This window comes from Copadichromis virginalis, linkage group LG2, assembly GCF_057382275.1.
Source record: "Copadichromis virginalis isolate Kocher_CV1m ecotype Utaka linkage group LG2, C_Virginalis_male_GT1.1, whole genome shotgun sequence".
NCBI classification, from domain to species: domain Eukaryota; kingdom Metazoa; phylum Chordata; class Actinopteri; order Cichliformes; family Cichlidae; genus Copadichromis; species Copadichromis virginalis.
In genome coordinates, this window is record NC_140619.1 from 38974765 (window position 1) to 39116132 (window position 141368).

The 141368-nt window shown below is 40.7% G+C and overlaps 9 protein-coding genes and 1 non-coding gene across 18 annotated transcripts; 2 read left to right on the top strand and 8 right to left on the bottom strand.

Annotated features, from left to right (window-relative positions):
- Positions 1 to 4266: 4266 nt before the first annotated feature.
- On the bottom strand, positions 4267 to 20864 carry bod1l1 (biorientation of chromosomes in cell division 1-like 1). 2 transcript variants are annotated; one of them, XM_085434126.1, is made up of 30 exons: positions 20613 to 20864; positions 19890 to 20014; positions 19623 to 19813; positions 19016 to 19510; positions 18026 to 18175; positions 17747 to 17913; positions 17485 to 17581; positions 16033 to 16159; positions 15876 to 15936; positions 13501 to 15781; positions 13356 to 13426; positions 13130 to 13235; positions 12015 to 12125; positions 11892 to 11935; positions 11726 to 11777; positions 11569 to 11633; positions 11413 to 11482; positions 11167 to 11225; positions 10995 to 11070; positions 10722 to 10753; positions 10450 to 10600; positions 9733 to 9821; positions 9454 to 9565; positions 9074 to 9114; positions 8892 to 8970; positions 8698 to 8777; positions 8475 to 8571; positions 8148 to 8295; positions 7766 to 7837; positions 4267 to 6092 (listed from the first exon to the last, which is right to left on the bottom strand). In XM_085434126.1, exons 1-30 carry the CDS (start codon positions 20727 to 20729, stop codon positions 5963 to 5965), a joined length of 5496 nt encoding a protein of 1831 aa, XP_085290252.1. In that variant the 5' UTR covers positions 20730 to 20864; the 3' UTR covers positions 4267 to 5962. The 2 variants fall into 2 exon arrangements, with proteins under 2 accessions (XP_085290252.1, XP_085290243.1); XM_085434117.1 differs by having other exon boundaries at positions 9056 to 9114.
- Positions 20865 to 21456: 592 nt separating this feature from the next.
- On the bottom strand, positions 21457 to 21538 carry trnal-aag (transfer RNA leucine (anticodon AAG)). Its single transcript has one exon. It is a non-coding gene; the product is annotated as a tRNA-Leu (tRNA).
- Positions 21539 to 23719: 2181 nt separating this feature from the next.
- On the bottom strand, positions 23720 to 29010 carry aurkb (aurora kinase B). Its single transcript, XM_085434150.1, has 9 exons — positions 28878 to 29010; positions 27426 to 27464; positions 27093 to 27171; positions 26680 to 26725; positions 26403 to 26591; positions 25689 to 25827; positions 25441 to 25589; positions 25182 to 25356; positions 23720 to 24443 (listed from the first exon to the last, which is right to left on the bottom strand). The coding sequence occupies exons 1-9, from the start codon at positions 28881 to 28883 to the stop codon at positions 24270 to 24272; spliced, it is 996 nt and encodes a 331-aa protein (XP_085290276.1). The 5' UTR covers positions 28884 to 29010; the 3' UTR covers positions 23720 to 24269.
- A 2482-nt stretch (positions 29011 to 31492) lies between these two features.
- LOC146718008 (uncharacterized) lies at positions 31493 to 35002 on the bottom strand. The gene is made up of 3 exons (XM_085434137.1): positions 34608 to 35002; positions 34397 to 34472; positions 31493 to 33040 (listed from the first exon to the last, which is right to left on the bottom strand). Exons 1-3 carry the CDS (start codon positions 34706 to 34708, stop codon positions 31997 to 31999), a joined length of 1221 nt encoding a protein of 406 aa, XP_085290263.1. The 5' UTR covers positions 34709 to 35002; the 3' UTR covers positions 31493 to 31996.
- Positions 35003 to 36419: 1417 nt separating this feature from the next.
- cops6 (COP9 signalosome subunit 6) lies at positions 36420 to 41179 on the top strand. The gene is made up of 9 exons (XM_085434162.1): positions 36420 to 36564; positions 36672 to 36803; positions 37759 to 37847; positions 38104 to 38166; positions 38254 to 38301; positions 38408 to 38522; positions 39303 to 39395; positions 39612 to 39712; positions 40696 to 41179. Exons 1-9 carry the CDS (start codon positions 36453 to 36455, stop codon positions 40834 to 40836), a joined length of 894 nt encoding a protein of 297 aa, XP_085290288.1. The 5' UTR covers positions 36420 to 36452; the 3' UTR covers positions 40837 to 41179.
- Positions 41180 to 41685: 506 nt separating this feature from the next.
- and4 (actinodin4) lies at positions 41686 to 44027 on the bottom strand. The gene is made up of 4 exons (XM_085467338.1): positions 43945 to 44027; positions 43422 to 43561; positions 43165 to 43325; positions 41686 to 42596 (listed from the first exon to the last, which is right to left on the bottom strand). The coding sequence occupies exons 1-4, from the start codon at positions 44025 to 44027 to the stop codon at positions 41814 to 41816; spliced, it is 1167 nt and encodes a 388-aa protein (XP_085323464.1). The 3' UTR covers positions 41686 to 41813.
- Positions 44028 to 45058: 1031 nt separating this feature from the next.
- On the bottom strand, positions 45059 to 53284 carry mcm7 (minichromosome maintenance complex component 7). 3 transcript variants are annotated; one of them, XM_085434184.1, is made up of 15 exons: positions 53065 to 53284; positions 50901 to 50980; positions 50257 to 50421; positions 50029 to 50153; positions 49762 to 49942; positions 49277 to 49414; positions 49044 to 49193; positions 48837 to 48951; positions 48618 to 48749; positions 48298 to 48381; positions 47825 to 48036; positions 47444 to 47709; positions 47156 to 47324; positions 45984 to 46093; positions 45059 to 45657 (listed from the first exon to the last, which is right to left on the bottom strand). In XM_085434184.1, the coding sequence occupies exons 1-15, from the start codon at positions 53093 to 53095 to the stop codon at positions 45444 to 45446; spliced, it is 2172 nt and encodes a 723-aa protein (XP_085290310.1). In that variant the 5' UTR covers positions 53096 to 53284; the 3' UTR covers positions 45059 to 45443. The 3 variants fall into 3 exon arrangements, with proteins under 3 accessions (XP_085290310.1, XP_085290319.1, XP_085290301.1); XM_085434193.1 differs by lacking the exon at positions 53065 to 53284 and adding an exon at positions 52397 to 52623; XM_085434175.1 differs by lacking the exon at positions 53065 to 53284 and adding an exon at positions 51646 to 51780.
- A 4581-nt stretch (positions 53285 to 57865) lies between these two features.
- Positions 57866 to 79638, bottom strand: stag3 (STAG3 cohesin complex component). Of its 6 annotated transcripts, XM_085434240.1 has the most exons (33): positions 79211 to 79422; positions 78972 to 79046; positions 78603 to 78696; positions 77031 to 77249; positions 76214 to 76310; positions 75836 to 75912; positions 75372 to 75435; positions 75231 to 75272; positions 74735 to 74886; positions 73920 to 74117; positions 73297 to 73395; positions 72694 to 72773; positions 72082 to 72189; positions 71704 to 71800; positions 70974 to 71076; positions 70717 to 70820; positions 70472 to 70564; positions 70296 to 70388; positions 69595 to 69807; positions 68733 to 68800; positions 68555 to 68642; positions 67804 to 67884; positions 65747 to 65839; positions 64307 to 64499; positions 63794 to 63927; positions 63229 to 63330; positions 62247 to 62380; positions 61822 to 61944; positions 61316 to 61491; positions 59063 to 59255; positions 58672 to 58773; positions 58465 to 58552; positions 57866 to 58125 (listed from the first exon to the last, which is right to left on the bottom strand). In XM_085434240.1, the coding sequence occupies exons 2-33, from the start codon at positions 78998 to 79000 to the stop codon at positions 58075 to 58077; spliced, it is 3588 nt and encodes a 1195-aa protein (XP_085290366.1). In that variant the 5' UTR covers positions 79001 to 79046; positions 79211 to 79422; the 3' UTR covers positions 57866 to 58074. The 6 variants fall into 6 exon arrangements, with proteins under 6 accessions (XP_085290366.1, XP_085290348.1, XP_085290330.1 ...); XM_085434222.1 differs by lacking the exon at positions 79211 to 79422 and adding an exon at positions 79582 to 79638 and having other exon boundaries at positions 75231 to 75435; XM_085434204.1 differs by having other exon boundaries at positions 75231 to 75435.
- A 1662-nt stretch (positions 79639 to 81300) lies between these two features.
- On the top strand, positions 81301 to 98164 carry gpc2 (glypican 2). Its single transcript, XM_085434261.1, has 11 exons — positions 81301 to 81836; positions 83629 to 83787; positions 84834 to 84968; positions 89045 to 89220; positions 89321 to 89401; positions 90192 to 90357; positions 91059 to 91189; positions 91916 to 92062; positions 92874 to 93010; positions 93832 to 94004; positions 94085 to 98164. The coding sequence occupies exons 1-11, from the start codon at positions 81659 to 81661 to the stop codon at positions 94360 to 94362; spliced, it is 1761 nt and encodes a 586-aa protein (XP_085290387.1). The 5' UTR covers positions 81301 to 81658; the 3' UTR covers positions 94363 to 98164.
- An 862-nt stretch (positions 98165 to 99026) lies between these two features.
- On the bottom strand, positions 99027 to 114591 carry LOC146718014 (integrin alpha-6-like). The gene is made up of 25 exons (XM_085434272.1): positions 114367 to 114591; positions 114170 to 114291; positions 109837 to 109916; positions 109487 to 109757; positions 109258 to 109377; positions 108905 to 109118; positions 107820 to 108016; positions 107036 to 107124; positions 106801 to 106928; positions 106277 to 106366; positions 106126 to 106190; positions 105430 to 105569; positions 105054 to 105197; positions 104023 to 104144; positions 103752 to 103902; positions 103399 to 103476; positions 103244 to 103323; positions 103052 to 103126; positions 102827 to 102929; positions 102559 to 102735; positions 102374 to 102475; positions 102119 to 102229; positions 100294 to 100398; positions 99882 to 100007; positions 99027 to 99488 (listed from the first exon to the last, which is right to left on the bottom strand). Exons 1-25 carry the CDS (start codon positions 114540 to 114542, stop codon positions 99402 to 99404), a joined length of 3153 nt encoding a protein of 1050 aa, XP_085290398.1. The 5' UTR covers positions 114543 to 114591; the 3' UTR covers positions 99027 to 99401.
- Positions 114592 to 141368: the final 26777 nt, after the last annotated feature.

A 141368-nucleotide genomic window follows, 5' to 3' on the forward strand; every position in this document is an offset into this window, starting at 1 on the left:
CTATGACTCTTGTATGAAACACTTCTGACATTAAACACCTGTTAACTTTTATGTCTTGTGAGAGGAGTGGCTGAATGGGAGAGCATTATATTCAGTGCCAGTCGGCCTGGCCTAATCCCCAGTAGAGGAAAGACCACTCCCAGTGCGGAGAGGCAGCAGTGGGAGTGAGTGAGCCCCCTTACCTCTGCCACAGCCTGAGAGGATCCCCTCTGCTCAAACCCAGTAGTTACTTCTATTCCATTTGACAGCTGTGTGAAACCGCCATCTTTCCACAGCTCTCTGCTCCACAAACTGAACAGCTACCCACCAGCAGGCACGCGTAGGGGGGAACGAAGGGAGACGTGAGGCAGTTTACGTTGTTGTTGTTGTCCTGGATCGAGTTTTCTGTTCTACCTGTCAGATTCAGATGCCAGCGCTGAGGTCAAGGTGGTGCAGCGTGTCCTGCCAGAGCCCAGAGGTCCTGTACCACCCAGTGTGAAAAATCCCAAACTGCTTTAAAGAAAGTCAAAAACACATTGTGCAACCTTTTTCCAGCACACCGAGCTTCATTCACAAAACCAGAAAACTGTTTTGGCTTTTTAACCTTTTGCAGGGTCAGTCTTCTCTGTGCATTACTAAAGTAGGTAAATCCCTTTTTGTTGTACTTCCTCATGCTTTACTCTACATTTTGGAGTAAATCTACACCTTACTCCTCCACCTTTATCCACAGCTTTGGACGCCTCATATACGATTAATATTGGAAACAATAATTGTGTCCACTGCTAATTTTACACACCGTCTCTCATAATTTTTAAATTAAGTTTTAATGCAAGATTTACTACTTGGGATTTCTGCTTTGTTTTTACTGTTATAGTAAAAGATGAGTACAGATCAGCACCAGTTCTAACATCACCCTTTTCAAAAACTATACAGTCATGGCCACTTTATTGGGTACATGTGTTAAGCTTTTTATTGCTGCAAATATCTCATTAGCCAATCATGTGGCAGCGACTCAGTGCATTTAGCCAGGTAGACATGGTCAAGATGACCTGGTGAAGTTAAATGAGAAAGAAAGGTATTTTTTTCCATCACAACCATCTTTAGGGTTTTTAGAGAATGGTCCAAAAAAGAGAATCTGGTGAGCAGCAGTTCTCTGGCTGAAAAAGTCTCACTGATGGCAGAGGTCAGAGGTGAATGGCTAGGCTGTTTTGAGCTGATAGGAAAACAATACTGACTCAAATAACCACTCTTTACAGCCAAGGTGCAGAAGAGCATGAATGCACAGCATGTCAAACCTTAAAGCAGATGGGCTACAGCAGCAGGAAACCACACCAGGTGCTGTCAGCTAAGAACAGGAAACCGAGGCTACAGTTCACACGGGCTCACCAAAATTGGACAACAGTAATTGGAAAAATGTTGATTTTTTTTTTTTTTTTGTTCAATTTCTGATGGGACATTCAGGTGGTAGAGTCAGAGTTTTCCATGGATCCATCCTGTCCTGTTCAGGCTGCCAGTGTAATGCTGTGGAAGATATTTTATAGTCAGAGTTTTAGAATAGAATAGAATAGAATAGAATAGAATAGCCTTTATTGTCATTGTACAGAGTACAACGAAATTGGAGTGCCACTCCCTTGGTGCAAGTTTCAATAATAAATATAAATGTAAAATATAAAAAGTACAAAAAAAACAATCGTAAGTACTCAAACAATAGTATGTACAATATATACAGGATAGCAGCATTAATATGATGACAGTATGAATAGCAGCATAATATAATGACAGTATGAATAGCAGCATAATATAATGACAGTATGAATAGCAGCATTAATATAATGACAGTATGAATAGCAGCATAATATAATGACAGTGACGGTATGGAATAGGTTCAGTTGTTTTTGTGCTTATTTACTACGGTGATAGCTCTGGGAAAGAAGCTATCCCTGAATCTGTTTGTCCTGGTTTTATGTGACCTGTACCGTCGGCCTGACGGTAATAGTTCAAACAGTTGGTTGCTGGGGTGAGAGTGGTCCTTGATGATATTGCCAGCTCTGCTGAGGTACCGAGAGTTTGCAGTGACCTCCAGGCTGGGCAGAGAGCAGCCAGTGATCTTCTGGGCTGTGTTGATGACCCTCTGCAGTACTTTCCTGTCTGCAGCTGAGCACCCTGCATACCATGTTGTTATGCCGTACGTTAGGATGCTCTCTATGGTGGCTCTGTAAAATGTCACCAGCAGCCTCTCCTCCAGGTTGTTCCTCCTGAGCACTCTCAGAAAGTGGAGACGCTGCTGGGCCTTTTTAACCACCGCTGTAGTATTTGCAGTCCAGGAGAGGTCATCAGATATCTGCACGCCCAGAAACCTCATGGAGTGTACCCTCTCCACACAGCTCCCGTGAATGTAAAGTGGGGCCGGGTCTGCTCTGCCCTTCCTGAAGTCCAAGATAAGTTCTTTAGTTTTCGTGGTGTTCAGTTGGAGGTTGTTAACTGAACACCACTCAGTCAGTCTGTTGACCTCATCTCTGTAGTCCGACTCCTCCCCCCTTGAGATGAGTCCAACCACTGTGGTGTCATCCGCGAACTTTATGATGGTGTTTGAGAGATGGGTAGGGGAGCAGTTGGATGTGTAGAGCGTAAACAGGAGGGGACTCAAAACACATCCTTGTGGAGACCCGGTGCTGAGTGTGATGGTGCTGGACCGGTGGGGGCCGAGTCTGACAGACTGTGGTCTATTTGTCAGGAAGTCCTTGATCCAGAGGCAGATGGGGGTGGAGAGTCCCAGGTGAGACAGTTTCTGGACCAGGATCTCCGGGATGATATGATTGAATGCTGAGCTGAAGTCCAGGAAGAGCATTCTCACATAGCTTCCTCGGTGCTCCAGGTGACTCAGCGCAGTGTGGAGCGCTATGGTGATAGCGTCCTCGGTGGAACGATTTGTCCTGTAGGCAAATTGGTGGGGGTCCAGAGTGGGAGGCAGACCGGCCCTGATGTGCTGACAGACCAGTCTCTCAAAGCACTTCATCACTACAGGCGTAAGTGCAACAGGCCTGTAGTCATTTGGGCTGACCACAGCTGTCTTCTTGGCGATGGGGATGATGGTGGAGGTTTTGAGGCAGGGCGGGACGGTGTTTGATGACAAGGAAAGGTTGAAGATTTTAGTGAAGACTCCGGTCAGTTCGTCAGCACATGCTCTGAGAACCTTTCCATGTATTCCATCAGGACCTGCCGCCTTCCTGGGATTCACTGACCTTAGAACACAGTTTTAGTACCCAGTGGGCATTGTTTAAAGCCCAAAGACTACCTGAGCATTGTTGCTGACCGTGTCCACATGGTCTGATGTCTGCTTCCAGCAGGACAATGAGTCATGTCACAAAGCTCAAACTAGTTTCTTCACTGGACTTAGTTGGCCTCCCAAGTAACCAGATCTCAATCAAACGGAGCACCTTTGGGATGTGGTGGAACGAGAGAGTCACATCACGGATGTGCAGCCGACAAATCTGCACAAACTGTGTGATGCTATCAAGTCAGCATGGATCAAAATCTGAGGAATGGCCAGTGAGTGTATATAGTAGAAATAAAATGGAGATTCACGTTAAATCTTAATTAATACAATACTTTGTTTTTTAACCCTCTGTTATAACTAATTAATATAATTAATTTCTGTTTTTTTAACAGCTGGATGTTAAAAACTGGTTTGTGTGCGTTTGTCTTTTTTATCCAGTGATAAATTTAAGATAAAAAAAAAAAACTTTTTAAAATAAATTCATTTAACTACCCTCTATAGTAAAGAAAAAAAGAGAACAAATATACATTATTGAACTATTTGTTTTCAGGTTCATTTTTATTTTATGGTTTGTTTAATATTGTGTGTACCTGTCCCAACTAAGTCGCTTAATCTGGTACATATAAAGGGGAGCTTTTCTTCTATGTGATCAATATTTTGTGCATGGTCCTGGACAATAAATAATGAAACTAAAACTGACTAATTATACAATCTTTTGCAAAAGCGACTATTAGAAAAATGGGAATATCCGTTCTTACTTTTGATGTACGGTAACACATCATGTCAGTGGATTGCATATAAGAAAAGTGGAAACATGTCACACTTTCCTGATGACAGCAACATCTTAAATGTTTAATTATTTCAGATATCACACTGGCTGCCACCTCACAGTGGACCCGTAACAGGCGCCAACCATCTGCTGCAGTTATGGATTCATTTTGGAAAACATTACTTGCGATTATGAACTGAGAGCCCTGTTCACCCAGGATGTGGAAAAGTACTGCAGGTACAGCACACTGAAAACATCTAAAAGCAGGTCAACATCGGCTCAGATTTATGCAGCAGGAGCTCAGTGAGTAGATCTAGACGATTATTTTCTATAAAAAAAATAAAATCGAGGTCAGCTGAAAGTATTCCTCCCCTCTCATCCATAAAACCTGATGCTAATAAATCTGCCTCAAATATTTAGCTGATAGTCAGCAACTGCAAAGCAAATGCAAAAATTAGCTTTGGACTACAATGCAAACGACTATAATAAAATGACATCTCAAGTTGCTCCAGCGGCATCGGAAAGTGAAAGGAGCGCTGTTTGTCTGCCAGACCTGGTGGCTAAATGAAAGCTGATCCAAACCTTTAAAGCAGAGTCGTTGGGCTAATATGTTAATGCTTGGATTGCAGCACCAGGAAATACCTGAGAGAGGTACACCTTTGGCCATCCACAGGAATGGGTGGAAAACTTCAACCTGAGAGCTCCGACTTTCTGTAACCTTCTTCTTCTCTGTGTCTGTGCTTTGTGGATCACAAAGGTTCAGGTGCGGCGAATAGAGCCCCCTAACATGTTAATGATGGTGGAATATTTCACTCCGAGTTTGTCAGTTTTATCCCCCATTAGCAGGCAGGAATGTCCTCTCCTCTTCTCCGCTCTGAGGCGATTGGTTCTCGTCTTCGGCTATTTACACATCACAGACAGCACATCTATTTAGGAAACAGCAGAGATAACGTCCGAGACATAATATGGGTGAATCAATAAAAATCTGTATATTCTGCCGTGTGTAATCTTTTCATAAACACAGACTGCAGCGGCGTGGTTGAGTTTCCTTTTGCGGATATTTCTTCACTAAGCTTCAGTGAAACAATCAGGTGAGCATTTTTGGTTTTAATCAGCTCCGGTGTGGATCAGTTGCAAGCTTGAGAAGAAAAAGATTAGATCATATAACATTGATTTGTGGTGCTTTTAATGTAGCAAGGGAACAACAAATATGTTATTTGTGGGTTTTTTAATATATATTTAAAAAAGAAACTTGTTGAAATTCCGGCTTTACATTAATACATACTGATGGCTAACTGTGTAACAATAAAAATAACTAGATGGTCTTCATTTAGTGAGTAAAAACCAGGAGTAAACTATGTAATGAAAGACTCTTCAAGTTTTGCCCCGTCTTTGAGGTCTTAAATCAATTTAAAATGTGGAATAAAAAAACAAAAAAAACCAAACCAAAATCCTTTCTTTAACTTCTGACTATTACATAAAAAAAAAAAAACTAGGAGTAAAACATCTTGTTTCATTCACAGAATGAAAATGCACTTATAAAATTCACAAATTGCTGATTTCTACGTACAAGTGTGTATATGAGACACAATCTGCAGACTTCACCCTCTTTATCACAAAGCACAACTTGGCTGCACATTAGGCTTCTGATTGGGCTGAAATACTCACTGGGCATTACTGAATAAATGGTGAAATATGAAGTCTGATCCAAACCATATGTGTGCAGAGCTGCAGAAGGTATTCTGGGGGATTCTTACACAGATCCTCAGGTTTACACTCAACCATCAGAGGAGAGTGTATAATACTATCCAGAGCTCTTCGATATCTGCAGCCAGCGAAGCAGAAACAGCTTTACGTGCCTGACTGCAGAGGCTCTTCAAATATGGAGTGTAAAAACAACACCGCTGGGGCAAACCGTTGTGCCGCTGTCAGGCATCCTAGCGTTTGGCTCTTTTGGAAGGGGGCTCCTCTGATTTCTGTCCTCCCCGCGTTCGCACAGCAGGAGGGCTGGTCTCCCGCTTACGGCCCCCTTTCGCTGCAGCTGCTGCCGCCTGGCCCCTCGTCCCGCTGCGGGAGGGAAACAAGGAGCAAGTGTCAATCCATTTGTTCAAGAGTCGTGTTCATGTTAAATATACGGTTATTTGGGGAAAGTAATGCAATAACTAATACGTGTAGAAACAGTGGAGCTTGTTCACATAATCTCTGGATTTGAAAAACGGTGCTGGAGACAGAGTTGAAAATAGAAGGGGAAAAAAAAGCCAGCTAGAATTTAACAAAGAGGAAAGTATTGTTTCCTTAAAAAAAATAAGTATGGAGAATAAGTAGAGAGAGAGAGGGGGGTCTTCGTTCTGTATCCATAAACTCTAGAGTCTAGAAGTTTAAAATAGAAACAAGACTTGAAGTCCTTATTTTGGGGCCTACTAGATTAATTTTATTTTGAAGGAATCAAAAAAGTGTACAAGCTAAAGTTAAACGCAGGCTGGTTTAGACACCATAGATGCGGAGAAACAGTTTTTAAATTATTGTCTTAAAACTAAATTTTGATAAAGTATTAAATGTACTACTTTGTAATAAAGAAAAATAAAAAATATATATTCAACTGTTTTTTTCCACCAATGAGCGATTTTAGTTGTACAAAGTTTAAGTTTTATTTTAAATTCATAATCTAGAGATAAAATAATTAGCTGATCTAAAAATTTAGTGATTAAAAAAAAATTTAAATAATTTTCTTTTTCCACCAAAAACCCACATTTCTTACTCCTAATGTAGCTAATTTAGTTAAATGATTATTTGACCTTCTTCTTGTTTGTTTATGTTAGTGGTATTGGGACACCTTTGAATTATAAATTAAAAAATAAATAAATAGAAATCACACAAGGTGAAGCACTGCAAGCAAAAATGTGTTTTTCTTTGAATCTCTGGTCAGTTTTTGATATTTTTCGCTATGTTGTTTCCTTGGAAGTTAACGGTCAAAATACAGATTCTGTTGTGTCTGTTTGCCATTTCTACAAATCTAAGCATATGTCATTAAAAATGAGTCATACTTATAATTTGGTGACTATTTTTAACTAGTTGCCAAAATATCTAACGCTTTCAAGTAAATACTACTTTCCATTAAATAAGCGACGACTACGATACAAACATTTACCGAATTTTCCAATTTATAATCTGGATTTTTATTTATTTATTTATTTTTTACACAAAGGTCATCTTGGAACATTTTATTCCGCAAAACAAGAAAAAATAAAAATAAATCAGACTTTTTGTGGCTGCTGATCCTACGTTTAGATTAAGAAGAGATTCAAAATCCCTGCCTTAAAAACCATCAACGACAATTTACAAAAAAAAAAAAAAAAAAAAAAAAAAAAAGAAGAAGAATTTGCATCTGGTTTTATGCAGTTTCAGATTTCTATTCTGGAAAAGCACACGTTTACATAAATAATGGCTCATTTGCAAATTTAAACAAAAGATTTCAGCGCAACCGTTACACTATTTACATGAAGAGGCCAAATGACCCAAATTAGTATCATCATCATCATCATATTAATCAATTACATACTGAAGTCCTATTGCCGCTGTTTGATTTACCTTTCTTAAACACAGCTCAGGTTCTACAGAAGACTTATTTTTATTTTAGGAGCTAATAAGTGAAAAACATCTTGAAATTCCAGGAAATCTTTTGGCAAAATGTTTTCTTTCACAGAGCAGCGACTGAGCTCGCTCGTGCTGCTGAAGCTCACCGTGTGCCAGCTGCGGTCTCCTCTTTACCGTTCTGTCTGCTTGCCCGGGTGGATGGTTTACTTGGCTTGTTTCTGGGGAACAGTAAAAAGAAAAATACAAAACAACAGTTGTTGCTTTAGTACTAAATCGCCCTTGATTTTATTTAATATGATTTGACAGCGACGATGCCTTCGAGGTGCAAATATTCAGCTCCAAAACAATCAAACACTCATTCGTTAACACTGGAGAAACTTTGCAGTTTCACAGTTCAGGTGAATTTTATTGCTCAGCATTCAATAAAAAAATATGTTGTTTTAACCCATCTGCAGGTTTTTGGCAATTTCTCTGTTTTGGTGTTACTGGAAATCTGAAATTTGAACCATCAGATAACGTTTAAATTACCTTTCAGCTTCCCGGCGAGAAGCCAACCGTGTTGTGGCTCTAGTTGCAGTTTCTTTTTCTTCCTCTCCTTCTTTCTCACCTTCATCTTCCTCCTCTTCCTCCTCATTCTGCTCACTGTCCTTCTCCTCTGCTTTTTTGACCTTTTTATCTGAGGGAAAGATGACAAAGTGTTGCAGGAGTTATTGGTTAAATATATAAAAGGTCTGTCAGATGGAGCTATAGAATCACTGAAGCACTCATCCACAGCAAATAATCTTATATCCTACCATCGTGTTAGCTTCACATTGACTGCTACAGCCTGTTGACTCCATTTTAATCACATTTTACCTGAGTCCTCTGTAGCTGCTGCCTTTGATGGCCGTCCCCTCCGACCAGTCCGCTTTGGAGTCGTCTCTTGGTCCTCTTGCTGTTGCTCTTCCCCGCCCTTGGAAGAGTTTAAAAAGGTCAGTGAACATACACTGGGAACTGTGACTGAGGTAAAAAGTCCTTACACAAACATCAGCCTCATTATAAAAAGTAAAGTATGCAGATACATCATTTTTAAACATACGTCTTGTGTCTTCTTCTCGCTGCAGCTCTGCTCTTTTACATCCTCGTGAGCCTCTGACTGACTCGCAGAAGGGGAACAGCCTGAAAAAAATAAATAAACCTGAGATACAAAGACTGCAAACTCACAACTGAAGATGTTTTTAAAACACATGAACCACTGTGGTAATTACACAGCTAGCCTGAGTGCTGTCTCACCACTGTCTTTATCAGGCTGTCGCTCATTTTGTTCCTGTCCACTGTTGTCCTGCACCACCTCCTCCGGAGCTCGAGCTTCCTGCAGGACAAAACAAGAAGAAATTCAGATGGAGGGTGCTGAATGCGTACTGGAAGGAGAGCAGTTACAGATAAAGAAATCTCACCTCCACACATTCACACACCTCCATTTCCTCCGATTCTTTGGTCTCCACTGTTTGTTCACCTGCAATGATGATTAATCAAAACATTTAATTTTTTTTAAGTATCTTAAAGCTCACTTATTTCCAGACTTTCTTTAAGCCGCTAGTTTTCAAACCTTTCCTTCATGGCCCAATTCAGAAACCAGATAAGTTCACACCAAACATTTACTATCAATCATTCACAGTACAAAGTCAAGTTACATTTAAATTACTTAAAGTTCCTGTTTGTTTTTCCCTTGTCAAAAAAACCAAACAAGCTCATATTCATCGACACACTTGCATAATTTGAAAATTCTTAATATGAGAAGCTGTTGAGGTTTGGCCCACTTGTTATCGATATAACATTTAAAAACCAGACTCACTGGTGTCAGCAGGATCGCTGCATTTGGCACTTGCTGCTCCTTCGCCGTCCTCTGGAACAGACGGCAGCAGACTGACCTCACTTTTGATTGGTTCATTTTTCTCTTCAGTTCTCTAAGAATAGGAAAAAACAACAACAAAAGAAACACTTAATGTACTCACTCTTACAAGGATAAAACATCAAAGTAAACCAACAATGTCACATGAGAAACAAAGGCAAAGAAGCTGTAACGACACGTGTTATTAAATATTACGGACATGCTGAGATTTTCTTAACACACCTCTTCCACTGCTTCCGTCTCTGCAACTTTCTCCGATGAGGTTTGTTCGGGACTTTCAACAACTTTATTTTCGTCTTCTTTCTGCTTATCTGAGGTTCAAAAAAAAGATGTATTTTATAAAAAAAAAAAAAGAGCAAAACTCAAAGAAAAAAAAATAACTAACAGCTTGTGTTGTACATTATTTTATACTCAGCAACCACTTTATAGTGCAAAAAACTACAATCTAGAGAAAAAACAAATCTTATACTTATTCAACATGTTGTTAAAGGGAACCTACTACGCTCATTTCCTATTAGGCTGCACATTTTTTAATCACTGAACTCTTCTAAGTTAGATTGGCACAAATCACAGTACTGAATAAACATTATTTCTCTTATACTAGGAGCAGGCGCTCGGTTCATTTGCCTGAATCAAGTCATTTCACTTCTCCTGCCGCTCGCTTTTAAGCCTGTTTTCTTCTTCTCAGCAGGAAAAAGAATAACAGATCCCAGTACCCAAGAAGCTAAAGAAGCATTAATTATCTAATAACACAAATAATATATTCATTTAAAGAAGCAGATATAGCCCTCCATAAAGTGCATCAGCTTTTTCGCCTGTGTTCAGTTTGTGTGTCCAAAGCCAAATCCATTTCTACATAATACAACTGTTCTTCTTATTTTCAGGTCATTTCCTTTTCGCACATTAACAGTGAACACTAATTTAAAGTGAGCAGCTTACCAGCTGCGGCTTCTTTGGGTGCTGATCGTCTCCGCCTGCGGCTCGGAGTCTCCTCCAACTTCTCCACTTGTGTTGGTTCGTCTTTCGTCTCCTCCTCTGTGGGTTTGGACGATCGTCCCCTGCGAGGGGTTTTTACCTCCACTGGCTTGTCCTGCTCAGCGTCCCGGAGATAAAAATAACAGCAAACGTGTATTTTTAAACACAAGCAGAGATTGTTTTTGTATTCTTAACAGTATTTGTGATAAAGGTGAAGTGAATGAAGCGTTATTTACCTCAGCAGGCAGCTGCTCATTCGCCTCCTCACCTGATGTGTTAAAGAAACAGAGTCAATGCATTAGTTAACTAGACTCTACCTGGTGAAGGACACTTTTCAGTGGTCATAACTGGTTAACATGTTGTTTACTGACTTTATTGGAAGGGTTGTGATGAAGCCATTGTCTTCAGCTAACCAATTAATAAAAATCATTTTTTACCAATCACCCTTTTGTCTTTTAATTTCTTTGTATTTTGAAATTAGGTGAAGAAATAAATCTCAGCTGCCATACCAGACTCTTTCTCTGCTGCAGCTTTCTGATTGGACAGCTTTCGTTTCCGCCTTCCTCTTCCCTCCGTTTTCTCCTCCTACAGAACAGAAAAGTGTTTGCATGCAGACTATTGTTCTATATTTCTGCACATCCATTTGAATGAATTTAAAAAAAAAAAACTTCTGAGAGTTACCTTTTCTGAGAGATCTGAGCCTTTCTCATCATCTTGGCTATCTGCGCTGGAGACATTACCTGGAAATTTCAAACAAGCAGGACCAGCTGAGACTAACTGTAAAAGGACCAGCTGACAAGTACCGAGCATGTAGAAACAAAATGTAATCCTCTTAAAAGCATTACTCTGGCAACATGTTTCAAACCAGATACAGCAGTGTAAACTCAACAAGTGTGAGTAATTTTCCAAAGGAGCCACTTGACTCACTGATTTGTTTGACTAGCTTAGACTCAGATTCTCTGGCCTCCTCAGTCTTGTCTGGGACACTGGTTTCCATCTAAACCAAACAGGAGAAACTGATCAGATTAAACAGTTAAGGATGAGTAACATGTAAGTGAGCAGGGGTAAAAGCTAAACACTTACAGTCTGTGGATCGCTTTTCTCTGCTGAGACATTTCCTTCCTCCACTGACTTACTCTCAGCTTCACCTAGTGGTGAAAACAAGGAGGTTAAAACGGCAGCCTTTGAAAGTGTTTTTATGAATTTATCTGAAATATTCACCATCTGCAGACAAACTTACTGTTAATTATGTCCGTCTTGGTCCCATCCTCGTCACCTGCCGCCTCCTCTGCCTGTTGTTGAAATAAGATGACTGAGTTTGAGTTGTAAAAAACATACAAATACAAACAAATGTATGAAAATAAACAGTTCTAATTTGTTTCAGGGTATTGTGGATCACTACTCACCTCGAGGTTTTCCTTTGTGACGACATCATCTGGCTCTGGTTGTTCTTTATGATGAGATGTAGTTATTTGTCAGTCAAACACACCATTGTATTTTTCTCTGCAGTAACTTATTTCAGCGCTCACCTTGTTCACCAGGAGTTTCAGTAAATTCTTCAGTGGTGTTGGGAACACCAGCCACCGTGTTTTCCTCTGTGCTTCCTGTGGGCTGTTCGGTTTCACACACAGCAACAGCAGCTGGAAAATGTATTATGTTAATATAAAGCTATGACACTGATGTAAAAGGAAATAAGTTACCGCTGTATTATCACGAGAAAAGAAAAAGATGTGAGGTCTGTGTTCAAACTGTTCACTCTCTCTCCCACTGAGACAGTGGGTATTTGCAAAATAATGGACTCAGTAGCTACTGAGGTATTTTGCACAACGTTTGGATGTAATGTTACTAATTTTACATGAACAAATAACAGAACCCTGGCCAGTGCATTTGGATAAACACATATGCAAACACGTGCAATTGCAAATACTTCAGCTGAACTCTATCCACCTACACGAGGATGAATGGGACTGTCACTACTAGTACCAACAGCAGTAACCATTACATTTGAACCCAAACATGATCTTTTTCTAACCATAGCCATATGATTTTTAAAGCCTTAACTTAAACAACTAATGTATTTACAATGAATAACTCCTTTAAAAATAAAATATTAAAAACAAATGATGTGGAAAAATCTGTAACATGTGTCACTGGAACTTTTTTGAATTTTTTTTCCAAACCACCAACTCCTCTAACTCCCAAAATGCAGATTTCGTGGAAAATATTGATTTTGTGTATATGAATGCCAATCAATACACATGAGAAAAGAAATGTGAAAAATCATGTTCGGGGACACTATTGATGCTATTCGGAAATCATCAAACAGTCTCTGACCTGCTGAGCTGCCAGGAGACTAATCACTAATCTTTCAAGTCATTCAAAACCATTAAAACTTAATGAATTGCTAAACAAGCAGCTAAATTATTAAATATGCTTCTGGTTTGGATTTCGGGGAGACATCTATACATTAAGTCTATCTCTAACGGATTTATTTTCTGACCATACACATACATCACCTCTGACGTACTCAGTGCACTACAAATGGCTCCCCGCTACACTGTGCACTACAGAGTGAGCGATTCAACAGCTGGAACTCAGCTATGCAGATCTGGATTTAATGAACATGACAGATCAGAAAGTATACCCTCTTCAGGTGGTACTGCTGGTTTCTCATCCGACTGCATTTCAGGAAATATTTCAGTATTTTCAGCTTCTTTTGAAGGAATTTCATCTGCAGTAGCTTCATCCTCCTATGATAGAGAAAACATCAGACAATAGAAACTCAGAAAATACCACTGACAAAATATTCAGATTAAGTATAAGTATAGTTAAACTACATATTTTTGATTTGTTGGAGCTGTGACATTTACCTTTAGAGCCAAAGTCTTAGAGGTTTCAACATCTGAAATGACCATGTTTACCTCTGTGCTTTCTGACTCATCTGTAAAGAGACACATGTTTAGCTCTGGTTTATTCTTACTTGTTTTACAGCCAATAATACACAATGGCACAAACCTGCAATGTCTGATTTTACATCAGCAAGCTCATCGGGTTCTTGAGATGCAACTGGTGATGGCTCAGCAGCCGGGGACTCAGTTTCAGCAGCCGGGGACTCAGTTTCAGCAGCCGGGGACTCAGTTTCAGCAGCCGGGGACTCAGTTTCAGCAGCCGGGGACTCAGTTTCAGCAGCCGGGGACTCAGTTTCAGCAGCCGGGGACTCAGTTTCAGCAGCCGGGGACTCAGTTTCAGCAGCCGGGGACTCAGTTTCAGCAGCCGGGGACTCAGTTTCAGCAGCCGGGGACTCAGTTTCAGCAGCCGGGGACTCAGTTTCAGCAGCCGGGGACTCAGTTTCAGCAGCCGGGGACTCAGTTTCAGCAGCCGGGGACTCAGTTTCAGCAGCCGGGGACTCAGTTTCAGCAGCCGGGGACTCAGTTTCAGCAGCCGGGGACTCAGTTTCAGCAGCCGGGGACTCAGTTTCAGCAGCCGGGGACTCAGTTTCAGCAGCCGGGGACTCAGTTTCAGCAGCCGGGGACTCAGTTTCAGCAGCCGGGGACTCAGTTTCAGCAGCCGTGTGCACTTCCATAGGAGGAAGCTGCTCCTCTTCAGCTGTAGTTGTCTCCATTGGTTGTGGGGCGGGCGGATTGACCGCCGACTCTTCTCTTGCTTCTTGGCACAGTAAGCTGGTCGACACTGTGCTGTCGGGATCCATGGAGAGCAGAGTCAGAGCTGCCTCTTTCATCTTCATATCAGCATCCTGAAGCTCCATCTCGGATGTCACATCCTCTCGGGTGTTCTCAGGTGGAAGTCTCGCCTCTGCTGACGTGCAGACGTCCATAAGAGTCAGCAGGGCGTCGGCCTCTGCAGGCACAGCTGGCATCTCGCACAGGCGTGACTCCGTCTCTCCCTCGGGCGGCTCGGGGGTGATGTCGCTCAAGGCGTCACAGGTATCGTCTGAGAACAACGTGGTGACGGTGGTGGTGACGGGATCGGAGTCTGTGCTTGTGTCTTGGAGAAGAGGTCGTTTCTTTGGCAGATCATCCGTCTCAAGACTCAGAGAGGAAACCGAAGGGGATTTATCCAACTTTTCCAGTTTCTCCTCTCTTGGTGCTTTCTCTTCTTGACTCTCATCTTTCTTTTCTGAAACTTTATCCTTCTTCTCCAGCTTTTTCTTTGCACTTTTACTGTCAGATCTCTCCTGTGAAGATTCTTCAGAGACTTTGCTCTGGTCTTTTGCATTTCCCTCTTTCTTCTTCTCTTTTGTTGCTTCAGGTTTGCTGACGCATGAAATCCCTGCACTTTTGACATCCGGACTGTGAACTCTCTTCTCCGTCTTTGGCAGCACTGGAGTCTTCGCCTCCTCTTTGGATTTTGATTTTGATTTTTCTAAAATTCTTCCTTTTTCCGATGATTTGACCCTTTTTGGATCTTTGTCACTTTCCGAGCTTGACCTGTGTAATTTCTGTCCATCTTGATCTGCTTTTGTTTTTTCCTTCTCGCTGTCTTTACTGTCAGTTTTAGATTTGAGTTTATCTCCAGGCCTGTCCTCACTGTGGCTCTTTGGCTTTTTCATGACGTCCTTGGAGTGTTTATCTTTCTTCTTGCTGCTGTTTGACTCAGGCTCCATGTCGGATCGATCCTCAGAGGAACCTGCAGAATCAGGGCGAAGCAGCTGCTTGAAATCACTTTTAATTGAGGTTCTCTCCCCTTTGGCCTTTTCCTTTTCTTTGATCTTATCTTTGTCCTTATTCTTGTCCTTCTCCGTTTTGATAGCCTCCACAGATGAAGTCTTCACCTTCTTTGGATCTTTAGAACCTCCGTCTTCAGAAACATTTTCAGACACCTTGCCTTCTTTTGTACTTCCTGTGATCTTCTTCTCACTTTTGATCTTGGGCTTCTTCTCAGCTTTCTCTTCAGAGGATACTTTAACAGCACTGCCTTCCTTCTGCTGAGATTCATCCGCCTGATGTTCAGATTTTTTCTCCTGCTTCTGTTTGAGCTTGGCACGTTCATCGGACAAGCTGCGTTCTTTCTCTTTGCGTTCTTTGGAGTGAAGCTCTTTGTGAGACAGACGGTCAAATTTTCCAACCGATCGTTGTCTGAGAGCCTCTTGGGAGCCTAGCTCCAGCTCCAAGATGAAGGAGTGTGTCCTTCCTTTGTCAGCTATCTTCTTTGCATCGCTGGAATCTTCTGAGATGCTGCCGCTTGTCCCTCTGTATCGCTCATCAGAATATGAAGGTTCGGACAGATTTTTCATCAGCTTATGTTGTGGTGTCTTTGAGGTGGTAGATTTCACTTCCTATTTTCAAAAATAAATGAAAAACACAGAGTTACAACTCATGATGAAAACCTGATGCCTGAAATCTGTTTCATCAACGTTAGCTTTTACATACCGTTTTCTTTACAGCGTCTCTCGTGTCTCCTTTCTTTTTGCCTGAAACATCTCCCTCTTTCCTTAAAAAGTAAAATTAATATGTTCATTTTTACGGTGTATATTAAGAAAAAAAAAAAAGCATCTACTGTACAAATTGTGTCCAAGCCTTTACACACCTTGAGTCTAGTTTTCTCTTCCTGTTGAGAGCCATTTTTTTCTCCAGAACTTTCCTCTCTTTGCGGGCTTCTTTGGCTCCGGGGCCTTCGAGGGCAGCGGAGTCGCTGCTCTTTTGTTTTTTGTTATCTGTGGAAGACATTGAGCCTTTTACGTCATGCAGATGTTACAAGTACACAAAGTTATTTCCAGGAGAAAATAAAGGACAAATATGCAACCTGGCCAAGGGAATACAATTTACGGAGTTTGTGATGTGAAGTTTGAACTAAATATGAGTATAAATTTTCTATTTTTGGACAACATCCAGACAACTCGACTGAAAGAAAAAAAAAAAACGAAAAAAAACGAAAAAAAAAAAAACATGTGATCATCCCAAATAGATCAAAGGAAAACACAAAATTTGTAGGCACAAACAACTCTTTATTAAACTAATCTTTTAGGGGGGGGGTTGTGCTGTAAAAATGTAGCACATCCCAAGTGTTATGTACACACAAAATGGTTTTCTCAGGACTCCATGCTGTCCTATAAATAGTTAAGTAGACCCTGTCATTCAGTAGCTTGTAGAACCACCTTTAGCAGCAATAAGTTGATATTCTAATTTTTGGAAGACTTTATCAGTCTCACATTTATCAATTTTATTTATATAGCACTTTATACTGTACGGTAGAAACCCTACTGTATTATTCTAGAGGAATGCTGTCTCACTGTTCTCTGCAGCATTGCTTCAGTTCATTGCGGTTTGCAGGCATTCATTCAGATCCCGCCACAGTCTTCCAGTGAGGCTCAAGTTTGCACTTTGACATTGCAACCTTGATTCTTTTCCAGTCATTCTTTTTTAGATTTGCTGCGGTGATTAGGATCATTGTCCTGTTGCATGAAATAGTGTCAGCTAAGTTTCAGCTGTCGGACAGATGGCCTAACATTTTAAATCTTGAACACTTTGGTATACAGAGGAGTTCATGCTGAACTCAATGACTGCAAGGCAGCCCAAATCGTCACCTCTCCATCGCCTTGTTTGACAGCTAATATGATGCATTTAGTTTTTGCAGGAATGGCACAATGCATTAGGGCTGAACACCTCCACCTCAGTCTTGTGGTTTAGGGGCAAGAGGCTTTCTCTTGAAAACCGTTCCTCCACAAGAGCCAAACTTGTGCAGCCTTTTTCTAAATGCACTGTCATTAATTTTAATGTTTAACATGCTAATTGAGGCCCGAAGAGTCTAGTTTTTGCATTTCCTCTGAACTTTGACCGCAGGGTGAAATTCTGGCACTGGCATTGAATCCTCCAGGCCAGCAATTTGGTAAGTCCTCTGCTATTTTATATGTGGGTGGACTCTTTGCAGTCCCGTGAAAGCATGGGGCAGGGAGTATATAACTAAACTAAAACAGTAGAATACACAAGATGAGGAAAATGAAGAAACACTGAAGGCCACAAGTGTGTATGACATAAAAACCTTGCTCTTCAGCCTGTGCTGCTTTCTGTTTGCGCTTCTCTTCCATTCGCTCTCTGTTCTGTTGTCTCTTGAGCAGCCGTTCTTCTTTGTCCTTCGCCTGGAAGGACCCCAGTTTGTTAAATAAATGTACTTAAAAGACAGCAGATGACACCATAAGACATAATGTGTTCAGTCTATAACCGTCCATTGATCTAAGCTTTTCATTTAACTAGAAAAAGTTTTAAATCTCTGCACGTAACATGTTAACATTTAAATAGCTCACCGCAGAACGACGGCGTTCCTCCACAGTGATCTCATCATCTGAGTCGCTATAGTAACGGGAGTAGAGGAAGGGCTTGTGAACATAGGCCTTGCGGCGAGGTTTACGCTCTTTGTCTTCATCTCCTGTGTCTCCAGTGCTGTGTTTTTTTTCTTCCCTCTCACCTTCATCTGGGAGAAAAAGAAGCAAGTACATACAGAAAAAATATTTTAAAATATTTTCAAAGTGCTCCAACTAATGGTGATGTTATTCAAAAATAGAAAGCCTGCTGCCGGCAGAGACCATCAGGTGGAAGCTCGCCCTCTTCAGAAGAATCAGACAGCTGCTGCTCATCTTCACTTTCCCCCTCGAATGAGGACAGGTCGCTGGTGTGGACAGAGCTCACTGTGATGTCACTCAGGCCTTCCAGGTCAGAGTCCTCCAAAGAATACTCTGCAGGAAAAAGGTACTTAGAGATTTTAAACTTCTTTTAAGTGTAAGTGTAAGATAAGATAAGGTAACGAAGTGAAAACCTGAATATCTTTTAAATTCTTCACTTGTCCAAATAAGCACAGAATCATGGCATCATCACATTTTTGTTGTGTAAAGTAAATTTGCATTAAAGCCATGTCCACCATAAGAAAATGCATATAAATCCCTTCCCTGTGACAAATGTACAAAGTAATGTGAAGTAGGGAATGTAAATGCTGTATAGACAATCATACAATACAATAATTATGGTCTTAAAACTGTTTATTAATACTCACAACTGTATATCTATAATCTGCTATAGATTTTCATATTTATAACCATACATATAACCTGTTCATAGCTTGTACATTCACTTCAGTTATAGCCTGTACATACTTATAGTCCTCTGTCAGTGCGCCCCAGGGTGGCTGTGGCTACAATGTAGCTGCCATCACCAATGTGTGAATGTATGGGTGGATGACTGGATGTGTAAAGCGCTTTGGGGTCCTTAGGGACTAGTAAAAGCGCTATACAAATACAGGCCATTTACCATTTATAGTTATAGTATATTCATAACACATCATATTATTGCTAAAGCACTTTCTGGATGGATGCAAACTGCATTTTGTTGCCTTGTACTTGTGACGTGTGCAATGACAATAAAGTTGAATTCTATTCTGTTCTATTCAATTCTATTCTATTCTAATGCTAAATAAATATAAACGTGACACGTTGTGTGTTGTACTAGTTATAACTACATGTGACAAATAAATAAAGAATTGAATTGAAATATAAAAACAAACAAAGGATGCTGCAGCTCACCTTCTTTTATCCTCTCTCTGGCCTTCTGTTTAGCCTTGCTTGTAGATTTCAATAGATCATCATCCTGTTTTTCTTCTGAGGGTTTTCCACTGACTTTGCTTGCTGTTTTATCCTTCTCATCCTCTGTCTGCTCCTGAGCCACAGACTCCTCATCTTCCATTTTCACATCCTCCTTTAACGGCTCTTTTCCCAGTTCCACCTCTTCCTGTGTTTCCTCTGTCTTTACCTCTAATGCCTGAACCTCAGCTGACAGTTTTGCTTCCTCTTCTTCTTCCAGTGGCTTTACCACTTGGTGACTGTCACCTTCCTCAACAATACTCATGTCCTGCTCGCTATCCTCCACCATCACCTGCATGAAGTCATCTGCCGATTGACTTTTACGTGCTTTTTCGGGTGCCGAGCTGGCTCTGACGCTAGCTTCTTGGTTTAGAGAAGTTATAGTGTCCAGGATGGACATGGCGTCGCTGGCAGTGGTAGTTGGAGTCGATGTTGAGGCTGTAAACATGAAATGACACTTGTTCAAATATTAAAATATTTGAGAGTAATCAAAGATATAAATCCACACGTGACATTTGCAAGCTGATAAAAATCATAAAATGTTGTGTACCCTGCTCAGGAATGCTGCTGTCTGGTTTGACCTCTGTTGAAAGCAGAGGGGCTGGTGGCTCCTCAGAGCAGCTGCCAGGGGACAGAAATTCACGGACAACCCTCTCCACCTGCGGCCTAAAGATATGGTTGATTTTAGGATCCACCACCTGGGCCACAATCCTGTCCACTCCCTGCTCCAGCATCCCAGATCTAAGAGACACAGATTGCGGTAAGTTTAGTTAATGTCGACAAGCCAGAACGAGAAGGAATACTATGTCTCACTTACTGCAGGACAAGCTGTCTGATGTTGTTTCTCAGTTGGTTTTTGTTCAAATGAGGGCTCCATGTGTGATTGGAGAGGTGATTGGAGACAAAGTTGTCCACTCGTTGTTTCAGATTCAAGTAGGCTGGCTGTAAAAGATTTGAATGTTTCCATTACAAATATCACTCCCAGGCACACAAAGGAGAACATCACTGCAAATGGACATTACATGCTGAAATGAGACTTCAGACCTGACTAAAAACAGTTGAAATTGATAGGTTTTTAGGAATGGCTTGGAGATGAACAAAAAAAGCAGGAGTCCTGAGCTGGAGGTGGCAGAACCGTAGATGGGAGTGACAAGGACGGACAAGCAGAAATGAGTATATTAGAGAGATATTTCAGGTTGAGTGTATTGGAGAGAAAGTTACAGAGATGGTTTGGACATGCACAGAGGGATAGTGGATACACTGGACAAAGGATGTTGAATTTTTAACTGCCAGGCAGGGGGGGAAAGGAGAAACCACAGAGAAGTTTAATGGATGTAGCGAAAGTGGACATACAGTAGTACACACATTTAGTAGCCTCAATTAAAAGGTAGCTTCTGTAGCCAAGCTGAGACCCCAGTGTCAAAACAGCTTCAACAAAAATACAGATAACGCACAACAGATAGTCCCCTAAACTGAATTTTACACTCATTAAGTAAAACACCGTCAAATAATGTGTTATGAGCATGCTTTTAGTGCTTACCTTTGTGTCAACGTCTGCCAAACAGTCCCTCCGGAACTGGTCAAAGAGTCCCTGGGTTTTTAAATGATTTACGATCATTGAGACCAGCTGCGGATCTCCCGGTGGTAAACCAGCCATGTCTCAATTTAGTTGGCTTAGAATTTGGTGACTAAAAGCGATAAGGCTGTCAATACATCAGGTAAATTCCGATCACAGAGCACCAGCCTTCTGTTTATGGTTTGTGAAGTTCGAAGCAAGGGTGACCCGGAAACACCGCCTGTCCTGTCAAAAGAAAACCTTAGCCGCTTCAGTTGAACCGGAAGAGTTATGAAAGCATTCTTCTATATCAAAATAAAAGCGCCACGGTTAAAAAAAATAGACATTAGGCGAATTAGTTATTATTTTAGCCAGGTTTAAAATCTCGAGTTCTCAGTTTTTCATGAACCTTGTAATATTTAGCGGGGCATACAGCTACTGAAATGTATTGAGCTAACTCTTGGTTATCTGACATGTTTTGTGCATCTCTGCCGATATAACTAGGCACTGAACACTTTGTGTGGCACTGTCTAGCGGTTTGAAACTGCAAGGTGTATTCAAACCCAGACGTTTTGCAGGTTATATGTGTAATTTGTGATTCCGAGTGACAAATATAGCAACGAAACTGATGGTTTCCAAACATAATAATTTCCGCGGTAACGGTTAACTATCAGTGAGATTATTTTGTGTTACTTTTAATTAACATTTGCAGTTTAAGTTAGAGCGCTCATTTTACAAAATTTGACACACGAGAGAAAAAAAATTAAAGTCCAGCTGTTATTGCGGACTGTTCTTTCGAAGTGAGAGAATTGTGTGAGAGCAAAAGTAATGGCAGCGGTGGGATTCGAACCCACGCCCCCGAAGAGACTGGAGCCTTAATCCAGCGCCTTAGACCGCTCGGCCACGCTACCGTGTGAATTTAGGTTTTGAAATTAGCATATACCTATGATAATACTACTGAAATTAACTATTTTTTAACCATTTTTTCTTCTGCCGTTTCATTCTTCTTAGGACAGGCTAGAATACTCCTTTTAGGATTTTAACCATTTTTGTATATTATATTGGTACTGATAGCTACCTCATTTTCTGCAATTTGGTAATGCACTTGAACATTTTACAGGGAAAAGGACAAATCAGATATGTTAAGTGTTTTCTCCAACTCATTTCATTTTTTAAACATAAGTTGATGCCTGCAAAACATTCAAAAGGAGCTGGAGCAGAGGCAAAATAACCCTTTAAACCAGGGGTCCCCAATACCAGTCCATGAGGTCCGGTGTCCCTGCTGGTTTTAGATCTCACCCTGGGTCAACACACCTGAATCACATAATTAGTTTATTACCAGGCCTCTGGAGAACTTCAAGAGATGTTAAGGTAATTTATCCATTTAAATCAGCTGTGATGGATCAAGGACACATTTAAAACCTGCAGGGACATCGGCCCTCGTGGACTTGGATTGGGGACCCCTGCTTTAAATGTAGTAACAAGTAACAATCTGTAACATTCTCAATTAGCAAGTTAATCTAGAACAGGTGTGGGTATCAAGATTGGGTATTAAATGGGTATGCACCAGAAGTTCAGCCTTTATAAGAAAAGATGGGTTGTGTTTCACCACTGTGATATTGTGAGAAAATAAATCAATCTTTCACCATAAAAACAATGTTTCTTAGTGCAAGGTAACATTGTGTGGGAGACCTGAGAAATCATTGGGCGTAAAGGCCAAGGGAAGAAACTCCTGCTGAATGTGTGTGATTTTCAAAAGGTTTGAAGGTATTGCATTCAAAATCATCATGCTACTCTGACTGACATAGCCAAGTGGGCTCAGAAGTACTTCAGAAAATCAGTGTCACTGAACACAATCTGCTGCTATATCAAGCTCATCTGAGATGGAACGAGTGACAATAGAAATGTGTTTTGTGGTCAAATAACTCCACGCTGGGGAGAGGATTAGCGTCGAATTCTACATTCCAAAGATGAAAAAGAAAGGTTGGATGGTATGGTTTGTGCAACACTGCCCATGGCATGGGGGGGGGGGGTGAAGGCGTAATTGATGCAGACTTCATAGGACTTCTAGAGGGACATATGCTTCCATTAAGACAATCTCTTCCCAGGAACTCCATGCGTATTCCAGGAGAATATCAGTCTGACTTCATAAACAGTCTGTGTGCTTGACTGGCCGGTCTGCAGTCCAGAGCCGTCTCCCACTGAAATTGTCTGGTGCATCATTAAAGAAAATCAGATAGCCGACCACAGGCTGTTACTTACTTACAGCAGGAATTGCAAAGATTCTGTGTGTAAAATTGCAACAATTTCTTCAGTTCCAGAAGATTGGTGTGTAATTAAAAGAAAATGTGATGCGACCCAGTGGTAAAGTTCCCCCTGTCCCAACATTTTCGGAGTGTGTTGCATCAAGGATCAGCTACCCTGCCATGAACTGTAAACTTTCCAGTGAAGCTGAATCTTGGACACGATTAAGTGTTCCAACAGAACAGTGAACCCAAACACATATCAAAGCTGGTTTTGAACATATAAAACAAGTCAACTTGAAGCTCCTGGAATAGCCTTCCCCACCTCAACCCTGTTGAAAATTTGTGGATTACGCTTTTTAAAAAAAAAAAAAAACACAACCCACACAGGTCTGTACCAGGACACCAACACATTTAACCCTGGAGAACCCATGGGGTCGGCTCTGACCCCATGGGTTCTCCAGGGTTAAATGAACTCTACTCATAATCCTGCCAAGACTGTTCAAATATCCAGCCAGAATTATGCCAGAAGCTTGATGATAACTACCAATAGCCCCTTTCAGGGTGCACCTTCAACCAAATATTAGAGGGTGTATATATACACACTTTTGCTCTTGCGGTTTACACAAAAAAAAAAAAAAAAAAACAACAAAAAAACCCAAATTACTTACCCTTACTTGATAGAAGTCTGTGACTACAAATCAATATATATATATTTTTTAAATGTTGTATAAGCAACTTAATATAACCCTTAGCAAAGGTAGGACTTATAGTTGCATTACACTAACCAGGTTTGCCAAGCAGCTAGATATAAACTCTGTGATCAATTACTCATTTGATGCAAACAAATCCTTTTACAATATTTATTAGAAAGTTAAAGTACATCTTGAAGGAAATTAAAACATGCTTTCCTGCACAAGCCCCAAACCCCTCGGCACAAACTATTCAAGAATATAAATGAGGCAGTCTAACAGTAGTATTTTGATGTCAACACCATCTGAGGCAGCAATCCAAAACAAAGCTGTGTCAATTTTGAAAAGTAAAGAAATCACAATTACCAAAAACAAAACACACTTCTAGAGAAGGCACTATACATAGATAAGGACATACATAAGGACTGTACATTTGGGGGGAAAAAAAAAAGGGTATGCGAGAATAGACAAACAGCAAAAACTGATTAACCGAAGTCATTTTAAAGCAAAAGAAGTGAAAGATTTTCTGCATTTGCAGGTTCTCAGAATTTGTTGTTCATCTTTGTCATGCATGACATAATACTCTGAACCCTTTTCATGTATAAAGTTGCCAGTATAATGGCAGTTTGAAGCCCATGGCAGTGAAACCAAAAAAATATTGGGCCACAGTCTCTTGCGGAAGGAAAAAGACCCATCATAGGGCAGGCTCAGGATTTCTTGACAGGGCAGGTTGGAGGCAAGAGCCTGTGAGAGTTGGCACGCACCCACTGGTGGTCGATGACACTCTGTAGTGGGAGGCGATCGATGGGGTTGTGGCGAAGCAGCTTGGAGATCAAGTCTCGGGCACCATCAGAGACAACTTTAGGGAACTTCAAGTCCACCTGCAAATGGAAGATTTGATTCATGCATTTATCAGCAAAGGGGAATGCTGGGATTCTTAAAGTCTTAGCCAACTCACAAACTGCCAGGTACAGTCGAGTTTGATAATCATTTCCTGATACATGAGATGTAATGTCAAGTTTGAAAAAACGATGCAAGATGTGTCATTTTAAGAATTTATAACCAGAAAATTAAACATATAGATAAAAGTATTTTTATGCATTTTCTAAAACTTGTGAAAGGAATAAGCAGTCAAATGTTGTGCCCTTCAGAGTCATCCACATCTGCCAGTCAGCTACTGTTCTTATGCACATTTCAGAAAATGCATAAGTTCAAAACAAGCGGAGCTTAAATTAAACCTTTGCTTGTGACTTATTTTGTTCATAATAATTGTTAAGATCTGGGAACATTTGAGTGTCAAGAAAGTCCGCTCAGCGTAACACTTTAATCGGAGCTAAAACTCAAAATGTGTGTACTAAATCTGGTAAGCATAATGCTACAGAAGGTAAATTATCTTGTGTACTACATTACATTCCCAGAAGAAATAATGAAAAACCTACAAGAATTTTCCTTTTTTAGTATAAAGTAAGAGCTAAAGGGAAACAAGTGCTCGACTAGAGTGATACCTAAATGGCTTCTCTCACTACAGTAAAATCAGCTTCTTCTCTATGACTGAAACTTGTAACTTAATCATGAGATTTGACTGACTAAGTGCATTACACATGCAGATAAACACCAACCTTCATAATCCTTTTGTACGTTTCTGAGTGGCTTGCTGTTTCAAACGGTGGGTTGCCAACTAAACACTCGTAGCAGAGGACGCCAATGCACCACAAGTCCACCTTCTCACTATGGGTGTGTCCCTCAATCATCTCAGGAGGAAGGTAGTCCAGTGTCCCGCACATTGTGCGACGTCTGAGAAGGTTTAAAAAAAGGTGAGCAGGGCAGGGTGAACAGGCATCGTAAAGAAAGCGAAGTAGTGACAGTGTGGTTCCTCACCTTAGAGAAGGTGCATGGACTGACCAACCAAAATCAGCAATTTTCAGCTCTCCACGATAACCGAGAAGAAGATTCTCAGGCTTGATGTCACGATGAATTACTTTCTTCTCATGGCAATACATTAGTGCATCAGATATCTCCTCCATGTACTAGAATTTTAAAGAGGTTGGCATTAGGTTATAACTTCACTATTTTTGCAGTTCAGAGTAAAGAATTTTTTGTCACTACAATTCTGGTTGAGTTCTTACCGTGGCAGTACGCCGATCATCAAATCTGCCACATCTCTGAAGCTCTTTGTACATTTCACCACGTGGGGCGTACTCAAGCACTAAAAACACCCTCTTACGGTCATGGAAGTAATTGTAGAAGCGCAGGATGTTTGGATGCCTGAGGAAATGAAGCAGAAGAGATTTAAATCAGCATGCTAAATGCACCAAATATAAGCAGCCATTATATAGTATGCATTTATACAATATCAGCCTAATCTATAAGAGACAAATAAACCACTGAGAACACACCATTTCTTTGTATATCTTGTCCCCAGAGGCATTATACATGTAAATTATTGGTTAACAGACATTAACTACATTTCTCAGTGTATAGCAATGGCACAGTTAAAGATTTTTTTTTAAATTACCCAAATTATTGAAATGTTTAGATATAGAAGTACACAGCTCTCAGCATTGTTCGACCATTTGAATGTCCCTGCAGGAGACAGTGGAGGGTAGCACATAGCCTGCCAAACGTGTGTGAATTATAGGACGGTTGTTATAATCGCCCTAAAACGGGACAGTCCTACAAAAGGTTATTTTGTACATTTCAATGAATGTATCACCACACTTATTATTTGAACACATATTGTGTAACAAATTAAACTTGTGTTTGTAAACTCAGTGTGCCTAAGATGACAAAAGGGAGTAGAGCCAAAAAAAAAACAAAAAACAAAGAAGCAGGATACTAACTTGAGATGGGCCTGAATCTCAATCTCTCTCCTGAGTTGATGCTCCACACCTTCTTTCTCCATCTGAGACTTGAACAACACCTTCAGTGCCACAATTGCTTGGAGTTTCTTCACTCTCGCAAGATAGACATTTCCAAATTTTCCCTTTCCAAGTGGCCGACCAATGTCAAAGTCATCAATGGAAATTTTCCTGAAATAAAAACAAAAAGTTATTTTAAATATTCAGGACAAAGACAACATATCAGGAATATAGAACTAGCCTTAGGTAGTACACTTACTTTGAAGCTGAGCTGGAGGACGAGCCAATGCATTCTCTCGCAGGACCTAAAAATAACACCACAATTAAAACTTAGCAATTAAAAATTTCCTGAGGGGTCTCAATCAGTTATCATAGGTTTGTGTTTTGCGATTAGTTTTTAAATTTCATTTTTACTTTGTTTCAAATTCAATTTCAGTCAGTTTCCAGAGTGGATATGAACACTTCAGTTTACCTTTTAATTTTCTGTCTTTTAATTTTAATTTAGTTATGTTTTAGTTTTTTCTCTAAATGTAGTTTTCCAGGTATATGGATTTTTTTAAACTTTAGTTTTCATTTCTATTTTAATCAGTTTCCCCCCCAATATCCAGTTTTAGTTTAGTTAACTACAATAACCTTGGTCTTATCAGCATCTGCACAGAAGGAAAGACTTACCTGTGACAGTATTTTTCATTGTGTCTGCTCGTTGCTTCACCACAACTCGCTGAGGGCCTGACAGGTTCGGTGTGGCAAACTGACATCAAGAGCAAACACAAAAACACAGCTATAAGTGATTTATTCATTGCACTATGGCTAAATCACTCATTTATTAATATTACAACTACTACTACAAAATTTTACCTACATATATTCTTTGATTTGCTCAAAGTGACTTTCGGTATTTTAATAACACCTCAGTCCAAGCTGAATCAGATGTGCTTGCTAGATTTAAGCACAGTTAACAGTAATGGGCCAAGCAACATAATCTTTTACAATTTCCATACTTACTGGTCTTTGAAGACCTCTGGGCTCGTAATTTTCCTTATTCTGTAAAGAAATAAATACAACTCACTAAAACAGTACATTTGAGCTATTTTGTGCCCCCCTTGCTTTTAGCTTTATACTTATTTTAGACAACCAACAAAGGGAAGCAAGCAAGAGATTAAGGCACACTTTGTAACTCATAACCTAGGATGTTGTGTCAAGGCTCAGTGCTTTCCCTGTTTATCATTAATGGTGACTTTAACCAAGCGTTTGGAATTAACTCAATGTCTGAATAGATTACTTATAAAATATGGTCTGAAGTTCATCCAAGTCACAATTACATTCTGATTTCAATCATTAAGCACAACCAGATGTTCTTTTCATTTCTTAGCGTGCACACACACACACTGAGCTGTAGTGAATTTATGTAAATTGTAGAAACTTTCCTCATGTATAACTTATGATGCATGCACAATGACAAACATGAATGGTGGAGTATTTCTCCTTACCAAACTGTTTCAGTTCATCAGTATTTCTTGGAGATCTTTATTTAACAGCTCTCTTCACTTAATGCAACAGCATCTAAACTAGGTTCAGGTCGCCAATAATCTTTCTAGAGGCAAAACAGAATTTGTATGCTTTTACTTACTGGAAGGGCCACCTCTACAATCACTGTCACTTCCTGTTTTACGCCAAAATAGCACAGGGTGTAACACGTTCCTAAAGTTGGAGAGCCACCCTCCACTTCAAGTTAATACTTAGTGTGTAAAATAAAGTAATATAATGGAGAGCACACACGGCTATTACTGCGACCTAACCGATGGTTAGATTATTTCTAGATTCCATCCCCTCTCGTTTTTTTTAAATTGTGCACACATCTAAAGCGTTTTCTAGTGCCAGAGACAGTAATATATTTGATTTCAGCTGGTTTTCATTATCATATACAAAACCGAGAAGGAAACACTGTCTGTGGGTGGCTGAATTACCCACCACAACTCTTTACCCGGTTTGAGAGGTAAAGACGCCTTGTTTTATCATGACTTGATCGCCACACTGACCTTAGATATGCTGGTTCAATGCTTTATATAGTGTTCATAAATTACACTTACTGGATTGAAGATCAACGAGTTAAACATTTAAATTAATCGTTAAACAAAGAAAAAGGTTTACCGGGCCTCTGTCATTTAAAGTCAGCGTTCAAACAATTGCAGTACAAGTCACTGTACTGATCACCTTTAAGGAAAACATTAACTTAACTCGAAGTAGAAAACACTGCCTCGTTCATAGAATATACTACCTGTGATCTTTTTACCTCGAGTTAACGTTACACGTTAGTCTGCTGAGCTAGCTTGCAAACACAAGGTTAGCTAAATTAAGCTAAAATTTACGTCTACGTAAACATTATATACGGAGTTTAAATTGTTATCAACTGTTACTCGGTAACGCTTGGACATAAATGTATAAATATCGAATTACCTGCATCGTAGTGAAGGAAAAACAGTATTAAATTTACAGCGTGAAAACCTCAATCTTGTAACCCAGAACTTCCTCGGCCGCCAGCGTTTTCAAAAAGCTAATCTTCACGAACGTGATTGGTGAGCTTCGCACACTTAGAGAACAGTCATTGGATAAAAGCGCTGCAAGGGGCAGCGTGTCATTGGTGAGCGGTGGATGTGGTCCCGCCCACATGCTGTACATTATTTTAAAAAAGCAGGAGTAACGTCCACGGTATGTGATGTATGTAGGCTGTATACAGCATTTATATCCTTTGTCTGCGTCCATAAAGGCCTAATTTTTCATTGGCTAAAATCTACAAAATTCAAGCACGTGACAGAAAACCAACAGTACCTGATACACCTGGTACGGTTTGAATGTATTTTACTTCATTTCTATGTTATGCTACTTTCAAATCTTACTTCACAAATGCAAATATTTTACTTTATACGTCATTTACTTTATACTTATTATTTCATACTGAAGATTTAATGCCTTCACGGTATGGTTCTAGTCTATATTGGCCCAAAAATTCCCTCATAAATAACTCCATACATTTTAACCATTTTTTAAACCACTGATCTAATTATTATTATTATTAACCTTTATTTTACCAGGAAAAGTCCCATTGAGATTAAAAACCTCTTTTTCAAGGGAGTCCTGGCCAAGAGGCGACAACATGTTAAAATTACAAAGTTACATACATGTTATAAGTAACAATTACATTTTAAAAAAACATTTTTCTCTGGCTCTCTCAATTAAAATGTATGCGGTAAATAGCCTACCTGACAATAATAATAAATGGTTGATTAGTCCTTAATAAAGAGTATGGGAAGTGTATTTTCAAATTTACAACATTTATTTTGCAGAAAATCATCATACAGTAACACAACAGCCATAAAAGCTATTTTGATTTAGCTATACTTATTAATTTACTGAAAGTGAAAATGGCAAGAAATTTCAGTTGTTTAATAGTGTCCTCACTGCTATTGCAGACAATCCCTCATAACTATTATATATAATTAGCAACATTACTTCAACATTAATCGACACTTGGAGCACATAAAAAGCTAATTGCAAATAGTTTGTGCATTCAGGGCAGTGGTAGGAAACTTTGTATGTAGGACTTGAATGTTTTTCCCACTCACCTGTTCTGAAATGGGTAAAACAGGTGCACCATATATGATCACATCTATGCTGTTTTACTAACAGTACATGTTTAGTTTCAAGAGTCTCTAAAACCAATGTCTTCCTTGATTTGACCTATTGACCTATGGTGGATCTAAAATGTATCCAAATAGCTGCGGCTCAAATTTGACCAGTAAGAGCCGTAATGTACAAAAATTCATAGCACCCTTACAAGAGTATAACATTTTTAACCATTTTAATCTATGTGTATATTGGGTCACTTTCAATGTGAAATGTTCACACTGGACAAATTTGAACTCAACGGTATGTAGGTGTTAAATTCTTTGTTGTGTAGAATATAAAAAATTAAAACAATTTCCAGCTGCAAAATATACTGCATATCATATATAAATTCATGAATCCAAACTTTTAATCCCATAATTACTTTTAATTAAGATGCTTTTAATTTTGATTATACGGTTTGTGTACCATTAAGCTACTTGTGTAGGATTAATACTTACTCATTTAAATTCTTGTCTTTCCACTTTTCAAAAACCGTTACTGGCCACTCCAACACTCAAAACAAGAGAAATGACCCGTGACAATTTTCTGAAGCTGACAAGAAATCACCTATGTAAAAGAAGATAAAATGTAGTATTTGACCTTGAAAAATGATACATGCAGTTTCATGACAAACTGATCAGTCATCTTTAAAGGTGCAGTCGACATACCGTATTTGTATTCAAGCACAAATTCTGGGTTTACTTCATCAAAATAGCTTTATTCAGAACAATTTGTTCTTCACAAGATGAACCTTCATTGAATGGTTGCTTTAAATGCAACACACTTCGGTAGGATGACACAAATCTTCCATGTTTTTTCCTAAAACTGAGACAATATACACACATTCAGGATAAGCGGTTGCTTTTTGTTCTCAGTTTCTACAAAACACATATGCAACACCCAACAATATCCTGTGCATCACCCAACCAAACAGAGTAAAATATATGTTTTCTGACAGTATACGCTGTTGATAAGTGGTAAAGAACAGGAAACAGGTGGATCATGACTTATTTGTCTTTGTAGCTTACACCTGCTTATCTGTTTACAGTCCAACAGCAACTGTTCTGCATTTTATTTCATACCGTTAGAGTTTCTAAGCACTAAAAAGGAGAGACTTCCCACTGACTTACCTCAAAGAAACTGAGTATTGTAGGAGATCATGACATATCCCTTAAGACAATATAATTTGTGTCTTTGACGACAGATGTTTTTTCTTAACTTTCATAATGTAGTAACCTCAGCTTATGAGGCAACCTTGCAAACTGACGAGAAAGATGTTTTTCATGATGTTTGCATCAATGTGATGAAGTAATCTGATTTGTCAACGACAGACAATTCAGTTTGGAAGTTTTATGCAACTGTTACCAATCAGATTTTTCAGAAAACACCATATCACAATATATCTCTTACTTCTAAGTCAGCTTTAATCAAGACAAGTAACATTTTGAACATAATACTGTAAAAAGCTAAATAAAGGGCCAAAACATTTATTGTTGTTCTTGCACTGCTGAAAACTGCAATCCTCCTCTAAAGCACTCAAAGGTAATTCTGTCGAGGAAGTCATTTATTTTTATACATACTATTTTTTTTTTTATTTAATCGCTCAATAAACCCTTAATACATTTGAATACATTACTGTGTACAGCTATTCAGTTTTTGTTATTTCATTCTAAAAGCCTAAAAATACTATAAACATGGATCATTGTGAGCAGACTTTTAAAATTATTTATTTATTTATTTATGGACTTATTGTGGCATTGTCAGAAAAAGTTGACAGAGCATTCTGAATCGGGTTCTACTTATATCAACATGATCTAAAAGCCTATGTAACAGTTTTTTGTTGTTATTGTTTTATTTATTTATTTTTAATCCCATGTGGGTTGCTTGTATATAGCAGCATATAGCTTCATTCAATCTTCATTATTCTGAACAGAGCAGTTGGTAAGCACCAGTGTGCAGGATGGCAGCAGGACAGCCAGTGTGCGACGCAGACCTGGAATAGGATCATTCATATCTGCCATCTTGTTCTCGTCGCTGCTGCTATCTGCACCTGCAGCTTCTTCTCTGTCCTGCTCTTCTTCCTCACCGCCCTCCCCCTCTTCTGCTGGTGGATTCTGACGAGGCTGGAACCTGACGTCCACAAATTCCAGCTGGCGAAGTCCACGGAGCATCCTGCAGCTCCGGGCTATCTGCAGCTCGCTGAGTGTGCAGTCCCACAGGCGCAGACGTTTCAGGTCTTTCAAGCGGCTGGCGCAGAGCAAACCTGGACCCACCTCTTTTCCACCAAGACTTAGCTCCTCCAGCCCAAGCCAGCCAGCCCCCAAGCCAAGGGAGGCCATATGTAACTGGTAGCCCTGCCGCCCTGTAATGCCTATTTCCAGAAACTTGAGCCTGGAAAGCCCTTCTACACCACAGACACCATCTTTGGCAGCACAGCTTCTAAGCCCATTAGCTGTTACACGAAAGGTGTCACGTAGCTCTAGATGACAGAGCCTCTCCCATGATGTCAGACCCTGCAGGTGCTGGTCTGTAAAAGAGGGCACATTGTTAAGGACTAACCTCTCAATACCAATCCCTGAAGGAGAGCCAGCCCCTTTTCCTTTCTGGTTCCTTCCTTTCAGTTGAGCACCAACACTGGATGTGGGTTCTGCTCTTTCTTGGGGACTAGCTGATGGCAGGGTCTGATTGAAGAAGCCACGAGGCAGCTCACAACCCCGCAGCTCCAGCACCTGCAAAGATGGAGGTAGGATCTGGCAACTGGGCAGGCTTCTCAGGTCTGCATGCAGAAGATAGAGCTTACTCAGTCGAGGGCATTTTGTGGACAAAGCTTTAAGCCAAGACTCAGAGAGAAAGGTTCCGCCACGTGCGGACAGCAGCAAACCACGCAAGCGAAGGCACCTTAGTCCGCAACCCAGGTACTGACGCAGCAGGACCCAAAGGATGCGGGATGTCACCTAACACACAGTGGACAGTCCATGAATATGTGTGTGTTGAGAGAGAGAAACAATAACAGTCAATAACTGCACAAACACACAACCCATGTGTTATTAAATGATGCTCATTGTTTATTTTTAGAGCATATTTTACACACAAAAGCATTTCAAAATGCTTTACAAGGGGCTTTAAAAAGCAATACACAATTTTATTCACTATCAAAGAAACTAAAATACACATACAATAGAAAAACACATACCAGCCAAGAGAAAATATTAGTGGATGGCTGTTAAGAATGACTAGTAACAGCTCAGAAACTGCCAATAGATGGCCTAAGACTCAAATCAGCAACTAGGTTGTTGAAACAAAGATATGTCAAAACTGGCTTTGGGATGGATAAACCAGGCTAAGCTCCAGGAATGGCTTTCCCAAAGCTCCAACGTCAATTGTACTGAAAACTTGTAGACTATGTTTAAAAGCTGGCTCCATGTGGAAACCAACCAATTTAACTAAACTCAACCAATTCTGCAAAGAAGAGTGGTTAAATACCCAGCTACTGTTGCACCAAAAGCTTGTTGATGGCTACCGAAAGTGTTTAACTGAAGTGCAACCAATATTTATATTAACCAAATATTAGTTGGGGTTGTATGTGTGGATTTGATTCAAACTTGTGCATCTACTTTTTCCTCTTTAAAGCCATTAAAGCTGTGTTCTGTACTATTCTATTCCACCCTGGACAAAGAACAGTTCAAAGAAATTATGAAAAGCCCCAAATTCCTATGTAAAGAGCTTAGAAAGAAAAATGGCTGGACTTCTTTAAGTTTCTTCAAGACATTTCACCTCTCACCCCAGAAGCTTCTTCAGTTCTAAGACCAAATGGTGGAAAGCCCCAGGTATTTCAGCTCTAGTGGGAGTTGTCCCTTAAGAGGGTCGTTTGGTCTTAGAACTGAGAGGTGAAATGTCTTCAAGAAACTTAAAGCAGTCCAGTCGTTTTTCTTTCCAAGCGCCTTGGATTACCATGACCTGGATGACTGAGAACCTACACAGACCCAAATTCCTGTGGCATTCATGCCCATGATGCATCTATAAATATCTCAGGACAACTGTATAAGTGGGCCCGTTTTGAGACAGGAAAATCACGGTGTTGTATTTTTATTTGATGATACAGTTAAAACCAGTGCTTTAATGTGAGAGGATAAATTAAAACATGAGTCAACAGCTCCCAGTCGTTCATCTTTATCAAAAAAAAAAAGTTATCGCTATGGGTTTGTTTCTATTATTATCCCCAAGTAACAGACTAGATTACTAAAATGCCTGGCCTGCATTAACAGAAGAAACGAAAAATGATGAAGCCACACTGGCAACAGCATCCTTACCCCTTTCCATGAAGTCAGGTCGACATTTCTCCACAGTCTTTGGTCTTTAACAAGGCGTTTCCACCTCTTACATACCCTAAAACCACAATTTAAAATATATAAACATATGCACAAATCACATAACAAAAGACAAAACAAACGAAAACCTGAGTTTTGTTTTAAACGACGATTAACTAGTAAATCATTGAGAGCAAAGTTGAAATCCCCTTACCTCCCGGCTTTGACGACCTCTCGTACGTTCAGGTAGGACAACACATCGATTAAAATGTTTTCGGGAAAGTAGTCCAGATTGCAGCCCCTAAATTCTTCCATTTTGTAAACAAAACTCTCAAACCTCACACACGGAATGGTACATGAACGCACACGGGTTGCGCCCGAATCAGCAATCCCCCGGAAACACCGGTCCACTGACTGTGTGACCGAGCGGCCGCTGGGCAGTTAAATCAAATCAGCGGCTTTAAGCTCAACACAACGTTCCCCGACCCAAAGAGCCTATGTTTCTATAAACTCCCATCAGGTTTATGACCGTGAATATGCGGCATGGTTTGTTTTAAAAAAGAGCCCCGCGAAGAGCCACTTAACGTCCTTTGCATCAACAGTCCACTGCGCCTGCGCGGATTACCGGACAAGATGGCGACCAGCAATGGTGGAGGAATGGAAGTGGATGGGGCAGGCGAGTATTTATCCCTCATCTCATCGTTTCTGTCCACACCAACCAAAACCTGCGCGCAGGTTGCCGTATATGTTGTTTTGTGTGTTATAAGTGAGCGGAAGTGGCGACTCCGTGGTGTTAAAGGGTCGTAAGGAGCTTGCTCGCTGACATAGCAGGTTAACGTACTCAGCTCTGTGAAGCTGTCAGTACATTCATCACTGTGTGGATATTTCAGGCAGTTCCCTCTGCTTTGCCACAGGAGTTTGCATCAGAAATTTGAAGTAAAAGCTAACATCATGTGCAGTTGATTAAAATGCTGTGGCAGTGCTGCAACACCAAACACGTCAACATTAGCTATACATGAGAGAAACCGACATGCAGGCCTATATCTGTGTGAATAGTTACATATACATTAAAATGACTGTATGTAGCGAGCATAGGGCGACCGCTCAGAGTCGCGTTTTATTAACTTTATAAACTGTCATTGGGCACCTCGCTGACTCATCTACCTGCCCAGGTGTCCTGTTGGGAAACTGTGGAACTCGTTTTATGATTGTATATGCTATTTAACCTTTTAGGAACGATCCTGAGAATGATCGTTTGTGCCAAACTAAACAGATGATTAATGCCAAAAGGATATATCCAGTCACTTATTTTGAATGGAAAGAAAACTGTGTACTGTTGCTTGGCTCTGGAGCTCAGTGATTATTGTCATCAGCTACAATCCGAGTGTAAATAATCTCTCTTATTATTTTGTCTGTTATGCATTGGTCAAACGTTATTGATTGTTTTGGGTCCATACTGATTTACCGCTATTGATGTGTCTCTGCTTATTTTCTTGTGTTCCACATATACATGCAGTTTGATTAGACGTATACCGAAACAGGGCTGATCCATTGTTGATTAACTTTCCAGTTAATCTGATTGGACCATATTAATCACTTTTGGTTCATCACTGTTGCTTTTTTCCTAATTTTCCAGTAATTATTTGGATTTGAAGAAGTATTTCCGTTTGTACCTGGGTCACTGTTGCCCTTTTGCACAACTATCTCAGATTTGCCTAAAAAGGCTATGGTCCACAGATTGGATACATATATATTGGTTGCTGTGAATTTGTAGCTTCATATATCAAACATTTTTCAAGATGTATTCTTTTCAAAAATGGTCCATCGACACATTTTCATTGATATCATACGAAGGTAAAATTTTAAAGTTTGTGACGATAAAATTCTGTGATGGTTGATTTGAGATGGAAACTCTTTGTCTGGCTTTCCGGTAATTGTTTGAATTTGACAAAGTGCTTCCAGTTAACAAGTTTTTTGACTTTTTTATATATTGTCATTGACATACTGTTAATCCCAATCATGTTTGTGTCTTTGTGTGATTGTAGCCAGCCCCAGTGTTATGGCCTCAGGGGTCACTGGGAGTGTTTCTGTGGCCTTACACCCTCTGGTTATCCTAAACATATCCGATCACTGGATACGCATCCGCTCGCAGGAGGGCCGACCGATGCAGGGTATGTGTGAAAAAACAACACATTATCCTATCACATATATATTGGGCTTATGGAATAAAAGTCTAAGTTAAAGATAAACATATGCTGTTGTGTTTGTCTCTGCTCAGTGATAGGAGCTCTGATTGGGAAACAGGAGGGTCGAAACATCGAGGTGATGAACTCCTTTGAGCTGCTGTCTCACACCATAGACGACAAAGTGCACATTGACAAGGAGTACTACTACACCAAGGAGGAACAGTGTAAGCTTTGTTCAAGTGTTAAGGACAATAATGCACATATTTGTGTGTGCATCTTCTTTGATGACTCAGTTGTTCGGTAGCTGGAGTTGTGCTAAAATTAGTAACACTGGCGTAATCATCATTCAGGAAAATCAGTTCACACGTCAGTTTGTCGTGATTTGTTTTTCTAGACTTAGACTCTAGTTTTGTCCTTGCCTCCTTTATTAAATTGAGACATTTTCTATCTGTGTTCTGACCTTCCCACACGAAGAACAATAAACAGTACAACAATTGATAAGTCTTGAACGCCAGAATGGGACTCTGTAGTTTTGGAGTTTCAGTTCCCAAAGAGTACAGATACATTGTTAATATGTTTGGATGTGCAAGGAGTAAAACACGTGAAGGGAGATTCCTGACACTTGACCAAAAGATGGCAGCATTGGATCCAGTTGTTGAGCCATAAGTAAATGATTTACACACAAGTCTTTTGGTCAAAATGACATAAAAACTACCAAAACTCTCGATCTCTGCCTCTTGCTTTGGATTTTGTAATTTTTTTTTTCAAGTCAGTTCCTGTTAATTTCCAGAAAATCAGAACAGTGATTATAACAAAAACACAACTCTTTATGAAGGCAGTTGACTCACAGTCGTGGAGACATCCCGAGCCTCTGTAAGCATTTGCAACAAAGCCTCATCAAGCAGGGTTTTTTTTTAATTTGTATTTTTTAACACATTTTATTAAAATGACAAAGACTTAAACCTGTAGTTTGTTTCGTAAGTTCACTATATTGTTTAGTTAACTGCTGTAACCTTGAAAAAAGCGGAGCATGAGAAAAAAAAAATCTCTTCAGTTTTCATGTCACTGTGAGAGAGTTCGTTGATGACTATGTTCTCCAAGCCCCTCTCAGATATTTATTTATCAGTAAGTCAAGTCATCAGATCATTTTGTTTTTACATTTGTCCTCTGGTCTCTCAGTCAAACAGGTCTTCAAAGACATGGAGTTTCTGGGCTGGTACACCACAGGTGGTCCTCCAGACCAGTCAGATATCCACATTCACAAGCAGGTAGGCAGACACTGAAGCCCACTGACAGGTGGCAGGATGTCGATGTTTTGACACGTGTACTGTGACCATGAATGTTTCAGAAGCAAAATGTATCACTTTTAAGCTTTTAAATATCTTAAAACCCCATACACACCTGCTCCACTTGTGTTGTACGTTAACACATGCCTTTATACTGCTATAGAGTCTACACACAAGTACATGATGCTGGATATTTCAGATCGTTTGCTTTTACCCTCATTTCTCTACTTCCTGGCAGGTGTGCGAGATCATTGAGAGCCCTCTTTTCCTGAAGCTTAACCCAATGACCAAACACACGGACGTGAGTTCATTTGCATTGTTTCAGCAACGATGTCACTGGTACAAACACAAACGCCTCTGCTCTAAACAGTGTTCTTTTGTCCCACAGCTTCCTGTTAGCGTTTATGAATCTGTCATTGACATCATCAGTGGCGAGGTATAGTTTACTTCCACTTTTATCTAGTGCACGTCTAATCTTGATTGCCACAGATGCTTCAGTTTCATCTGATATGTATTGTTTTTGTTTGTTTGTTTGTTTTCAGGCCACCATGTTATTTGCTGAGCTGACGTACACTCTGGCCACAGAGGAAGCGGAGAGAATTGGCGTTGACCACGTAGCTCGTATGACGGCCACCGGCACTGGAGAAAACTCAACAGGCAAGACAAGCTGTTGCCTCAAGAATTACTTGTACATGTTCTACTAGCTACACACTGATCATAGTCATGAATTGTTGCCAATTAAGCATTCTTTATTTAACAATAAGCCACAAAAGGTGGTCAATCAGAGCTTTTCTCCAGCTTCAAATCCAAAGGAAATGGCTTTTGTAGCTTTGTTGAGTTTCTAGGCTTAGAAACGGTTAGAGGCGCTGTTGTCAAAGATTAAAGGCAGACTTGACTACTTTTTATGAAAATGTGTTTCCTTTAAAAAATGCAATATACAAATGATTTGTGATACGAGGTATGACTAAAAAAAATACAACAACAGCAAAAACACCTTCTACAATTTCAGTTTGGCCGTTCTCTAGTTTTGTCTTTCTGCACTCATGCCTCTGTGATGCATACTAGAGCTTCTCAAGTGTTAAAGTCATGTTAGGAAGGGGGCAAAGTCAAAAAAGAGGTGAACCTAGGCCATGGGCTGCCACATGCATGGTGGCAGGATCCACGGATTAGATGCTTTCAGCTGAATTTTCTCCCTCAGGGTTTTACAGTAGCTCTCCAAACTTTCTGCCTCACACTGGGGGGAAATTTTTACATTGTACAACCATGTAAACCCAGAAATAAATGATTTAAATGAGGTGTAACAAGCTGTCAGTTAGGGCATGGTGTCACATGGTGTCTCCTCCATCAGTCAGCTGTCCTGTGACCTGCGTCTTATTGGTCACCATCAAAATGAATCGGGGTTTAACTGTGTTGTTTGGTGTCTTTCTTCTGTGTTAGTTGCTGAACACCTTATAGCCCAGCACAGTGCGATAAAGATGCTCCACAGCCGAGTGAAGATCATTCTAGAGTACGTCAAAGCCGTGGAAGCAGGTGAGAGGATGAGGGGGTCGTTTAATGACTGAGTGAGAGCGAAGAATGTGAAAATAAATCTGAAAAGCAGATGTTTTTAAATGAGATGTTTCCTCTCCTTCATTTTTTTTTAAAGGAGGCCCCTCAAACATGCCCCTCTGTAATTACAAGCTTCTGTTTGACAGTTTCTTGACAAACTCAACATTTTCCAGCGTGCTGTTTATTTGTTTCTCACAGGCGAGGTGCCATTTAATCATGAGATCCTTCGAGAAGCAAACGCCCTGTGCCACAGACTGCCAGTCCTCAGCACCATAAAATTCAAAACTGACTTCTATGATGTAAGTAATCTTTGTTGCTCCTTCACACACACACAGATGGACCAAGGCAGGTCAAAATCCCGGGAAAAATGAGAAAAGGAATAATCTAACTTGCCTCTCTTTGGTAACAGTTTTTAAATATAGCTAATATTTAGCAGCACTGTAACAGTTAACAGGCAGGGAAACACGCGATTCAGGGATCAGTGTATTCAAATGTGATGTGTTTACATGTAATTATAAAGATGGAACTACAGTGTTTCAGTGGACAGTTTAGAGCCAAATAAATTTTCGTTGCGTATCGAGACACATAAAATGCTCAAAGTACTTTTCAAGCATTTGCTGTAGTTGGTAAAGATGTAAAGACAAATGCGTCAGTTTATAAACTGACCCCATTGCTGCACCGGCCACATAAAGCATGTGGATCATTTTTGATGAGATAGAAAATAAATGAAAAGCAGCTCCTAAATCGTGCAACTGTATTGCAAAAAGTCACCAATCTTCAGTTTGATAAGTTCTATGCAAGACGCGTGAAGTCATTTTAGGTATTTTTCCATTGTTTTTTTTTAATAATCTGCCAGTGTACAAGAAATTAACGGAGCAGTGGGATGTATTTTTCAGCTGGTGATTATTTAGTCACTTTTACACAGTGTACTCCACTCTCTATTTGTTTACTTTTACCCACATTACATAAATCTTTCCCAGTGTTCCCAAGTACTGGGTCCAAAAACAGAAGACAAACACAATCCTAAAATCAAAGCTCACATCTCATTTTATCAAAGTGTAGCTGCACCCTTTTTGCTGCACGTTTTGCTGTCATCGACATCGAATACTACAATAATAAAATGAAAGCAGCAATAAAAGATGGTCAGTTAGATAAGATAAGAAGTCTGAGTCACAAGGAAAAATAAATTTATGATTAAATATCTCTTGTTGTGATGATGTTACTGTTCATTGTGCTGTAAAAGTGAGAACTCCCTGACGCCGTTCTTCTGTTTACCCTGCAGCAATGTAATGACGTCGGCCTCATGGCCTACTTAGGCACTATCACCAAGACTTGCAACAGTATGAATCAGTTCATCAACAAGTTCAACGTCCTGTACGACAGACAGGGCATCGGCCGGAGGATGAGAGGACTCTTCTTTTGAGCAAAGCAGAGAATCAAAACGAGCACCGCAGTTTATTATTCTCTGTTCTGTCTTTTTCTTTTCTTTGTTTTTTTTTTTTGTCTGTTTCTACTTTGATTAGCTAAAAAGCAGTTCTTAAACCAACCGTAGCTTTTCAGAGCAGTTAAAAAATTCCAACCACAAGTGTATCTAAAAGCACCGATCATTAAAAGCTATGTACAAAGTCACTCATCTGTTTGGTGGGTCTGCACAGCAATGAGTCCACTGTACATGAACGTTCTGTTATTTTACCCAGTTTGTTTTACTGTTTCATGTTCCTGTATGTAATAAATGATCTGCTGATTTTTCGTTTTTTTCCCCATGAGACTTTGAATCTTCTGTCAACGAAGCACATTAAAAAAAGTCAGAGCTGCACTTTTAAATGAGCACATGAAAGTCTGCTACGTGGAGCTCGCCTAGCTGGAGGTTTATTGGCAGTAGCAGCACGTTTGCAGATCACCCACTGAAGTTGTGTTCCTGCTGTTTGATTGCCCTTATAGGTTTTGGACAGAGAGGCAGGAAAAAGACTGCAGGGTGACTTATTGCTCCAGAGTGTATGGAAAATAACAGGAGTCAGCATTTATTTGGCTATTAAATGTACAGCAGAACAGACATAATGGCCTCCCAGCATGCATGCTGGTACTTCACAAGTGATTTTTACCTGCCATGTGGCGATGGGTGGAGCAAAGCTTTCCCTTTGAGGCTACTTTGCACCTTTCAAAAAGGATATTCCAACTCAAAATGCTACTCGCTGGTGAAAAACTGATTTGTTACAATTTATTCTTGTCAAAAAGAAAATTGGTTTTTCACATACTGGCAGTTACACATTGAGTCATCGATGTAATTACACTGCATCTAAAAATGCGCTAAGACATTGGTTTTATTGACATTACATATAAAAGATGTGAAAGTGTGCAACTTGGATGTTTTCATAGTCTGTTTTGCTCCCTCTGGATGTTTTACTGGCTCTCCTCTGCAGGCTCATCAGCAGCATCAGCAGGCCGTGGGTACTGGAAGCGGGCTGGATCGTACAGATCATCCCTGGGGTTGTAGGGTAGAGGGTGCTGGTAGTAGTAAGGGTGAGGGTAGTAGGTTACTTTCTTAATGGGTGCAGGAGGTGCTGGCTCCTCCACATGTTCCTCCTCTTCTTCCTCCTCGACCGGAGGGGGTGGCGGGACCACAACCTTTCCTTTGATGGGCCTGGGTGGGTTGTCAATCAGGCAGTCGGGATCCCAGTAGGGGTCACAATCGTACTCCATGCCCTTAAAGGTGCGGATGTGAGCTGGGGGAGACTTCTTGACAAAGACTGGGGGAGGTGGAGGTGGGCCAGATTTCTTAGGAGGAGGTGGTTGAGGCACTGCCACGGGAGCTGGTGCAACCTTCTGGGGAGTGCAGTGGGGGTGGTACCGAGGGTCACAGAGCACAGGTACTGCACCTGTGGGCATGTAGACAATGTGAGGCTTGCAGAGGGGGTCCTTTTGGTTACACAGGTAGAGCACATCGGCCTGTGAAATGGCTGGAGCAATAGGAAGAGCAGGAGGCTCTGTGGGTCTTGGGACCCCTTTCATTGGCGGTGGAGGAGGAGGAGGAGCAACAACTTTGCACTTCTTGTCTGTGGCTGGGTCACACATGATCATAGGCACTCCCAGTTTGCTCTGGAAATAGGAAGCATCAGGGCCGTAGGTGTGCTCCAGGTACCTCATCTGCTGGTAGAGCATTCGCAGCTTGTCGATCTCATAGAGCTGAGAGGCGGAAAAAGAGTAAAGGAAAGACAAACTCAGGTTTATTTATGTAGCATCAAACTGCAAAAAAAAAAAAAAAGCTGCCACAAGTAGATTTATAATCTTCAGTTGGTTAAGAAAGAAACCCTGAGACACATTTAAAATCTGAAATCGTTCATGATTATATGTGTTTTTAAATTAAAAAGCTCAGTTGTAATCGCACTTCTCGACTAAGCCGAGAGGTGATGTGTTTTGAATCCCAAAATCCCGACCCTCTGAGATCAAAATGAAAAATCTTTTTTCTTCCTGCTTTTTTTTAAACTATGAAGGTTTAGATTTAAAATCTTCCACATCCAGATACAACATGTTGGTGCTGATTTTAAACAACCAGAACCTGGACTGAATTCAAAATTTAACATCCTTATTAGCTAAAATCTTACATTTGCTGGTCTGCAAAGGTGACTTGTCACAGTTTTCTGTTACTACAAAGAATGTTTAAAATAAAGAACACCTACAGTGACACATTCTGAGGTGCTTATATAGACGGTGAATATTTGGGCTACCCCAGGAAGCCCAAAGTGTTTCTTACCCCCTCAGTGTGTCCGATGCTGCTGTAGTATTTGTAGTAAGCCTGGAAGTCTGGGTTTCCTCTGTACCACCGAGGGTCCGCATTACGCTTTGGTCTGGAGTGAGTCAGAAAATCATTTGCTTTCTCTGCATCAATGCTAACATCGCCTACAGGGACCATCTCTGTAAAAAGAGGAGATGAAGCTGAGTCTTTCAAAAACAGTTGGAAAAACAGCACCGCTGCATAAAGCCTCAGAAAATTGTTCTTTTTTAACTTACGTTCCTGCTTTATGACATTCAACAAAGATTTGGCCTCCAGCAGGCCTGAAAGAGGATGAAAAATAATTTGTGGATGTTGATTTTGATTGTTTTTGAGAGGTGAACCTGTGACATTGTGAAGTAAAAGAAGCAGAGCAGACCTGGGAGAAACACAAGACAGAAGAGTGCCCCCACCAAGCACGATGAAGAAATCATCTTGAACCTCTGTGATCATGAAGAAAAGGAAATGATCATTTTGAGGAAAACTGTTAGTTCGTACAAAATAACTCTGAATCAATTACATTTCACATCTACACATTTAACAAAGGTATGTGTCTAATACCAAAATTCAATTGTAAGACATAAAAATATGTCTTCAGGTAAAACTGTTCTGCAATCTGATGCTCTAAATGCAAAGATTAATATAGACTGTAGAATATAAATGTGGCTTGCAATTAATAACTTTATTAATTCAAATTATATTTTTGCTTCTTATTGCACGACCCAAGATTGTAAAGAAAACACATCTGCCCGTTTTACTCACCTGACTCGGGAGGCAGTCTTCACTGGTCTGAACAAGGCTGAGTGGGTTAAATACACATCTCTGCGTCGGTTACCCTGTAACATTATCTTCTATCCAATCGGACTCTACCGACTTTGAGACCGAAATCTTGTCTCCACCTTCCTTTTAATACACTTTAATGTGGGACCTTTGGCGCCAATTAAGAACAGAAAGCCTCAGGACCTTTGCAGCAAAGCCATAAAACAAAACAGACTTCAAATGGAAACTCCCCATTAAGTGTGGAAGTGAAGCATCACCTGCTGGGGCAACTGCAACCGTAGTGAAAATGCTGCCTACTAACACAATATCCATGCCAGAAAAGCTTACAAAAAACATAGATGACAACCCATGTTGCCTTAAACATACATTCATAATGAGACTTCACAGATTTCTGAAACACCACCGGTTTCTAAAGGTTATTTTTACACAGTGAACACCTGCTTTTTGAACACAGGACAGCTATCTACAGAAAAAGCCGCCTTTGTCTCGGCATGTTCAATACTCAGACTGCATTCTTACTGAAGGCCGTCATACTAAACATACATGCAATAACACACACTGGTCAGTTTAATGTTATTCTCCCACATTCCCCAATCATAACGATGTCAAATGTGATAAATAGATTGTGAATAATGTCCATGATGAAAATATAATTTCCAAGTTTACATTGTTTTAGCTTCTTGCTGTATTAGATGCAATTATTTAGATACATGTCATCAGTAGACCAAAACATTTAGGTGACACATGATTACTAGTTACTCTACCGAGACAGTGCATACAATGTGTTAGTGGGTTACAGGATCATTCATCATACAGCTGGAAGCTTGCGGTTTTGAAAGCTAGATTTGGCAGCATTAAACATTTGTTGCCTTTTCTGAATATCCAAGCCTTTTGAAATCTTTGGTTCAGTGACTCACAAACCCAAAGTCGTGCGGGTTTTGTCTTTCAACATGAAAATTGTGACTTGCAGACCTGTATGTTTTGTGGGCAGGCGTTACTCAAAGGATTAGCGAGGCGTCCCCACTGTGAAACCAGGTGTTCATACACATTTCTTCATCCCACATTATGTGCACAGAAGACTCGGCACCAGGCAGAGTATTGAACCATCATTTTATTTTAACTCTCACAATACAAGGCTCAATATAAATTTGTCTGATTTGCATCATCAAGTATAAAATGTACAGAAATGCTCAATGTTAAACGGATGCTTGCAGCCAAACCACAGGAAATACTTCACAATACTAACTTCTGACGTACATATTTACAAGCAAGGTACTGTTAACAGGATTCTTCGGGAGTTCTGGGTTTCCATTAGCTGGAATTCTCGCAATAAGAGTCATATTTAAAAAGAATCTTCCATCTGCTGGACTTACAAAATGCTTAACCTCATTACAAGTCTGTAGAAAACCCACAACAAAGAGTCCCCCACCCTCCCTCAGGTGACTGAAACAAAATGTGCATGAAGGCGTGTCCCGGGTTGTTCAGACGAAAGTGATGCGCGTGCGGGCCTGGTTGACCTGCCACACGTTCAGCTCTTCGTACTCCTCCAAGGCCTCCTGGAACTGGGCGGGCGTGAAGCCACGAGAGACGCAACGTTGCTCTGCTTCAGCCATGCGAACCAACCCACCGGCTCCACGGCCCTCTGCGGCGAGCTCGCGCACCAGAGAGAAGATGACGTCGGCCGGTCGCTGCGTCCTGCAGATGAGAAAGCAGATATTAAAAAAAAAAAGTTAACTTTAAAGCCTCAAGGAATTTTGAATAAACCTACTCAGAAATGGCACAAAGTAAGGCATGTAAACATACTACATGTACACGTACGAATGCACAAACTACATTTCCTGCTCGTTTTGAACATGCTGTCGTGTGAACAGAGCTCCATAAAAATCAAGCAAGTTTTACGGCTTCCTTCAGGACATGCAAGAAACTCATAAAACAGCTCTGAATCAGATGACATCCAGTCATGTTAGTCTGAGCTCACTGAAAGCCATATTTAAAAAACAGGCCTGGTTTTTAGCTCTAACCTTGTGGTGCTGGATTTGTCAGCCTGTAATGAATCCTTGGACATCTCCATCAGCCTCATGGCCTCGTTTACATCTTCCTTCTCTACGGTGTCCATCATGCGAAGCCGAGCCTGAAGTAGGGAGTTAAAGGTGAAGATAATGCTAAGACTGTAGTTTGAGTGAATGCACGAATAAGAGTTAAAAATAATCCTACAATATCCATCTCAACTTAGGCTGCGCTGTGCCGGCACTGTCAGACCGAGACAAGTGCAATGCCCTCTGGGATGCCCGGCAATTGCCCAAGTCTCCGCCTCTCAACACCAGCTAGTCTCTCTATAGCATGAAATCAAAACAGCACACAAAAGATCCCATCTGAATACTGTTATGATCAATTTGGGATTTTTGTAGAATACACTGATGACAGTCCTGGCCATGGTCAGTTTTGCATGGGTTTGCACAGCTGGTCCTTATGCACACAGGCTGACTGCCCACCCTGCAAAGCTGGCCAGGATCAGCAAAGACATTAAAGCAGCTCCCTCGTGGTCATGAAGAGGAAAATACCAAATGAGTCATCTGAAAACACACAAATAAGCTGATGTGCAGCTGTGGCACCAATACTGCTTGTGGCTGTGTTTTGCCCCCTTGTGGACATCTGTGTGCAGCATATTGCCTACCTGTTAACCTGAAGTGCTGGTTTTGCAGTAGGTGGATGACTGCTACCTGCACAAACAGCACTTTTGACAACCAGAGGCAGAGATGATACAAGACAGACTTAATTCAAGCTTTTTTAATAATATTCATGTTGTGAGTGGGTGTAGCGTTTTTGCTACTGGGACTGGTTTTGGCAGTCAGAGATTTTTGTCCAGCGTGGGAAAGAAGTGCTCACAATGCAGTAGGCCAGATTATCATCACTACCTGCACTGTAAGCACTTTATCCCACACTGGACGATCGATCAAGACAATTTAATTCCATTAAAAGCTCCACAAAAGTTGTGCAACCGAACCCCATACGACACTTGTCTGCAAATGTAAGTTCCACTGAAGTTTGATGAAAAACAATTGTAACCCTGTTTCACTTCTTAAAACAAATGTCTGACAAAATTATAACCCTCCTGCAGGAGTTCAATCAGTGAGATTGGCCTCTAAATGTTTCCAGCCACCCACTACTACTCAAGTGGATGTGGAATTCTTACCAGTGCAGTGGAGAGGCGCAGGATGGAGAGGAGCGTACGAGCAGAGGTGAAGGTGGTGTCTTTGCTGACCCGAGCCTCTTTTCTCATTTCCACGTAAGCAGCAGTGATGTAATCGGCCAGTGACTCGGGCACCACAGGCTGCCGCTTCTTGCACAGAGATATATAACGCCTGATGGAAATTACATTTGTCATTAGTTAATATTGCCTATTACGCAGACCTATTTGAAGTAAATTCTGAGCTACAACAATAACCTTCATGTGTTCATTTTTAAACATGCAAATTCTCACCTCATCAGTTTCATGTCAATAGGGGTGAAGTGTGAGGGCGGTTGGCGGGAGTGCTGGTGCACGTAGGTGATGTGCTGGGCCAGACGCAGGTCAGCATCAGCATCTGGTTTGTCCTGGATGAGCCACAGCAAGTCGAAACGGGAGAGCAGAGCAGCTGGCAGCTGAATGTTCTGCTCGATGCTCTTCCGGGGATTGTAGCGGCCATAGGCGGGGTTAGCTGCTGCTAGAATAGAGCAACGGGCGTTGAGGGAGGTCATGATGCCAGCCTGGAAGGGAGATTAAATCAACTTGAGTGTGGATGTTAAACAGGCATTGAATGTTTCCAGATACTTCCCCTAATACTCTTCCCCCCCCCCGAGTACTGGCAGTAATTAAGGATACCTTAGCAATGGAGATGGTCTGTTGTTCCATGACTTCATGGATGGCGGTTCGATCTGCATCCGCCATCTTATCAAACTCATCAATGCAGCAGATGCCCAGGTCAGCCAGAACTAAGGCTCCTCCTTCTAGAGTCATCTCACCGGTTAGGGGGTCACGCATCACTGCCGCAGTCAGACCGACCCCAGATGAACCACGACCTGTTGTGTACTGGCCTGAACAGCAGACAGGGAACAAGAAAAAGCTACAATTAGCTGTTGATCAAATGGTTAATACTTCAAGCTTCACTCAGAATAAAACTTCCAATTATATGACAGGCTGTTGGCATTCAAAACTTTGCATTAAAACAAAAAGCGAGTGCTCTAATCAAACTATCCCACCAGAAGTTAAGCCGTCACAGTGTAGGACCTAATGGAAAGTAAACGCCATACTAGATAAAGCATTAAACCAGATAGGGGACAACAAACAGGACTCACTTCGAGGAGCCAGACGATCAATGTAGGACAGCAGCTGGGACTTGGCGACTCCTGGATCTCCCATCAGGCAGATATTAATGTTGCCTTGAGGAAGAAGAGACAACGGAGTAAGAGCACTGCAGTGATTACAACATTTAATGAGGAAAAACAACTTCAAAGAAATGTACCTATGGAATAAAAAAGTTTGGTCTTGTGCCAGCGTGATAAAGGAGCATAAATTATATTAAAATTATACATTCAAATTAGTATTAGAAAGCTATGTTACAATATGATGAAACAGAAGAAAAGGATTCTGCCGTTATAATCTTGTTTGTCCTCACCTCTGATTTTCATGCCTTTGGGAGCCTGTTCCACTCCTCCAACCAGCAACAGCAGCAAAGCCTTCTTCACATCTTCGTGTCCATAGATCTCTGGCGCTATGGAGCCAGCTAGCTTCTCATAAAATCCTTCATCTATAAAGAAAAAAAATTCACCTCAGACACTAAAGACCAAGGTCTCAGTTTATGTGTTCCTATTGTAGTGATGTCCAACAAACAGACCTGTGATGCTTCGCAACTCCTCATCGGTCAGCTCCTCGTTACCTAGTTCATCATCCTCAGTCTTGTTCATGAGTGTAATGCTGTGACACTCCAGATAGGTTTCTGACAGGAGACCCTGAAAAGAGCAAAACCACAATACATTTCAGTTTCTTTCTGGAGATGAGATTATTGCAGTAGCCCATGTGTACTTTGACAAGCAGATTATACCTGAACAGCCTGACTGAAGCCTGTGCGCAGCAGAGGGAGGAAGATTCCTGTGATGGCTACGTGGTCTCCTGGCTGGGCAAGACGTGTGTTTTCGCCACGCACGTACACCGTCATGCTCCTTGGGATGTTTCCAACAGGTACTTGGTCACTCTGTGTAATACCAGACAAAACTTGTGAGCTAATGTTAACCAAAACAACTGAATACAAACATAACAAGTTTGGGAGTTTCTTACGTGTTCCTGAATACGCAGTTCCTGGAACTTGATGAATTTGGAGCCTCTCGTCTGCAAATACAGTCGCCCTCCAGATTTGTTGGTGACACACTCTTGGCTGGGACACATAACAAGCGGCATGAAGGAAGGAGACTGGATCTGAAGGAAAACGAGAGGATACGATGAAAAACTTTGTTCCTGTGAAAGCATATAGATGTATAGATCAGGGGTGTCAAACTCAAACACACAGTGGGCCAAAATTCAAAACTGGAACCAAGTCGCAGGCTAACGTTAATATTTATTGAAATATATTTATTCCTCCAGATATAAGAATGAATCTTTTCTTATGGACTCAAACACGTTTTGCTGAAAAACTGAATATGGAACAAGCAAAGCTTAATACTAAACAATATATATATTAGCTGTATAATACCAGTAGGCCAGCTCTAATAGTAATTTGGTATGGACTCGACACCTATGGTATAGATGATTAAAAACCGTCTTACTGGTTGGTAGGTCTCAGCGCCACACTGGTCACATGTGTATGTAGCCACGGCCATCATCGGTTTGACCTCAGTCGCTCGAGTCACAATACCCCGAACTGCAACCAGGTGACCGATGCTGTCGGCTCGAATATCACGCACCACTTTGGGTTTAGAGGTGCTTGGAGCTTTAAAGTAAAGCTCGCTGTGGGAAGAAGTTCACAGTTGTATAATCAAAGGACAAATAAAGACATGCAGTAAAAGCTCAGCTCTGAATCCGATTCAACTTACAATCTCCTCATGAGTTCAGGCGGGTATTGATTACGAGGGTCTCTTGTATCTGCAGGGTCACGACCCCTTTGTTCCATCATCAGCCTGTGCTCAATGTACACATCCAGAGAATCTTTGGCAATAATCTATGTATTTAAAAAAAAATAAAATAAAAAATAGACGCATTAATCCTGGGCAAAAATCACAATAGCAATTCATTTTTGGCCCTTCTTAAACTGATCAACATACATCTCTTTCCTTGTACTCTGGCAGCAGCTCGTGGACAGCATCAGCAAACAGCGCTGTGTAACGTTTAGCATTCTCACAGATGCTCTCGACCAGCTCGGGGTCTTCTTCAGCCACATCATCCAGATCCACAAAAAGAGCCACCCGCTCCCTGTGGGCCAGCGCCACCTGCAATTAATTAGATGATCACCCAACAATTACACAACCATCTTTGCAGCTACTACTAACGCCAAACACACCTTCATCTACATTTAGAAGCAAAAAGGGAATTATGCATTTCGTAAATAGGTAAGAGCCTTTTTCCATCTTTCACATGGAAGCTTGATTAAGAGCCATTTAGTTTTGCTTTCACTTTTACATTTTAATGCAATCCACCCAAAACTATTCTACTTATAACAAAAATAACTAGTTCAAATAAACATTTACATTTATGATTTTGTCAAATCATAAATGTCTGCTTGTAAAGACAACAAATGGTGTCAAAGAACAGTGTAGCTAAAATGTTTTATTCACTGACCAGTGAAGCATCAGCGCTCATTAGCACACCAGATTTGTACTTTTTCTTTTAAGTGCAATAATATCAAAAATCTGCAATGAACCAACTCTGAAAACTAAATCTATACTCATTATTTCTGTAGTATACTCACAAGTTGGGCTCCATACTTGAACAGCTTCTTCCCGTTGTCATCCTCTGTGTAAAATTCCTGCAGGAACCTTTTGCATTTTTCTGCAAAACAACCAAAAAATACCTTCAGTACAATTTAACAGGAGGGAGACGAGAAAACAAACAAAAAAACCCAGACAGGCCACATGCAGCAAACACTAGGTGGAGATTGATTGTTAGCCCCACACACACACACACACACACACACACACACACACACACACACACACACACACACACACACACACACACACACAAAGAAAAGGCTGTTTACTTTAGTTCCCTTTAAACAATAAATCTTATTTCTGAGCTTAAAATCTGTTTAAATTGTTGATTAACACCACCGGCAATGGGCCTACACACTGTGAGCTAATTTGTTGTCCTGCGACGACCCCCTTTGTTGAGTAACATGGCATCCTGTAATCTCGATGAGTCACTACTGCCTTACAGTAAAGCACAAACTGCCACTGATGTGTTACATGATGCCAACTCCGCTCTGACGTTTCCACATAATAGTTTTAGAGCGAAATAACTGGCGACACGCAGCAGATAGCTTCTGGGCAATAATGTAAATACAACAACAGGCGCGCTCAGTTCAGGGTCCATTTTTTTTTTTTTGAAAATATCCCCCCACTTCTCGAAAGAGCCACAACTGTTAACAATATTTAATTCAGCGCTTCGAGAAACGAAACTACTCTTGGCCGTGATAAATAAAATACTCCACTTACTTTGACGCGGTAGCAGCAAATCCGCACCTCTGCTTTTTTTATTTCTCTCTTCGAGGATGTTATTGTAAACAAAGCAGCACATGGCTTTTTGTGCCCAGTCACTCGCGGTATCCCTCCGCCATCCCTCCGCTCTTAAAAACAGTCCCGGCTGTTGTTTTCAAACCACAGCCAGCCATCTTCTAATGTTAGCCTAGGGTTAGCCGGGGTGTACTGAACACAAGGCGCAGGCAGCCCCATCACTGCGAGCTTATTGCTCTTAATCTCTTGGCGGTGGAAGTAGCTTTCTTAATGCTATCGATGGTTCATGCACCACAAACTTCAGCCTTTAAGCGGTCGGTTAGATTCACGAATGATGACTCGGGTGTTTGTGAAGTTTATTCGGACCTTTAGAGTGCCTCAAGCACCGCTGCAAATTTAAACTTACCGTAACGTAACGTTGATGGTGTTGTTATAATGGTCGATTTTTAGTAAAACCCTGCCCTTTTAGATGTTTGTGTAACAGAAATAAAGTTTGTTTACCCAAAGTAAACAATCATTTAGAGTCTTCTTACGTTTTTAGAAATATATATACATAGTGACCCTCAGCGTAAACGTGCTAACCACAGAACAGCACGTTAACAGGTTAACTGACAGCAGCTAGCTCGCGGTTACTAATTAACCCGATTTGAAGACGTTTAAACACCTCAACTAAACTCTAAATGTGGACATTATAAAATTCAGTTATTAAAAAGCGAAGTAGGGGTTAACTTACTGCCATTGTGTACCATTAAATGTTAAGGTTGCGCTCGCGTTTGATATGAACTTAGCTAGCATTTGAGTGGCCTTTATAAAGTTATCTGAAACGATGATCAACTTTTCAGCCTAGTGCTTTATCTTTGACTTTAAATGTTACACATTAAAAATGAAAAACTTCGCGACATTAATGATTATCTTTAGTCGAACAGCTCGTGTAACTGTTGAGACATGTGCTTGCTGCTGCACAGTGGCGCCTGCTCCTTTGTTTAAGGATCCATCCGGGTCACCGTGGAGCCAACAGCCTCTGTCGGTCGCGCGCGCGCGCGCACGCACACACACACAGTACCGAAGTCGTTATCAAGAGGATAGCTAATGTTCACACAAGTTTGTGCAACTTATTCTTAACACTGCTCCCGTGTGTCGCGCGTTTCTTGACACCATGTGCAAGCACTCATTTATTTTCTATCATTGTTTTCTTTCAAGTTGAGTTAGTAATGAAACGAAGCGGTAATGTTGCGCTTTCGCACATGAAATCAAATTTTATATTATATCCAACTTCATAGCCAGTACACCCCGTGATATACGTTCACCAAGGTTTCGTGTGGGATTTTAGAAGTCATTTGGTAAAAAGTTGACTAAAACGGCCAACCTGTTGCTGCCATGACGTTAAAGATGAAACATTACCTTTCTCTGCTTCGTAATCCTTGCGAGCCATGATTGCAGGTATTGCGCTTCAGTTAAGATAACTTACTTCCAAAAACGCGAGGGGAGAAACGCAATTTATCTCAAAGCTCGGTCTTTTTAAAAAAAAAAAATTTCACTAACACCGGACACTTATTCACTAGCAGCCAGCGCTTCTCCCCTATCTCTGTACAAGAAGTGGCGCGAGTCTGACGTCTCCCTCAGCCAATAGAGTCGCTTCTTTCGGCGGGGAGAGGCGGGATTCGGTGGTGGCGCGAAAACTGCGGGCAGTCTGGTGTCACCTGACTGTGCGAACTTCCGCCCCGTTTGTCAGGAATGGCGCGAAATGCGATGATTGGATTCATGCGCAACCCAGTGTCAACAGGGTGAGCGTGGAACGAATGAACCCAACATAATGTCATGATTTACAGCTGTATTTTACGGAAGCGTAGAGCTGCCACCCAGGCAAAAGAAAAATACAAGTGTATCACGTTATAACGTGAAAGGTTTATTGTTCTAACAAGATACTTTTCCTGTTTGTACAATATACTTTTCACGTTTGAACAACATAATATCACGTTATTACAATATACATAATCATCACGTTCGTACAATATAATATTTATATTGTACGAACGTGATAATTGATTCCTTCCTTATATGAATGGTCATTCTTTTTTGTTTGTTTGTTCTAGTGACAGATTATTTGTGTTTGTTTTTAGCAAATACATCTGCAGTGTTTGAATTGTACACCAAAAGCTACTGGCAGTTCAGTTCAAAACTTAATAGGAACATTTTTTCATACAGCCTTATCATCTCATCTAATCGACTGCGAGAAAGGAAAAAAACATATTTATCAACGTGTCAGAGCACTCCTTACATTGTGGTACATCTTATCTCCTATTATATTGTACGAACATAATCATCACGTTCGTACAATATAATATTTATATTGTACGAACGTGATAATTATGTATATTGTAATAACGTGATATTATGTTGTTCAAACGTGAAAAGTATATTGTACAAACAGGAAAAGTATCTTGTTAGAACAATAAACCTTTCACGTTATAACGTGATACACTTGTATTTTTCTTTTGCCTGGGTGGCAGCTCTACGCTTCAGTAGTATTTCCCCATTTTATAACATACATGTTATATAGCAAATGTTTTTCTGACATTTTCTCACATATGGAAATATAATGAAAATGTCGCACATTTTAATTGTCATTAGGTTGTATGGAAGCTTGTTTGTGGCTTAAAAGTGCCTGTCATAGCCAAGTCAACATTTTGATGAGTCTTAAAACTTTGACTTATTGAGCAGCTCAACTTTAAGTTACTTACAACTAGGAATAAATTTTGAGACGCCTAATAATCACCCCCCCTCCCAATTAATTTTCTGTATACAGTGCTGAATCACAACAGTAGTTATATAAATTAGCCATTTATCACAACAGTTGAGGGTGAGGGGAGGAAGACAGACAAGTACTTTAAAGCCATTTCAGAGAAAGTCAAAATTTCTAGATAAATAACCTCAAGTTTTGATTAATTAAATAGAGAAAACCTAAAGCTGATTCTTAAGGTTTTTGATCACTGTAAAATACCACCGTATATCTTCAATCAATCAATCAATCTTTATTTATAAAGCACTTTTCATACAGAAAAAATGTAGCACAAAGTGCTTTACATAGTTAAAAGCAGCCCACCCCACCCTCCAACTCACTCCCCACACTCTCAATACACATATATCCCCCCACCCCCACCCCCACCCACACACACATACACACACGCGCACACTTAAAGAGTAAAAATTGGGCTGGGCTCGCATGAGCCAAGTGAGGAAACATTATAACAGAGAGCCGTCTGCACCGGGAGCCGGTCACAGACCGCAGCCTCTGGGCTGGGCACACAGCAGGAGGGAAGCCAAGGAGCCCCCCAACCAGGCTGAGAGGACCCCAGAGACCCAGCAGCCACGGTCAATAACAGCCCCGGTGCAGAGAGCGCCCTCCGAGGAAACACTGGAGATATGACGCAATACGATATATACAGGGTAAAATGATAAAATAAATAAGAACAGGATACAATATAAATATAAATATAAATAGAGTAAGAAGATTAAAAAATGAATAAGAATAAAATCAAAAAATATTAGGTAAATCCTAAATTAATAATAGAATAACAGGATAGAATAAATAAGCATAAAAAAATAAATAAACGCTAAGTAAAAGCTAAATTAAAAAGGTGGGTCTTGAGCCTGTTCTTAAAAACATGTACGTTCTCTGCGGCCCTGAGCTCCTCCGGCAGGCTGTTCCACAGACGAGGACCATACCACTGAAACGCTGCCTCTCCGTGAGTATGTGTCCTGACTTTAGGGACAATCAAAAGGCCAGTACCAGAGGACCTCAGGGTCCGCGAGGGTTCGTATGGTAAAAGCAGATCTGAGAGATAAGAAGGCCCAAGACCATTAAGACATTTAAAAACCAATAAAAGAACTTTAAAATCGATCCTGAAACACACGGGGAGCCAGTGCAGCGATTCTAAAACCGGTGTAATGTGGGCCCGCCCTCTGGTCTTCGTCAGCACACGAGCTGCCGAGTTTTGCAAGAGTTGTAAAGTTGAAATATTCTTCTTAGGAAGACCAGAGAGCAGGGCAGTAATCAATGCGACTGGTAATAAAAGCATGCATCAGCATCTCCGTGTTGGCCCGAGAGAGAATAGGGCGACTCTGGCTATATTTTTTAGATGATAAAATCCAATTTTGGTTACATGTTTAACATGTGGGATAAAACCAAGCTCAGAGTCAAAAATAACACCCAGGTTTTTCACTTGTAGCAAAGGACATAGTGAAAATGCCTCTAATTTAGACAAGAGTTTCTCTCTCTGAGCCTCAGGACCGACAATTAAAACTTCAGTTTTGTCCTGGTTAAGCTGTAAAAAGTTTTCTGCCATCCAAGATCTTATATCCAAGATACAGTTAAAAAGGGCATCCATTGGTCTGGTGTCATCAGGAGACACGGAGATGTACAGCTGCGTGTCATCAGCGTAACTGTGGACGTTCACTCCATGCCTCCTGATGACACCGCCGAGAGGCAACATATACAAATTAAAAAGTACAGGGCCTAGAACCGACCCTTGAGGCACACCACATGTCATTTTATGGATCTTAGAGGAGCATGTATCCATACTCACCATAAAAGTTCTGTCAGAGAGATAGGAAGTGAACCAGTTGTGTACAGCACCAGAGAGGCCCACCATGTGTTTTAGTCTGTTTAAAAGAATAGCGTGGTCTACTGTATCAAAGGCTGCGCTTAGATCCAGTAGCACCAGGACTGAGAGCTTTTGGGCGTCCCAGTTACATCTAAGATCATTTAAAACCTTTAGGAGAGCCGTCTCTGTGCTGTGGTTCACCCTAAATCCAGACTGGAATATCTCCAGGATCTGTCTATCATTGAGAAAATCAGTAATCTGAGTAAAAACAAGTTTTTCTAAGACTTTACTTAAAAATGGTGAGTTGGATACAGGTCTGTAGTTATTAAAATCATTACAATCCAAATTGCTCTTCTTCAGAAGGGGCCTCACCACCGCCGTTTTAAAGGCAGCAGGGAAGACACCCAACTGAAGAGAGCAATTCATCATGTATAAAAGCTCAGCCTCAAAAAATCCATAAAGTGTTTTAAAGAGTGAAGAAGGAATTGGATCTAAAAGACATGTGGTGGGTCTCACTGTGGAGAAAACCTTCTGAAAGTTCTCAGCATTAACCAGGACAAAGCTGTCCAGTGTCTCCTCAGGTACAATCGAGCCCTCAGATGTGTTTACAATCATATCGCGATTAGATAAAATATCAGATCTGATGGCGCTGATCTTTCCCCTGAAGTGGTCTGCAAACTGCTCACAGAGCGAGTCTGTGGGGGTTCTTTTGGAGCTTTTAAAATCAGGGTTAAATAAATGATCTATGGTGGAAAAGAGGACCTTGGGATTATTTTTGTTAATACTGATTATTTTGGCAAAGTATGAATTTCTTGACTTCCTTAATGTATTATTGTACATTTTAAGTTGCTCGGAAAATATTTGATGGTTGATATTATTTTTATTTTTCCTCCATCTCCTTTCTGCTGCCCTGCAATTTCTTTTGAGTTTTTTGACTTCTTCGTTTCTCCAGGGTGATGCATGTTTTACGTTAATCTTTTTGGTGGTGAGTGGAGCAACGGAGTCAAGGCTTTTCTTCAGTTTGCTGTTAAAATAACTAAAAATCAAATCGCAGGATGCAGGTAAAATCACAGGGGCGCATTTGACTAAAACCTTGGTAAAATTTGCAGCCACTTCAGAGGTTAGATAGCGCCTCCTCACAGTTCGCACTGAGGTCTTCCGCTGAATAAAATCTTGACTCCTTCCACTTGTTTTTCTAAGCTCCTTCTGCTTCATGGTGTAATTCACTACAAAGCAATATGTGTTACTTTGTGCATGTTGTTACTTTTATTAATCTTTTACAAAGGATACCCTCGGAATTCATTTTGATCTTGTTTATTAGTGATTTTTTTGACCTAGAAATAAAGTAAACAAATCACACATTACAAACAGGAATAACTAGTAGTGCTTCAGTGTATCTAAATAACATTTTGAGTTTGTTCATTTTTAAAACAATACATTGTAATGCCTTACTTTTAGTATTGCTTTGTAAAATCAGGCATCTTTAATATACATTAAGGTGTTCAACAAAAAACAAAAACAAACTGTGATGTCAACAGTGAAGGCTATTTTGAAAAATGTGAAACTCGTAAGAGCTGATGAAAGACAGAGGAACCAAGTCCAACTTTAGTGAAACATTTATTCTGAACATCGTTATTTTCAAAACATTCCTATTAATACATCAGAACAGCTTCTAATTCCAGACTTCCCAATCAACAACAAAATTAAGAGACAAAAACAGGTCTGACAGGTGAACAGAAGAACAGATGACTTAATATTCATCACACTGAAACTGTAGAAGTCCTGAACAGATGATCCCCCGCTAACCTCAGTCAAAGAGCTCGTCAAGGACACTCAGTGAGGTGTGACGTGTGGAAGGCTGCAAGCAAACAAGTTTTAGTTTTCAAGGTATGTTGTACTTGATTTAGATTTATGTAACATATTTGTATTCAAAGGGTATAAATATAGCACTAGGAGCAAAGTTCAAAACATCACACATGTGCTTCTTTTCCTCATCATAAATAGCTTTGTACATATTTTTTTCTCTGCACAGATCCTACAACTGTGGTCACTGAAGGACCAAAATGAATTTGTGGTGACATGTATATGTTCCTTTTAAAGAATTAATTCATTTGTACCTTAACAGGTGCTGTTAAAACAGATTGCACAGTCATGAGAGAAAGTAAATATGATGTATTTGGGTTTTTTTTGTTCTTACCAGTGTGTATCCAGTGTCAGAGTCACTGTGATAATCTTCAATCTCGTCCTCATCTCTTTCTGAGATGTCATCTTCAATCAGGGAAAGCCTGCGAAGCACACACACAGATCCATTCTGTGATTATTTCTGGTTGAAAATAGCTTTTGTAAAATGGAACATATTCACAATTTAATAGTAAGTATTAAACAGTCTAAAAATCAGTCTTACAAGTTGAGGTGGGAGTTCAGGTCTTGCTGCCTTGGAGAGGGGGTGTTCTTGCTGGAGGAAGCCAGCCGTCTTTTATTGAGTTTCACTTTTCGCATTTGTAACCTGGAGAGCAGCAGAAGACAATTTTCCAACTTCACTGTCTACCTGCTGTATTCTGTGTCTATGATTATGCCTTAATACACAGGGGAAATTAAATTTGTTTCATCATAAGCAAAACTCTGCAGGAGCTTTAATCTTCCTTCTTTTGCTGATTGCCCTTTTGACCAGTAACACAGCACACAGAAAAGAAAGGTACTGACATGAAATCATCTGACCCATGGCAGTAATTTACAAATGCTCGAATCAGAGGCAGCAGATACTGCAGACATGCTGATCATAAAATTTTACTTACCCTGGGGAGAACTCATCCTCTGACTCCGGCTCAGTTAAGGTGCTGCTGATATCCGACTCCACGGGTCTTGGTTTCCTGGATGCAATCCGCTTGGCGGGTTGCTTCTGGACAGTGGAGGTGAGGGCTGGGGTGTGCAGGCTGCTCTGGATGCTGCTGTTGTCCAACCAGGAGCCTCTGGTGGTGGACGCTGAACCTGCAGGAGAGACAAGTCACCACACAAAGATGATGACGCTTTAATTGACAAGGTAAAGTAGCAAATTTGCTTCCTGCAGAATTCAGCAGATTCCCAAACACACATGTACATGTGAAGTAAAAATACCAAAGAATAAATGTTTTTAAGGCTTTCGAAATGTGAAGAATGCTATTAATTTTACATCACTGTATTTTGAACAACTATGACAGTTTTGCACTGTTTCTCTTAATGGTACCGAGTCATTACAGCAATTCCTGGACTCAAATTCAGATCAACTCCATAAGTTACCACCCAACCCAAACCAACAACAGAAAGAAAATAATGGACACATGGATCATGTGCTAAAAAGAAAAAGAATAATATTCTTGTTATTATAACTGATTACGATAAACGATTTCACAATTTGGGTTGAAATAACTGCTTTGTCCTGACATTTGGGTCACTCCTCCTCTGAATGGCCCCAAATATTAATCAATCCATTTTCTTCCACATATCCAGTTACATGGGGCGAACTAGATAGCTGTCCACTAGGGGTGGGTTTTTATAATCGATTTATCGATTAAAATCGATTCTGGCTTGGATAATGTAAAATCGATTCATTAAAATTCTGAATCGATTTTTTGATATAAATTTATTTTGCCCGAAATGCCAGAATCTCTGGTGACATCTCACAAAATTTCAACAACAGCTAAGACAGTAAATGAGAGCAGGAACACGGATTCTGCACAAAGCCTTAAACACACAGCGCAACCCGCGGATCAGAATCAGTGAGATGTCGCCTTTCTCACAGTCGGGGCTGAAAGCCGACAGCTCGCTGATTCTGATGTTTCGGCGCTTTGTGTTCACGCCCTTTTTGCGCTGATTCTAAAGCTGTTAGTTTGATCTCTCTCCAAACAATATTGACCGAACCAGCAGCAAAAGAAGATCCAAACTACGCTTCACATAAACATCGTCATGAATTCACTCTGACTTTTACTGTTTTGCTTCGACCACGATGCACAGCTCTCTCTCTCTCTTCAAGAACAGTTTCCCGTCTAAAAATCTGTTTTCTGCATTATTCGCTTGCTTGTTACGCACAAGTCTACCGTTGTTTACAGCGCTGTCGGCCGATGTTTTTTTTTTTTTCGTTTTATATACTTCCGAAAAGAAAACCTAATTTCTGCCGTTCAATACTGAACAAATTTAAACTTTTTTAAATTATGCAAAATGCAAAACGCTCAGCTGTGTCTCTAATAAAACCGCTGTAACTTCAGAGGTAATGTTCATGTGTTGATTAATGGTTTTCTTTCGTTTTTGATGTACTGCAGAATATTTTTATAAAATCCAGGCCAGGAAAATCTCCTTCATGTTTTTCTGTGTTTTATCCTCAGCTACTTTGACACAAAGACATCTGCTGTGACGCTCACACCTTTGATAAAGTCTTGCATGTGTCAGCTTCCTTTTTATTGATACAAAAATATGTAAATGTACTGATCTGAATTATAATATTTCTGACTGTCAAAATTTCCCAGATTCAAATCAAATTGAATCGAATCGTGGATCGAATCGATTCGGGACCTTGTGAATCGGAATTGAATTGATTCTAGAAATCAGTGACGATACCCAGCCCTACTGTCCACCCTGGACAGCTAGCTAGTTCATCTCAGGGCTGCCCCAGAGAGACAAACAGAGGGCATGGGGACAACATGCAAACTCCACACAGAAAGGTGGATTCAAACCTTCTTGCTGCAAGGTGGTAGTGCAAACCAGTGCACCAGTGTCATTTTTTTCCATCAATTTGTACATAGCCTCATTGGCAAATAGTAGCTAATACTGAAAATAACAATGAGACACTTCTTAGGATTAAAGAGCACTTCGTTGGCATATATCATGTCCAACAATCATATACCTCTCCTCATCCTCGCCCTCTGACCATAAGACAGGGGTAAGACTGAATTTTCCATTAAATTAAGTTAAATTAAATTGACTTCCCACTTCTAAGCATTTTTTAAAAAATTAATTATCTCTGCTATGACGTAGAGTATATCCATGCAGAGTGTTTGGTGTAGCATGTGCATCACCCTGAGCTGTGGTCCTCCTGCGTTTCACTACAGGCATGTCATGAGAAGGGACTTCGTCATCTCCCTCCTGTTCAGTGGCTTTAGAGGTGGCGCGAGCTTCCAAAGAACGCTGATACAGTTTGACTGGCGGCCAGGAGAGGGCAGCGCTGGGACATGCCGATTTCAGAAACTCAGCTCTGGGAGGAGATGACAGAGAATCAGGATGGGACAAAGACTGAGGAAACCTTTGTTTGCATTTCATTTTCAGTTTCACTGGAATTGAGCAAATAATTGTGAATCTAAGTTAAATGAATAATATGATCAACGCAACGAATATGTAACAAGAATGAAGACACTGTTTTATTTTGTTTTACCTGTAATATAATAATTCATGTGGATTCATGACATCACAAGTATTCTCTCTCAAACTGTTGCTAAGTGAGATTTTTTTTCCTACATATGTATAACATACAGAAATACATGTGCAGTGTTACGAGTGAGCGTGTCTGTGTGTTTTTGCTTCTCACAGCTGGGCGCGGTCCGGCTGCAGTAACTTAAAACTGAACTCGCTGAGGATCTCCAAGAAGGCCACATTTGGATTTGGCTCCTCTCCCTCCTGTGGGTCCCGAAATGCGAAACGTATGCCGTCCCTGATAAAAAAGAAAGACAACACAAACAATCTCTTGACATAAGGAGAAACACAAAATGAACAACCACAGTGTGAAGAATACTGTAATTTCTCTTTACAGTCCTCAAATCTGATGATTTCTTACTAGCTCTGAGTTAATTATTACGGATGATTTCTGCCATAAAGTAGCGTTTTTCTATGTGAAACTGTAGCTGCTTCTAAAAATGCTACCATAGAAGTAACAGAAAAATAAATAAATAGGTAAACTAGGTCATGGTAAGGTTGGCCTGTGTGCATTTGTCAAGAGAAACGTGTGTTACTGACATGTGCAGGGCCACCAGTGGTTTGCGGACACGATGACGATCAATGCCAAAGCTCATGGCAAGCCTCTTGGCCAAGTCTCTAATCTCAGTGAGATCCTGCCTGCTGTGGTGCTCCGTGAGCATCTCTGAAAACAGCTGAGCACACACAGACATGTTGCATAAAAGGCACGATATATATCTGGATATGCACAAACAAATATTCTGTGTTGGTTAGTTAAGGCTGCAAACTTTTAAGTAATTCAAGTACTGGTTGTAATTATAGAAGAGAACTCCCACATAACCCACGAAAATGAAGAACATGTGTTTTAATTTCAAATTAAGAGACAGTAAATATGTGCAGCTGGTTATTTAAATTGGAAAAACAACTCAGAATGTACTTCAGCTAACACACAAAGTTTATTGTGTATGTGACACTCGTCCTTGCATACAAAAAGGTCACTGATATGGAGCCCTGTATACTTTAGGTAGGTGTTTTATAAAAAAAACAACAAAAAAAAATTTTTAATGTGAAAACTGAGGGAAAATCCTCATCAGACTACTGTAATGTGCTTAAGTAACAAATGAAATGATAAACAGTAATACAAACTGTGGGAATTTTTAACCATTAAAACCATTAGGTGATATCTGTTCCTGTCAGCAGTGTACCCACGAATATACAAAACCAGTTAACTGGCTATTTTTATAGTGAAGAAAACTAACTCTGTTATGCTTCGATTGGATAAGTCACAGCAAATCTTAAATATTGTTTGATTTATGACTCCCAAGTTTAAGAGTTTGAAAGCATCTCCCTATCACGTACCTACCGCTGACTGAAACACTAATAACTGTGTTGTTTTTAGAAGACCAGCATGCACTTTTCATCTCACCTCTCTCCTTCTGTGCCCCCGCTGTGAGCCTCCTACACTGTGCCAGGGAGGCGCACTGCACAGTTTGATAACCTCTACACTAAATACAAAAGATTACAGTGACATGCAAGTGCACACCTGCTGCAGACTCAGACAGACAGTCTTGGCGCTCTGCACGGGGTTGATGAGCTTGCTCTTGCTCAGAGTCTCTTTGATGATGTCACCAAAGTCCTTAAAGTACTAGCGGAAAAACAAACAAACAAACCAAAAACCAGAAAAACATCAAATCTATTTAATTAACAGCTCTGATAAATGTCTGAAAAAAATTAATCGGACCCACTCTGTTCTAGTCACCTGTGCCTCTTTTAGCAACCGTACTCTCTGACTCATTCCCAGCACCTCGGTGGTTCTAAAACAGATTTTCTCACCCTCCTCCACGCTCTTACACATCCTCTCCATTATTACTTTTTTTATGAATCTGCTTCCCGTCTTTCTATCCCAATTAATTCCCCCAAAGAATGTCGGTCCAACGACTGATCTCCAACTAGATTACTAAAGTCACGACTTAACCTTTTAACACATTTTGCCTACATTCACGCAGAACTGTGATACAGAAACAGTAAGAATTGTAATATGTGTAAATATAATGTGTTTGTGGTCATATGTGATAGGCTGGGCTGATAAAACCCAACAATCCCTCCACCTTGTTGTAGTGCTTGAAGACATCTGTGGCAGCAGTTAGGTCCAGCACCCCGTAGATGACCAGCTTACAGTAGCCAGCAAGTTGGTTGCGCTTCTTCTGAAGAAGACGTATCTTCATCTCCTCCTCATCCTCAGCTAAAGAGGAGAGCCAGGTTGGCAGAAATGAGGAGTTAACAGTTCAGAAATGCAGAGATAGAGGGAAAGCATGCTGTGGGGTCTATAAGAGCATGAATGAAAGGGATATTTGGCAGAACATTATAAAATATGGAACAGAAAGTGGATACAGAAGAAGACTTAAAACAAGACATCAAAAACTGTACCCACAGGCAGTGATACAACTAAGCAGTTTCCAAAATATGGTGCAAGCTAATAAAAACTACATCCCTTTCATTATTCAGTTCATTCTGACATCTGCTAACAGTGCTGTCGCTTTGTCAACACTGGCTGACAAAGCGACAAATTGCTTCTGGAAAGTATCACAGTTCATGCAAACATTTATTGAGAGTAGGCGTACATTTTTCAGTTGGTGTCAAGATGCCATGGAGCTCGACGTCTTCGGTGTCAGTGAAGATGTAGTCCAGAAGGAAAGCGGCCAACTCAGACCGCAGAGAATCAGATGGCAGGTGGGCCAGTGCCTGGAGGGCAGGCTTGGAGCGGACTGAACCCACACTGTACAGCAACAGCAAGTCACATAACAGCTCAAATGCCTGTAAGGACAGAATTTATGTTATCCAAATATCAAGACCCAGCTCTATATGACTCCGAAATTAAACTGATGAGTAACTATTTAGTTTGTAAAGAAAATTATAGACTATAAATCTGATTATGCTTGTTTATATGATGACAACAAAAAGAATAACATGATAAATTAACATATATATCTGTGTTTTAATACAAAAACGTAACAAAAATGTGCCAAGCACGACTAATTTTGTAAATGGTGAGCCAAACTAGAGTCAAAAGGTGGCACTTTTGGGTGGCACTCTTGTTCCTTAGTCTCATCAACCGTCACAGATCGTCTCTGGTTTGAAAACATCAAAGGCATCATCACAGGACTTTACTAGCCTGAGTGTGATGCAATGGTGGCTGCATCCATCATTACACACAGCCCCAACATGTTTGAGTAAAACTTATTTAGTGTGTTTTGTACTCTTCACTAAAGTTTGATTGTTTTTAAAAGCCCAAATTTATTATACATCACAGTCTAACTGGTCTAAGGTTTTTGTTTTTGTTTTTAAATATAAGACACCATTGCAATCATCTGCTAAAATGAGGTTTAAGTAAATAAATGAATTTTATCAGCTCATGGGTTTTGAAAAAAAATCACTGCAAACAAAGCCTCACAAATCTTTTTAATCCTTTCACCTCCATACCACCAGGGCAGGTGTTTTTCCTGACAATTTCACACAGGCCAATATATTGTGCATCACTGTATACCGTGTTCTCCATGGTTTGTTTACAGACACTGGACATCTCACTGAGACTTTGGTATAAGTAGGGTGGTGTAAATATTCAAAGATTAAAATCAATTACAATGATTAAGGAACCACAATAATCAAGATAAAAAAATTACCGTCCATCTCTTTGGAAACAGTTTGGCTTCAAGGAGTCCAGCAGCAGCAGCAAACGAAAAGGTTTAATAGCACTCACGATCGTACTGTTTTGAAGAATTGTAATCTGAGTAATTACCAAAAAATTATTGTGATTTTTTGCCATAACTGATCAGTCGCAGTAATTTTCAAACACTTTCATTTCAAGTTATGTTTTGTCATGTCCCACAGGGTGATCTAGGTCTGTTGTTTTGGACCGATATCCTAAGATGGACTTTTGTCTCAGATAGCCAAGTGTAAAGTTGCCTTTAGTTAAAAAATGATATGGCTTCACTAGTACTTCACATATGGGATTGGTGCGCACTGTAAAAAGAAGAAGAAGAAAGACAAAAAAGAGCTCTTACTTGATCTCTGATATCTATCTGATTCAAAGACAAACAATCCTGACAGACTCTGCAGAACGACCGCACCTCCTTCTTCAGGCGCTTCAGTTCTGCCTGGAGTGAGAGAGGCACACAATAACAGAGGAAGACAGATTAAATATTTTCTTATCTTCTTACTAAAGCGTGTGTGTGTGTGTGTATGTTGGCAGGGTTGGGGCAGTTAGTTTTCTAACCTAGAAATTCAGCTCCTTCTACACACCAACAACAGAAATCCTAATTAAACCACTTCAAGTGATAAGATTATTTTGGCTGCTCCCTTATTCACACAGCGTTGCCACAGCAGGTAGCTCGGGTAGCCCCTTTCTGCTATAGCTCACAAGTAGAGCTGGGCGATATGAGATTTTTTCATATCACGATATGTTTTTTTCATTTCAGGCGATAACGATATCTATCACGATATAAGCCAAATAACTATATTTGTAAGATTTAAATGTGCCATTGCTCACAAGTAAAATGTGAAATAATCAGCAGCTTGTTTTTATTTAAATATTTATTTCCCATAATAAGTTCAACAGGGCAGATGTACTTAAGGAACATGAGACTTTTTCAGATAAATAAAGGCAAATATTGCAAACTACACAAAAGGCAGCCGCTAAAGCGTTTAAGTTTCAAAATAGAACAAACGAAACAGACTAAATTGTCAATTCCACTTAGAAACAAAATATTAATTCTAAAAATAAATCTTAGTTTGTTTTACAGAAGAACAGACAAAACTGACTAACTTTTGTCAATATCAAAGAAACTGAGAACTAAAAGGAAATTCTCGATCTCTCCTTGTTGTATAGCTGAGCTTTTTAAACAGTTTTAACAGTTACTTTAGTCTGACAAAAGCCGAATGACGAATCAGCGCTTCCAGTCAGAGACTGAGGCTACGTCCACACGTACACGGGTATTTTTGAAAACGGAGATTTTCCGTTTTCGTTTTAAAAAAATAATCCCGTCCACACATAAAGGCAGAAATGAAGGAAAACCACCTGTTAGAAGTAGCATCTGTACATTTTGAATTGTTGGTGACACAATCTTCAAGATACATCTTCAGAGTTTTAAAGGTAGAATCTGACGCTCCCAGTCTCCTGTCTTTGTTAACTATGTCAAAGCAGTCTGTGACACACACACACACACACACACACACACACACACACACACACACACAAATCCCCGTTTATCTTTATCTAGGCCTTGTTACAGCCCCTCAGTTGAAGAAAGTGTGTACAATAATGTACACACTTTCTTCTTTCTTCTTCTCAGTTAATCAACAAGCCATTTCATCTCCTCTCCCGTTATGATCCTTTTGGCTGAACTCATTATTTGAAACTTTGTTTAGAATGAGCATCCACCACTGTAACAGTAATAATGTGATACCAATGGGAAAACACAATTTAAGTGCACACAGGAAGAGAAAAAGCTGTGCGAGTCATCAATCAAAACATGAACAGACAAGGAATGAAAATGACTGATCAAGAGGAATGGATCTGGATGTGTTCTCTCTGGAACAGTGTTGAGAAAAACACACAAATGGCTGCATGAGTAATAATGACATGCTCAGTGTGTGTAAAAAATGAGTGAGAGAAAAACAGCAGAAAAAGTGAAAACGAGCTCAGAAAGACAGAATAGAAACTAAAGAGAAGCAAGAATGAGACAGGAAACACGTGAAGACAATCAATAAGAAAAAGTGTGAAGCGGTGGGAAATAAATATCCGAGTGTCGCTGTGGGCTCAGATGCACTCTAACAGACTGTTGCGTTAATTGCCTGCTGTCTGCGCAGCTGGTGAATTGTTCGACAACACAGACAAGAAAAGCTTAACAATCACACAAGAAGGCCACCAGCACGGTCGCCTAGGGCTGCCTGTGATGTGATAGCCATTATGAAAGTATTAATCATGCAGCTTAGCTTATTTCATGCAGGTAGACTGACACTACCGGGACCCATAACCGAAAGTTTATCTGAGAATAAAGATTCAGATCATTTGAAACCTTGTTGGAGGACAAACAGCGGTTTTATAACATGAGACCAGCACCTCAGTTGGCTTGGAGTTCACCACATTCACTTTGGCCCACATCAGGTGAAAAGCTACACACTTCATAGCTGGCACCATCAGCTGAAATGACACAAAAGAGAGTTAAAATTGACCTTCAATTAGAATAAAATGTTTTCCTTAAACTACTCCTGTACAAAAACCTAAAAACATGACATGAGAATTAAGGGATCACATTTTTAGCCTTGCAATTCATATGACATTCATGTTTTGTTAACTAGAAATTCATTACATTCCCCATTTTACTTATTCCATCCATCCATCCATTCGCTTCCGCTTATCCTTTTCAGGGTCGCGGGGGGCGCTGGAGCCTATCCCAGCTGTCATAGGGCGAGAGGCAGGGTACACCCTGGACAGGTCGCCAGTCTGTCGCAGGGCCAACACACAGGGACAGACAACCATTCGCACTCTCATTCACTCACACATTCACACCTAGTGGCAATTTGGATTATCCAATTAACCTATCCCCACAAGCTGCATGTCTTTGGACGGTGGGAGGAAGCCGGAGTACCCGGAGAGAACTCACGCAAACACGGGGAGAACATGCAAACTCCACACAGAAAGACCCCGGCCTGATGGTGGAATTGAACTCAGGACCTTCTTGCTGTGAGGCAACAGTGCTAACCACTGTGCCACCGTGCTGCCCATTTTACTTATTATTTTCATAAAATGGCACTGCAATAGTCATGACATTCACAATCCTCCCCCTCAAATATGAAACATTGGCAGAAACCTCCTTATCAAGCTCTCTGGATTCCATCCGGCTCTTCAGCAGCTCAAGACAGGAATCAAACAGCTTCCAGGCAGTCGGGTCCTTAGCACTGGAGATAATGCACACACACGCAATACAGTTGCATACTTCTGTGTAAGAATTATTTAATACTATTGTCGCATGCATTATAACAGCATACCTGCTAAGGGCAGCAATCCTTTTTAAGGCAGTGGCTCCACTGTATGTGTCATCATCATCTGCAATACCCTAGGTCACAAACACAAAATGATACAGATAATAGTTCCACATCGATATTATTTCAGTTTTTGTTTCCAGTTTTCATCATACATTATTAGTATCTCAGTAAAACTAAATAAAACTCATGCAATACTACACCAATCCAACAAAAAAAACCCAAACTAAATTCTTGTAAAGTTTCTGATCTATTTTCTTTCATAAATACAACTGATATTAAACATGTTTCATATGAGTCATACTGACATAATTCCTCTAAAACAGCACAGCTTTCAGACTGCTTTAAATGCCACCCCCCACCCGCATGCTTTGCAAGCCTTCTGTTTACAAAGGGCAGCCAATCATAACAAAGCCAGCTTAAAGGGAAGAGAGACAAATTAGCTATATTGGCTTGACAGAGGATGAACTGAGGGGCAGCAACGAGGCCCAATACAACCTTTTAATTAAGATTATTTTACAGTGAATCAAGCAAAGCTACTCTAGTCCAAGACATGAAAATATGGACATAAAATAAGCATAGTACATCCCCTTTCTTGAGGAATCTGTCCTTGTAAGATAATACATACTTACATACATTATTATATGTATTTTCTGTATGTATGTCTTATATACATAACTAAATTTGTATTTATTTAGCACCTTTCAAAACCAGGATAACAAAGTGTTTCACAACAAAAAAAACCCAAAACAGAGGATTAAAAACAAGAAAACATAATGTATTACATTTCAACAAAACTTGCATTTAAGTATACAGTATGCACATGCACAATATAAAATGTATCTGCTGGTATGCAAGCATCACTGACACACTGTCCAACCTGGAGCAGGTCATTTACGTAGGTGCTGAAACATTCGGTAAGGACATCAAACAGCTGGCTGAATGCCATTTGTGCGCGGGAGGAGAAGGTGTAGCAGTCGGAGCTGAGAGCGCTGACCAGGTGGGCGCAAGCCTCCAGTACGGCGACCTCTGTGTGCTTCTCCACAATGCCACATACCTGGGACAGCAGCAGGTCCAAATGCTGAACAGAAGAAGTAGAATATGAATGTAACGCTTAGGATAGTAATTATTTAAAGGTAAATCGCTTGCCCTCCCACTCAAAGACACTGAACTGAACCACTGGTTCAGCATCTGGCTGAGGAAATCTCTAACTGCAGGCAAGCTTAAAACTCACAGCTGGCATGACCTGAAAGTCAGCCACTGTTTAACTGTGGACCTGACAGGCTTCAGTTCATTTTCCTCTAATATTGGAATATTATATTTGCATTAATATTAAGATGCTAAATCATAAAATAATAGCTCCAAAATAAAAGAAATAAAATTGTCTTTGAGCATTGGTAGCCTCTTTTTCTCTTTAAGCCATTAAGCTTAATTATTACCATATAATTCACATTGAGCGTGAACTAACTTGGATACTGAATAAGAGAAAAAAAATATAGAAGCACAAATACTTTCTAAATATATTTCATTACATATTGACGACAATAAACACATTTCTGGTCCTCCTACCTTTTCCAGCCACTGAGCACTGCTGTACATCTCCAGGTCAAAGTACAGGGGAGCTTTGAGGAGCAGTTTCACGTTCTTTGCATCCGCTGAGTACTGCAGGTCAGTATAAACATAAACTCTTCTTTTAAAATTTAAAGCAACAATAAAAAAAGCTGAATATTTGTATTTAAATGAACCTTGGCAAGCAGCTGTGGCAGTAAAGGGATGAAGTGTGTTGTGATGCGTCTCTTGTCTTGTTCCTGGATTTTCTTATCCTTCATACTGAGGTTCTAATCCCACATGACCATTCAGCAATCAATCACAGGCAAGTTTAGTGGAGAAAATGTGCAAAATGTGTCATAAAATATTTCATTTACAGCCTCCACTGTTCCATCAAACACAAGCCACACAGCATTATTCTTGCATTTGAATGTGTCACCACCTTTTTGCCCTGAGTTCTCCCAACAGGTGGGGTTGCCTGTGCTGCCTGTCTGATCGCACACATCATCAGCTCTATGAGCACACCCTCCTCCTCATACATCAGTTCTGACAACACAAAAACAGACAGTTGAAGAAACAGAGTAGCAACAAAAAGGAGCAGCTAACACTAACTTGCCATTTTTATTGGTGCTGGGGAAAAATGGCTACGTGCTTAGGCTCATACTCTTGTCATGTTTACAGTTTTATCTTGTTCCTCACCATCATCTTGTAGCAGGAAAGTGGTCATTGTCTCCCAGTCTCTCAGCTCAGATCCTGCCACATGCCAAAGGCTGTCCACCAGATATGCCCCATGCTCATGGAACTGTTAGGAGAATGGATTTTTTAGCATGTGTCTCCACATCAAAGGAGCCAAGTGAGGTGGTCTGGATATCTGATAAGGATGCCTCCTGGGTGCCAATTTGGCAAAGGTGTTTTTGACATTATACTGGGAGGAAGCCCCATACAAGACCCAGGGCAAGCTGGAGCAATTACATCTCTTGGCTGTCTCAGTGCCTCAGTGTCACCCCAGAGGAGCTGGAGGAGGTGGCTGTGGACAGCAAGCTCTGGGCGTCTCCCCGAGACTGCTGCCCCCAGACTAGCAGCAGAATATGGTTGGATTAATTTTTTCATAAGAAAATTTTACAGTGTGTTAATAAGTATTATATAGTCTCTATATTTGAAATTAAGTCAGAGTTAAAGCATGTCCTCCTGCGTCTGCGCTGGTCAAGACTAGTTTCCCTGATGTTACACAGATGTTTAGGGTCACCATTTGTCAATCTATGATGAACTCTTGCCAGAAAGCTGATGCGTTCACAGAAAGGTTAACAGGTTTGACCAACTTGAGTAACATCTTCTTGGCTCCGCTCTGCATTTTTGTACTTTCATATCGCCTTAAATTCCAAACAGAGGAGAATGAAAGAGAGGGGGCATAGAGAGAAAGAAATACTACCTCACTCTGGATGAACAAGGAGATGAGGATTTGAAAAAAGGCTGCATTGTTGGCTTTGTCATTCTCCTGGCTGTGACTGGTAATCACACTTTTCAGCCTAACATAAACACATAAAATAAAAAACAAGAACATTTTACATAATATTAACTAAAAATACAAAAATTCAAAAAAATAAAATACAAAAAAATAGAAAAAAAAAATTCTATACAAACTACATGTTTGCATAGAATTTCCACTTTATTTTTGAGGGTCAGTAATGAATTAGTAAATCCAACAAAAATTAGAACATTTTTGTAAAAGAAATATGCAATAAATAAATAAACAGCAACATTTACACTTCTGTAACCACTTCTGCGACCAAGTGTGGTTAAAGCGTACTTGCTGTATAGGAAGCCACCAGCTGCAGATGCCAGACCTCGGTGTGAAGCGTAAACCAGTGGATAAATGTGGCCACACTCCTCTTCGTCCAGTCCTTCATCTGTTCTCCTGCAAGTACACACATAAAAATGTACTGATCAACTGAGGTACATACACTAGATAAAGAAGATGACAAACATTTCAAAAACCAGCAGTTTCAGTTCATTTTTGTTCATCTTTTTGATTTCCCCTAAAAACATCTAATTTCACTGCAGTCAGAGGTGTGAGATGTTGGCAAGCATTAGATCACGACTGATGCTATGAATCATCAGCAATCATGACCAAGCAGAGTGCAGGAGTTATGTGGAACCATCACATATGTTGGTTGAGTAAGCATCTTTATATTTAAAATAAGAAACTGGGTGTTAAAGTTTCTTATTCTGACTTCTAAACGAATGCTAAATGTGTGAAAACAAGACTGAATCACAGAATTGGATATGACTTTTCTGTGATGCAACTCAAAAGTATACACTTCCGGCATTAAAATGTGCTATATTTGGTATACTTTGAGCTCCAACTTTTCCTCAGATAATGAGAACAAAGCATGGGGACGAGAGAGAAAAAGCCCTTTACTGTTGGATCAGCAGCAGCAGATTGACCACTTCCACTGCCACGTCTGGGTCCTTGTCCATCACCATGCTGAGAATTCTCTCCTAAACACACACAGACATTTAGATATGCAGTGGCACATAAACAGAATACTGTTCAATCATGCCAACAGACATTCAGTAGCTATGCATAATGCACCCACATCAACAGACATACATTCACACACACGAGCCCCATCATTAGGCACTAAGCCATGGCATAAATACCATTTATCTGCTGCAGCACATGTGGCTTAGGAGGGTTTTTATATGTTTGAAAAGAGCTTATTAACCATCAGTAATTGGCAGCAATTAATGCACCCAGACATATGCCCAGACAAAGGATAAAACCATAACAACAAACAGGAATGGTGGAAAAAAAAACCTCAAAAGGGAAGAAAATACAGGGAGGAGGCACAAAATACTGGGAGGGAAGACATAGGCAGACAACAAAATAGAAACAATAGAAAAAGCTGAAACAATAGATTAAAAGCAGATGCTGAGACAGGCAGACAGTCAAGAGGGAGAAAGAAAAGAGGGAGACAAGAAGAATTAAATGGGCCGAGTCCAATCCAGAGGGATGCCTCACTTTAAATCTGCTGGTGAAAAGCTCCAGGCGCCCAATGAATTCCTTCTCCTGGTACAGACCCTGCAGGGCACGCACACACTGCAGACGCACCGGACTTTGCTGAGGGCGAGGAAAAAACAGAGTATGGTAACACTCTTTCTATAACCTGAATACAGACTTGTGCTCAAGCCTGTACATAGTGGAATTTCTCTTTGTGAAAATGTGAGTCTTCCTTTGTCTGTACATATTCTGCCATAGTGTCGTCTGTAGGAAGTCTACAAGAGCATGAATACCAAAATTGAAGGTTCTCATTGAGGGAAAAAGGAATTTCACATAAAATTACTTCCATCTCTACTGTTGGTTGCACTCAGTGACAAATGATGCTGTTTAATGTGAATAAAGGGATGACATTACAGGAAGTTGTCAGGGTTTTTAATATTCCACCCTTCACCAGAGAAAAAAAACAATCTACTTTTTAGGCGGAAATTAAGCTTAAAATACATATTTGTTTATAGAATGGTCAAAAAGGACAAGACAACACCGAGACTTTGCTATAACTATTTGCAGACAAACAGTGCTTACATGCAGTCACCCTTCCAAAAGTCAGTGGACATACACTTTTTGTCCTCTCTATGTGTGTGTACCTTGTCATGCATGGTCCATCCCAGATATTTAAGACATCCGTCATTAAGGAAGTCCTCAGGGTCCATTTTCAACCAAAGGCCCAACTCTTCAATACACACTCCCCGGATCTCAGGCAATTGGTCCCGATAACGATGCACAAACACACCACGGAAAGTGGCATTCATCATGGAGGACAGCTCCTCTCTGTTTTCTCGCAACTACAACACACAAATATCAAATAGAGCCACTCAGACACACACATACTGTACAGAAAGACTAAATAAATGAGTCCACCAGGACTCCAACACTGTCGGTATATTGATCTGCTGTGGTAACCATCTTTTGCTGAAGTGGGCAGAATAAATAGCAACGACCATTCCTTATAGAACAAAAGGTGATAACTCTGATGATTATCAGATTAACATAGGCACAAAAAACTGTATAAATGCTACTTTACATATTTTACTATTCCTCACAGAGCGTGCACTTCCTGTTGTCCCTGTACTTGCACAACTCAAAAATTAACATGAGCAAAATAGGAAACGTCAGCAAGCACTTAAATCAGATAAGCAGAAGAGAATGGATATTTTGTTAGTAAAATACAAACTATTTCAAACATGACAGCCATTAAACAACCTGGGCAACAAGAGAAGAAAATGTTGGTGTAGTGATGCCAATAATTTTAATTATGTTAAGGGATATTTGCAAAAAATGTTCTTCAATTACTTTTTTCCTAAAGCAGATGTCACAGCTTTAATGTTGTGACCTATGTGTTAACGAAAAAGTGGCTGTGTCTCTAAACTTTTGTTTTTCTTTGTGTGTCTACATGTGTCACCTCTTTAACGGTGGCCTGCAGTTCCTCCAGTCTGTCAGAGGCTCTGTCGTGCGCCCTCTTGCTGTTTTCCGTGTTGTATTGCTGCTGGGTGGTCTGCAGCTGAACAGAAACTACTACAGCTACTTCCACCAACCCCGTCATCAACTTTATGGCTAGCAGAGGAAAACATGGAGATAGAAAAGTCTATAAAGTACTCTCAAACAACATATTATTGCAGAAGGTGTATGTACTTTTTATTGACAAGTACAAAAGCGCAAGTATATTCTTACCAAAAATCAAACCTGCCCAGACTAACCTAATTTTTGATATGCTGCTAAGCTTTATTTGACCTATTATTAATAAAACCTATTAATTAACACACTGCATTAGCAGATTAAAGGCACTCTATGTATCAAGTACAAAAGTAAATTGCACTGAACTACCTTAATCAAAAACTATGCTGTTATAAGTGTTTGTATGCCTTTCTTTTTTTATACACATGAATCAGATCGCTCACCAAGCAGGGTACTGGTGTGTCTGAAGGCTCGGACCTGGGAGTCTGAGAGGCCGGTGAGTAGAGCCAGCAGGGAAGGGAAGAGGTATTCATCATAAACAAGGCTATTCCGACAGGAGCGCACAAGAACCCTAGCAAACTCACACAGGCCTGCTTTGAAACGCTTCAGCTGGGGCCCTGGAGTGCACAGAGGGTAGTTCACTGAATCCTGGAAGAAAAGGGGGGGAAGCAGAGAGACAAAGAGCTTTAAGCTTCCTATTCTATGCTTCATGTAGTTATCTGAAGCACAAACTTCTGGTTTGTTCCGCTAATGACAATTACATCAGTGGAAAACCAAAGTGATTAACTCATTAATGTGTCCATTTATCAGCATTAAATTTTAATGAGAGTTTTCCATCATGCTGTGCTCCAACCTTCAGATCACAATCTCTTGAGACATGAAGGCTATTAAAGTTTCTGAACTAATTCCAGAAGGATGATTTGTAGGCAGAAGACAGACAAAGACTACAAACTACATTCAAACTTTCATTCCTGTAGGAACAAGCTTTATATTTTAAATACATTTTAACCAAACTACAGCTGAACTGCTTTCTTCCCCTTTCCCTCACCTCATTGAACTCTTTGGTTAGGGTGCTGATGATCTCAGCATTTTGCATGCTGTCAAACATCTTTCTGGTAACAACACCTGGACATGAAAAAAGTTAAAGGATAAAGAAACGTTCCAGATTTGGAAATTAAGTAACCCCCCCTCAGATGAACCTAATATTACAATAATTAGAATACTTCACCTAGTAATAATTTCATCTACACGATTTCCTCTCATTTTCATTCCACTCTTGCAAAATATCAGTTTTCTCGTCTCAACATTGCATCATTGGGTTACTAGCAGAAACGCTATTGATGACTGAGTCAAAATTTCAATCTCTAAAACTTTCACCCCCACCCCCTCTACTACCCATCTTCTGGCCTGTCTTTTAACCTCTGACCTTTGCATCCGCAGGACTGAACAATGAAGTTGATGAGCACCAGCAGTCCCGCCTCTTGGCTCCGCTTATAGCTGTCCAGCCACTCGTCTACCACCGTCTTAAGATTGACAGGGAGAAAGCAGCCAGTGAAAATGCTTCATTCAGATCAAAGAGCAGATACACACATTAAGAATATATCAGTCAAACAACATTACTGATTTCAGCTTAAAAACTGGCTTTTTATATGCTCTGCACTATAAGGCGGGAGCTTTTTATTTCCTGGTTAAATCTAAATTGCAGTATGGCAGACACCCATTCACAGAAGCCATTCTCTTGATACTGGAAGTGTAACCTATTGTAAAGCAGTCAACTTTAGCTGAGAACTGTGAAACCTTTTCAGAAGAGATTTCTTTAACTTCCATTTGCCAGAATTTCTGAATGTGCATAATGAGCCTCCCCCCAGAGTCCCCGTCTGCATTGTCTTGCAGTTCTACACTGTAGTGACAGACAATTTATTACTGTATTTCTTTTGTTATGCTGCCTTTCTTTTGTAGTCTTTACCCAAAAGCAGCTATAGCAAGAACAATACTTGGGATAGACAAGTGCTGTCAATCATTGACTACATGGTCCAGTGAGAACACCCGTCTCTCTTAATGTATCAGAGTCACTTGTGTAGGATCACATCAGTCAGCCACTGACAGCACATGATAACCCCTCATTGTCAGCTTCTTTCTCTTATAATTACACATGCTTCATTCAGTACCCCCTCCCTTCATGTGTTTATCTCTAAGCTACCTTCCCCCTTCCTTCCACACTCCTCTGCTTGGGGTTTGCTCACCACCATGGCACTCTTTCCAGAGCAGACAGCATCATAGATATCCTTTGCGCTGATAATCTGGCTCTCCTCGTTCATGCTCCTAACAGATCTAGCAGAGAGCTGCATGGATGTCCCCTGGGAGACGGATTGTGGGGAAGGACCTGGAGGGGTGGGAACTGAGCTGCCACTGGGGCTGGACATCCCCTTCAGTGCAGCATTATGCCTGGTTCTCTTGGGTGGCTTGAGATGAAAGAGATTTATTTAAGGATTTAGAATGCATTTTGCTTGTGATCTGAACAAGCAACATGCCAAAATAAAGTATATTAGACATCTATTATAGTGTTGTTGTCTTTTTGCTGATGACACAGTGATTACCAGTTTGGCCACAGAACCTGGAGCAAAGTATTGTGGATATCTGGATGACTTTGATGTTTTACTTCAGTTAAACACCAAGAAAACAAAATATTTTTTATTTTATTTTATTGCTATCAGGCAGGGACAACAACAGGTAGTGGTAAGTGGTAACTGTACTGAATTTGTAAATGAATACAAATACATAGGGATAGTGATTGATGAAAAACTATCATGGGAATCAAGCATAAGTGTCATTAAAAAAAAAAGGATTATAACATTTATACTTGATGAGAAAGTGGAGTCAGTTTGATGTGGGCAGATATATATTGTTCTTTTTTTTATTGGTAATTTGCTGAGAGCACTCTAACTTTTTGTTTTACTGCAATCTCACCTCCCTTACATGGGAGGCACGTCAGCAACAATACAGTCAACAAGTCAGCAACTTTGGGAAGGGTGGTGTAAAAGGGGTGAGAAACCATCAGTGATGAGTTACAGGCTCTTCATGGTGAATACACCATCAGCATGGACATCTAAAGCTCAGAGGTCTTTTATACCTAATCGCATATTTCTGATGAACAAGTCTAGGTGACATGATATGATGTGGATGTTACTTGCAGATAGCTGCATTTGATTTTTGCTGATGCTTCTGCTAATGTCTTTAATCTTGGTGAAAAACCCAGTGACAATATGACAAACTAGTATACTTTTAACATCAGTTCAAAGCCTGGATGAATGGGGAGGATTGCATCAAGGTAGGGCATATGGCCACCAAATGAGGATCATTAAGAATGTGGAGACAAAGTTTGAGAGGCAAGCTTGAAATGGTTTTGACATGTGTAGAGGAGAGATAATGGATACACTGGACAAAGGATGTTGAATATGGACCTGCCAGACAGGAGGAAAGAGGAAGACCACAGAGAAGGTTCATGGATGTAATGAAGGAGGACATGCAGAGGGCAGGTGTGACAGAGGAGGATGCTAGGGACAAGGTGAGATGGAGGCAGATGATCTGCTGTGGCAAACCCTGAGGGGAGTAGCCAAGAGAAGAAAGCGAATAGCTGTGCATGTAATGTCTTTTCTGTTGTAGTTGTATTCGTCTGACAGTCACCAAGTGACACAAATGGAATTTCTGAAAGGTCTATAAATACAACATTTGCAGCTATTGTGATGGCAGATTTATCTTTTACAATCACTAATAAAAAAGCAGAAAGTTATTTTAAAGAGAAAACAAAAATCCACCTGCTTAGATACTGCTGGTTTTCTTCGCTTTGTTCCTTTCATGGTGGCCTCATAGTCACTGCCTGAGTCAGTGGGGGAATCTAACTCCTCAAGACTAAAAGACAAGGGAAATAATTGACAAGTTAGACAAAAAAAAAAAATCAGCTTTACTGTGATGAATTTAAATGAAGGGTGATAAGAAAACAGGCAGGTATCATTATGAAAAAGTAGAATTATTATACAACCCTTAAGCTATTAGCTTCAGCCAGAGCACCCAGAGCATTAGTAGCAACTTTCACAATGCTTTTTAATATGAACGCTGTCAAATTAGAATTATTATTTTAATTTCTCTTAACCTTTTGACATTTTAACACAAAGTATCAGCATTACCTGTCCAAAGCTGAACTCCCACTTGCCATTTTGGCTGAAGGAATGTACCAGACTCACTATATTCAGGAGTGGAGGCTGTGAAGAAAGATACAGTATAAAATAAAATTAGCAAGATGACAAGCTAAACTTCATTAGCCTGTTTGATAAACTCAACTTATGAAGCTCTTAAGACGCACTTAAAGTATTTCAAATGAAACTACTCAATAACCACCACTAGCAGATTAAGGATATCAGTTTACCACTTGATAATATAGTTAGTGTTGAGTAATTTTCTGCCTTGGCTAACTTTTCTTCCTCCTAAACTGCGAACTGCCGAAAGCGCGCCGCTGTGGATTGTTACTAGAAGGTGATTGGTCCTGGCAGAAAATAACTCGATGTTCATTGGTCAATTCTTCTGCATGGTTGTCTAGTAGTATTGGCAATAAATGGTACCAGTTAAACATATCTCCGTGACTCGCAACCCTTTCACCTTGCAGCTAATTTACTCTTGTGTTCATATAGATAGTTTTCATTATGTATATTGTGTTCATAGGTTTCATGGTTGCATCCATAGCTTGTAGCACCCTGAGGTGGTTGACTGGTCCCTGCCCCGCCACCGCAGGATCCTCACCCCTCAGTTCCCAGTTGGTCCATTGTTCTGTGTTTGAAAGGCTGTGACCAGCGTCAAAACAGCCTGGGTGAAACACAACTTCTGGTCTTCACCTTCAAAATAAAATATTGATGTTCTCATGTAAATCACATGAGATTAATCTAAAGCAGGGATCTCAAACTTAAATGAGCTGTGGGCCACTGCTGGTACGGTCATTTCATTGGAGGGCCACTTTAGTGTATAAGTAGTACAAAAAACCCGAAAAACAAGAAAACACCTACAAATATTTGCAAAAACTTGTGTTTTGTTTGTTTTTTAAAATGTCAAATATTGTATAACCAGACAAAACTGCAAATGTGAACGGAATTTTCTTTTTCTTACTCTTAACTAACTGAAGCCTTTTATCGAACTACCAAATAAACAAATTGGTGCTCTCTTTCTGGCCAGACATGTACTGCTATATTTTGTTCGCATTTAACAAAATAAAAATGGAGACAAGTGTACACATTAGTTTTCTTTACAAATAACTCTCTCGCTGAACTGACACAGCCAATGATTACAAAACAATAATGCAGACTGTCATATAACTAATATTAGACCATGTGTACTGTTTCTCTGGGAAAAGGGATCCTCTTGTCCAACATATTAGGGCAATATCCCACATGAACGGTGACTTATAGATGCATTCATAGTGGAATTCAAAGATGATCGACAGAACAGCCAGTGAAATAACAGTTAGTTAATAGCAGTTATTGCAATAGAAAATGTAAAAGCAGGAAAGTATAAAGACAAACTTTAGCTTCCATGTATGCTGATAAATCCTCTTTCAGCTGCTCCCTTTAGGGGTCACCACAGTGGATCATCTGCCTTCATCTGTCTCACCTTATTCCTAGGATCCTTCTCCATCACATCAATCATCTTCATGTCCTCTTCCACTAAATCCATGAATCTTCTCTGTGGCCTTCCTCCTGCCTGGCAGCTCAATCTTCAATATCCTTTGTCCAATATCCCTCCTTTGCACATGTAGCCTTGCCTCTCTAACTTTGTCTTCAAACTGTCCAACCTGAGCTGTCCCTCTCATGTACTTAGTTTAACCTTGTCCATTCTCATCACTTCGACTGAAAATCTTAGGATCTTAAAGCTGCTCCCTCCTATCTTTTTGTCAGCATTACCATTTCCAAACCATAAATCATAGCAGGACTCACTAATGTCTTATAAAAAAAATTCTTGGACCCTTGGTGCTGCCCTTCTGTCGCAAATCATCCCTGACTCCTCTCCACCTACTCCACCCCCTTTTCACTGTCCGTTGCTTGGATGGCTTGCCCCAGGTATTTAAACTCATCCACCATCTCTGCTCCTTGCAGCTCCACTGTTACACCTGTCTCCTGCTCATTCATTTACTCTTGTTTAACTTGAGGTAATTTTTAAAAAATCACTCATGCATACATCAGTTTTTGCACTATTGTGGCACTTCTACTTTAGTTATACTCTTTATCTATTGTAGACTACTATTTTCGCTGCTGCTGTAAAACAGTTTCCCTTGTGAAATGAATGAAAGTATGAATCAAAATTGGGACTCTTTCTTTCAAATGCTCAAAAATTGTAATAAAAACATGATTATACGGTTGTTGTTTTTGTTATGTCCTTACGTAGTCTTTCTGGCTGTCCCATCAACTACAAGCATCCCCTTTTATTTTGACAGCAGCCCTCCTTCCGGTATCACCCTGGTTACGTCCCGAGTGTTTGACGCAGTTTGCCTGTCAGATGATGCTGTGGGCCGGGAGCGCCTCTTTCACACTCCCATGTATTTACGTACAACAGCGGGTCTCCCAGGAAGGACAAATTAAATGAACACGGCCGATGGAAACGCAGGCCTGTCTGTGATGTAAAAGCCCGGCCCGGATGTTTATTGCACTTATTGGGGAAAAACTATGACTGTTTCAAACGACTGACGATTTGGGATCCCGTTACTCCTTACACTTTTGCGTGCATCCAAACCGGCCAGACATTCATTCATTTATAAGCTGCTGCAACCACAGTCTGGCTTTATCCTTTACTGGAGTCTGCTTTTTTTCCCCCACCAAGTCCTGCAGTGAGGATGGATACCAGGGTGTCTTTTCCCAGTCGTCGGCTGCTGGTACTTCTTTGCACGGCTGCTGCCCTTTTAGGGACCCGGAGCCCTTTGGCTGCAGCGGGGAGAAGCTGCTCGGACACCAGGCAGGTGTACTTGGAGAAGGGGTACAGCACAAGCACCGCTCCGCTGACTCAAATTTCTGGTAAGACGGTTCCTATACCGCAAAGCGGGAATAAATTAAAGCATACAGTTCTCGGGACCCACATAGGGCAGTCTGTAATGATATGATATAAAAATATATATAAAAAAAAATTGTTATATATAATATATATATATATATATATATATATATATATATAGGGAAGGTTTAATTGTAAATTTCAGGGTAGGGTGCAGTTATGTCGCAGCAGAAATGTAGGCGCATCAGCATGGGATAAAAATAACATAATGCACATTAAGGTCAGTGTAAACTCACTGCTCCGCACTGCAAGCATCTTTAAGGGAATATTGTAGCAGGAAATGCCCTATAAACACAAACGCAACAAATCTCTGTAGAAAAGTGATAAAGAAGTACAAGGTGGCTCCAAACTCACTAAACGCCCCAGAGAGCCGTTGTAGGATCACCACGGTGAGTTTTTACCCCCCAAGAGAAACAATGCAGTATGGTTTAAAACAAATTACACCCGCCCCCTCCTCCTCTCTGTGCGGTTTAAATTGGATGATTAAGGGGATGAGCAAATTGCCAACACCGGTGCAACAAAGAACCTCGCCCCTAATTAGTCTTTGCCTACTGGCTCACTGTTAAATCCCTGCATATACACCCATAGGCTCTGTTCACCGCTGATAATCTTATTTTGAGAATGAGAAGATTGGATGCGGATTACAAACACTTAGATTTTGAATAATTTGAAGTTGGTGATGGGGTAGAACAGAGGAGGGGGGTACAAGAAAGTGGATTTTAGATGTTAAATTGTTCAAAATAAAAATGTCTGATCATGTGAGGGTGCAAATGACAGAGTGAAGATGTAGCTTACTTCTTGGAGGTTTAGCTTTGCATGTAAATCAGTGAGCGGATGTGTCTGCTCCTCTCAGACACACATAGAGCTGCTTTTAAAAGTGATTGTGAATAAAATGTATGTTTGAAGTGTTTTTTCCCCCCTCCTTTTCTTTCACAGCAATTTAGCTTAGTGTGTGAGGCAACTGCAGAATAGATTTTATTTGGTGTGTGTGTGTGCATGTGTGTGTGTATGTTGGGCTATCACTGCCTGAGTCTTGGCTCACTGTCCCGTGGGCCAGGGGAGCAGATGGCTGGGAGAGTGAAGGATGAAGGGAGGCAGTTTAGCAATGGAAATAGAGGGATGAGAGAGGGCTAATAGTGAGAGACACAGGGAGAACAAAAGAGGCAGAGAGGAACATCGGCCAGGGTGGAGTTAGGAATCAGACTTTCGGCTCTATTAACAGGCGCAATATTCATGTCGGATGCAATATGATAGAAACAAAGAATTCAAGGCTTTTGCATATTTTGAGTACTCCTGTGTTATCCCCCCCCCCCCCCCCCCCCCCCATCTCCCCCTCCTGTGTGTGGTTTGCATATATCATTACCTCAGACATATCAAAGACCCAACCTGGGCTGACAAAGAAAGACAGATTGAAGTTGAATAATTCATGCATGGAAATTAAATTTTTTCTACCACAGCGTTATCTTTAATAAGATTTCCCCACTGAATGGACTGACAAGTAGAGGAATTGACTTTCAAACTAAAAAAAAATCAGCTTTGACCTCCATAATGGAAATTGGCCTTGCACTTAATAATACATTTTAGTCATAAAAACAGCACAAAGTGCTTCACAAAACCAAGTGCATATATAAAGTAGAAGCATATAATTACATATAGTTAAAAAAAACCCCAAGGGAATCAGATTTCTCACCATAGGTTTAACTGTGGGATCAATCCTTGCTTTCTCTTATGGCCTTTCTTTTATGTTTGTTCCAGGTGAGCACCTGCGGCTCTGTCCTCAGGACTACACTTGCTGCTCCAGTCAGATGGAGGAGACTCTGGCCCAGCAGAGTGAAAGGGACTTCCTCAAAGCAGTTTCAGACAACAGCCAGTTTCTCTTGACCACCTTTACCCAGAGACACCGCAGGTTTGACGGTGAGAGGCTGACACCTTAGTAGTTCTTGTGTTTGTAATGGGAACATTATTTGATTTGAAGCTGATTAAAAGCTAGTTATTACTTTTGATACCATAGTTTGTGAAAAAATGACCCTCCCCAAAATTAAACCAGTGAGTTTTAATTATAAAATGACCTTCCTAATTTAATTCAGATGATACTTCTGCGCTATTAAAATTACAGCTAAATGCTTGAAGCACAGCAAAGCAAATATATTAAAATGCTTGTTACTTATGTAATTTCAGCAACTGTGAGGCATTTTCATACAAGTGGCGACTCACAAGAGACTGATTATAAAACTAGATACAAATCAAGCAACCAGGGCCAAGCTATCCTGCATTTTAGTCTGTAACTTTTTTTTTTTTTGCTCTAAATAACATTTTCCATAATGCAGCTAAACACCATATTTAACTGGAGAAAATCCCAGTTGAGGCCTCCCATTAAAAATATATAACCTGCTTGTCTAAGCTGAATTAACTATGATTATGCTGCTATGATTTTGCCAGGGTTATACAGACATAGAAGTCTTTATGAAAAAAGGTTTCACTGGAATTGTAAGACTAGTTTATAATGACTTATAATCTATAAACTTGTATAAAGTTTTTGGAAAACCCAAATATTTTTATAGTGCTCTGTATCTGGGAGATTTTATCAGTCATTGTTTCAAATAATGCGTCTACAGCTGCAGGTTTGTAGCAGCCACAGTACAGAGCTGAATTTACACTTTCTCCTCCTACCTGCAGTAGACTGCTATCACCCTTCCTCACACTTTTATATAATATATAATGATGAGTCATGTAAAGACGCTTAAGGAGTGGGAGACTGCATATGAGTCTTAAAGATGGATTTTAAATAGAGTACATTTTGTTAAACCCATTTACCAGTGTGCAGGATCTGAGCTGTTAATCTTTCAGGGAAGGGAGGAGGGTGAGGGAGCGCCTACATAGAAACCTGGCCGAGATATTAGAGAAAAAGAGGGTGGGTGACCAGTTTGTAGCTAATCGCTGCTTTTTCTGTCTCTGCACAGAGTTCTTCAAAGAACTTATAGACCTTTCAGAGAAGTCTATGAACCAGATGTTTACCAAGACCTATGGCCTGCTCTTCACCCAGAACGCACACGTCTTCCAAGAGCTTTTCCTGGAGCTTCGCAGATATTATTCTGGTTGGTTTTAACACTCCTTTGTCCACCTTGACAGTCATAGAGATAATTAATGATTTTGGCAAAGATATGTCAGCTAGGTTGGATCAGAGACATTGTAAAATAATTCAATTCAGTTCAGTTCAATTCAGTTTTATTTATATAGCATTAAATCACAACAACAGTAGCTTTAAATTACTTTATACTGTAAGGCAAAGATCCTACAATAAAGAAAAAAGAGAAAGCCCCAGCAGTCATATGACCCCCTATGAGAAAATGCTTTGGTGACAGTGGGAAGGAAAAACTCCCTTTTAACAGGAAGATACCTTCAGCAGAACCAGGCTCAGGGAGGGGCGGGGCCATCTGCTGCGACCGGTTGGGGTAAGGGGAGGAAGACAGGACAGAGACATGCTGTGGAAGAGACCGAAACATTATGAATCACTAAAAATTTAACGCAGAGAGGTGTATAAACACATGCTAACAAAAAAAAAAGCGAGTGAAAAAGGCAACTGAAGAAGAAACACTTAATGCATCGTGTAAATCCCCCAGGAGCATATACTTATTGGAACATAACTAAAGGAGAATTTAGGGTCACCTTATCCAACCCTAACTATATGCTCTATCAAAAATGAAAATTTTAAGCCTAATCTTAAAAGTTTACTCTCATGACTCCAAACTGAAAGCTGGTTCCAAGGAAGAGAGGCATGAATATGCCCATTGAAGGGCATATCCTGGTCAAGAACTACTCAAAGATCCCTCACAGTCTTACTAGAGGTCAAGTTAATGCCATCCAGATTATCTGGTTAGATACTGTATTTGTAATGCTTTTAGGGCCGAGTACAATGGCCTCAGTTTTTATTGAATTTAAAAGTAGAAAATTAGAGGTAATCCAGGTCTTTATTTCTTTAAGACATTCCTACAGTTTAACTAATTAGTGTGTATTATCTGGTTTCATGAATAGATAAAGTTGGGTGTCATCTGCATAGCAGTGTAAATGTATGCTATGCCTTCTGATGATACTTCCTAAGGGAAGCATGTATAATGCAAACAGAATTAGTCCTGGCATAGAACTCTGCGGAACTTCATAATTAACCTCAGTGAATGAAGAGGACTCTCCATTTACATGAATAAATTTAAATGGTCAAATCGTGGCTTTTTAAGTAACAGTGTAAGAACTGCCAGATTAAAGGCCTGTGGTAAATACCTGATTAATAGAAATAGGTTGATCACATTTAAGATTAATGGTAGGAAAGAAAGAAAAAGAGTCTAAATAAATATCAATGGTACTGAAAGTAGCTGCACATAATGCTACTTCTGTGTGATGGTTATGACAAATTTTTTCTTTAATGGTTAAAATTTTATTTGTGATGCTTGCAACAACAGAGCTCTGTAGTACTCTTTCAGTGCTGAAAGAGAAACCTAGAGTTGTTCTTATTTTCTCTAATCACTAATTAATCCCTAATAAATCAGTGATAAAATGTTCTAGCTTGAAAGAGGGTTTTTCATAAAGCAGCAAACTAAGTTTCCAGGATAAATGATTATCTAAATTAGTGAGACATCATTTCCTCTTCAGCTTATGAGTTGTCTGCTTTAAGGTGCACATTTGAGAGTTATAGCAGGTGTCTGTCTTTTTCACAGGAGCTACATTATCCAGAGTCGTATGCAGTGAAGAAGTAAAATAATTAACAAGATAATCGACCTCTGTGGGAGTAGTGTTCTGGTAGCTGCTCTGCTCTGTGTTGGCACAAGGCATAGGAGAAGATGACAGTGGATGAATTATATCCTTTAACCTAGTTACAGTACTTTCATAAATACATTTATTGTGATAAAATCTATATACTACTGCTGTGTAATCCATTGTAAATTTAAATGCTATTAGGAAATAATCAGACAAAAGAGGGTTTGAAGGAAATGCTGATAAATGTTCAGTATAACGCTATATATCAGAAAAAGCTCTAGAGTGGGATTAAGGTGGTGGGTGGGATCTTTTACATTGTGAAAGAAGCCAACTGAGTCTAATAATACATTTAATATGGATGTTAAAATCACCCACAATATTTATTTTATCTGAGCTGAGCACTAAATCAGATAAAAAGTCTGAGAATTCAGACAGAAATTATAAATGATAACAAATATGACTGGTTTATGAGTTTTCCAGCACGGGTGGGCAAGGTGAAGCATCAGGCTTTGAAATGAATTAAAACTCTGTCTGAGTCTTTGGTTGATTAACAAGCTGGAGTGGAAGATTGCTGCCATTCATTACAAGTATCGTTATTACTAAAGGAGTCTGTGGAGTAACACTTTCCCTGGGAGCAGGAAAGTGCAGGAGGGACAGGTGAAAATGCCATGCTACTAGCTAGCTGGCTACAAGTTGAGCTAGCAAATCCCTAAAGAGACAGTGAATACTGTGAATGTAATTAGTGAGTGAATCAACAGAGAGTATGCTTTGGATAAAGCATGTGAAGATTACTCTATGAAAAAAGTTGTTACGTATACGTTTTTAATTAAATTGACAGAAAAACAACAGGAACAGGAAGTGATACATAATCAAAGAGAGAACAAACTGAGAGAAGGAGAATATCACAAATCAACTTTGTACATGGTTTTTAGCAAGTTCTACACATGCAGTTTTAAATTAAATTCAGATAATCCTTGAAAATAACTTCCCTAATAAGTGCACAGTAAGTGACCAAGTGCACAGGGTTGTCAGGCTTGCTGCTGAGTGGACTTTGGTTGGCTCTGCCATATAAAAGAAGGAGATTAGGGATATAATGATGGTTTACTGATCCAAAACACAAATGGCAATCACTAGCTTCCAATCCAAACAACATAGAGGGAAAAATCCACGTTCTATTCCACAGTGTTAAAACAGTAATTTAAGTAACCTGCCTGGCATATGTAGTCTACAGTGGGCTCCAGTACCACCACGAGGAAAGAATGACTGCAGGGAAATGTTTAAAAAGACTGATCTCTGTTTAAAGAGGTACAATAATTCCTTCCGACACTGACATTTATGTATAGTTCAGACAGTCCACGTCCATGTTGTGGTAAATCAGCAGTTATAGACAGCAATAAAAAAAGCATCATTGTCTTTTGAGGGGAACCGACATGCCAGGAAAAACTGGAGGAAAAAAGGAGAGCGAGAATTGGATTCCCACAGATGCCAGACCATTTCTATTTTTGTTCCGGATCGTTCTGTTTTTGGCTTCACAGCCGCTCACTGACTCCTCCATCTGCAGGCTGCTAAGTCAGCCTGTCCTTCTCTGCCAAACAGCATGTATGGCTAATTTAAGGCAGTATAGTAGACTACAGATTGGAGATTCACATGCTCATTCTGTAGAAACACTCAAGCAGACAAAACATTATGGATACTATCATGTTCTAAAGCAGAAAACATTTAGTGTTCAGATTTATGTTATCATTAAAAAAAAAAGTGTTCATTTATCAACTGGATTAAGTTTTATTAAATTTTATAAATTTTATGTAGTTTTATAAATTTTTTTGATTACAATATTTTTAACCAAAGTGAGACATGCGACTTCGCTAGAGTGTTATTTAAAGAAGCAAGGACAGAGTTTGCTCTAAAATCTCCATCTTTCCCCCAAAACTGTTGTTTCTCAAATGCATCAAAAATTATTAAGTGAGATATTTAAAGCAATGTCAATCAGACTTCTCCATAGCTTGTACTGTGTGTTTAGCCAAGGAGAAAAACACTTTAGTAAAACAATCAGGTATTTATAAAAGTATTTTTCTGTACTTTCCTTCAAAAACCTTGGAATTTTAATGCACACACTTCAGCAGTTAGTCATTTGTATGCTGAATGCAAAATAAACAGCGCATATAAATATTGAGAATGTTTTTTTGTCCTTCTAGCTGTTCAAATATGGCCGCACTTACCAAACTAATTTATCTGATGGTTTTTATAGCTTAACATAGCTTTTATTGGAAGAAGATGAGAGAAATCTGTCTTTAAATACTCTCCAACAGCATTGTCGTGGTGAGATCCATTCTAACTGCAGTGACTCTTTTTCGAAGCATTTATCAGATAAGAAAAAAAACCATATTCTTATATAGTATAACTGTTACTCTATTGTTCACAGGGGGAAGTGTGAGTCTGGCAGAAGTTCTGTCAGATTTCTGGTCCAGACTTGTGGAGCGGGTCTTCTCTCTGGTAAACCCCCAGTATCAGTTCAGTGAGGACTACCTAGAGTGTGTCAGCAAGCACGCCGAACAGCTGCAACCATTTGGGGATGTCCCTCGCAAACTTCGTGTACAAGTGTGTATATAGTAAAATCTACAGAGCTCATATATACTGTACTTATATAGCAGGATGGCAAAGGGGGACCCTAATCTGTTATCTTTGGTTTGACATTCAGGTGTCGAGGGCTTTCATAGCAGCCAGAGCGTTATCTCAAGGGCTTGCCACTGGTCGGGACATTGTCAACAAAGCAACAAAGGTGAGTGGCTCTTATTCAGCATCTCTTCATGCTTATCTTGAGTGGAATATTTAATACCAAGATGGCATTGATGATATTCTGCTGTCTAAAGCATACTGGCAAGCAATTATATGGTAAATGGATGTATTTATATAGCGCTTTTACTAGTCCCTAAGGACCCCAAGGCCCTTTACATATCCAGTCATCCACCCATACATTCACACACTGGTGATGACAGCTACATTGTAGCCACAGCCACCCTGGGGCGCACCGACAGAGGCGAGGCTGCCGGACACTGGCGCCACCGGGCCCTCTGACCACCACCAGTAGGCAACGGGTGAAGTGTCTTGCCCAAGGACACAACAACTGAGACCGTCGGAGCCGGGGCTCAAACCAGCAACCTTCCGATTACAAGGCGAACTCCCAACTCTTGAGCCACGATCGCCCCTGCGATCCTTTCATTATGTTCTTGTTTAAACGGCTAGTCACTCAAAAACACAATAGTTAGTCTAGACTTTATAGAGTAATCCTGTTTATTAGATTATCAGACATTTAATCTAAACTTTGAAGCAAAAACAAAATCATCTTGTTACCAGCAGGAAGTGAATCATTATCCAGACAAGTCCACACTAAACTGCTGGCCCTGTAGTGTGAACTGGTAACTGAGTAAATTAGTTTTTCTAAACATAACTTTGAAGTTCTTCAGCTGTGGTTGACTTTTGGAGCTGCAAATATGTAAAACCGCTTTGTTAAGTAATGGTCATTGTGTGTTTATGTATTTAATCCATTTTATTCTGTCCTTTGCTTTCAGTTAACTGCAGATTCAGAGTGTGTGCGTGGCCTGATGCGTCAGTGGTACTGCCCACTGTGTCGAGGTATGCCCTCCGTGCGCCCCTGCCGCTCATTGTGCCTTAACGTGATGAAGGGCTGCTTAGCCAATCAGGCTGACTTGGACACCGAATGGAACAATTTCATTGGTGGGTGATGGAGTATCTTTATATGTGATTTCATAGGTAGTGGATGGCACATTTTAAAAAGCTAAAGTTTTTGAAGAACCTGATTTTCAGCATCATTTTTAGATCTTTAAGCATAGGAGAGTCAGCGTCTAAGCACTTTGAATTATTCTCATCATAATTAAACCAGACATCCCAAAAAGTAGCATCCTTTCTTGTGCCCCTGTCACTCATTTACTTTCACGTCCTTTTCCCTAATGAGTTCCTCCTCCATTAATCATTCATGCCTCTCTGCTCCTTCACAATTGATCTGTCTTCCTGTGTTTCCTTTCTCCTTTCATCAAACCCATACATTCCCTCTATTTTTTCTTTTCATCTGGAGTGCTTCCTCTTACCTTTCATCGCTCCATCCATGCCTGCTGAACTCAAAACCATTTTACCCTCATGCAGCCTTTTGTCTGACCACCATTCTCCTCTCTTTTTCACGCTTTATATTGTGACAGCTTGCTTCTTTATTTTACTGAACACCCCTTAAAGAGATGTAAATCACACTCTTTTAGCTGGTTGGCCAGGGGGGAGATTCCAGACACACCACTGTCTTGACATTCATCAGGCTCTACAGAAGCCCACCTACACACAGTTTTTTTCTTCTTCTGTATATTACCTGAAAGTGAGAACTAAAGTCAAAGCAAACTTTATCACCCTACCATCTCTATGTTTTTCAGATGCTCTGTACCAGGTTTCAGAGAAGCTGGAGGGGCCTTTCAACATGGAGCTTGCAGCCGACTCTATCTCTGTAAAAGTGTCAGAGGCCATTATGCACATGCAGGAAAACAGTGTCAGCATCTCCAGCAAAGTAAGAAAGCACAGCAGACGATCAGTACATAAAAATGAAAACCAAATGAGCATTGTTATATTTTTTTATTGCTTTCCGAGAGTTTGGCAATTGTGAATCAATCGAGTGAAATGTTAACTGAACCTTTGAGAGGACATGCAAATGATCTTCTTCGATATTCAAGCAAAAGCTGTAATCTTAATTATTGTTTAATTTCATTTTTAATCTTTCTAATGAGACAGCATGCAGTAAAGATGAGAACATGATAGCCTCGGAGTATGATTAAAACATGGCAGACATCCCAGGAGTGAATCCTCCAGAGAGACACCCACGTCTTGTTAGAAACAGAGAAGCTCCTGGTTTGTGTTGGTAGTGCTTTAAGGAACAGACAGCTCTCTGCTTTACAATCCAGCTTTGTGCGACTGCACTCTAATAGAGCGTGACTGTTGAGGTTAGGGGGAGCTTTTACAACATTGTTCAGTTACAACATTTTTGTCTGTAGACGTCATTGACTCTTTTCCCCAGAAATCAAAGGTCCCTGGTGTTTTTTTAAGCTTTAATTCAAAACTTACATCAAAGCTACCTTTTTTCTCTTAGAAGAAAGCACTGAGTCTTTTGCACTTATTCTTTAGGTGTTGTTAGAAGAAATTCTACGAAATCACATATTAGTTCGAGAATATACAGTTTTCTTGACACAACATAGAAGAATCATCTTAATCTTAAAACTGCTCTTGCTGTGTACCTCAGGTGTTCCAAGGCTGTGGAAACCCCAGGCCAGCTCCAGCAAGGTCCAAACGCTCGCCCAAAGAGTCCGGGGGCAACAGGAGGCCTTTCCGCACCTACACTCCTGAAGAGAAACCCACCACTGCTGCAGGCACCAACCTGGATCGATTGGTAAGGAGCAAACAGCACGGTGACGTGGTACCAGTAGGAATTCTTAATCTTGGGTTGCACTTACCTGTCAATAAAGGTAAAAAAAAAGAAAAGAAATCAGCTAAGGCCTAAAATTATTGTATTTCTGCTGTATTTGCCATTTGGTGCTTGCTAAGTACCATCCATTGGCCATTTAGTGCTTTTTCACTAAGAGAGACAAAGTGCTTACATTGAAACCAGATAAAACCCTTTGAAGTGGTTCGAGATGCTGATGAATGACTGTTTTTGGTGGGTTCATGATAAGTGCCACTTTTCACATGTTACAGTGAGCAATTTGGAACATTGTTGATACAGGAATAGATACTACTTGTTTTAATGGTGCACAATTTACCCTTTTGTGTTGAGCATTCTTTAAATATATCAGGAAAAAACTGTAAGAATGTCGCACATGTTTGCTCTGCACATGAATCTGATTCAGATCAAGAGGGGGAAAAAAAGGGAAAAAAACCCCCCAAAACACTAAAATAAGTCAGAGCGACTAATAACAGAGAGTCCTGTGGTTAGAACCCAGACAGAATTTCTGTGAATAGTGTGGTCTTGCAAGATAGAAATGCCTAAATAAAAAGAGCTTCAGATCAGAGCACAGACGAAGGGGGTATTAGATATTTATATCTGTTTATAAGACTGAAAAGAAATGTCGTTTAAGAGCTGACCCAGAAGCAAAGCTGTATTAGGTTTTTACCTTTACCCAGCATCAGCCCTGCAGCTTTCATACAAAGATACTTTAAAACCATGTCTGAGTCATAGCCAGTTTCCTTCCACCTCCACACAGGTTACCGAGCTGAAAGAGCGACTGCGGCCCATGCGGGGCTTCTGGGTGTCCCTCCCACACACCATCTGCAACGATGAGAAGATGGCTGCCGACGTCACTAATGAGGACCGCTGCTGGAACGGGCAGACCCGGGGGAGGTGAGCGAGATCAGAGCAAAAGGCTGCTGAGGGGAGGGTCTGTACAGGCGGAGGAGTGAGTGAGTGATGGTGCAGAGGTGGAAGGATGCAACAGATGGAACTGAGTTTATTTAATTATGCCACCGCCACTCACCCACATGTTCTCTACCTGGGTCTGCTTGTTCTGTGTACATACCAATGAATCAAGCTCATTTGAGAAGAAACACTAGTGAGTGTGTTACACAGAAAGAGGGGAACTGATTGTCCACCGTCATCAGTCAGCATTTTATATAAAAGCACATCCATCTTCAGTCACAAACCAGATGTGCTGGCTGTGCTATAATTATCTTGTATTATCACATATACAATAAGTGATAATAACTGTGAAATGTCCTTTGGGCATTCCAGATTGTAACTTTAAAAATATATATGGTGCAGCTAACTGTCTTATAAGCAAAAAGTGATACATGCATTATTAAAAATTCAATAAAGCTTGACATAAAACAAACCAATAGCTGCTGAAACATTGTGCTCTGTACCGAAAATGTCAGCCCAGTGGTCCAGGCAGCCACATGAAACCAGAGTCAGTGGGATTAATCCTCTGGGGACTGTTAGTGTCTGTACAAAATGTCACAGCAATCCATCAGATGATGACTGCTGAGATGTTTCTGTCTGGACTAAAGCAAAGGGACTGATTGGCCATAACCATCTCTAGAGCCTAGCCATTAAAGATTTGATTACAACGGGTATCACTGCACATAAACCTTTAGTGTTCTTAAGGAAATTAAATAGCAGAGAATAAGCTACTATGTATGTGAATGCCTCTTTGTGCGTATGCTCAGGTACCTGCCAGATGTGACAGGTGACGGTTTGGTGAGCCAGATCAATAACCCTGAGGTGGAAGTGGATATTGCACGTCCAGATGTGAGGACCAGGCAGCTGATCATGGAGCTGAGGGTGGTGACCAATAAACTGAGGCATGCTATGAGTGGACAGGACATGGACTTCATGGACAGTGAGTGTTCCTAAAATTTTGACTTGATATTCTTATATCTGCTCCATATTTCAGATGAAAATGTGCTTTTCCTGTTTCAGGTGAGGAAGGCAGTGGCTCAGGAGGTGGAGATCATGGCGAAAGGTACAATCATGACTGGCCAGGTTATGGGCCTTACTCTCCACCCTACACCAAACCCTCAAATAACCCCGCCTCCAACCCTGCAAAGCCGCCTCGAGGCCGAGACAGAAACGGGTCCAAGTGGAACAGAAACAACGGGCAGGGACGGGTTCGATCTGCAGCTGGTCTGCTCTCTTTCTCCCCGTTTTCTTTGTTGCCTCTGCCTTTTGTGGTCACTGCTGCCACCATGTGGAGATAGCTGGTTATTAAAGTGTGGAAGTGAGGGGAAAATTTCTGTCATGCTGGAGTCTAAAGCACATTATTAAGAAAATAATTGCCATTCCATTCGGTTACACCAGCATTAAACAACAGTAAAAACAGACTAATTCAGCAATAATCAAAAACCTGTTTACAGCACTGAATATTTTTCCTACTCCCCAAGCAACTAATGAGAAATAAAACACACTGATAATTAAAAACACAACTTAAAAATATCATCTTTTATTTTTTTAGTGTCATGTTTGACTGATTGGCTTTAGATGCTGAACGGTGTGCAGTGCTGGGAGTCTTAAGGGGAACAAAGGAATAAACTTCAAATGAATTGGCAGGATGTGTGGGTGATGGCGGTGACCACTTGGTGGTCTGTGAGGTAGAGATTAGCCGTGCCCATAATTACTATGTAGTTTCAGTGAGCAGCTGATTTAACGTACATTTGTTTGCTGCTTCTCTCTTTAAATTAAGTTTCAGTACATTGGAGTTCAGTTTAGCTGTGGTTCGTTTAATTAATTTTTCCATCTTTTTAAAGCAGTAAGATAAAGTTTTTTCAATTAAAGCGCCATACTTTGGCTTGGAAACATTTGAAAAAGGCAAAAGTGTGACTCTTGAAACCAAACAATGGGCTGATTTTGAATGTAAAAGCTCAAACCAAGTTGGGTTGCTTATATCAGTGTAATGTATTGCTGTTTTTAATTTATTTGTAATATCATATTTTGTTTTATTATTATTTCAAGACAATGGCTGTGTGTTTTCTTCTAATGTAAGTTTGTCTTTCAAGTTCTCTGGTGGTGAAAAAAGGGAAAAATCAAGTTGTATTAATACTTTTTTGTAAACCAGTCATTTTAAAATATTATCCTATACATCAGAACACTTATTATCAGCTGTAGTTTTCTGGCTTCTTTACTTCTAAACAGAGAGGGGTAAAGAGCATCATGTGTGAGTGTGTGCGTATGTGTGCGTTTGCGTGATCGTTTTATAATGTTTGTTATATGTGCCGGTCTTGTTGAGAGGATGCTGGGACCTTTTTTAATAGTATGCTTTTGTACTTATTTTTCCTAAAAGCAACAAAAGTTGTTGAAAACAGTCGGTGAGCACGCTACGTATTGTAACGTTGGACTGAATGGTTTCAGAGAGAAAAATGATGTCAGAACTTAGATGATGGTTCTTAATTTTCATGTGCTGTTTTAATGAAGATAAAATCAAAGAGTTTTCTAGACAAAGCTTGTGAGGAGTTGTCATCAGGAAAGAGGAGAAGAAAAGATTAGTTTAACATTCTGGGAAGTGTGCTTAGCTTGCAAAGTGTAAAATGATAAGTTTAAGATTTAGAAAACAACAAAAAGACGGATTCAGCAGCTGATTAGTTTAAAACAAAGTAACTAGCTTGGATGAGAAAATCTATATACAAGGAATGGTTGAATTTGCAAATTAACATATTTTAACTTTTTTAATTTGTGGTAAATGGACTGGTTCTTATATAGCGCTTTTCCACTCTTCTGAGCACTCAAAGCGCTTTACACAACTTGTGCATTCACCCATTCACACAAGCACAACTGACATTCACACAAATTCATACTCCGATGAATGCATCGGAGAGCAATTTCGGGTTAGTATCTTGCCCAAGGATATTTGGCATGCAGACTAGGGGAAGCCGGGAATCGAACCACCAACCTCCCGATCAGTAGATGACCTGCTCTACCACCTGAGCTACAGCCACCCTTGTGCAAAAATAATTGATCATTTTACACGGGTTACATACTGATTGTTTATTGGCATGAAGAAATTGACAGATCTGCTAATAAAAATGCAATCTTTGCCAAGAAATAGACCAACACACACTTACCAGCCACTTCATAAAGTATATCAGTTCAGTTGTTGATGGAAATATCTGCCTAGCTAGTCACGGCAGGCATGTAGACATGTTAAAGATGACCTGGTTAATTTCCACCTGCAGCAGACTGGGTAAGAATTAGTGTTTTAAGTGACTTTGAACATGGCATGGTTATTTATGTTAGATGGGCTGGTCTGAGTATTTCAGAAACTGCTGATTCACTGGGGATTTTCCCCACACAACCATCTCTAGGGTTTACAGAGAATGGTTTGGCAAAGAGAAAATATGCAGTGAGTGGCAGTTCCCTGGGACAAAATACGTTTTTGATGGCCTGAGGTCAGAGGAGAATGACCAGATGCATTCAATCTTGAATCAGATGGTCTATAGTAGCAGTAGACCACACTGAGTGCCACTCCTCTCAGCTAAAAATGGGGAACTGAAACTATGATTCATGTGGACTGACCAAAATTGGATAATAGAAAGATTGCCTGGTTTGATGATCAGATGAAGATGGTTTGGTCAGAATTTGGTGAAAACAAGAACATAGAGCACCTTTGGGATGTGGTGGAACAGGCGATTAGCATCATGTGTGTGCAGCTGACTAATCTGCAGCAACGGTGTGATGCTGTATTAAGAATTTATCCAAAACCTTCCTTAAACTATGTTGCAAATAATTAAGGTAGTTCTCAAGGTTCCCTGAAGTTGTAACCTATGAAGTGGCCAGTGAGTGTATAACCTCGGTATCAATTTGTACACTTTACTTTTCAGCATCTTTAAAGTAACATTTTCTTAAACATTATGTGTTTTGTAAAGTGAACATTGACAATGTTTCTCACTTTCTAGCTTTTATGCTAAGCTGCTTGCTTTAGGTCCACCTTAAAAAAAGCAAATAAGCACAGTTTCCAAAATGCTCAACTATTTCCAGGAGATGATGAAAGTGACTGAATAGAACAGCTGGGGAGACAAGAGAATATAAGAGAATGTATAGATGCTGCAAAAGGACACTTAAATTGAAGAGAAATTGTAAAATCCCATTTGCTTGTAACAGAATTAAATCTACTGAGGTGGAAATATGCCTGTAAAATAGAAGTATGATCTAGAGAAGGATTTCCTTTCATAACATATCCATTTTACACCAATTACCAACTGTTTCCAACTGCTTTGAAAATGCTCAGTGGATAACAGGAACTGTGTAATGCTAACATATTAGTATGGACCAAATTCTCTGAGGACTGTTTCCAGCACTTTGTTGAACAAAACGCAAACAAAATGCCAGCATGTGAAGGTGGCTATGTTAATTTGAAATGAAAGCCTTCAGCAACAGTAGGAACCGCGGCTAAGACTTCACCACACACAGCATTATATTGCACAAAAAAAATGACAAAGTGTTTCACAGTATTTTAAAAGCAACAGTGTTTTAATCATGTGCTTTCAGTGCTCAGCAGTCAGACAAGTCTGTGATGGCTGCAGTATTTCCATTCAATTTTAGGAAAGTTGTTTTTGAGTCCGAACTCACATCCATTCCTGCAACTCACATTCCTTCATGGTGAAAGTATAGCACAACTTTTTTTTCTTCATGTTGTTGTGACAGTTTTTTGGTATCAAACAAGTGACATTTTTTTTTGCTTCATTAAAAAACTGAAGAAAAAGATGTTGATTCTTTAATTTTTTTAAGGTAATTATATTTAATAACAGCCAAAATACAAAAACTAAACACATGCTTTAGTTACAGAATATTTCCATGTTCAGGCTTAGATCATATGCACAAGTCACCAGCTCAACAAAAAGAACAAAGAAGACATAAGAAGACTGCAGAGAACAAGCAAGTGATCCAAAGTGGACTACGAAAAAACAAATCCAAAACAAGAAACAAAGTCAGAGGTAAACATGAAGACAAGAACAGATACAGGACAGTAAACTGGAAGGCAAACAAGAAGTAGAACAGGACAGACTGACAAATGGAAAGAGAACTACATCATTTAATAATACTAAAGCAAATGTTTACTTCTGTCTCAGCTCCTATAAATACATGGTAGAGACCTTTCCTATTTCTCTGATTTGTGCCTCATTGTCTCCTCTATCCTCCTGCTGCGATCTGGAAATCAGTATCAGTTTACCATAGTAAAGGATATCTCACTTCCTAAACTGCATCTGGAGGGCACGGAAGAGAAGAAAGCTTTTTTTCCTTTGCATGTGACCTTCACCACTCCTCTTTGAAAGATTAGGTAGCATCTTTTCTTTCTGTGTGAGAGGGTAAAACTTACCTCAGTGAAACACAAGAAAACAAACTGGATTAAGTATGAACAAAGATTAGCAGCTAGTGAGATGGTTTACAGTTTATGCTGTGAAGTTTAATTTAGAGCCTGAAATTGCCATTTAATTTAAAAGAGGACAAAATGAAACAGAAGCAAAACACTGAAGTGCAGGAGCTACAATTGAGAGCGCACAGGTGTGTCATTTATGGGAGCTGAATATCCAAACAGGCTTGTCCTCTTTATCCATTTTTTTCAGTTATTTAAGATGATCAGATTTTCTGCCTTTCACTGTTTTGTGTGTGATTAAAAAAAGGAGTATGTTTATAAGGTTTGACTGTGATTGTTATGCATGTAGTGAACATCTGCAAATTACTGTGCGTATGACTACAGTAATATAAAACTCTTCCATGCTGATTATGACAATTTAACAGAATGAAAAATTAACACTGCCACAAAATATGTAAATTTGCATTTACTTGAAATGCATGAAAAATGACCACTCTTAATTAATTAGCTGGGCATTCAAAACATTGTATCTTCCTTCTACTGGCTAGAAATAAAAAAATGTTTGGTAGTCTCTCCTTTTTTTGTTATGTAGCCAAGATGCTGAGCATTTGAGGTGAGACATAATCAACTTTCCACACCATGTTGGTAAGTGCACTTGCACACATACAACAGAAAGTGTTAAGTCGGGAAATAAACAACAAAGGAAAAAGAGGGAGACAGAAATGAAAAGGGGAAAATGCTGGAAAAGTGTAAACATGCAAATAAATTGGGTGACAAAACAAACAAAAACCAAAACAATAAAAAAATAAATCCTAACACATCATAAAATGATCAGATAATTCTGTGCTGATAGTAGAAAATATAAAACAACAGCTTGCCATGGAAGCCTCAGTGTTGTTCTTAAACCTTCAAGGTGTCCTTAAGGTTTGCCCTTTAGCCTTTAAGGGGCGCTGTCTCTGTGTTTGGAGTTCCATTATCTGAGAACTTCTTCTTATGATCAATGCAGTGGATGCACCCACGCTTACAAAAAGAAATAAGGACAAGGGTCAGTATGACAGTTCACAGACAAGTTTGTAAAAAGTAAAGAATTCATGAAAAATATTAACTGTTTCAACTGTTCATTGTACATTCAAAAATCCTCATCTATGCCACATTTAAGTGCTTTCAGACTGCAGAAATTTGCTTTTTCTATTTAAAGTATTCACAATTTAGGAAGAATGCTAAGAGTAATGCTTACAACTGCCGGAAAAAAAAAAAAAAAAAAAAAAAAAAAAAAAAAAAAACTGCTTTTACTGCTTTGTTGGAAGATTACCGAGAGACTGATTTGACACTGCTGATGCTATGAACTGTATAGCTATCAGCTCAGTGAACTTTTAAAACAACATTTTACAGGTATTCTGTATTTCTTGTTACCTTCCACAGTAGGAAGCCTAAAAAGGCCAACAGCAGCAGCAAAGACATGACTGTCAGGAGGATTATCCACCACGCAACTTTGACCAGGAATTCAGTCTTTCTCTCAAGGAACACTGTCAGTTTTGCCTGTGGACATTTAGATAATAATAATAATAATAATAATAATAATAATAATAATAATAATAATAATAATCAGACCCAAAACAACAGTACAGTATGTCTTCAGATGCACAAATCCTAGAAGGCTGTGACTTTCTGTCCATCTTAGACTGTTACAAACATTATTTTAATGTAATTGTTATAGTACACTGAACTCAAAGGTAGCTCTATTAAAGAGCAACTGCTCATGTGAGTAATTTAACAAAATTGGTCTTAACAAACAAACAAACCTATTTTTTTTTTTTTTTTTTACCTTTGTCCTGAGTTTTTCTGGTTTAAGTCCAATGTTCTCTGGAGCGTTGGTTAGAGTCAGAGTTGCATCAACAACAATGAGAAGATAGTTTAAAGAGCTGTAATCCTAAATGGAAGAGAAAAACTGAATAAGATACTGGTGACATGCTGCTAAGTAAGGCTGGAAATGGGTAACAGAGTGAGAAACAAGTCCATGTGAGTGTTTTGTAGAAATAAGAATCTACACTAAATTATTGTTTAATTGCCATGAAGGTTTCTAATGGTTTTAATTTGTTCCTAAGTATTAGCCTACTCACAGGTAGGGATGGGTATCGTTTAGGTTTTATCCGATACCGGTGCCAAACCGGTACTTTTGAAACGGTGCCGGTGCTTAAACGGTGCTCGAACCGGTGCTCGAACCGGTGCTTAAAGAATGGAGAACACACACTTTGTCCAAAAACCTCTCATGTTCAGCTGGTTTTTTGTAAAAAGATAACAATGTTAGCCTTTTCTGCAGCTATAGGGGATTTATGGCATCACTCTTGGCTGGAAGCAGTGCTTAAACAATGGAAAAAAACACATTTTTTTCTTTGGTCATTTTAGCCTTTTTGGCCAGGGTGAAGGGAGTATCTGCCATCAAACAAGACGACAGCTGCATGTAGCTATGATGATGTTTGCTAGTTCGCCTTACATGCATTAATGTAATAACGTGGTTAGCCAACTCAACGTAAATTACACATGAACAACATTAAGCTCCTCACGCAGAGAAGAACGGCTGCTGCCATCATCATCCTCATCATTTCTGCTACACTGGCAGGGCTAGGGGCCAGGACTCTCCTCTTCGTGTTTTTGGGGGATGTTGCTAACTCCAGGTCCAAAAAAAAAAAAAAAAAAAAAAAAAAAAAAAAAAATGCTATACGTCGCCAGTTGTTTCATCAGATTCGAGGTGTTACCTCCTTTGCACAGTATCCGCTTAAAGCACTTGTTGCAGGCTGCTGAGTTTGCATCTTTTGCTGTGAAGTACAGCCAGACTTTTGACCGCTTCGCCTTGGGCATTTTTAATCTGTAGCTCTGCTCTAAAAGGACGTACGTACCTGGTCCCGCCTACTACGCTCGCAAACGTAAAACGATTGACTAGAATCCAAGGTGTGTGACATCTCAGGGAAAAAGGCACCGAAATGTGCGCTGCTTTTCGGTCTGGTTACTACCGTTTATGTCAGAACCAATGGCACCGGATACCGGTACCCATCCCTATTCACAGGACCACAACTGTGTAAAATAATCAGAGGCGTTGCATTCACTTCCCTCATAGTAAAAGGCTTTCAAAAAAATTTCTTAAGTAGGCTTTATTCCTGTCTGTCCTTGCTCACTTTGTTGGTGATTTTTAGTGTTTAATGGTAATTTACAGGATGAACTGGCATTATAGCATTAATGACCACTCAAAGCGCTTTTACACTACAATCAGCATTTTACCTTTTCATATATATTCATGCAAAATGTATCTACTTTGCTTTTATACCTCAGGTAGATTTAGAATCACCAATTAAACTAAGACGTAAGCTGAAGACAAAGAACCCAGAGGAAACTTCACACAGAAACGCCAAAGACCATGAAATCTGAGCCTAGAATTTTCTACCATGAGTCCAGTACTACACTAAACACTACAACACTGTGTCACCTCTGGAAATAGAGGTTTCTATATGAGCTACTATGTACACCAGCTAGTGTCTAATTTTGATAGTATTCCGATTAGAGGGGGGGATATAGAATGATGTGGCTTGTTCCCTGAGAACAGCTACCTGCTGTGGCTATACACACTACAATAGCACTTTTCAGAAATGGAGCACCTCTGCCAAAGTGGCATTCCAAAGGCGAGAATGCAGAACAATCCATGCAGTACTGTCCAGGCCCAGCAGAGGGCAGCGTATCTCCACACAATTCAATCCATCTGAGCAGGTCTAAAGGGAAGACAGCAGGCCTCAGGTGTGCATGTTCATCAGTCTCAGTTTGCATAAAGTATCAGTTCAGCAGTAAAAGGAAACTGCTGCAACATTTTAATTTATAATTAATGTTTAATTTTAATTAAAATATTATTCTCCTACCAGTGTTTTATATTTTCTTTTTGTTGGAAGAAATGTGAATCCATCAGTTGAGAGGGCTTTATGTTCAGCCTCACGTCTTTTTCTTGCTGTGTCATGCCAGCCCTTGGTATCAGACATGATCCGGTTAGATGTTAATTTGCCATTAAAGCATTGCTTACATTTCAACAATGACAGGATTTCCTTACCTTTACATGTTTAAGTGGACTGACTTCATCTACAGGTGAGCAGGGGACAGAATGCACACCATCATTGGTGATGTGAGTCAAGTAGAGAAGCCACTTTCCTACAGAGTTCTCCTTTGGCCAGTAGATGCTCAGTGATGCATTTGCAAAATGCTTCAGAGGTCTGCCCAAATTCGTTATCTATTAGAGAAACAGTGCATGTTTTCTTGGACCCATGAGAAAAAATAACCAGCAGGATTCATTTAAAGTTTAGTACCAAATATCACCTTACCCTAAATTCATACTGAACTGAGTTTCCTATTTGATCCACAGATTTTATCGCACTTTCGCCCTTTACAATATCACCAATTGACACCTGAGAAGGTCTAGCGATCCTGATGAGGAAACACGTTATGATATTACATTAGTCATTTTTAAATCCTTCAAGCCAAATCAGTCATTTTTAAGATGACAAATGGAACAAGCAATGTTAATTTTAATTTAAAGGAGAACTCACCCGTTCACTTGCAACTGCAGCTCAAAAACAACTTTGGCAAAGGCCTGTATTGGCTTTATGGTCTGCTCACTCGTCCTACATCGCAGGAAGAACCAAGATTATTTGTAAATTATTCGTTTTGCTTACTGAATGTCATTTACATTCCACTGATCACTGATTAGTAACATAATCCCTTCAGATCAGCCTACTTACGTCTCCAGCTGTAAAGTGATGTTAATCAATTTTGTGCTCAACGTGAGGCCAGAAGTTGTGAGTATGACATAAAACGTTACCTGAAAGGAACAAAGTAACCATCAAACATGCAAATAGTGATGCAGATGTGGAAGAAACTGAGCAACGCTACTCACTTCAGCATCTCTTTGGAGTGGATTTCCCAGGTCACAGGCAATTGGCATCCTGTTGTCTGTACAACTCACTTGTTTTTCCTGAGGAAACAAGCAGGCAATCTCATTGTCTATAAATATACAGTGATTATAAAAAAGTCCTGGGAGATGACATCAAATTTTGGAGTACCAAAATTACCAAAAGTATCATTAAAATATTACAATATATTTTGTCCATCACATTTTAGAGTAACACAACAAGTAGGAAGTAGAAAATCAAAGTTGGAATCTAAAAGTGAAGCATAAGGAACAGGATATGGATTCATGGAGTAAAACATACGATCTAACGAGGGGAAAACCAGCTTTTCTGTACTCACTGCAGTGGTCGAGTAGGATGAGTAGCGCACTATGTCTGGGAGTGTAATGGCCAAACGACTCTGGTGTGCATCGTCCCCGTTTTTGTTAGTCACAGTGATCTCCAAAGCTATGTCTTCATCTGATGGAGTGATGACCGCAACACCATCCTCACTAAAGGAGTGACAGTAAAAGTTAATGCAGCTTGGGCTGAGGGGTCGCATGTTTTGGTTTCCAAAAAAAAAAAAAAAAAAAAAAAGACTTTATTTTTGAGCTTTGATATTTTTGGTTTACCTGGCCAGTGATTTGAAAACATCTTGACCGGCTTGAGTTTTTTTGGAACAGAACTTGTACTGTAAGTCCAGGTTACTTTGACAAATTTTGTCACTGCCACAGCCTCTATTTATTAGAACGATCTGTTAAAAAAAAGAGAAGAAACTCTTCTCTAATAAAGCTTCAGCTAGGTTCCAGGATTCTGTTCATATCCGTCACAACAACAGAGTTAAGGGCTTTAATTCACACAATTTCAATAACTGCAGTAAACAGAAAGATACAGTCAAGAGCATTCTAGTTTTAATTGTAATATTCTGTATTTCACTTCTGATACCTTCTGAATTTAAGTCGGTTATTCAACTTGTTCAAACACTGAAAATGGTCAGTGGGATTAAAATAAATGTGACACAAATCACCGGTTGATACTTGGAAGATGAGAGGAAATATATCTCTTCAACTGAATCGACCCACCTTTGCATGAACATTGGGGATGTCATATAGGCCCCTTTATACACCAGATTTACCTTATCTATGGGTTGATATTGTTACAGTTTTATTCTTGTGAAACTGACACTAAGTATGCTACAGGCTCATTTAAGTTTTGTTTTTTGTGTTGTGTTCATTATTTTCTGTCTGATACATCTATGCTCAGGTCCCCCTGAGGGTCTTTGAAATAAATACAGTATTTTTTTTGTCTTAAGCTAACCCACCAGTCTTCAGGAAACCAACCATTTTTAATTTAACTTGAGTATATGTGTATATTTCTGACCACAGTTGCAAAGACATTGCAGCTGAAGCCAGTTAACTGTACAGTTTACACACTGTACAACTAGTAAATAAAATACATTAGTATTAGATTGATTCTTAATGATACTGATGTTGCTACATAAACATCCTGCAACTTTGATTTTGATTATATTTTAACTAAATGCACATGCAGGTGTAATGTGCAAAAACGTGAGTTCATTCAAAAAACTTTACTCTCTAAGTCTTCATACACCCAGCAAAATTTGAATAAATTTGACTAGAGCTGCATATAAACTCATTTCTACCTCTGAGGAAGTGGTCTTCTGCTGGTAGCGGTTGAGGACAGGAGTAAAACTGAGCTGATCCGCACTAGCACTGGTTGTCTGACTGGAGCTCAGAGACACAGTGACAGAGATAGGAATATTCTGCAGCTTGTCCTTGATATTTCTCTGGAACGAAAAAGCTTTGCTGTGATTTAATGTGATTTTGTTTTTTTACCCACAAGGTTTTGTATAACACCTAATGACAAATGTTATTAGTCTCTGTAAATTGTACTACATTTTAAACATTTTCATTTTAAAGTAACTTTCTGCAAAGTCCAATATGACTAAGTGAAGTGAAAGTGTTGAAAATCAAGCAGCATTATGAGACTGTATGTCTTCTAACGAAATGAAACAGTACCAAAAGCCGGAGCGTAGTTTTGTGACAGGCCTGTCTCCCTTGACCAGACAGCTCCAGCTTTCCTTGAGATGAATCCATAAAGTTGACCCTGACTCTTGATTTTTTCATCTCATAATCAGCATCAGAAGTAAAGTTGAGCACTGTAATATAGATAAGTACATTCAACAGATTAGAAACAACTGACTCCAGTTAACATAGTATTAGTACTACTGTAAATAACTGATTATAGCACACCCATATATATATGTACAGCAACATGTACCTAATGTTACAATTACACAGTACAACTTAAATTGACCAGCTATTATTCTTTAAATGCTAAATGCAAACTAGAGCAGGTACAGGAAGGTTTTATCCCAGAACTTTCTTGGCACCATTGTTATCCTTTGCATCACATTAGCACCAATAAACATGTCAAAAAGAGAACAAATGTATCAGAATGCATTACTTTTTTCAGTTAACTTAAATTGTCAATGAACAATAAACCATCAAAGATATTGTTTTGTATTTGATCAAACTCCTGAGATTTTACCATAAAATCTACAATAAATGCTACAAATATGTACCTTTTATAGCCTGGGAACATATATGTATTTTTCTAGTCCTCAAAATTGTACACATATCAAGGTCGTATAATAAGCCTTTACTATTCCTCCAAACCATGGATTTAAGGAATACTAAACGAAGAAAACTTACTCAGTTTAGGGTTGAACGACTCAGGATGTGCTGTGTAGGTAAAACATGCTTCGACTGCAAAAAAACTTGAAGTTTGTGCAGACATGTTCAATTAAAACCCAACAGCGTTGCAGATAGAGCATGTTATAATTAGTGTTTTTGAACATCTTACCATATTTGCTCATCACATCGTTTCTTTGCGATGTCTATTTCATTTGGTGCAATCTTAAGAGCGGTGCTGACGGTGACCACTGGCCTTGCTCTGCAACATATATGAGAAAGAAAATCACTAATGAGACTTTCTGTACCTTCATATTTATAGAATCAAAACCAGAGAGGAATTTAAAACACTGAAACTACATGTAGTGGTTTGTGGAATTGAAGTTGTTCTGTCAGAAAGTGAACCATTAATAAATTATTGTGCATGTTTAAAAGTATTTATACAGCATATTTGTTTTAAAAAAGTAAATCAATATGATTAGAATAAAATGATCAGAATGATAAAATGTGTCTATTAAAATAAAACTGAGCTCGGGGTTAGCTTCTATCCAGAATAGAGAAATTGTTTTAACATAAAATTAAACTGAGCTTCAAGTATAAATAAAAAAAAGAAAATTAAGTGCTGGGATGCATTTATCATTGGTTACTTTTTATCTTGTGCTTATGCAGTAACTCTCTCTCTATATATACACACACCTGTAAACAAAAATGGAATCAGAGAGAGATCCAACAGCCAAGTCAGGATACTGATTATCATCCACGTCCAGGTTACCAGTCAGAGAATATCCAAACAGTTTCACTTTCTTTGATTGTGATGAAATTATCTAAACAAGAAAAGATATAAAGATAAGATATTAAGTTTTTTTGTATTGTAAATATTCATATATTATTGAATTTAATCGCTGATGTTGAGGAAGCTCAGCAAATTCACCTGTCCAGGCTCTCTGTTGACACCATCTGGAGAGCCATAGTAAAGGTATACAAGTCCAGAGCCCTCATACGGTGCTCCCACTGCAATATCTGTCAACACAGGCAAACACTAATACAAATCATGGTGACAACACAGAGACAACAAAGTTGGGGGTTTATCCAAAAATGCATTTAAAGAGCACCTACAATAGTAGATCCTCTTTTTTTTTTAACATCCTCTTTTTTAACATGGCTAAAGTCATCTCTGTGAGCCAAGACTGAAGTGTCAGACTGCTTTAGCCACTCTGTTTCATGCTTCTTTTTTTTTCTACTCTTGGGTCTGTATGATGTCAAAGAGAGGGCCTATCCCTAAGTAATTTGTTGGTAAATAGCATCTAGGAAGGCTAAGATACTGTGTAGTATTTGTTAATCATGCAAAGGCAAGTTAGAAGAGTCCAAACTGGAAATTAACATAACAAATCTTCAGAAATGACAGTATACTCCATGTATCACTTGTCTTTTGTGTCTTTTAATTCCTGTTGTTTTTAGGGCTTAAATTGAAACCCTGATAGTTACTTTGAGAAGATATGAGACGTCCTATTTGTTACAAATTTAAAGTCCAATTCATAAGCAATAAAACACTCCTGCTGTGTGCTGAGGATGAGTGTGGTTTATTACATTTGTGTATTTTATGACATAACTCGATGTGGTTTACCCAGTAGTGAATGCGGTTGGGGTATGTAATATTATCTATTGTTATTTAGTGACTTTTTCAAATTCTGTAAACATAGTTAAAATGTTACAACCTCCATAATGATCTTGATTGATGTCTCCAATATTTTCTACTGCGAGGCCAAACATGGAGTCTTTATGTCCGAGAAGTTTGACTGGAACAATATTCTCCCAGTTTCTTCCTTTGTTATTGATATAGATATAGACTGCTCCTCCAACCTCGCCATCTTTGACAAAGAACTGCGGTGCTCCCACAGCGAGGTCATCCCACCTGCATGCAGCAAAAGAACACAATATAAAACCAATTACTATGAATACTACTGAATAGCAATAGAAACAGAAAGTTATATTGACTGTGTACCTCCTAATCTGTGATGAATAATGTGTGTTTGAGTGTAAAATTCACGATGTTAGCATGACAGCTCTCTGAATTTAGAGAAAGAGAAATCTATAATCTTTTTCATGAAATGCATCTTTGCTATTAGATACTCAGACTGAACCCTTTATTTCCATCCAGCCATCCATCTTCTTTCATTTATCTGGGGCCGGGTCACGGGGGCAGCAGCCCAAGCAGAGAAGCCCAGACCTCCCTCTCCCCAGCCACCTTCTCCAGCTTGTCCGGGGGAACACCAAGGCGTTCCCAGGCCAGCCGAGAGATATAATGTCTCCAGCGTGTCCTGGGTCTGCCCTGGGGCCTCCTCTCGGTAGGACATGCCCAGAACACCTCACCCAGGAACCCTTTATTTTTAAATCTGAAATGAACTCTAGTGATAAATCAATGAGAGGAACCATGGACATGGATGATTATCATCATGAAATTTGAAGATAGATGGGTTGGACGAACCAACCAATAAAAATATTGTCATGGTCCTGGGTCGGTGACCCAGTGTTTTGTAGCCTTTTTATTTGTGTTTCTTGATTATTTGTTATTCAGGGTTGTCACTATTAATATTTTGGTTTCTGTTCTAGTATTTCTAGTTCTCAGGTTTAGTATTTTGAGTTCCTTCTGTTCTGCATCTGTGCCTGCCCTGGTCCTACAGCTTTGTGTTCCCTCCTTGTTGCCATGTCTGATGTCTTGGTGTTAAGCTTGTGTCTGTGCATACCTGTTATATTTCCTGTTTCACTGGCTGTGGTTTAATGGACATAATCTTCAACCTACCCATCACTGTTGAGATCCACCACTGCCAAATCATAGCCAAAGGAGGAGGCCAGGCCTGGTCCAGAGAGGACCAGCTCCACAGACAGATTTCTCTGTGCCATAGGGTCTGCCTTCAGAAATGCCACCTGTCCGCTGTAACCTCCTCTGGGTGCTCCTGATACGATTGTCAGCTCGCCCTTCCTGATGAGGGCCATTCCAGAGTCAATGGAGAATCCTGGATAGTACAGGATGATGCTGTTTCACTGTAATGTTTCACTTTGTAAGAGTTTTATCCATTGACACCACTAAAATTTATATCTTAATTTTAACATTTGCTTGACCATTAACCAGTATTCAAGAGAGAAGAAACTGACCCAGGTAGCTGTTTGACTTAAGAGGAATGAGTTTTGGGTTAAAATCGTCAATATTTCCAGTCTCGCGAGCATCCACACTGTAGATGTCCAGATTGTCCAAAACCTCCATTCTTACTATTCCTTTGAGCAGGATCATTTGGGTGAAAACAACATGAAACATAAAAAAAAAAAAAACATGAATAAGTGAATATATTTTGCCAAACCACTCGACTGCTAAGCTCTAATGTACCTTTCCACTGATAAGCTCCTGGTGCTCCAAATAGAAGGGATATGTTATCCTTTGCAAAAGATGCTCCATGACCCTGCTGGCAGTAGGCAAACCAGTCGTGGTCCTTTTGACGTCTTGTTAAGTGTTCTCTATCACAAACGACCCTCCGCCAGCTCCTTTCTTCTTCCCCCACCTTCAGGTCGTCTCCTAAGAGGTAGCACTGACCCGTCAGCAGGTGAGGAACGTAAAGACCTGGGGTTATGTCCCAATCCTGATAGTGATGCGCACAAGTCTAAAAGGTAAGGAGGCTAGATTTACAAAAGATGTTGACTTTCTTAAAATGTCCTTTAAAATCTGAATGCATTCCTTACCATTACATTTTTACCAGGACCTTGGCTCGTGACTCTAACTCCCATCCACTGGTTATTTATGCCTTTACTACTGAGGAGCTCTGTAAAACCAGATAGTTGAGCTCACTCTGTTATTGTTTAGTTGAGAGAAAGTTTTATGATTACTTCCCAGAAACAGATTTACATTAAAATAAATATACTTTGCTGCTTAGGTCCCCAAACCCTTACAACAGCCTTTTGTTTAAAGCATTAGAGATAAATTCTACAGATATCTTGTTCTATTTTGCACTTAAACGCTTCAGTAAATATTGACAATGAAATTTGAGCAAGTGTTGGCATGTGTTTTCTCTTCTTTTTCTTCTTTACATTTTGGCACAATTTTAAGTAGTTATATATGGTATTGGACTATTAAACAGGAGTTTAAATTAATAACTTTGCTGCACAATGTTTTAGGTGTGTCACGGTTTGCCGGGGCAAGCCGTGTGGAATATTTAGGACCAGGGCCCTATTTCAGGAAGCCGGTTTAGAAAACTCAGAGTGAAAAACGATACTCAGGGTTGAGTAACCCCGAACTGTCCAACTCGGAATATTCGGTTTCAGAAAGGCTGATAACAAGTAGTTCAGTCAACGCGGAGTTGCTTTAACCCCAAGTTAAGCGCGCGCACGAGGATACATAAAGCCCTGATTAGTGGAGCACAGATTAAGCGAGTCACCATGGAGACGGAGGGAAAGAAGGCGCGGTCAATGTATCTTACAGCGCTTGAGGCCGAAATTCTGATGGCAGCATATGCCGATAACATGCAAATTCCGCAGAAAAAAGTAACACAGCTTCAGCTGCAAAAGAAAGGGAGCATGCATGGCAAAACAAAGCCGACAGAGTCAATGCGTGAGTGTCAATTTAAACATTGATCTAGGGATTTCCACCCATTTAACACGTTATTTTATTTTATTTTATTTTTTATTTTATACATTTGATTTTGTGATGTGATTTGAGCGCAGGTGCAACCCAACAGGCCCCAAACGTTCCTGGCAGCAAGTAAAAATTAAATATAAAAATATAGTCCAAACAGGTAAGGTGTAATTGTATTATGAGCCATAGTGCTTGGTCTGTTTGTCCGATGTAAATCAATTGCAGTTAGAGGCTACATTAATTTCCCCTCTGTAAGCACTTATTGAAATTATCTGAGCACATTACAAGTACATATTTGCTTACTCTGTATGTTCGAATGTGACCCGTTATAGCCAACAGAAAAAAAGCGGAGGCCCGAAAAACAGGTGGGGGTCCTCCACCACCACCACCACTCACAGAGGCTGAGCAGTTGGCTTCCACATTTGTGATAATGTTGGCAGCATCACATATGATCTTCACAGTGCAGAGAACACAAATTAGCATCCATTACTATAATGAAATAATTTGTTAGTTTGAAATGCTACAGGGAACTATGTACCTGCACATTAATGCTGTGGAAAGACTTCCTGTTCACATAGTCTCCTTCATTTACTGAAGGAGCAATGATTGGAATGTGAGTGCCATCTGTACAGCCAATCACGCCTGGGAACCGTGAAAATATATGTAAAATTTAAGTAGTAGTTCAAGTATCACCACATCATGAATTAAGTTTCGTTCATCCTGATACCTGCAATTTTGTGGCATCCCTCTTTGATGAATCTTGTGGGTCTATGACCGGACAACACCACAGACGAGTGCAGGAGACGTTTCAGTGCAACTGTAACATTCCTGACTGCCCGACAGACGGTAGCCTTGGAAACGTGCTCAGCGTCACCAATATTATACAGAAAGCTCCCGTTTGCAAAAAACCGAAGTGCAATACAAATAATATGTACAGAAGTGAGAGAATGTCCGCGATGTGTCACATGAGCAATATTAGGCCTGAGGATGTTATTCAAATAAATTATAGATTGTGCTGAAAAATGGTAATGTTCACACAGAAAATCATCAGGAAATGATAAAATGTCCGAACGCGCTCTAATCACTCTCTCCCGGCGGAGAGCTCTGCGGAGAATTTGGGCTTCAACATCTACTGGCTCTTCAAGGAAGGGGCACGCCATGTCTGACACTTCCTACAGTCAGGTTTCTGACAAAGAGGCGGAGAACGTCAGGGTTAGTTGAAGTAAACCTGCTAGGGGGCAGGTTAGCTTCACGGAGTGTGTCGTCATAGTAACTCACTCAGAATTAATCTAAACTCGCTTTGTGAAACCGAAAACCCAGAGTTTTCGTTAACTCAGGGTATACTTACTCAGAGTTTGCACTAAACCGGCTTCCTGAAATAGGGCCCAGGAGCGGCAGCTCTGGTGCAGGTGAGTATTTATTAACGAAGGGAAAAACAAACAACAAAGGCACTGGGAACATGAAACTGGAACCTAAACTGGGTAAAACTAACAAAACAAACCAGAAACGAAGATGCAGGGAGGTCCGGGGAACTACACATGGAGAGATGCAGGGAGACCGAGGGGAAACAACACAGACGAACCAGCAACTACTATGACAGAAAACACAACTTAAATACACTCAGAGAACACAGGGAGATTACACACAGGTGGGGAACACAGCTGCGAGTGATTAACGTGACGAGACTAGGGAGGCAAACTGAAAACACTCACATAAGACGCAGACCTACACAATAAAACAGGAACTTACACATGAAAGGACACAAACTAAGAAACGCGGACTAGATACAGGAACACATGGGTAGAACAGAGTAAACACTAACCAGAGGAAGAACAGAACCAAAATTGCAAGAAGAGAAAACACAAAATGCTGGGCCAAAAGGACCCAGGATCATGACAAGGTGGGTGCGATATAAATATACACTCACTGGCCCCTTCATTTCTTACACCTTGCTTGTACCAGGTTGCACTCTGTTTTGCCTTCAAACCTGTCTTAATCCATTTTGGCATATATTGTGAAAAGTACTGAAAATATTTCTTGCAAACTTTGGGCCACATGATGGCATCACTCAAAAATCGCAGGTTTGTCAGCTGCACTCAGTGTGGTCTTCTGCTGCAGTTTATCTGCTTCTGGTTCAGTATGTGGTGCATTCAGAGATAATCCTATGCAGACACTGGTTGTTTTCAATCATTACTGGCTCTGATGGAATACCCAAGAATGCACTCAACCAAATCATGCCTGTCTTTATGAACTTTAATTTGTCTCTTGCACATGCCCATCTCTCACCCTGGCTATCACCAGCCCCTGTTATCCTTGAAGCAAAAAAGCCTTCAGTTGACAGTCTGAACATACAGACCAGCTGCACTCACTCTGGGGGTGACTGCCCGAACTGGACAGCTAACCAGCTTTCACAGGGGGTCATTTGGCTTTAGTCACTTTGCTGATCAGCAAATTTGGACTTCCACTCTCACACCTGAACTTCCATCAAAGGTTTTCTTGCAAACCATTGACAAAATGTGTAGTCACCACCTCTCTTTCATTATCTCACTCAGCACTAATTCCCCACACTGTGCTGTGTTCTCAGCCTAATACTGTGCTCTCTATACAATTTAGACTACACACAGTCTGTCCTACCAACTCTTTATTTAAACTGCATATAACACCACTGTAGTTGGACTTGTTTCAGCAGATGAGTCTGCTTGTAAAGAAGGTGAAATCATACAACAAGAAAGATTCTCGGGCCAGCAACATCAAAGACGCTGACAAAATAACCACAGCAATGTTTGCACTTTATGAAAATGTTGAAGAAAAGTCACCAAGGGAAAGCTGTTAGTGAGCTTTTACCACACAAGAGTGTATAAACATACTGTCTCACATTGTGTTATGCTAGCTGCTTAATAACTAATAAAGATCTATAGAAGCCATCAGCACAGTCGAAATAGTCATTGGCTGCCCCCTTTGTTCTCTCTAACATATTGCAATCACATGCAACTGTTCCAGAGCCCAACACCATGTTAAAGACTGCTCTCCACCTGGCTATCACCTGTTTTACATTCTGTCCTCAGGCAGTCACCGCATGTCACTAAAAACTCGGACCAAGTAATTCATGGACAGTTTCTACCCTAAAACCATAACCATTTTCAATCAGCATGTACAATGAACAGTCGCTGTCCGATATCAAACACACTCATACGAATATTTTATGTTATATTTTACTTACATGGCAATAACTTTGATGCATACAATAGCTGTTAAGCTGGTAAGTGTTTTATATTGTTTGTACGTGGTTCTTTGTGGTGTGCATAATGTAATTTTCCTTTAAGAAATGCATGTGAATAACAAGCAAGAGTGGCACTGTCAAGCGGACTGTATTGAATATTAAACACTTATAAACTTGCTACCATAAAACAATGATAAATATAGCTTCAGACAAAGTACACAAACCTTTATCATCAAACTCAATGGGCTGACAGCTCTTAGATGTTGTAGTCAGATCACACTTGTAAACAACTCCTGTAACATTCACCTGGTTCTGATGCTTTGCTCGTGGAGCTCCTACCAGCAGTCTGGTGGAAAATACCAAGCAGTAAGACAAACGTTTGATTAATTCCAAACTTACAAATTGTTTTGCTTTCACTCACAGGTTCTTTCTGGCAGGTTTGAGCTGTTGGTGGAAGGCAACAGAAAATCCAAACAGGCTGCCTGGATCTCCATTTCTCTGCAGTACATTCTCCGTGTCCAGGTTGAAAGCTGTAACATTTGAGGTTTGAAAATGCCATATGATCCAAAGACACACCATATGCCATTGCTTTGCCATGGTATTTGAATTAAAAACTGTATACTTTGCTCATTCTCTTGCTGTGCTCTTGAAACGCAAAGTGGAGAGTAAGCCCTCCTAGAAAAGGGATTGGTCCTAGCAGCTGCTGACTTGCTCATTGTAGACGTAGACATACAAGGTGTGGTGGGAAGGAATTTATCTTCACAGTCACAAAGCCACACTGTTTAACTTTATGGTTCATAACTTAAGTTAATATTAACCAGTTCCTGAGTTGATAAAAGTCACACCCATTGAGCGCGTCTTCTCTTATGGAAGCTAGCTGGAAAGATGAATGAGATTATGTTTGGCCTTGATTTGCAGCTGTAAAAAGCAGTGCAAGAGATGTTACACACAAATAATCAAGTCTATCAGTTTTTTCTGCATTTTCACTTGAAAAATTATTTGTGCACATGTCAAAGTTTGAAAGGTGTAAAGGTGAAGTACCTCTGATGCTCAAAAATAGTCTCATAACAAAAGATGTTTTGGGTTAACTAGAAACAATCTTGTTCAGCTCTTCTAGTTCTAAATTTTTGAAATCAGCCTTAATTTGATTTTAAAGTACAGTGCAGCACAGTTGCACAGTGGTTAGCACTGTTTCCTGACAAATTTTAAGCTTGGGATAAATCAAATCTTTGTCTTACTGCATGAGTATTTTCCACCAGGGGGCTTATAAGAGCTCTATGAGCACTGCATCACAACCAATAAAATCCATCACCAGATTAAGCACTGGTTAGTCTGCAGTGTTAGCAGTGAAACCTAGCAATTGTGACTTTTAATATTTTGGGATCAATAACTGGGGGGGGGGGGGGACGACTCAGGACTAGTCTTTAACCATTGTTACTCAGATTCAGCAAATTAAAACATTAAGGTGCCAGGTAAGAGGCTATGTGACACATTTTTAATGAAATATTAATTTTTTTAATTTAGTGTGTTAGAGTTCAAGAATGTAAAAAATAATTTGCAGAGATAAATAAAAATGTAAGTATTTTAAGAAATAATAATAGTTAAATAACAATTTTTTGGTACACACCAGCCATTATTTTATCAGTTACAAGAATTTAATGTTCTGGCTTTATGAGTGAGATGACACTGAGATGCAGTTGCTTTTCACATAAAGAGGAGGAGGTATTGTTTTAGATATGAGTGGGCTATAACCAATGGTAAGAAAGTGTTGTAAGATCCCCTGATGTAACAGAATGTATTAAAAATTAAGGACCAAAATAACCTCAACACACATAATGGTTAATCACATGTAAGCTCAAATCAATTTCTACAAATAAAATAACAAATAAAAGACTAGCATATCATATCAAACTATTTACATTTTATCAGTTACAAGAATTTAATGACTCACCAGCAGGTGGAGTGTTTGTTATCACAAACATGTTGGGCCAGCAATGCTCCACCTCTGATTGGTGCAAATAAAACTAAGTGAAAGCTCAGTTATGCTTCTCTAAGACAGCACCAAATAAAGGCAGTTACTTTTATGTATCAATTGTAATTGTAACAGGAGTTGTTATATTTTTAGTAAGTTGTGGTCTTATCATGATTTGTGCTGACTTCTTTTATTGTAAGTAAAATTATAAACAAATAACTTAAAAATAAATTGTTTATGCATGTTTATGGTCGATGTTTCACAGTCAGCAACATTTAGTAGTCACCACCACATTTCAGCAACAATTCGGCAGCAATGTGTTTGTGTGGTCTGAATGAGTCTTGTCTTTTTTCTTATCGCCTCAGTCACACATGAGTGTCTGGCGCTCTGACCAAATATCTGGTGGCAGTGACAGTAAGATTAAATCAGGCCTCCTTAGAAAAAGTTTTAGTTGTGTGTTTAAAAAGTTTTGCTTTTTTGTACAGTTCTACATTAACTGAAGCAAAATGAGGCCATGTCATGCGTGCCGAGCTGTTGTGTCCTGTTGATGCCCAAATTCCTGTGCATTCTGAGTAAACAGGCTTGGTGGTGTGTCAGAAGTATAGAAGTAGCCAGTCACAGCTTGCATCTTGCATTCACATGTGGCTTTGCTTGTTCTTTTACAAGTACCGATACTGGCACATGCTACAATTCTTGAATGAAAAGAAAATTGCTAATTCAGTCAAACTATTTTTACACAGTTGCATGTGCGCTGGCAGTTGTTAATTAGCTTTCCACACATTAACATACATAAATTGGTAAAAACTTAGCAAAATTATCATTAAGGAATGAAAAAAAAAAAACCCCTCAACACATGGAACAATGACGTTTTGTACTGAAAGAGAATGGCTACTTGCTGAAGTGAAGCCATTTCTCTGTTTCAGAAAATTTGAGAAGGCTATCCATGTTTTTATTTCATCTTGACTCGAATATTGTAATTGTCTTTACTCTGGTGTTCATCTGTCATCAGTTAGCCGTCTGCAGCTGGTCCAAAACCCTGCAGCACGGTTACTAACTGGCACACGCAAGCAAGAACACATATCTCCCATACTTTCACCATTACACTGGCTGCCAGTTAGTTTTTGAAATGATTTTAAGATTTTATTATTTGTTTTTAAGGGTCAGCACCCTCATTCCTTTCTGATCTTTGAGCTGGTACACTCCTGCAAGATGACTGAGGTCTGTGGATCAAATGCTCCTGGCTGTTCCGAGGTTCAGATTAAAGCACAGAGGAGATCGGGCCTTTGCTGTGACTGCTCCTAAATTGTGGAACAAACTGCCCCTTCACATTAGGACCTCCCCAACATTAGACACTTTCAAAACCTGCCTGAAATCCCACTTTATTCCTTGGCTTTAATTTATCTTATTTCTTACTCAAATCTTCTAATTTTATTATTCTTTTTCTTAATTTTTATCATGTCTTCCTATGTTTTTATTTCTTTTGATTATCTTAATTGTACAGCACCTTGGTTGCTCAACCAAGGTGCTGCACTAGGTGCTGCTGCTGTTGTTGTTGAATGTGCTATATAAATAAATTTGACTTTGGCCTTTCATACCTTGTGGGTTTAGTAATATAAGGATAATGTATTTTTCTCTATTCCTGTGTGCTAACTGCAGCTAGTCCATAACAAAAACCATGTTGGAGCGTTAGGGTTACTGTCAATAGTTTCAATATTGTGGTTGATGAGTGTTTGTCATGTATATGTATTTAAAGATCTCTAAAGGACAACAGTTTGGTTTGTAAATCTAAATACTGTACACAGCAAAATCTCCAGTGTTAAATTAACACTAGAGAGTGTCTATATGGGTCCACTCCTCTGAGTGTTAAATACAACACTGAGTGTTAAATTAACACTTTTGACAGTGTTATATGTTTAAAAGTAACCTAGTCAGTTTTGAAGATTAACAAAGACTAACACTGAGCAGTGCTGATTTTCTAACACAGGAAAATAACTCAAAATGTTAGAAATATTCCAGTGTTAGAAAATCAGCACTGCTCAGTGTTAGTCTTTGTTAATCTTCAAAACTGACTAGATTACTTTTAAACATATAACACTGTTAGGGTTAGGTATTAGGGAATTGTGGCTTAGTTATGCTTTTTTAAGCTTAGGTGCACGGTCCTAGCGGCCGACTGGACCCTTACTCTCCCTTCAATGTCCCAGTGTTGTTTATATGTTCCTCCTTTGTTTGACTCCTGCGTCCTGCTGTGTCAGCCTTAGCCATCTGATGCTCGAGTCTTACTATGTGTGCAATATAAGGGGAATACAGCGCTTTTTGTCCCCATTTTCTATTAATGCAACCAGTAGGGAAAAAAATCTAAAATGCTTAATATATAAGCACAAAACATAAAAAGAATTAACTAGACTTATCTCCAACAGGTGAGCCGATCCTCCCTCACCTCTATGAGGGGAATCTCACCCTCACAGAATTCAGGTTTTTATGACATTTTTTGTTTTATTTGTGTGTTAGTAAACACCAGAGTCCATGCAGCTGTTAGTAAACACAGCACTCACACTACATTAGTTTTAGTTGAACTCTTTATTCACACCTCAATGTTAGTACTTTCCTTAACAAGGGGTGGCAAGGGGATAATATCACTCATCTGGAAGAAATTCCAACAATTTCAAAATATCACATTTGTTAAAAAAAAATCTCAAAAGCATTTCATCTTTTGGATTACACGGCAAAAACCGTAGCGTTGAATCAACACAGAGTCGATTTTAACATTTTTTTCAGGGTTTACGCAGCTCCACACTCTACAGCAGGGGTGCCCAATCCCGGTCCTCGAGAGCTACCGTCCTGCAGCTTTTAGATGCATCCTTGTTCCCACACACCCGAATCAAATGAATGGCTTGTTATCAGGCCTTTGCCAAACACGATGGCATGCTGAAGAGGTAATCAAACCATTTGATTCAGCTGTGTTGGAGTAGGGATGCATCTAAAAGCTGCAGGATAGTAGCTCTCGAGGACCGGGATTGGGCAGCCCTGCTCTACAGTGTCACGATTCGGTGTTGTCAGTGTTTTGTTTTAGGCGTGACTGTTATGCGTTTCCTGCTTTACTTTGAAAGTCTGTCTTATCTCAGTGCGTTTAGTTTACGCTTCCTTGTCTCGTCAGTTCTGATTTGCCCCAGCTGTGTTTCCCTCCTGTTGTCCATTCCCTGATTGCTCCCTCTATGTATTTAAGCCCTGTGTTTCAGTTTGTCATGTCGCGATCCCCCCCCCGGTTGTAAATAGTTTGGTGTTTTGATGTAAATAAATGTCTTATTTTGGCTTTGATGTAAATAGTTGTCGATAGTTTCGTTTTGGGATTTTTGTGGAGAACCGTAGTAGGTTTTTTTTGTTTTTTTTCCCCCTATTTTAATTTTTTTCTGTGTTGCACGCTGGTTGCCTAGGCCGGGGTGTAACACAGAGTTGAATTAACATTTTCAAAATAGTTAATTATTTAACACTTTATCAGAGTTCCTTCTTTAACTCTTAAAACCGGGTTAAATTAACACTGAGCAAATTTTTATTAACACCATGTCTGAGTTAATTTTTAACTCTTAAAACCGGGTTAAATTAACACTGAGCAAATTATTATTAACACCATGTCTGAGTCAATTTTAACTCACCAAACTGGGTTAAATTAACACTACACAGATTGAAAAATAACACTACTTTAACTCTTTAATCTTTTATTAAGGTAGTTTGTAAAAGGGTTTTTAACATGTTTTCAAATGATTTATGCCTGCATTCCTCTTTTGAGCTGAACTCGAAGTACTCTCATACTGAAGTTATTTTCCACTCGCTTTACTGACCCATCCGTTAACCAGCTGCACAGGAAACAGACAGCCACAAACTTCTCTGTTTCCATACACTATATTTTCTTTGAGGAAGTAAAACATGCTGACCTGCTGACACACCAGCAGCGCCCTGAATAACAGGAAATGTGATGTAACCTATTTCTCCCTTTAAATAAAGCGCACAACTGCACCTCGTGTGTGGGTCACTTCCGTGTCCTCACCCGTGCTGCACGTTAATATTGAATTCTCGTGTGACAGTGTCTTTATTCTCTTATTTTGTGTTGAATAATGTTAACCCTTACCCTTAACATTTAATTGGTCCTTCGAGTCGGATAACATACAGATATATATATTTATATCGTACAGTTTTCCACTGCCTGGTGACATCGGATCCTGACGTCGTGATACGTCTGCGCTGAAAAAGCTGTGCACAGTAAGGAAAAACCCAGGAGCGTGAATTCGGTCCCTGGTCAGCGTCTTACACAGGTCACGGCAGTGGGATTCGATGAAACCGGATAACAACGCTGCGCCACAATAAGGTGAATATAGTACACTGCACAAATCGCCCGTTAAAACGTTGTGAGGACCGTAAGAGAGTTAAAACTAAGTGACACTTGAGTGGGTAGTCACGTTCAGACAGTTTTGAGTCAAGACTAAGTGACGCTCAAGTGAATAGTTACGTTCAGGCAGTTTTTGTTAAAACTAAGTGACGTTCGAATGAGCAGTTACGTTTAGAGGGTTTTGAAGGAATCTTATTCCTGTCATGTGTTGACTGTAAGGGAATAAAAGAGTTTGATTATAAAGATAACAAACTAAGATAAATACGGTCCCACACCAAATAATACGCGCAACGAATGTTGTAGTGGAGTAAGTTTATTTTACGGTCCAGTACGAGACTGAACTACTCCACCTGTTGTTTTCCTGTTACATTCATGAACTGACTGAATTGAGGGACGGTTGTGCTTCATCTGCGAGAAAACATGTCCAGCTCGCAAGTCTGACAGGGCCCTGGTACAGCCACTTCCGGTCATCTCCACCCCTTTCCGTAGGATAGCTATGGACATTGTGGGTCCTCTGGTAAAAAGTAGTCGGGGTCATCAGTACATTTTGGTGGTGTGTGATTATGCGACTCATTTCCCAGAAGCTTTCCCCCTGCGTTTGCTCATGGCACCCAATGTTCTGCGTGCACTGGTACAGCTGTTCTCCCGGGTGGGGATACCAGATGAGATTTTGACCGACCAAGGGACTAACTTTACCTCTAGGTTGATGCAGCTCTTCCACAATCAGCTAGGCATCTCTGCCATCAGGACGTCACCTTACCATCCACAGACAGATGGGTTGGTGGAGAGGTTCAACCAAACTTTGAAGAGGATGTTGCGGAAGTTTGTGTCAGACACTGGGAAAGACTGGGACCAGTGGCTACCCTTCCTGCTGTTTGCGTACAGAGAAGTTCCCCAGGCTTCCACTGGTTTCTCACCATTCGAGCTACTCTATGGTTGGGATGTGCAGGGGCCGTTGGATCTCCTCTGGAAGGGTTGGGAGTCTCCTGCTTCTGCTTCAAATGAGAAAGGAGTGGTGCAATTTGTGCTGGAAATGAGAGATCGGTTGGGGAGATACCATGAAGAGGCCGAGGTCAACCTGCGAGACGCTCAACGAAGCCAGAAGACCTGGTATGACCAACAGTCCCGGCAACGTGAATTTCAACCTGGTCAAAAGGTGTTGTTACTTCTCCCCTCAGCCGACAGTAAACTGCTGGCGAAATGGCAAGGGCCATACACAATTCGTCGCAGAATGGGGCCAGTGACCTATGAGATTCATCATCCTGAAAAGAGAAAACAGAAGCAGACTTACCATGTGAATCTCCTGAAAGAATGGGAAGAGCGTCCCCACCAGGCCCCTGCGAAAGCTCTGATGGCAAGAGAAGGGCCAAGAGAAGGGAAGACAGAACCCGAGCAGGGAGCCGATCCAATGTCTCCGGTGCTGACTCATCTTACCCCACAGCAGGCGGCTGAGCTACTCCAAATCCTTCGGGAGACTCCATCTCTGTGTTCAGTTAACCCCGGCAGGACCACCCTTGTCGAACATGTGATACGCCTAAAGGAGGGACATCCCATCCGCCAACGGCCATACCGGATTCCACAACACTTAGTGGATAAACTGCGACAGGAGGTGGAGAAGATGCTGGAGCTTGGGGTGATAGAGCCATCCTGCTCAGAGTGGTGTAGCCCGGTGGTCATCATCTTCAAGAAGGATGGCTCCCTACGCATCTGCATTGATTTCCGGAAGCTAAATTCCATTTCAGAGTTTGATGCCTACCCCATGCCTCGAATCGAGGACTTGCTGGAGAAGATCGGAGCGGCCAGGTACATCACCACCTTGGATCTGTGTAAAGGTTACTGGCAAGTGCCACTGGAGGAGTCTTCTCGACCGTACACCGCCTTCAGGACCCCTGCCGGCCTGTTCCAGTTCACAGTGATGCCATTTGGCCTACATGGGGCACCGGCCACCTTTCAAAGGCTGATGGACAAATTACTACAGGGGTGTGACCCCTATAGTGCCGCCTACCTGGATGATGTAGTGATCTTCAGCAACACCTGGGAGGAGCATCTGCAGCACCTGTCCGAAGTCCTGGGAAGAATCCATAAGGCAGGGTTGACCCTCAACCCCTCTAAATGTGAGTGGGCACGGCAGGAGACCCGCTACCTTGGCTACCAAGTGGGCAGAGGTGAGGTGCGCCCGCAGTTGGATAAAGTGGAAGCTATCCAGAACTGCCCTCGGCCTCGCACCAAAAAGGAAGTCCGGTCTTTCCTGGGGCTGGTACCGAAGATTTGTGCCCCAGTTTGCAACTATTGCGGCCCCTCTTACTGCGTTGACCAGCAAAGACCAACGGAATCCTGTCATATGGACAGCGGAATGTGAACAAGCCTTCAAAATGCTGAAAACCTGCATGTGTACGACCCCAGTTCTCAGGAGCCCAGACTTCCGGAAGAGATTTCTGGTCCAGGTGGATGCCTCCAAAAGCGGCCTGGGAGCAGTGCTGGCCCAAGGGGACCCGGGAGATGAGCATCCGGTCCTATACCTAAGCCGCAAGCTGCTGCCACGGGAGACCAACTACTCAACGGTGGAGAAGGAGGCCTTGGCTATTAAGTGGGCACTGGAGAAACTCAGGTATTATTTACTTGGAAGAGAGTTTGAGCTGGAAACTGATCATCGAGCGCTCACCTGGATCCATTCCATGAAGGACCATAACAGCCGACTGACACGCTGGTACCTTTCACTGCAGCCTTTCAGATTCATCATCCGTCACAGACCAGGCAAGCTCAATGTAGTGGCAGATTATCTCTCCAGGTTGCCGCACAACGCCAACCTCCGGGTGGAAGGGGATGATGTGACGGAGTTACACCATCCCGAGCCGCAGACAGCTGATCTGGGCGCATACACGCACCACCACCATTAGTTTCTACAATTACCGTGGCGGCGCGGCTTTTCGTCGACCCGGCAGATAAACAAAAAGGGTGAGAGGTATATTTTGAGCAGCGCAGAGGGTGGCCAACATATGTTCCCACTTACCTTCAATAAAGCCGGTCGTGGAGACTCGCTGTGATCGCCGATTATACGGGGGGTTATGCAAGCCGATGGTATGGTGTTCCGGGGTTTAAATCCGGGGTTCGCGCACGCTTGAAGGGTCACGTGAACTGCATTATTCTTTTGGTTTTTTGTTTGGTGTTATTGTGAAACACTGTAGGCTGCCTGGAAGTGGCCATAAATGTCTGTATATACATATATGTATTGTAGGACTACAGCAGGAAATAAGCTGAGGGGGAAAGACGGTTTGATAAAAGAAATAATAAAGAGATGACTATTACGCCTAGTGGGAGGGGCTATGGGGTATAAGAGAAGGCGGTCAGGGCCCACCTGTTGTCTTTTTTCCAGTGAGCTGTTACAGAGAGGGTAACATGCAGACTGTGTTTTGTATATAGATGTTTGTTTGTGCTGACTTAAGTCAGTTCTATTTTCTTTGTAAATAACTTTTTGTGCACCTGGGAGGCCGGCAAAATAAATAAATTATCCACACTGAATGCTTTCCGACTACGCCTGTATTTGTTTGGGAGAAGTTTAGGAGAGGACCCCGCGACACTGTCCAAGACTGATTTGGGCCTCGACAGAATCCTGATTCTTCTGATTAGGAAATTAAACACTGGTTTCTGTCATTCTGATTCTGATTATGGAATGGCTCTCAGTGCAAGTCAATGTAACTTATGGAAATTTATAAAAATTCTTTGAGGTTAGGAGGTTGAGAGGGCTGTGGATCAGAGTAGGATGTCAGGCAGGTGAATTCTGATAATGAAATTACATCCTAGTAGTCAAATGACTTTCAAAGGAAATTAAGGCAATCCTGTGAAAATAGTTTCTTTCATTTGAAAAAGCCAATATTAATGACCTAATGGAACAGTTTATATCTTATACAGCTTAAATAGTTTGGAAATGCTCTTCTAAACCCTCAATCATAGAAAGGCTTTTAAGTTAGGCTCAAGAGAAGCGTAGAGTGTTTCTTTTTCTATCTTCTTTTTTCAATTGCTATGTGAATATACACCTCTTTGCATTTTGAATATTAGTCATTATTAATTTCTGGCTGTCTTTCACAGTGAGGCTTCATCCTGTCTTGCAGTTGGTCACAGTAGATGGCAGACCCTTCCTGGGCATGGTACTGCTGGAGGTTTCTCCTGTTAAAAGGGAGGTTTTCCTTGCAGCTGTCATCAAACCCTTTGCTCATACTCAGTTTTCTTTGTATTATTGTAAGGGTCTTTACCTTAAATTATTAGGCAGCTCAAAGCAAATGTTTGTGTCACTTGGCATTATATACACAAAACTGAATTGAGTTTACCTCTGACTTTGTGTAATCAATCACCTGTCATGGTCCTGGTTCATCTGACCCAGCATTTTGTGTCTGTTATTATTAATGCTATATATTCTGGTTGTGGTTTTCTAGTTCTTTGGTTTTGGGTTATGATTTTTCTCAGTTTAGTGTTAAGTCATCCCTATCTGTGTGTCCCTTCTGCATGTCATGTCTCTTAGTCAGTGTATATTACCTGTTTTATTGTGAAGGTCTGTGTCTTATGTCAGTGCATTCAGTTCTCCCTGTCTCATCATGTCAATTAGGTTCAGCCGTGTCTCCCTCATGCTCCTCGTGGCACTGTCTGTGTTGTCTCCCCGAGTCTTCTTGTGTTTCTGCCATACGTTTTAAGTTTTCAGGTTTTCAGTTTTATTAATTTTCTCAGTATGTTATCCTTAGTTTCTGTTTATGCCCTCTCCACCTCTGTTTGCACCTAACCTGAATAAAACTCCCTTGTATCTAAGCCGTGCCTGCATTTTGGGTCCTCTATAACAACTCCACACCTCTGTCGCCGCAGCTGTGGAAGTACGGACCAGCTGGACGTGGAGATGCCTGGCCCGTCGGAGCCACCTCCGAGAAGAAAGCAGAGCCGCGCTGCCAGCACGTCTCTCCACAGCAGGGTTTTGGGACTTCAGAGCAGCAAGATGTGGTGAGTGAAAGAGATACTTTTTCTGTTTTTTCAGAAATTCGGACTGTTTATTCTGGGGCTGTTTTTCGTATGCCTAATGGTAATAACGGTGGCTCCCTGATTTTTACCTATGATCACAGAGACTCCCTTTTCTGAAACCATACCTGAGACTGTCAGCTCTGGCTTTAAAGATTTAAGGGACTGCTGTCCACCTGCATCTGCTCACTCTGAACAGTGAGCTGATTTCACTAAAACCTTTTTTCATTGAGCCTGGTCATTTGTCAATGTGTGATCCTACTCAGCTCCTACTTCAGCCTCCATCATCTCCCCAGTGTGCAGCCCTGCTGTCTGTATTTTCATCGGTTCAGTCTCCAGTGTTGCCGTCGGTTCAGTCTTCAGCTCACTCACCTGCTGCTCAGCTGTCTGCAGTTCAGTCGCCAGCTTGGGCTCGTGTTCCAGTGCCAGCCCAGTCTCCTGCTCTTAGCACTTTAGCGCAGCCTGCAGGTCAGTTACCTACTCTGTTGTCTGTGGTTCAGCTACATCCCCAGTGTGCAGTTCAATCATTAAAGCAGCTTATGGTTCAATCATTAGTTTAGGTATTAACTCAACAGTCAGTACAGTCATCAGTTCAGTCATCCACTCAACCATCAATTCAGCTAGCTATACAGCCAGGGGTCCCCACACCTACTGGCTCTGCATCTGCTCCTGCTGGTGACTCAGGTGAGCTAATCCAGCACTCCGTGGCTCCCAGGAGAGCCTGGCAAGCACTTCCTTCTGTCTGTTGGGGGCTCTGGAGAGCATGGCTAACACTTCCTTTTGTCTACTGGTACAAAAGGTCTTCTGGCTCCACTGAAGGGTCTGAGGGGCCCATTCAGCCATCTCCTGTTCCTGCTGGATGGTCCAAAGGGCCCGTTTAGCCATCTTCTGTACCTGCTAGAGGGTCTGAGGGGCCCATTTAGCCATCTGCCTCTGCTGAATGATCTGAGGGGCCTGTTCAACTGTCTCCTGTTCCCGCTGGATGGTCCAAAGGGCCCATTCAGCCATCTTCTGTACCTGTTAGAGGGTCCCAGGGGCCCGTTCAGCCATCTGCCTCTGCTGGAGGGTCCTATGTTCAGCTATCTTCTGCCTCTTCTGGGGGACCTGAGGAGATGCTCCATACATCTTCAGTCCCTGCTGAAGGATCTGAGGAACTGCTTCAGCACCTTGTGTCCGCTGATAACTCTGGTGAGTCCTTTCAGCCACCATCTGCAGCTCCCATGCTGTCGCCTGCAGCACCGCCACCGGCTCAAACGTGTGTGACGGCCACATCGCCTGTTGTTGTTACTCCATGTAAGATCCAAGATGGCGCCGCGTATGGATGCCCTGGTGCTTCGGTGCGTTACTTCTGTCTTGTTTTTGTGCATAACTTCTGTGTGTGGGCACTCCTCTGGATATTCTTACACCAGAGAAGAGCTTCTTAACCACAGGACTACAACACCTGTGGATTTACTTCCAATATTTGTCGCATCTGCGGCAGATTTACTGCAGACTCTGATCAGGAAAGTGAGACGCCGAAAGAGAGGTAAGCGAGCCGGCGCACTTGTGCGTCTGAGGAGACGTGGACTGCGAACTGCTCTTCCTGGGATCTTCCTTTCCAATGTACGCTCACTCAGGAATAAGTTAGACGAACTGGCCCTGATGAGAAGCATGAACAGAGACTTTGCCTCCTCCTGTGTCTTATGTTTTACGGAGACGTGGCTTTGTGAGGACATCCCGGACTGCGCGCTAAAGCTGGAGAGCTTTCATCTGCTGCGCACGGACCGGCAGGCCTCTCTCTCTGGTAAGACCAAAGGTGGAGGTGTCTGCTTCTACATTAATAGTGGCTGGTGCACAGACGTAACAGTGATTGCTCAGCACTGCTCTTCCTCTCTGGAATACCTTTTTATTCACTGCAAACCGTTTTATTCTCCACGGGAGTTTGCTTCATTCATCCTGGCCGCTGTTTACATCCCGCCAGATGTGGATGCGCAGGCATCTCAGTGCGCACTCGCGGAGCAGATACTGCACATGGAGCGGACATTCCCGGACTCTCTCATCATTGCTCCTGGGGACTTTAACAAAGCCAATCTGAGCCATGAGCTTCCCAAATACAAGCAGTATATTAAATGCCCGACCAGAGAGGAGAGGACATTAGACCACTGTTACAGCACGATCAGCGGGGCCTATCGTGCGGTGCCCCGCGCTTCACTCGGACTTTCTGACCACATTATGATCCACCTGATCCCCGCGTACAGACAGAGGCTGAAGCTCTCCAAACCTGTCGTGAGGACCAAAAAACTGTGGAGCAACGAGGCTGTGGAGGAGCTTCGCACGTGTTTGGAGTATACAGACTGGGACACAATGAAGGCTGCTTCTAACAGCTTGGACGAGTTTACGGACACTGTCACCTCCTATATCCACTTCTGTGAGGACAGCATTGTGCCATCACGCACCAGGGTGAGTTATAACAATGACAAACCCTGGTTTACTCCTAAACTCAAAAAGCTGTGGCTGGAAAAGAGAAAGGCGTTCAGAAGCGGAGACAGGGACTGCTACAGAGAGGCCAAGTACAGGTTCACTAAAGAAGTGGACGTTGCTAAACATCAGCACTCTGAGAAGATGCAGCAGCAGATCTCAGAGAATGACTCGGCCTCTGTGTGGAAAGGTTTTAGGAATATCACAAACTACAAGCCTAAAACCCCCCACTCCACTGATGACTTGCTCTTGGCCAACACCCTCAACGACTTTTACTGCCGTTTTGACGAGCCATCAGGCAGCCTTCACACCTCCAACGGCCCCAACAATAGAGACACTTTGGACACTCATTCCCCCACCTCTCCCCCCTCCATAGAGCCATCACCACCTTCAAACACTTCACCTACAACACCCCCCTCCTCACCCCACACAAAAGAGGATTTCACACCACCTCCTCCCACCACAACTCTTCATATTCATGAAGCAGATGTGAGGAAGCAGTTTATGAGTCTGAATGCTCGAAAAGCTCCCGGCCCAGACGGTGTGTCTCCTGCCACCCTCAGACACTGTGCAAACGAGCTGGCCCCAGTGTTTTCTGGCATTTTCAACTCCTCACTGCAGGCATGTCATGTGCCGGCCTGCTTCAAGTCCTCTACCATAATCCCTGTCCCCAAGAAACCTAGGATCACTGGACTAAATGACTACAGACCCGAGGCTCTGACATCTGTGGTCATGAAGTCATTTGAGCGCCTGGTTCTCTCCTATCTCAAGACCCTCACGGCCCCCCTCCTGGGTTAGGGGGTTAGGGTTAGGGGTTAGGGTTAGGGTTAGGGTTAGGGGTTAGGGTTAGGGTTAGGGGGGTTAGGGTTAGGGTTAGGGTTAGGGTTAGGGTTAGGGTTAGGGTTAGGGTTAGGGTTAGGTTAGGGGCCTATTGATCTTGTACAGTCACTGTTGTGAGTCCGGTGCACTGGCAACAGCTGCCTGGTCACTGTCACTCATGTCTCACCCCTTGTGGCAAACCAGTCTATTATCACTCTCATTAGAAGAAGAAAATTTCAATTGAGGACACAATATTCTTTTTTTTGCCCCAGCATGTACCTCTCCAGCTTTTATTGTCATGTCAAGAGTCTCACAAAACAGCAATAATTGTCAATACAATTGAAAGGGAGCAATTCAGACTGCGTTCAGGCCCCGTGGATGTTGAGTTCGCAGTCTGGAAATCCACAATCTCTCATATCTCCTCCTCTGGCCCTCCGTCCATGTCGCACAGGTTTGAAGTCCCGTTATACTCAGATGTTGTAATGTGTGAATTTGGAAATGCAATACTAGTGGAGTGTCCAGTCCATTCCTCTCAATATTGTAAATATGTTGTTTTAACCTCTCCAACAGAGTTTTACCTGTTTCACCCACATAGAGTAGACCACATTCTTCACAACAGATGCAATAAACGATGTTGCTCGTGTTTAGGGACATTCTCTGTAAGATGGGTGCCCCTATTTTCCCATAAGGATTATACAAGAACCGTTTCGGTTTAAAGGCCCAATGATTGGGTTTCCCCGATCTTATACGTCTCATCTGTTCTGGCAACTTGGCCCTAACGAGCATATCTCTCAGATTCTTGTTCCTCCTGTGGGCTGAAATCACTCTGCAGTCTTGGAGTCGTATCAAACCAGAGGTGTATTTCTTAAAGTTTGTTTTGAGTTGATGATGCAATGGTAGATGAGAACGCGAGTAAGTGGTAACTAGTGGCATAAGTCTATTCTGTTCTCCCTGTTGTATCTGATTTTGAGTCTGATTTCCCCTCATTGCATTAGAGTTTAGTCCAGCAAGGGTGCTGCTCTTAATTGTTCTAAGGAACCTACTAGAATATCCCCTCTTCCTGAGGCTCCGGAATAATATGCCAATTGCATCCTGAAGATCTGATTCCTTTGAAGAAATTCTATAGAACCTAATGATTTGGGACTTTATGATACCCTTAAAAGTGTGTTTGGGATGGTAGCTGCTCTTATGCAAGAGAGCATGGCAATCTGTAGGTTTAAAATAAACCTTAGTGGAAATTTTCAGATTTTGACCCAGTTGTTCTAAAAATACTGTCGTGTCCAAGAAATTGACCTGTATTGGATGTATTTCATATTTGACTTTAATGGAGGGATGATGACTATTCAAGATGTTGATAAATTCACTGAATTTATGTTCACCATGGGGCCACGCCCCTATGATGTCATCTAAGAACCTAAAATAGAAGGTTGGTTTATGCGGACACTTTCTCAGGGCCTCACATTCCCATTGGCTCATATATAGGTTAGCATAAGAAGGGGCATATCTATGTCCCATAGCTGTACCCTGAACCTGTAAATATTGTCTCCCCGCAAATTCAAAGTCATTACACCTCAAACAGATTTCCAACAGCTGCAAGAGTTCTGCGTCCGGTCTCTTAGGATCTGGATGCTGTTCCAAGATATTTTTTATTGTGCTTAAACCTAATTCAGTATTAATGTTTGTATAAAGACTTTCAATATCAATTGTGAAGAGTTGCGTATTTATTGGTAATCGTATTGGTTTGATAAGTTCCAGGAAGTGATATGTATCTTTCAGATAACTAGGATGTTTAACCGAGAGAGGTCCCAGAAAGTGATCTATATAGAGGGAGATGTTATAAGTCGCACTGCTACAGTCCGATACAATGGGCCTCCCTGACGGAATCACGTTTGGTACTGTCCACGTCTGGGGATCTTTATGGATCTTCGGAAGAAGGTAAAACTGTCTATTCCGAGGTTCATCTGGGCCATATAAAAAATCCCTTTGTTTTGCAGTAATATATTTTTTATTATATAATTTACTCACGATACTACGAACTTGGAGTTGTGTATTCTGTTGAATACTGTTCTCAATAGCTCTGTAGTATTTACCATTAGCCAGCTGTCTATTAGCTTCCAGAACATATTGATGTTTATCCAAAATCACAATCTTGGAACCCTTATCTGCTGGTTTAAAAATAATGTTTTTATTTTGTTGAAGTTCCCTAATCACTTCCATATCCTCACCTCCCACACCATCAGTACCCCTGCTCCACAGTCGGAATCCAGCAGAATCCCGCAAGTCGGCTTCAATTAACTTTCTCACTCTCTCATCTAACTGGCCCCAAGTGGGTTCCCAATTAGATGGTAGCGTAAAACGAGTCCTACAGTCCCCATCCTTTTTATCCTCACCAAAATGGTCCAAGAGTTTAATCCTCCTGTGATATAAGGAAATGTCCCTCCATAACTCCTCCCTATCTAGTATATTTGGGGTTGGAATGTAAGAAAGCCCTTTCTCCAATAGTTCTATTTGTCGCGCAGTGGGTCGGAATAAGGTTGATAAATTTAATATATTACTCCCCTCAGCACACCCACCGTGTTTAGGGGATTTCAAATCATGTATCCCATCTGTAGGTGAATCAGAATCCAATTGAATACTATTGGGTGGATCAGTGAAAGACTGTAAACAGAAGATGGAAGACTGTTTCTCCCTACAGTGAGCCCGAGTAAAGTCTGAAGGGCGATCCCCCATATTAGGCTCAATAGGAGTTAAAAATCCAATTTCAATTCACTGCACCAATGCTTGAATATTCGCCCCGCCGTTTCCTGAGTCCAGTGGATGTTATCTGTGACCGTATGGAATTGGTCCTCGGCTATACGGCTTATTACAGGCAAACGCTTCAGCGCAAAGTCATTAACAATGTCTAAGTTGTATTTCTGCTCCTGAGGTAGAAGGTGCGAATAGTTAATCAGTGGGAAATAAATATTTGCATTGGGGAAAACAGACTGAGCCTTCCTGTAGAGCATTCTAAGTTGTTTTATGGATGTTTTATGTGGGTCCTGGTCTCTATTATTAATACCCACCGACAGCACCACCAGCTTCACCAGTGCATGCGGAGGGGTTTTTTCCAAGATCTGATTAAAGTGATAGAACGACGCGCCTGGATAACTATCAACCTGAATCTCTCCTGAGCAATGTGGTGGCATACGATAGAGGTTAGAATCCCCCAGAAACCAAATTGGTTTGTTACAATTAAATTGCCAATCCATGATCTTCCTCCCTTTTCGGGCCTTATGGGTATTTGGAAAATGTACATATTTGTCTTTCTCTCTCTCAGTCATTTGATTTGAGTTGTTTAGTTTTTGATGTAAGGTTGCCGCTGACACATTTAGGGAGCCCGCAACAAGAGTAATTTTTGGGTCAGATGAGGTCGTTTGTGTCCCACAGTCGGCATTATTGCCCTTGACCGGGCCCTGCATCATCATGTTGTTGTTATTTCCCGTTACTCTTTTAGCGGTGTCTCGCTCTCCTGTTCCTGTGTCCATTACAGCGGCACTCCCTTCAGTCTGTAACCTGTATTTTACTGCTGTGGCAGTAGAATGAGAGAGAAGATGATGGTGAGTGTCACTCTCCTGGTCAAGGCCATGGATTTGTAAATCCGGGTCATTCTGAGAAACCACCACATTGCTTCTAACCTGTGTAGGCTGGTGAAGAGATACATTAGTAAGTTTTGTGAATCTCGGATGATGTTTATTTGATCTTATATTGCCCTCGCTTTTATTGAGTTTACCAGCTGTTTAGGGTTAGGGATGTGGAATTGAGTCCGGTCCCGAAAGGGTCCAGACGGTGCTCGGTCCATCCCTCCACCCCTGCCACTTGTCCCCCGCTGGACACGTCTACGGGAAGGCAGCCGCCCTCTCCCGTGACGCACCACCGTCCAGCCTTCTGAGTCCATCCGGGACCCCATGGATTTTTTTTCTATCTCTTGATGTCGCCTTTGTTATCTTTATTTAATAATTTTTTTAATGTGCTATTTATTCCAGTTAGAAATGTAAATTATGTGTATATGAATTTACAATCACAAACAAGGCGAAAAAAAAGAAAAAGTAAAAAAAGTAAATGAAATTTGTTTTTAAACAAAAATAGATGAAATTAATAAAATTGTTTAATTTTTAATAAGTGAAAACCAATGAATTAAAGTGCCCACTGCCGCGACGTTTCGACCCAAGATAGGTCTTCCTCAGGCTGGGGCACAATGAATAAGCTGGGAATGCACAGAGAGAGAGAGATGTTGCCTCTTCAACGGTCAGCTCCCAAATGAGCTCCTCTCTACTGTGCAGCCTTTTATAGGCTTGGTTTCCAACGTGAGTTTTTTTCGAATTTTAGGTTAGGCAATGTATTTTGAAATGGCTGGGGTGGTTTTAGACTAAAATGAATGTGTGTTTTTTAACCTTTGTAATAAAATTGCATGAAATGTATTTTTATTTTGTATATTATGTGAATTTTCAAAAAACTGTATTTTTAAGTGATGTATATGAGATTTTAAATTTGCATTTTTATGTTTTAAATCCAATCGTGTTTTTATGAATTTTTAAATTTTTAAGTGACGTATATTAGATTTTAAATTTGCATTTTTATGTGTTAAATCCAATCGTGTTTTTATGAATTTTGGTGAGTTATATAGAGAAATGAGTTTATGATTTGAAAATTGTATTTGTGTTTTTAGCCAAATTATGTTTTTATGCTTCTTGGAGTTGCGTATTTAATCAACATGTATTTTTAGGGGTTTTAATAAATTTTGATTTAATAACATGGGTTAGGGTTAGGGTAAATAATTGGGTTGGGGCCACAATCATAGTGGTTAGGGTTAGGGCAAAATATGGGGGTTGGGTTAAAATTAAATCGTAGTGGTTAGGGTTAGGGCAAAATATGGGTTAGGGGTTAGGGTTAGGGTTAGGGGTTAGGGGTTAGGGGGGGGGGGGGTTAGGGGGGTTAGGGGGTTAGGGGGTTAGGGTTAGGGGGTTAGGGTTAGGGGGTTAGGGGGGGGTTAGGGTTAGGGTTAGGGTTAGGGGGTTAGGGTTAGGGGGTTAGGGGTTAGGGTTAGGGGGTTAGGGTTAGGGTTAGGGTTAGGGTTAGGGTTAGGTATTAGGAAACTATAGCTTAGATGTTTTTTAATTCAAACTTTGGTGCACGGTCCTAGGAATTACTGAAGCATCCCATCTCCACTTACTCCGCTCTTCTCCTTCTCTCCAGCATACTCCTCTTCTTCTTGGGTGCGTCTTGTACCTTCTTCCATATGTTGTCAAATCATAAAACCGTCCCCCAATGTCTTTATTCCCCCCAGGCCATAAGGCAGACTCATTGAAAGTTCCAGCACTGTCACCAATACTATAAAAGGTCCCAAAGCCATATTTCTCCCATGACTCCCTGGAGGGGATGTGACCTCCAAGAGAAAAGGTTTTTTATCGTTTTTGATTTTCTTATTCATTTTCAACAATAATCACACTCCATGCAGTTAGTAATTATAATGTAACCTCACACTGTTAGTGTTACACTCTATTCAAAACAACCTCCATGCAGTTCTGTCATGGGGACTTATGGCAATCAGGAAAACATACTCAATGTTGACAAGTAGTCTTTGTATTTTTTTTTTTTTTTTTTTTTTTTTTTTTTTTTTTTTTTTTTTTTTTTTTTTTTTTTTTTTTTCGGTGACATTTTGCTTAGAAATACACATATGATCTGTTCACAAAACTTCTATGTTATAAAGCAAACAACAGGTTTCCAGACCATTTTTTTCTTTTTGAACTTTCTTTATTTCTCACCATACTTTCACAGCCTGACCTGTAATTCTAAGGATTATCCCTCCCTCAGACATTGGAGTCTTAATTGATTATTCCAAACCATATACTACATATACTTAATATTGACAACATCAAAGAAATACCAAATGCTGAAAATTCTACACCCAAAACAAATTATTCAAAATAACCATTAACCGGAGAGTCTGTAGTTGTTTCTCAGACAGGCACATTCAGGCCTGTTGGCCTATAAGTTTTCAACCTGTCAGTCCATATCCTCTCCATTCTCCTCCGCTGACCGACTGACCAGCCTGGATTGGCCTGTAGACCCATGATGCTCAGGGCATCCTCTGTATGTTCCCTGAAGTGAATTGCCACTGTGGAGCGCGGTTGATCCGCCCGTATCGCATACAGGTGTTGCTGCAGGCGTGCTCTCAAACAGGCCCCAGTTCCCCCCACATACATTAATCCACACCGCCTACACCGTATCACATAAATCACATTTTTTACTTCAAGAGAAAATCTGCCTGTGGTCGCCCAAGTGGCCCCACTGTGTGGATTACTAACCATATGGCTATATGTTAAATAGCCTTTGAGTATATCAGGTGGTTCTTTTTCTCTCCCCCCCAGTTTGGCCCTAACCAAAAGGTCACCCAAGCTGGGATTCTTCCTAAAGGCCTTAATAAACCGGACCTCAAACGTACGGCCCCGAGCTTTCATATCATCAAGGTTTTGTTGTATACCGTCAAGAAAGGATTTGGAGCTCACGTGGAACGTGCTGACAAAGGGCAAGATGTTCTCCCCTTCAGCTTCATCCCTGATGGCGTTTGGCTCGAAGGGAGTGCCTTCATCATCCTCCCTGCATGCTCTCTGAGAGCAGAGGTTCGAGAGGGTATTCTTATATACTCTTCTCAACATTGACCGTGAGTATCCCCTCCCTTTCAGGCTCTTGAACAATATGCGGGTAGCATTATTGAAATCCTCCCTTCTACTACATATTCTATGAAACCTCAATATTTGTGACTTTACAATTCCTCGGAACGTATGAGGTGGATGGTAACTTGATTTATGTAAAAGCGCATGCGTGTCGGTGGGCTTGAAGTAAACTCTCGTATGTAACCTCCTCCCTTCTTCCCCCACCTCCCCGAAAAAAACCGTCGTATCTAAAAAGTTAATCTCAACATGGCTGTATTCATATTTTAGCTTTATTGATGGGTGATGTGTATTTAATATCTGTACAAACTGCTGGAAAGCATCCTCCCCGTGCGTCCACGCACCCACAATGTCGTCTAGGAAACGCAAATAAAATACCGGCTGTAGCGGGCATTTGGCCAGAGCCTCTCTCTCCCATTCGCTCATGTAAATGTTCGCATAAGAAGGGGCATATCTTTGGCCCATCGCCGTGCCCTCCATCTGCAAATAGATTTTATCTTCAAACTGAAAGTCATTATTAACGAGGCATATTTCTAGCAGCTTTAAGATCTCCGCGTCCGGACGCGCAGCCTCTGGATATCGGCGGAAGATATTGCTGACTGCCCTCAGACCCATTTCCGTATTGATATTTGTATATAAACTGTCAATATCTATGGTAAATAAAAATGCATTGGCGGGCACTGGCATAGAGCGGATAATATCCAAAAAGTGGTACGTATCCTTAAGATAGCTCGGGTGTTTATTAGACAGCGGTCCGAGAAACGAATCAATATACTGCGACACATTGTACGTAGCGCTACTACAATCCGACACGATCGGCCTCCCAGGTGGGACTTCAAATTTGACGGTCCAGGTGTCAGGGCTCTTATGGATTTTAGGCAGAAGGTAAAATAAGCGCGGGCGTGGATCATCAGGGCCCAATAAATAGTCCCGTTGTTTAGCAGAGATATGTTTATTGTGATACAATGAATAAACGATCTTTCTGATGTTCCGTTGCACTTCGGGTTGAATGGAATGTGGGATACATTTATAATATTTTGTATTGCCAAGTTGTCTTTGGGCCTCTAGCCTGTACTGCTGTTTATCCATGATAATTATTTTGGACCCTTTATCTGCCGGTTTTATTACAATGTTCTCATTCTCTTTCAGATCCTTCAGCGCCTGTCGTTCCTCCCTCGAGAGCCCACCTACCCCACCCACCTGCGGACGGAAGGAATGAAATGACCGAATGTCCCTCCTTATCAGATCTCTAAGCGAGTCACTCAAAGCGCCCCACTCTGGTTCCCAAACAGACGGCTGAATAAAGGGCTCCCTGCAAAAGTCATCATTGTCAAAATAATCTCTCAATTTTAAGCGTCTATGGTAATTATGTAAGTCACGTCGGAGTAGCTCCCGGGAGAAGCTGAATGGTTTTGGGCTGAAAGTAAGGCCCTTCTCCAATAAACCTAATTGTGTTGGTGATGGGACAAAAAGCCTAGAAAGGTTCAACACATTAGAGGGAGAGGACCAATCTAAATCTGGCAGGGGAACAGGAGTCTTATCCTCAATCCGCTGCTCCGTGCACGGCTCTGTCACTCCTCTAAACCCACGTTCAGTCGCAGGCTTTCACACCAGCAGTCAAAGATTTTTTTAGCAGTCTCACCTGTCCAATGAATACCATCAGCTACGGTATGGAAGTGTTGTTGTGCTATACAAGGTAAATAATTATAATGTGTACTGATGAAGTTATTGATCATAGTGAGATTTGTCTGTTGGAGTTTGGACAGTGATTTGGAAAAGTGGATGTGGGCTACAAAAATGTCCGCATTCGGAAAAACGGCTTTCGCCCCATTCACTACCTTACGTAGTTGTTTAATTGAGGTCTTCTGGGGATCCTGGTCCTTATTGTTAAGGCCTACAGACAAAATCACCATTGCCGTACTTTCACACACCGGTGTCATTTCCAACAGATTAAAAAAGTGATAAAAATTCGCACCCGGGTAGCTCTCTACCTGAATCTGATCATTCTGGAAGGGGGGTATCCTATTTAAATTAGAGTCGCCCAAGAAAACCACAGGTTTGTCAACTTTGATTCTCCAATCCTGCAGTTTCCTACTAGGCCTCGCCCGATGGTAAGTAGGTGTATGGTAGCCCCCCTCTGCGCCCCTCATCTCCCCCTCCGCCTCGACCAGATCTCCCTTTCCCGTAATCCCGCGTCCACTGTGAGACTCCCCCTGCTTTATTCGCCGCACGGTTTTGAACTCTGCCACCGAGCCATCGCTCTCATTATCCTCCTCGCTAAGGTGAAAATTACTCTTAATATTATAATAGTGGGGATCAGAGCGGTCCAATGAGTCACTGCTCAGGTTTCCCGCCGGCTCCTGCTGTTGCAGGGCCTCAATCGTCATTTCACCCACTACCTTATCACCTGTTTCAGCAGAGGTTTGGATTTTTACTCGCTTTTGTTGTTGTTTCATTATAGGGTCCGGACCATTCGTCCGGTCTCCTGCGCGAGACGTGGAGCAAGAAACTGAAGGGGTGGCAGGCTCAGATGGCAACCTGTTCGCGGCCGTTAAGGGCAAGTCACGGCGCACAGTATTTCTGGGACACACAGGGGGAGAGCACAAAGAGGCAGGCAGAATGTCATCGGTTTCATCTAAGTCAACCACCACGTTTGATCTAATTCTGGCTGTTGTCTCCACCCTACTCCCACCCTCTCCCGTCTTCCCCCCATCTACATTTCTCCCCTTCGGGAGAGCTCCCGCGGTGGCCGGCGCACGGGCATTCACAGTCTGCAGCTCATTCAGCTCTTCTACAATAGTTTTCCTTTTTCCCAACGATATGTTTTTCTGATGGGAAACATTTTGTGTATTACTGCTACTAGCAGTCTGGTTTTTAACCACTGTAGGTAAGGGCGGAAATTCATTATCATCTCTCAGATCAATCGGCATTACCCCCGATCTTCCCTCCCTCTGTACTGTATTCTGTTCCCGTGTGTGGCCGGCCTCCGAACGGGCCCTCCCTCCACCCTCTTCCCCTGACGATTTAAGCAGAGTTTCAACTGTTGACATTGTAGAAACACGTAAGCGAGCCCCGTATCTTTTAAAAGCCCACGTCTTTGCCACCTGAAATGACACCTCAGTCTTTCTAGTTTCCTTTAAAGATTCAATGACAGTGGCATAATGATCATAAAGAATATCTAAGTTTTTAGACATCCAAGAGTCTGTGTTTTGATCAAGTTGCCTCCTAACTTGTTCTGTGGGCACAGCCGGTTTTATAAAACTAGAGAGCCTGGACACCTGTTTTATCATACCCCTGGGGTATAAGCCCGTGTCGCGTGCTTCTTCAATGACACTTTTATGGTGTACTGTCCGTATTAATTTAAATATATTCTTCGCACTCTTCCTTGTGTCGGTATCAAGTGCACGCTTTGGTGCGGGAGCATCTTGTCCTCCTTGTTGTCTGACACGTCTCATGTTCGGGCGACCCCATCCCTCCCCGTGCCTCGTCCCCTCCCGACCCCCAGCATGCGTAGCCAGACCATCACCAGACAAACTTTCACCTAAGGTTTCAAAGTTATCGTTTTGTACCTTATATTTGTCAGTGGGGAGCTCACCTGAGTTTCTTTGTGTTTGTTGGACCACTCGCTTCAGGCTCGGTGATCTCTGCCTCCTCCGTGCTCTTCGCTGGTGGCGTGGAAACGTCCACCCGCCATCCTGCATGTCGTTTTCTGGCAGTTGTGGCGTTTCCGACCGGTGTGCCTCCATCCTGGACCCGAACAATATGGTAGTCCCACCGACCACGGGCGTCCCCGCGTCAGTGTCTGTTGGTCGGTGAAGACTCAAAAAAACAAGAGGGTTTAGGTGCACAAATCGATGCCTCGCTCAGATCCAACGCCACCTCTCACTTCCCGTTTAGAGTTTCACGGTCACTTCACTACAGGTGAAAATAAAAACTCCCCACTTTACAGTTGTAAAAAGTTTGTCAATTAAAATAGTCTTTCATATGACTGGGCTAAACAAAGTTACTTGTTGCCCATCTCTGGAAGGGCTAAAAAAAGTCGCCTTTCTTCCAATAAGTTTAGTCTAGCATCCCTGACGTTTCGCGGAGTTACCGCTTCTTCAGAGGGATACATGCTACTGGGTGTCCGGAAGGAACGAGGCATTTAAAAACATTTCCTGGGAGATGCCCAAGTCCTGGGCCCCTCCCAGGATTGGTAATCATAGGTTACATGGGTATTACATGTGACCAAATCCCTCCCCAATAAAAGGTGTCCAGGCCTCTCTCTAAAAGAACAACGATATTAAAAATGAGAATAAAAACCTTTAAAATATCATATGGAATTAATAAGAAAAAATTAAAATAACCATAAAAAAATATAAAAAGAATATAAAACCATGATATAATCTGTTATGATTAAAAACAACATCCTGCTGAGGATGGTTTAATAAAATATATGTATATATGTAGACTTATAAAAAGACATTATTTTATAAGAAGGAAGGTGAACACAAAATAATATCTTCTGAAAAGCAAGAGGGATGGAAAAAAACTAAAATTAAGAAAAATATAGGTCAAATGGGGATGGAGAGAAAATTATAATAAAAACTAGGTAAGGGGGTGGGGTCCGGAGGGAGTCTTAGGGCTGTCGCGGACCAGGGGGAGAACCCGACAACGGGTAACATCCGGAGCAGGAACGTGAAAAACAGGGAAAGAAAAAAGAAAAAAAATACATAGAAAAATCTATAAAAACTAAATAAACAATCAACCCATATTCACCTTCATTCCAAAAATAAAACGGCTATGTAAGGCAACCCATAATAATAAGGACCCTATATTAAGAATGGTTTTTTAAAAGTAATTGCATAAACAATCAACGAAAACCACAACTTAAAAGGCTGCTTATCTTATTGCACTAGGACAGCCGTTATACTCCCCAATAGACGATGGGGGGAAGACCTCACTACAACGAAATCAGGTAAGAGGTCCAGTCGGTCAGCGGAGGCCTCAAAATAAATAAGAGGGTAAATTAATTCTTATTTCATGGCCCCCTTACCTCAAATGCTTGGCATTTTTAAGAAATTAACTCCCCACTATGAGGTTTAGGTTTCCCAAGTGCAGTTACCAACTGTTAATATTTCCCCCAAGATGTTAAGTTTAGGGTCATGCAGCCTGGGCAAAGTCATCTTCCCTTTTAATTCTCCATCTCTAATAGTGTCTGCCAAGCCAAGGTGGTTAGGTTTAGGGCCATGTGTCTGGTTAAGACCATCCTCCAAATTATCCACATTCTAGGGACACTTTCTTAAGGCAATGGTTAGGTTTAGAGTCCAGTGGCCTGGATAGGCTCATCCCACAGGTTATACAATGAAGATACAAAAAAAGAAATTGTTAAATTCAGATTATTAGATCTTTTTGAAAAAAACAATTCAATAAACTCAGTAATCTCCATTTGTCCCAAGGAGATGCTGTTTTATGTTTCAAGGAGTAGTCAGTCTGTTTACTGAGAGGTCCTTTTAGGAATCGTGGATGGATGTCAGATAAAAATTCCTGGCACAGGCTAGTTAGGTATTAGGAAACTATAGCTTAGATGTTTTTTAATTCAAACTTTGGTGCACGGTCCTAGGAATTACTGAAGCATCCCATCTCCACTTACTCCGCTCTTCTCCTTCTCTCCAGCATACTCCTCTTCTTCTTGGGTGCGTCTTGTACCTTCTTCCATATGTTGTCAATCATAAAACCGTCCCCCAATGTCTTTATTCCCCCCAGGCCATAAGGCAGACTCATTGAAAGTTCCAGCACTGTCACCAATACTATAAAAGGTCCCAAAGCCATATTTCTCCCATGACTCCCTGGAGGGGATGTGACCTCCAAGAGAAAAGGTTTTTTATCGTTTTTGATTTTCTTATTCATTTTCAACAATAATCACACTCCATGCAGTTAGTAATTATAATGTAACCTCACACTGTTAGTGTTACACTCTATTCAAAACAACCTCCATGCAGTTCTGTCATGGGGACTTATGGCAATCAGGAAAACATACTCAATGTTGACAAGTAGTCTTTGTATTTTTTTTTTTTTTTTTTTTTTTTTTTTTTTTTTTTTTTTTT

Excerpts from the sequence above, each read along its gene's own strand:
- bod1l1 (XM_085434117.1), bottom strand. The coding sequence starts at position 20,729 with ATGGCTGGTTTACCACCGGGAGATCCGCAGCTGGTCTCAATGATCGTA. Across the intron at positions 19,814-19,889 it reads ATCAGACAGCTTGTCCTGCA|ATCTGGGATGCTGGAGCAGG; the intron begins GTAAGTGAGACA and ends TGTGTCTCTTAG. Across the intron at positions 6,093-7,765 it reads GAGACCGCAGCTGGCACACG|CGGGACGAGGGGCCAGGCGG; the intron begins GTGAGCTTCAGC and ends TCCCTCCCGCAG.
- stag3 (XM_085434222.1), bottom strand. The coding sequence starts at position 79,000 with ATGGCAAGTGGGAGTTCAGCTTTGGACAG. Across the intron at positions 70,389-70,471 it reads TGCCACAGCTGCTTGCCAAG|TACTCAGCGGATGCAAAGAA; the intron begins GTTCATTTAAAT and ends ACTGACCTGCAG. Across the intron at positions 63,928-64,306 it reads CTTGACACCAACTGAAAAAT|CTGAGGATGAGGAGGAGATG; the intron begins GTACGCCTACTC and ends TCTCCTCTTTAG.
- cops6 (XM_085434162.1), top strand. The coding sequence starts at position 36,453 with ATGGCCTCAGGGGTCACTGGGAGTGTTTCTGTGGCCTTACACCCTCTG. Across the intron at positions 38,302-38,407 it reads TTGACATCATCAGTGGCGAG|GCCACCATGTTATTTGCTGA; the intron begins GTATAGTTTACT and ends GTTTGTTTTCAG. Across the intron at positions 39,713-40,695 it reads TCAAAACTGACTTCTATGAT|CAATGTAATGACGTCGGCCT; the intron begins GTAAGTAATCTT and ends TTTACCCTGCAG.
- and4 (XM_085467338.1), bottom strand. The coding sequence starts at position 44,027 with ATGTTACAGGGTAACCGACGCAGAGATGTGTATTTAACCCACTCAGCC. Across the intron at positions 43,562-43,944 it reads AAGACTGCCTCCCGAGTCAG|GTCTGCTCTGCTTCTTTTAC; the intron begins GTGAGTAAAACG and ends TGTTTCTCCCAG. Across the intron at positions 43,326-43,421 it reads GAATGTCATAAAGCAGGAAC|AGATGGTCCCTGTAGGCGAT; the intron begins GTAAGTTAAAAA and ends CTCTTTTTACAG.
- aurkb (XM_085434150.1), bottom strand. Across the intron at positions 25,590-25,688 it reads ATGATCGGCGTACTGCCACG|TACATGGAGGAGATATCTGA; the intron begins GTAAGAACTCAA and ends TTAAAATTCTAG. Across the intron at positions 25,357-25,440 it reads GTCCATGCACCTTCTCTAAG|ACGTCGCACAATGTGCGGGA; the intron begins GTGAGGAACCAC and ends AAACCTTCTCAG.
- gpc2 (XM_085434261.1), top strand. The coding sequence starts at position 81,659 with ATGGATACCAGGGTGTCTTTTCCCAGTCGTCGGCTGCTGGTACTTCTT. Across the intron at positions 83,788-84,833 it reads GAGACACCGCAGGTTTGACG|AGTTCTTCAAAGAACTTATA; the intron begins GTGAGAGGCTGA and ends GTCTCTGCACAG. Across the intron at positions 90,358-91,058 it reads CGAATGGAACAATTTCATTG|ATGCTCTGTACCAGGTTTCA; the intron begins GTGGGTGATGGA and ends TATGTTTTTCAG.
- LOC146718008 (XM_085434137.1), bottom strand. The coding sequence starts at position 34,708 with ATGGAAGAATTTAGGGGCTGCAATCTGGACTACTTTCCCGAAAACATT. Across the intron at positions 34,473-34,607 it reads GAGGTCGTCAAAGCCGGGAG|GGTATGTAAGAGGTGGAAAC; the intron begins GTAAGGGGATTT and ends TTGTGGTTTTAG. Across the intron at positions 33,041-34,396 it reads ACCTGACTTCATGGAAAGGG|GTGACATCCCGCATCCTTTG; the intron begins GTAAGGATGCTG and ends ACTGTGTGTTAG.
- mcm7 (XM_085434175.1), bottom strand. The coding sequence starts at position 51,727 with ATGTGCTGCTTTGTTTACAATAACATCCTCGAAGAGAGAAATAAAAAA. Across the intron at positions 50,981-51,645 it reads TTTGCTGCTACCGCGTCAAA|AAAAATGCAAAAGGTTCCTG; the intron begins GTAAGTGGAGTA and ends GTTGTTTTGCAG. Across the intron at positions 47,325-47,443 it reads ATTGACATGAAACTGATGAG|GCGTTATATATCTCTGTGCA; the intron begins GTGAGAATTTGC and ends AATTTCCATCAG.
- LOC146718014 (XM_085434272.1), bottom strand. The coding sequence starts at position 114,542 with ATGGCAAAGCAATGGCATATGGTGTGTCTTTGGATCATATGGCATTTT. Across the intron at positions 106,191-106,276 it reads CGATGTGATGAGCAAATATG|TTTTTTTGCAGTCGAAGCAT; the intron begins GTAAGATGTTCA and ends ACAAACTTCAAG. Across the intron at positions 104,145-105,053 it reads AGAAGACCACTTCCTCAGAG|ATCGTTCTAATAAATAGAGG; the intron begins GTAGAAATGAGT and ends TTTTTTTAACAG.